The 144,179-nt window shown below is 40.8% G+C and overlaps 2 protein-coding genes across 2 annotated transcripts; one reads left to right on the forward strand and one right to left on the reverse strand.

Annotated features, from left to right (window-relative positions):
• Positions 1 to 15,271: 15,271 nt before the first annotated feature.
• Positions 15,272 to 108,250, reverse strand: ANKRD55 (ankyrin repeat domain 55). Its single transcript, XM_007195603.3, has 11 exons — positions 108,193 to 108,250; positions 78,210 to 78,332; positions 71,504 to 71,634; positions 67,628 to 67,737; positions 58,150 to 58,210; positions 47,658 to 47,786; positions 35,377 to 35,561; positions 29,541 to 29,708; positions 25,719 to 26,359; positions 17,773 to 17,865; positions 15,272 to 15,444 (listed from the first exon to the last, which is right to left on the reverse strand). The coding sequence occupies exons 1-11, from the start codon at positions 108,248 to 108,250 to the stop codon at positions 15,323 to 15,325; spliced, it is 1,821 nt and encodes a 606-aa protein (XP_007195665.2). The 3' UTR covers positions 15,272 to 15,322.
• On the forward strand, positions 96,808 to 97,219 carry FAM104B (family with sequence similarity 104 member B). The gene is given in 2 exon segments (XM_028162155.1): positions 96,808 to 96,944; positions 96,991 to 97,219. Coding segments are annotated over 2 exon segments (366 nt in total).
• Positions 108,251 to 144,179: the final 35,929 nt, after the last annotated feature.

A 144,179-nucleotide genomic window follows, 5' to 3' on the forward strand; every position in this document is an offset into this window, starting at 1 on the left:
AGCAGCCTCCTAACTAGTCTCGCTGACTCCATTTTTGCCCTCTTTCTTCCATTCTTCATATTGCAGCCAGAGCTCTTCCTACACATACATATCAGGGCACATGCAACCTCCTTTCCTTACTTTACACCACTTTGATGGTGCCTCATTATCCTTAGGACAGAGTCCAGATTTCTCCACATGACCTTCAAGGACCTTCATCTTGTGTTCTTTGTGCGCCTCTCTGGTCTCTTGCCTCTTTAATCCCTAATTAAAGCCTTTTCTGATTTTCAGGTGCTCCCAGAGCCAACAGAATACCTCCACCAAAAATCTTACCACACTCTATTGTCAGTGCCTGTCTCCTTACTTGTTTCGCTAATTGTTATATGCACCTTGAGGGCAGCACCATGTCTGGTTAAGTGTACCATGTCCAACACCTTGCACAATGCTGGCACAAATAGTTGCTGAATAAATGACTGCGATTCCAACCAATGCTTGTGGGCAAGAGTGTTTCAATGACATGGTCTGTCCTGAGAACACTAAGATGATTGTCCTCACGCTTCTTTCGTCAACAAGAATAACATTCGTTGAGCATTTACCGTGTGTCATGCAATTTTTCAGGGTTAGGGAAAGAAGCCAAACCACTTCCTTAATCTTCCACTGAAATGACATTTAAATAAGCTCACTTTCTTTTTTTCTTTTCTTTTATTCCATTGGTGATTAAAACTGAGATCATTCTTATAGGGACTGGTGTATAAAACCCCCAAGGACTAATCACTGACTTTAAGCAACAGTGACCTCAGGGTGATGGATTAGCCATGATATATTTTGACCATATGCATATAGCCATTCATTAGATGCCTGGGAATATTAATGCCAAATCATCACCGCTTAAAAATGTGCTTGTTTAGAGATTGTTTTTAAGCTTGTTGAGCTGGACCACATGTTTCCCATCTCTAATAATTAAATGAATAGTGAACTAATAAGCTATCTTTTGGTTTGCTTGTAGGAATGCAATTGTTAATACGTACTGGGAAAAAGGAGGTCATTGTGGGGCACAAAGAAGTCATTATTAATGAGTTAGTGGAATTTTTGTTGATGTCATGGAGCAAACAGATATTTACATGTCTGAGATTTTGAGCATATCTGGCAGGGGCTGAAAAATATAATGTATCTTACATATCAACTTGCAGTTGCCATCCCAGGAGTCTTTACTCACATTTGTCATAGAACAGTTTGCAAAGACCTAATAGGAGTAGCCAGGCATTCCTGGATTAAGTTATTCCATTTCATCTTCATGGAGAAGAAATTGCATTATTTAATGCTCCCTCAAGCCACCATTCACACTGGGGAGAAAAAGTGCTGTCTTAGTCCACTTGAGCTGCTATAAAAAGTACCATAGACTGGGTGGCTTATAACAGTAGAAATTTATTTCTCATGGGTATGAGGCTGGGAAGTTCAAGATCAAGGTGGCAACAGTTTTGGCGAGGGCCAGCTTCCTGGATCACAGACGGCTATCTTCTCCCTGTGTCCTCACATGGTGGATGGGGCAAGGGAGCTCTCTGGAGTCGCTTTTTTTTTTTTTTTAAATAAATTTATTTATTTATTTATTTTTGGCTGTCTTAGGTCTTCGTTTCTGCGCGAGGGCTTTCTCTAGTTGTGGCGAGCGGGGACCACTCTTCATCGCAGTGCACGGGCCTTTCACTGTCGTGGCCTCTCTTGTTGCGGAGCACAGGCTCCAGACGCGCAGGCTCAGTAGTTGTGGCTCACGGGCCTAGTTGCTCCGCGGCATGTGGGATCTTCCCAGACCGGGGCACGAACCCGTGTCCCCTGCATTGGCAGGCAGATTCTCAACCACTGCACCACCAGGGAAGCCCTGGAGTCGCTTTTATAAGGACACTGATCCCATTCATGAGGGCTCCACTCCCATGACCTAGTCAAGGGTGATGGTATTAGTAAGTGGGGCCTTTGGGAGGTGATTAGTAATTAGGTCAGGAGAGTGAAGCCTCATGCATGGGATTTGAGCTCTTGTAAAAGAAATCCCACAGAGCTCCCTGCCTCCTTCCATCATGTGAGGACACAGTCAGAGGTCAGTAGGCTGCAACTCAGAAGAGGGCCCTCACCCAACCACGCTGGCACCCTGATCTCAGATTTCCAGCCTCCTCCAAAACTGGGAGAAATACATTTTTGTGGTTTCTAAGCCACCTAGTCTGTGGCCTTTTGTTACAGCAGCCCACAAGGACCAAGACAAATGGATCTTGCCCAAGAGAACTTGCTAGCGTAGAGATAGGACCCCAATAGAAAGGCAGGCAGTCAGAATCTTGGGGCAGATGGGGAGACACAGCAAGGGAGACTGAGTGAGATAAACTTTAAGAAATCCCACTGGGGGAAGAGGCAGCTATTCCACAGCTAGCACCCAGAGGGCAGAGGCCAGAGCGCAACTCTATCAGCTTTGAAAGACTGCACCTTTGTTCCCTCATCCACTCTCTCTCCCTGGGTCTGACCCTGGGGGGTCTAAAACATTTGCTAGGGAGTTGGATAAAGGAGGAGAGAAGTAGTCAATGACAGCCAGTTCTCTGCTGTAGGCTTTCAAGCCTGAAGACAACTTGATCTAGAAATGTAGATTAAGAATTAGGTTGGAGTTTCAATATCAACTGTTCTGAACTTTTAAAATGACAGACTGTTCTTGGGCCTTGAACACCTATGGGACCTGCTTGAGATTTTATCTGGGGCCTGAAAAAATGGTCCATGTTTACTATGGAGTGGTGGACAAGATTAAAACTGCTTTCATGTTCACACTCTGTTGAAACTGATTTCTTCAAAAAATGGGTCACATATACATTTTGGAATGTTTGCTAAAAAAAAATTCAGCTTGATACTTTATGACCTCTTTTTATGTGTATATGTGTACATCCATACACACATATCACAGACACATAATCATAGACTTGTACAGTTGGAAGGATATTTAGAGATGTTCTAGTCCAAAACACTCAGTTCATAATGAGGAAAATTGTTTCATTAGGATCTCTTTCAGTTCCAAAGTTCTCTATGACTTTATGGTATTGACAGCCACTCATGGAAGATATTGCAATAAATAACACTTATCTCTTAGGGATATGCATTAGACTATTGTAAAGCAGAATGAAGTAACCTCTGGTGTTGGGGAGGAACTCAGGATACCAGTTGGCTCATTGCTTCTGAAGAGAACATAAGGCTGACCGCTTTTTTAAAAAAATTTGACTGGGGATCTGCCAGCTTAAATAACTGCAGTACCTGACCAAGAGCCAAGCCTGGGAGGCCAAAGACACAGAGTCCAAAGATTGCCCTTGTTTTAAACAAGATCATTCCAATTCACCTTCACAGAATGCTTGGTCCAGGGATTTAGGCTTGTAGGCTTCCAAGATGTCAGTCTTTCCATAGAGCCTTGGCTCTGCATCCCTGGGTTTTTCTCCCGACCCCAATGGCAGAGACAAATCCAGAGGGATCTTTCAAGGAGCTTTAGGCAGGAAAATAGAGGAGTAGGCAATGGCCACAGTCCATTAATCTCATTTTCTTCTGTGTTCTCCATTTAACATCACCAAATTGCCTCTCCCTTACCACTCAGGAACCACTTATCCTGTGTAGAATATGATTGGCAGGAGGTGGGCACTTCTACTGCAGCTTGGCAAGCATTCCATGGTTGATAGAGCCCTAAAGATGCTAATACCACTCCCCTTCTCTTCTTAGGCCCCCAGTTGTTTTGAAGTAGCAGCAGTGACTGAGTGGTTCAAGTCTCAGAGCAGAGAGGCCATTGCCTGGAGCTGTGTGTGTCTCAGGGCCTTGCATATTCAGACAGACCCTGAGAGCAGTGATAAGCGTATGGAACTTTCTTGGAGAAATCTCTTGGGCGACATGCACTGATAGAACCCAGGAGTTCAGCATCTCAATGGCCTGGGGATTGAAGGAGAAGCAGGCTTGAACACAAAGATCTCTGTTTCAGCTTCGGGGATCCCCCAGCACAGTTTCAGGTTGACTCTAGTAGGAGACTCAGCTTGTCCCAGCTCTGGGCTAATAAGCCTCCCTGGCCTGCAAGAGCACACAGGTTCCCACTGCTTAGGTTGCTCGTCACCAAGAATTCTGAAGAAGCTTTAGCTCTATAAGCAAAGCCTATACCCACTCTGTGGTTTTGCTGACGTTTTCCTTTATAGTTATAGAGGATGAGGAACTTCTCCAGAAAAAGGAGGAGATCTTAACAGCAAAAAGCTTCCTGCCCTTAGAACGTGATACAATAAAATGACTGAATTAATTGAATGACTGCCCATCAGTTTATTCTCATTGGTATTTTAATTATCTCCCATTTTTTTCTCTTATGACTACCTGTTTGCTTTAAAGGAAACTAATAAAATCACCTTTTAATAGAATCACTACTGACCTCGGCCATTGTATTGTATTAATCAGGGTAGGTAATAACTACTGTTAAAACAACTCCTAAATCGCAGTAACTTGAGACTAGAAAGGTTATTTCTTGAAAACATTAAAGTGCAATTGGGTCTTTGGCAGTTGGAGTCAGATCACTTCCAGCAAGTGGTTCCACCAGCTTCTGGGCCTCAGAGCTCTCCACTGGGTCTTCTGCATCTTTCTCCTGGCGAGGGAATAGAGCCAGCGTGAATGACCCTATGAGAGGTTTTAGGGAAGTCGGCACATCACAGCCACTCATGTTCAGGATCAGCCCCGGCCTCGCCCCACTGCACGGGGCTGGGAGAGGTCGTCCAGCACGTGCCCAGGAAGAAGAGGAGACTATGGTCCTGGTGAGCACGGCAGTCTCAGCAGCAGCCCACCGATCCTCCTGCGGGAAGCAGTGTGTGGGGGGGCTATGACCCCAGCTTCTAGAGTCCAGCCAGACTGTCTGCACCGGAATTCCGGCCCTGCCATTTGTAGCTGTGTGACCTTCTTTGTCAAATGGGCATAATAACTGTATTTACCTTTTAGGGCTGTTGTGAGGGTTAAACGAGATGACTCCTGTAAGTATGTACTGAACTTAGAACAGTGGCTGCACATGGTAAATGCCTGAGGGATATTCGATGTTTATCATGAATGGGAAGCACTTAGACCAGGTCTGATAAGAGGATGCAAGAGGACATCAGCTGTAATGTTTCTCCTTTCTCTTACTGTGACTTCAACTACAAATGTCATTTTCTAACACGTTCAAGGTCCTCTACTGACCTCCCTCTGCTTCTCCTTTTCTTTTTTGTTCTCTTCTTTGCTGCACGTTTGGGTGGCTATTTCTGTTCCTGATTTTTATTTCTTTCTCCTCCATCATGTACCCTCAAGCTGTAAAAGTCTTCTTTATTTATGCCCCACTCTGGCCTCCAGTCCCCTGCCTGCCATCAAACACCTCCTGAAAAGTTCCTCCTAATGAAACCTTGTCTTTATTGCCCATTTAAAGAATGGCTCTAAATTAAGTGGAGTGGTCCCCTCTGGTTTTCTATTTCCCCTGCTTTTATTGTATCAATTCTCATAGGAAATGAAACCCAGCAGAATCTGGGCTATTAGCAGCAGCAACGCCAGTAATTGGGAATCAGATTTTATGGAGTTTCTGGGATACTGATAGGACAAAGTCAGAAAATAGAAACTGAGATAATTAACAGATTTCGTAATTCCTTTACCTGTATAAAAGCAATCTGGAGAATTCTGGTTGTTATCCTCATAGACAATGAGCTTTATGAGAGTAGGCGTTTTGTTTTATTTGTAGCTGGAGCTCCCTCACCTGGAACAGTGCACATAATGGGTGTTCACAACTTTTTTGCTTAACTAAGTGTTAGCAGCAGAAGGGAATGGGTAAATGGTAAATGAGAACAAGGGAACATTTATTTATTAAAGACTATTTTCTACCACTACTTTTTATGGATTTTTAATTAAAAGAGTAAAGTCATTATTAATAAGTGTTTTTCTTTGCACCAAAAAGGACACTAGCAATGTTGGAAGGACTAGCATATTTTATAAAAGCATATGTCTTAGATCCAAATGGCCAGTCTTCTTCATCATATTATTCATTTTCTTTTAAAAATTGTCAAGAAGACACATTCTTCAGATTCAGTTTAATTTTAAAAAGGCAATTACTCATATGTGCACATTGGTGAAAAAGTTTTTTTCTTGTGGGGAAGATAAAATGATTCTTAAATTATTTAGGAGAAAAAAACTCATGAAATTTAGCACACAATAAAATAGAAAAATAATGACAGCTCATTTGCCCAACCTGTATTAAATACAATATAAAGCTTTACTAAGTGGAACCCAAGGCACTACAGCTGCAATAAGATAGTAGCAGCCAGCATTTATTAGTTGTTTTCTTTGTTCCATGCACTGTTAAGTGCTTTACATGCATTAACTAATTTTATCTCATACATAACAATGCCGTGAGGTAGCTACTATTTTTATCTCCACCCAAGAAGAAAGCAGAGCAGTGAGATCAAGTAACAACCATCCCCATTCACACAGCTGGTTAAGTGTGGGACTGTATTCAAATCTAGATTTCCCATCCTCAGAGCTTGTAAAAGATGTTTTAGAAGAACTTAACGTATGAAAAAGTTTTAATCATGTACATAACTTAAAATGTCATATAATACCTCAAAGCTTCAAATGAAGCCCAATGTCACACTCTTACACTCACACACTGAATTCTCACACCCCAAAGGCAGCCACTCTCAATTATTTTAGGTTTTGCTGTTACTGAAACAGGAGGGAAGGGGGCAGGGCACAACCTTTGAAAGAATGACATAGCCATAGGACATGACAAAAAACTGATTAGAACCAACTAGGTCCAAGATGGCGGAAGGTTCCACTTCCAGTGGACCACGAGCCTCGTTTTATGCTCATTGTAACACATTAGCATGCTAAATGACACACCCACCAGTGCCATGACAGTTCTGAGGCCAACCATAAAAGGTCAAAAAATGGGCAGTGGCCGAATTCCTGGAAATCCCCACCCCTTCCCCAAAATAGTTGGAATAATGCTCCCACTGGTTAGCCTATGAAATTACCCAGCTCATAAAAACTAACCACCCCATATTTCAGGGCCTCTTGCCTTCTGAGATGGCCCACATTGTGTCTGTGGAGTGTGTTTCTCTCTAAATAAATCCACTTCTTACCTATCACTTTGTCTCTCACTGAATTCTTTCTGTAACGAGACATTAAGAACCTGAGCTTCATTAAGTCCTGAGACCAGGTGTGTGATCTCAATGAAAAGACCGTGGGTTCAAGTCCCAACCTGAGTTGTACGGTTTCATTACTATTTAATGAATATTTAATGATATTTCTAAATGTAAACCTTACATTGCTATTTCTTGATATTTTCAATTTTAGACCTGATCCATTGACTTCCGAGTCTTAATGATGAGGATTTATCTCTTTTCTGCACAATAGTTTCCTATCCTCACCTTATGGTAATTAAACTATAGTTGGTTAAAACAATATTTGCTGTTACATTATAATAATATAAATATTATTCACAAAGTCAGGCGTAGACCATGATCACACTCTACTTCTTGTAACAACACCCCACCCCTTCTTGGAGTTAATTCTTGTCCCATTTTCTTAGTTGCTTTGTCTTCCATGTACCTATCACAGATTAAGTCCCCCAAATCTCCTCTACAATTATAAATGTCCTCTTGATATAAATCAAACACATCAATCCTATTAGTTTCATTTTGTTTTTCTTTGAAATATCTTGATGCTTGCCGTCTTCCTGCTTTTTTTTTAAATTAATTTTTATTGGAGTATAGTTGATTTACAATGTTGTGTTAGTTTCTGCTGTACAGCAAAGTGAATCAGTTATACATATGTCTACTCTTTTTTAGATTCTATTCCCATATAGGTCGTTACAGAGTATTGAGTAGAGTTCCCTGTGCTATACAGTAGGTTCTTATTAGTTATCTATTTTATATATAGTAGTGTGTATATGTCAGTCCCTATCTCCCCACATTGGTGAAATTTTAAAGCAACAACAACAACAAAACATCAGAGCAAAACATTACATTCTATTAAATTATTATGGTTTGTAAAGTTAACTTTCAAATGTTAAAGATAAAACACACCTGAGAAGCTTCTTTATGTTTTGTTTTAAGTTTCTTATAAGAACCAGCATTTCACTGAAAACATAGCAAGAGGTGGATTATTTTTACCTGATGCTCCATGTCTGTGTGTGCACATATTTGGGTCTGGGCTACACATAGCCAATTCTCTATCACTGGGAACTGCTTTGAAAGTTGATAGGTCCAGGCCTCTTTCCTTCCTTCTCCCCCTCCCAGAGTTCAAGAGCACAGACACAGGATGGGAAAATGGTTAAGAGGAATGAGAACACAGAAATCAGTTTGTTTTGCTTCTTGTGAGCAGTTGTGTTAAAAGGTTTGAGTGAGGAGAGAGAAAGTAATGGATAATCCATTAAAATACTGTGCCTTAGGAGTACCATCAACGTCTCACTTTCTGCTAGTGTCATTCCCATAAAGGAAAATTGCTGGATCATGTTCCTCCTGCCCCTCCACCCTGAGAAACTGTAATCTTCCCTCCTGACTGGCTGTGGGACTGGCTGGTGAATGGATCAGCTTCATCACGCCCCACCCCCATCCTCTTCTCCACTTCCTACAGAGTCTCAGAAGTTGGCTCTCCTTTCCTGAATAGGTCTACTGATGAAGAAATGAGGTCAAATTAGCATGAAGTATCATTTTGAGAAAGAAAAAGCGATGCTAACACTTTCGATACTGGGGCAGGTTTGTCAAATATGTTAAGATTTCCTTTTTGCCTAACCAGTAAGGTTACCACTTTATAAGAACCAGTCCAGATTTCCTCATACTCTGACCTGTACCACCTACAAAAAGACTCTGGTTTTGAGTGTCAGGATCTTGAAGAGGTACAACGTTGATACTCTGGATTATCATTTCAATTTTTTTTCCAATTTGTTCATGTCTAGAGTCTTTTTATTTATCTACTTTTAGGCTCTGAGAGAGTGACTCTGGGACTACAACTTAGAGTGGAGGAATAAAAGTAGAGAAATAATTTTGAGACGTAATATTTTGTTTTATTAAAAGATAATTTACTGGCTTTAAATCACAAAAAGATAAAGAGCCAAAACAGAGAGTATATAGCTTAAATAATGACTTTTTTTTCTCTAAGAAATATAGGAAAATCCTTATCACTTAACCTCATATAAACTTGTTATATCCTTTATATGTTCTTTTTTCCTGCAACATCTACCCCAGTGCAAGCATCAATGAATGTCTGTTGAAAGAATGAATGACTGCTGATCCACAACAAGCTAAGGCAAGGACGGAGAGAAGATGCCAGAAAAGGAGATAGTTTCCAGATCTCAACATTAGAACTGGATACTTAAGGGGCCTTCCTGCCTATCTGAGTGGTGTCTGAGTTCTTGGGTCATGTGGTTTAAAGCAACCTTTCTCCTCACCAATAGTGATTGGTTATGCAACTAGCCGAGTAATTCAAACCCATAACTATCCATTCCTGCACAAAAGATATATACTTTGCCTGGCTCATGAATAAATAAAAGCTTGTTTATCCCCTTGACTCTGGGAGAGTTGGTCTAAGGAATGGCACTGTCACATTCATTTTCTGCCTTTCATCCCTTACCATGGGTTCATGTTTATTTCTTAGCTAGGAGGGCAGTTAAGGAGGACACATGCATTTCCTGAGTGTTACAGGGTGTGGGGTGGTAACAAGATCAGACGTGAAGTCACAGAGAGTGCTGCCTACATTAAGACTGGGCCATCTGAACAGAAAAACTGACTGAATTGAGCTGTGAACTGTTAATTAGGCTCACAAGGCAACAGCGAGAAACAGCATTCATCCAAGAGTACACATTCGGGTGTGATTTGGCTCAAGGTGAACTCTGAGGGGAATCCCATTCTGATTGCAGTGTTGAGTCATGCATGCATATATGACCTGGTTTCAATAACCCTTGGATTAAATTATATCTCATGAAAGGTTACAATTTAGTATAGTAAAACCTAGGCAAGTCATGGTTACTCTTGAGACAGGCATGAGTCCTGTTCCTCAGAATCAGTGTTAGCAAAGGGGTATCTTTTAAAAATATTACTGCAGTGCACCGTGCAGTCCTGCAGCCTGTCTCTTGCTTCAGCAGTGTTTGGCATGTGCCTTGTTCCAGCCTCTGACCACCCTCCAACCTCTTTTCCAGTCACAACCTTCTGAACCATCTTCCCGGCCATCCTCTGCCTCCAAGGTCAACCAACGCTGTGTTTTGAGCTTAGTTTCCTATTGCATGTGAATCAACCATGAGTTCCCAGATGTGTGAGAATTATTCCACCGAGCTGGAGACTGCCGTCAATGGCCTGGTCAACCTGCGTCTGCAGGTCTCCTACACTTACGTCTCTCTGGGCATCTATTTTGACCGTAATTATGTGGCTCTGGAGACCACTTCTTCTGTGAGTTGGCTGAGGAAAAGCTGAGGCCTCCAAGTGTCTCCTGAGGATGCAAAACCAACACCACAGCCGCACCCTCTTCCAGGAGGTGCAGAAGCCATCCCAAGAGGAGTAAAGCCCTAGACGCCATGGAAGCTGCCATGGTCCTGGAGAAGAACATGAAGCAGGCCCTTTTGGATCCGCTCCCATCTCTCTGACTCCCTGAAGAGCCAATTCCTAGATGAGGAGGGGAAACTCATCAAGAAGATGGGCAACCACCTGACTAACCTCACAGGCTGGCCAGCCCCCAGGATGGGCTGGATGAGTGTGTCTTGGAAAGGCTCACCCTCAAATACAACTAGGAGTCTCTGGAGCCCCGTGGCCTTCTTCTGGAGGGGCCCCTTTGTCACTCCTCTGGTGTCAAAGCTTCTGCCTGAGCCTTTCCCTGCAGTCAGTAGGCAGCTTTTAAACCACCCTGAAGCTCTCTCCCAAGTCGTGAACCAAACAGAAACAAGAAAGCATTTTGCAGAAAAAAAATTTTTTTAAGTGCTCTTAATCCTGAAAGCTTTCTTCCCAAATGTTACATCTATTGGTGTGCTGGTAAACTAGATCTCAAATAAAAGAAAGCACTGATTTGTAGTGTTTGCCAATTTTCATGGTGTAAATGTTCCCACCATGGCCAGTGCCAAGCCACCAATGTTCACAAAACTCCTGAATATTAGATTCAATAATCAAATCTTGCAAGCAGGTAAGACCTAGCTCCAGCACATCCATGAAAGCAGAATCTTATTCACTTTATAAGCCTTTATTAGAATCATACAAAGGGCTTTATGGAAGCTTGCATCTTCATCCATAGGTGAAGACAGGATGTGGCAAAGGGAATACAGTGATTGCTAAACACCCTATGATAGAGATTTAATGGGCTAGCTCTCAGGGACTAGAGATTCAAGGGAGGGAAGAGACCCTAAATGTTTTCAATTCATTTTTTCTTTGTATTACATGCCCCTTGCCCTCCACTCCCCCCTTGCCCCAAGTCATTTGTTTGGAGAACACTGGGATAGGTATCTTAGAGTAAACTACTTAGACATGTGAGAACAGTGCCTTGGTTTTCAGCTTTTCTTGAATTCAAAGGCTTGCTTGGTTTCATCATATAGATCTGCAAAAACTCCTCTCATAGCTTCCTTCTAGCTGTAAACTATAATGTTGATTGGCTTCACCTTCCGTTTATTGTTCTTACATATTTTCAGAAACTGCTCTTGTCATCTAGCTCAGCAGCTTAAATAAGTTATACTTTCAAATACAGTTAGTGTTTGGTTCAGTACAATACAAATGGCAGAGCAGGGCTTAGCAATGAAGTCTCTCTAGTCCCATGGTCCACATACATAATTCCCCAACAACTGTATTCCTGTTCCAGAAATTTCATAGGTGTTGTATACCTTTGGAATAGCCTCCTTTCTGGATTTATTTATTCAGACTATCTGCCATCCAGGCGAAGTGGAGCTACAGTTAATATTTGTAGGAAGAGCCCACCAACCCAGTAATTTGTGCTAAACCAGAGTTTTTGAAAGGTACAGTTTTTTCCCCTCATTTTCCTTAGTTCCCTTCAGCAATTTCTTCCGGTAAACACTTAACTCCAAGGCTCTCATCTTGCTAGAATTAAGCCGATATAAATAGACTCTAGTGACTCCAGCTTATTATCCCTTCCAACTCTATTAGGTCACAGCTTGACACACAATATGATTTTAGAAACCCACGCCATGTGACTGATTAGAAATATAGTGCCTCCCAGAAAGACAAATATAACCATTGATTTTGATTTTGCCCCTACTTTTTGAGTGTACTGATGCATGTCTCTAAGCAAGTGTATCCCAGCATTTTAAAAGTGGTCTTTTGAAAATAACCCTTTGGAATCCACCATGGGCTTAAATGGGGTAATTAAGAAGGAACATATTTAACCTTAGCATGAAATACAACACTCAAGTCAAAAACTAAATTAAAGGAACATGATAGCAGCTCTCACATGCAGTAGCTAGACATTCTTATTGCTTTCAGGGGAAAATGATATTTTAAAATCGGGAAATTCTATCAGAACCACATATTTCCTAGACATTGAGATAGAAATATTAATACTGGTAGATGAAGACTGTCAACAAACTGTAGGTCGCTATCAAAACTACTGTTCTTCAAAGTGAATACCTTCCCATTCTGACCTCCGTTTTAGTCCAACCTTGGTCTTTCGGGCAGCTGAATGAGTTCCAGGACATCTCCAGAGGCCAGATCTGGGAAGTCAATGAATAAATTGTATCAAAAGATGAAGAGTTTCCAGTCAGCGTGTTCTTCTGGCATAGCTGTCACCAGAAGGACAAAGGTAGCTATCACATTAATATGTAAAAAACAGGAAATATCTTGTTAATAAATCCCTAGCATAAATTTTATTAACGGTGAATGGTAAATCACCTTGCAATTGCTAGTGGTCCATAGACTAGGAAAAATGAGAGCAATATCCACTTTATTGTGGTGGTCTAGAGCTGGATCTGCAATATCACCGAGGTATGCCTGTATTAGCCGTGTTGCATTGGGCAAATTACTTATCACTCTCTGCGTTGGTTCCTTGTCTGTACTTGGGGGATACAGGTTGATGTAAAGATCCAAATGAAATAATGTATGCAAAGTTATGATCCTTAGCAATGAAGGGAAATATAAGTGGTAAAAGAACAACAAAAAAAATCATTTTAGAAGAAAAAGTTGCTTGAAAATTTTTTAAAGTTGGGCACAACTTGGTGAATACCTCTGATTTGGTCAGTAAAATATTGGCCGAGGAAGACTCTACCCCAAACAAGCAACTTTACCTAGAGACAAAAGGATAGCTGCTCTATTTAAAGAGGTGGTAGTGGGTAGTACATTAAATTTTCGTAGCTAAGCAAAGATTGTTAAATCAACTTGGATGGAAAGGCCCAACATTAGAAGATTCTGTGTGCGTACATATAACTGCAAGTGTTGGGGGAATAGTGGGTTTTATACAGGGGTGTTTTGTTTTGTTTTGATTTATTGCTTTGACCTCTTAGCTATCCATTTGGTGATCTCTTAGGGCCTGAGCTTTTGTTAGTGTGGTAATCTTTTGAATAATTCATAAATATTCTAATTCTCCCCTTTCCTGACACAAACGGAAGGACTGCATTTCTCTATCCCCTTTGAAGTTAGGCATGTCCATATGACTTAATTTGGCAAATAAAATGTGAGAGGAAGTAATGAGACTCACCTCTGATTTTCTCTATTTTGGTGACCAAGGAAGTACAAGTTGAAATGGAATCTACATCAGCCAACTCTGCCAGTTGGAAATGGGACATGCATCGTGAATGAGAAAAGAAATTGTGTTAGCCAATGAGATTTTGGGGTTTGTTACTGAAGCAGATGCTAAGCTATCCCAGCTAGTCTAGGCAGTGTAGGGCCAGGTATCTACTTGTGGATGGACATGGATTCAGAAGTAGCTAGGTGACACAACTGAACAGCCTAACTGATACTTACAAAGAATGATTCTTCAAAGATAAAAATAGCCCACAAAAAAAAAAAAAAAGGAAGAAAGAAAGAAAGAAAAAAGAAATGAAACCCTTCAGAATCTATGTCCTGAGAGCTCTTCCATTTGCACCAGGATTTGCTCTGCCTCTAGCTACTGTCTAGCTTGGGAGGTTGATCCATAGGCTTTCCCTTTTATAATCCCCGATTCAGATAACTATCATTAGCAAAATGAGACTGTGGACTAGTAACTTCTTCCATTATCACTTCTTACATCTCTCTACCTTGCCAACTCCCTATCTCCCTACTTCCATCCCTTCCTTCTTTCCTAAAAAAAAAATTAGCTGAATGAGTGGCTAAGTATGTTCTAGGTATTGTACACATTTCTAGAAGTGCAAAGCCAAAAAACTGTGATTTGGCCTCAGAGGAGCTTCTATTTAGTTAATGGCACAGTCTGACCTCCCTAAATAAATAATACTAACATAAAATGGTAATGTTATACTTGAGATATTTGCTGAATAACATGCAGGCTTGGAAATAACATGGAGTGACTATGATCTTATATGGCTAAACCTTGAACTTTCAATCAATCCAAACAATACACAAACATCTTAGTAAGGAGATCTGCAGTTAGTAGTAGTCTTTCAAAGTTTGCTATGTCATAAGTATGGGAATGTCTTGAGTAGGCAGAGACCTTTATTTTGAAACAGAAAAAAGAATGATTAAATACGTAGAGTATTTGAGGAATGTATGAGGAATGTCTATTTCATTCTGTTAGGGCAGGATGTAGACCTTTCCAACTCACATGATCTTCTCAGTATCAGAGCAATCAATCATATCTGAAAGTGACAATAGGTGGAAATAATCAAATAACAAAGAAGATACATAAACACTGTTAAGTGATTTGGGCTCTAGCCAGGAGTTAACAATGTTAGAAAATACTTTGCAGATGATTGTACACTTAAAAGCCATAAACACTGACTGATTAAAGAAATTTACTATCTTAATTTTAATTAAGTTTTCTTAGTCCAAAGTAGAATTGCAATGAATGTAAAAAACATGTATGGAATGTGCTTTCTTTTTTATTCAGCAAAGCATACATTTTTTAAAAACATAAAATCATTCAAAAAGACCAGCAAACATGCCACAAAGCAAACCAAACACAGCTAAGTTTTCCTGATGATAACATGTTGTGACTTTTTATTTTGGCATGTAGAGGTCATGGAAACTCACAGACTTACAATATATGCACAAAGATTCTAAGTGCTTATTTGGAACAAAGAATTTTGAGTTGTAAAACCGTGAATGGCTTATAGAATGCAATTTACTAAATTAGTCTTTGTTCTTACAAAGTAATCTTATCCTTTGACAGTTGAAAATATATATAATCTATATTTTTACAATCAGTGACCCACAGTCACTGATTAATTTTCATCATTGGTGGAACTGGCAGAGTTTTCACTCTCTTCAGCTGGTGGGCTGTATCTCCGCTGGCTTGGGATAGCAGGAAGCACTCGGTTTGTCCGTAGAGGTTCTCCAGATAGAACTGGGAGGAAAGAATAGAATGAAAAACTTTCAAGGTTTGCATCTCTCAGAGTCTCACAAGGAATGATGGCAGGAGAACTGTGTTATTTCTGAAGGAATGGAGGCCCTTCTAAGAAGCTTTTCTTGGGGAGACCTAAACTGCAGGAGAAAGCCATGTATATCTATCTATCTATTCAGGCTTACCACGTGTAGTCAGGGATGCCAAATATGCACAAATACAAGGCGGGGCCAAGTGTGATCAAAACATGATCAGGCTATTGGTGCCTAGCAGAGCCTTCTTTTCCTTGGGTGGCGTAGCCCTTGATGGTCAGGTCAGCACAAGGCTCTAAATAAGCCCCAAGACGTTTGTACTGTGCTTTTATGCAAAAGTCAAAAGGTTCTCAGGTTTCTTTTAGGAAAAGCACTGTACCTTTCCACTTCTTTTTCATAGAGCTACAGTTGATCAAAGATCTTTATCTTCCCATCTCCTTAAATTTAATTGTGAAAAGCAAAGCCCCTGGGTTCTGCCAAAGAAAATCCGTTACTTTGGCTTCCCCAAGCCACACCAGGATTCAAGGCTGAGTGATTCTTCCCTTAATGAGATGTCTTTGTGACTACATTTCTGCTTAAAGACAAGGTCAGACTTGAATTTCATTCAATGATTGAATTCACACCATCCAAAACTCTCCCTTTAGACAAATTAGTAAGGGCAAAGGAGATAATCTGTCAAGGCAGAGATCTTAGTTTGTGCTACTAACTGTGTGTGACTTTGGACAAATCTCTCCCTCTCCCTTTCCTTATCTGAAAGAAAACAGAGTTGTACTAAGACTGCAGGGTTCTTTGTTTTTACCTAAAGGGTTCTAGAACTCTTGCTTCATCCCATTTGAACTGTAGCCTGGGGCAGAAAACATATATTGGATATTTACTCTGTGCAAACAGCTGCAAAGGGTTTTATGTACATTATCTCATTTAATCCTCTCAACAGTCTTATCAGGTTGCACTACTCTTATAAGCTAAGTGAAGAAACTGAAGTACAGAAAGGTTAAGGAACTTGTCTTAAATAGGGCAGCTTCTAAATCACCTAACCTCTGCAATTAAGAAGATGTGGAGAGAGAGAGAGTGTGTGTGTGTGTGTGTGGATATGTGTGTGTGTGTGTGTGTGTGTGTGTGTGGATGTGCACACAAGTGCTTGAGTACATGTTATAAAGGAGTGGGTTGGGATAGGAAGAACAGGAAGGAAGGAAATTAAAATCAATGAGTAGGGGCTTCCCGGGTGGTGCAGTGGTTGAGAGTCCGCCTGCCAATGCAGGGGACACAGGTTCAAGCCCTGGTCCGGGAGGATCCCACATGTCGTGGAGCAACTGGGCCCGTGCACCACAGATGCTGAGCCTGCATTCTGGAGCCCGTGAGCCACAACTACTGAGCTTGCGTGCCACAACTACTGAAGCCTGTGTGCCTGGAGCCTGTGTTCCGCAACAAGAGAAGCCACCGCAATGAGAAGCCTGTGCACCGCAATGAAGAGTAGCCCCTGCTTGTCGAAACTAGAGAAAGCCCACGCGCAGCAATGAAGACCCAACGCAGCCAAAAAAAAAAAAAAAAATCCAATAGGTATTACCTGTTTCATGTGACAGCTGACTCAGTATCCTGTAATTTTGCTTCTGGCTCTGCTACTTACTACCTAAATAATGGGCAAGTTATATGACCTCTCTGAACTCAAGTTTTCTCATCTCTACTGCCTCAGAGTACAGATATAAGGATTTACAAACTCAGAATTTCTAGGCGTGGGGCTCAGGAATCCCCTTTATAACAAGCACCCCAGATAATACTTAGGCACAGGCAAACTTGATCACTTGGTGAATAGAATGTATTAACAGTTTATACTGTCAGAAGTTTTGTATAAAATAACGCTAAAAGTAAAACTGATGAACAGCATCTACTTGATTATTCCTTTCTGCTTAGGAATGCATAGCCTGTGAGTGCAGAGGTAAGACACATTTCTATCTGTCCAACATAGTAAGGAAAACAATGTCAGGAAGCCAGTCTTAAGAGAAGAATTTTTAAAGCATTAAAGACATTAAATAGTACATAGCAAAATAAACTTCTGTTATTGTTTTTATAGTCCAAACACAAAAATTCCCCCAGGGAGGGAGTATTTTTTTAAACAAGCATTACCATGTTGGATGAAGCTTTAAAGACTGTCTCTATTTTATTTTCCTGTAATTTACAGGGTTTGGCCCTGATGTTCTCTTGAAAAAAATGAAAGTAAACCAAAATAACATTTAGCCCTGTCTAGACGTGTTAACAGTGTTAACCTTTGCAAAGGAAGCTGAGGAAGAGTCAAAATACTTACATTTTTGGTCTGGTAGGGGTGCCAGGTTGTTCCGGGTGAAAGGAAGATCCCAGATTTTAGGTCTGTTTGGGGAGAGATGCTGAAAATTTTGTCCTGGGGACAAACAGTTTGCATCAATCATATGAGACTCAACCAAGTGCAAATTATAAAATCCAATGGATAAAAGAATCATAAAAGTTGTTATAGATCATGAAATTTATGATGTTAACAACAATAACAAAAAAATACTAATAGCTATACCATATTCAGTTTCTATCACATGCCAGTCACCGTTTAAATGAAAGGAAAAGGTATCAGAAATCATTTCTTGAGTAAACTATTTAAATTTTATAAACAAGCACAGTTGGCCATGTACTCTACAAAACTTGAAAGTTTGAAAAACAACATAGGGTATTAGTGTATCACATACTGGTCAATCTGGGTTGAATGAGTGGGTGATGAGTAGGATATATTCTTCTAGAGCTGTGTTTCTTAGTCCTGGCTGCACAGAGAAATTATCTGAGGAGTTAAAAAAAGATGCTACTCTGGCTAAACACCACAGCAAATAAATGAGTATCTCTGGGGCTGGGATAGGATGCCAGATTTTTGTCAGCTCCCAGGTGATTCTGATGTGAATCCAGGATTGAGACTCACTGATCAAGAAGATGGGAGCTGAGTGAAAGCACGTGGGAGATCTGGATGATCTAATTTAGATGACCAGTAGAGTTATGCTGGAGCTATGCATAACGGCTCTTAAATTTTCAGGAATTTTGTGAGCTGGTTGACATCATACTCGGTGGCTTGACATCAGCCATGGTGGGAGTATTTACATCAGGGAAATCAGCAAGTACTGATTTTTCTCTGAAGAGCCACCTATTAAACATTTATTAGCACGTGACTGATTACAAGAGATGGATGTTCCAAATACCTGAAAATAGAAGGGACTACACAAAAGTTAAGTCCATTTAACAAGTTGACCAAATGGTATAATAAATAGGAGTTTGGGCTCTGGGGTCAGACAGGATTAGGCTTAATTCCCAACTTGGGCAAGTGATGTTCTGTCTTTAAATCTCAATTTCCTCATGTAAAATGCAGAAAATAATTTTATCTGTCTTTTTCAGTTGTCATAAAGATTAGGAGAACAAAGGTAAAGCATTTAGCTTATAGAGTAAACAATAAACATTAGCAATTATTACAGTGTTATTCTGTGGCATGTTTAACATGATCTCCTGGACAGTGGGGCATGTATTCATTTGATCTTTTGTTTAGTAGTCTAGTAGGAACCAGAATCACTACAGCAACACTCATAGGGTTTAAGTCTTCCGTTTGGGTAAAGCAGTCCTTAGAATAGGGGAAAAAAAGCATTAGCCATGATTCACCTCCCACCTGCTTCAATGAGTTCAGTGGTAGATTTGTAGGTGCAGTCATCTGAGCAGTGTCATTTGATGTCATTTGATGAATATTAAGCAAAATTTCTAGTCTCCTTGGTGGACATTTTGCCATTATATTTTTATTCCTTTGAACTTTGAAGGTTAAATAACCTCACAAGCCATTATTTAAAGAGAAGACATTCCTAAGTAGAATTACAATAAAACCCATATCAGCTCATACCTGATTATTCATGCATGAACACTTGAGCAGAAATTTGCAAAACCAAAAATGAGATAATGATAATTATGGATAATGCATATTGAGTACTTACTATTGTCAAGGACTGGACTAACTGCTGTAGGCATAATCTCATTTAATCCTAACAATCACCTTCCCTTGTGAGATAGGTACTATTATCATCCCCATTTTACAAATGAGGACACTGTGGCTTGGAGAAGTTCTAAATTGTCTGCAAGATCACATGATGGGAAGTGTCACCCAGGCTCTGGACCTAAAATCCACACTATCCTGTCTCCTTAGGGGCCAAAGCAATATTGATAGGATGAGAGAAGTGGCAGAGAAGGACTTCAGCAGTGATTTGGGAGGAGGTGGGAGGAGAGTTAAACTTTCTTCCACACTGGCATTTTGCTCATTTTTGAAGGACAAGGCAGAATGTGCATAGTCCAAAGTTCTCTTATCTGTGCTGTAGGCACCTTCAGGGAGTGTCCAGCCTGTGGGGACAGGGTTGAGGACCACTGTCTTAGAATAAAAAGGCAGGAAACGTTTTCATCGTTAAATGAGGAAACAGAAGTGAATGAAGATTAATAATAATTCAGCACTCATCTATTGCAAAATCACTGTATTCCAGAGCCTAGAGTACAAACAGAAGGCAAGGTGCTCAGGAGGGGCTGATGGGAAGAGAGACAGGTAAAGTTGTACTTTTGAAGGCCATGAGTAGTGCTGTGAGGGTATCAAACAAGAAAGAAGGGTCCAGAGAGGTCAATGTGTCTTGCATCCCATAGACCTCGCTTGAACATCTGCTCTGCTACTTCCTAGCTAGCTCTGTGACCTTAGGCCGGTGGGCTAACCACTCTACTCCTCAATTTCTTCATCTCTAAAATGGGGATAAAAATTCCTCTCCTGCAGTGCTGTTGAAGGGGAAGTATGTGGTTCACTGCCCCAGAGGAGGCTTAACAAGGCAGAGATATTCTTTTATGATGGATAGTAAAAATGGGTCACACCTCCTACAGCAGTCAGGGTAACTTCTACATAGGAGGCAAGTTTTGGGCTGGTTCTTAAAAGATTGTAGGAATCTGTCAAGCACACAGTGGATGGAAAGTAAAAATAACATGGGCAAAGACGTCATAGAGTAAAAAGGTATGTAGTTGTCTAGGAACTGAGAGTTATTCAAGGAACTGTTCAAGGGGATGGGGGGTGGGAGGAAAGGATTTGAGACGGGAGGTGCAGAAGTTGAGAATGGGAAGTGAGGCCAGGCCATGTTGGGAGGACTTTGTTTGCCAGCTAAAGAATCCGGCCTTCGTCCTGTTAAGATGCAAAGCTTCTGATGGGTTTAAACAGAGGTGATCACAGCATCAGACCTACCTACTATCAGACCTGAGGAGGAGAGTGCATTGTTGCTGGGATACTCTAGAAAATTCTGGAGAAGAAAGTTCTCTCTTGAGGGAGAAAGGAAGCAAACACTTTCTTAGCTTCCTTGTGATAGCCTGCAAATAACCAGGCTGGTAGCAAACACCACAGAGCTTTCTGTTCAATTTTCTCTGAAAGCTGCTCTCAATGAATTAAGCTGATGTGCTCCAAATTCCCTCATTAAGTTAAGTGCCTCATCCTGCATGTCTCTCCATCTAGCCCACTGACAGGTCTCAATAAATGTTAAGCAATAATCATTACAGCTAAATGTTCAGGGCTGCTGATGTAAGCACAGGACATTAGCTGCCAGGAATTCAAACGGTAGCAATCACTGCTAGCCTGTATTATTTCTACTAAACCCAGGGTGGGAAAAGAGAAAATCCAAAGTAAAGGGACCACCCAAGTGCAAGCCAGTGGTGCTGTGGTATGATTTATAGTATCCAATTGCTTTACTACTTTAGGTTTCAAATCAAGTATGGGAGCTCAATGTAGAAATCTACTGAGTTTCAACCTGCCTAGACTAACAACTTAAACCCCTTAAGTGAACCCTCCCAACTGTACTCTGGAAGCTTCAGTAGTTCTAAAAACAACACCTCAAATTGGGTTAAAAATATTCACAAAAATAAAATCTATAAGGCAGAGAGAAATCTTTTTATTTTGGGGAGTACAGTGTAATTTTTAAGAAAATCACGTTGTAGGTAATTTGGTAAGCATACTAACAAACTGGACTTTGAGACTTAAAGAGAGAAATACATACATTGCCATGGGATAACTTCCTATTTAGGAGGTCTGGGTTCAAGTTCTGAATATGTCCTTAGTGACATATTCAGAACAATTAGCTGTAAGACTGAGCAGATTCTAGGCCATGTAAATTATAACTGGCAAGGGCCTCATGAAACAAAATGATCCCAGACTCTGTATCCAGAGGGTAGGAAAACTTTAGCCGAGAGAGATGACATGTCTTGCCTTATCAATCAGGGCTCATTTAGGAAAATAGAGACTTCTTTAGGCCTTTGAAACAGAGGGAATTTCATACAGAAAGGTGGTTATACTGGTTGGTGGAAAAGGTGAGAAGCCAGAGGACAGGGTAGAAGGACAATCCAGAGATTAACCACAGCAGGAAGATGCAACCACTTCTAGGCTGGAGTGATAAGGGGAAGAGTTGGTATTACCAAGGCTCAGAAGCTAGTGGGAGCCAGAACCACAGAGTGAGGGGCTTTGTGGAGGAAGTGGGAGGAATTGGAACCCCTGTTGGAGAATCCATAGGAAGCAGAGGGACACTGTGTAGAACTACACTTGTTTTCCTCTTTCTCCTGCTCTTACTCTTTTGCCAGTGCCTCTTGGTATTTGGCCAAAAGTACCTGGAAGCAGCTGCAAGGGAGCCTGGGAAGTGTAGTTTCCTGAGATACAAAGTAGAGCTGGAGGGAAGAGACTAGATCTGAGAGCAAAAAGGCAGCTGACTAGCACATTTACTTAAATGTCATCGTCTTTTTTTTTTTTTTTTAAACTAATTAATTATTTATTTTTGGCTGTGTTGGGTCTTCGTTTCTGTGCAAGGGCTTTCTCTAGTTGCGGCAAGCGGGGTCCACTCTTCATCACGGTGTGCGGGCCTCTCACTGTCGCAGCCTCTCCCGTTGCGGAGCACAGGCTCCAGACGCGCAGGCTCAGTAGTTGTGGCTCACGGGCCCAGTTGCTCTGCGGCATGTGGGATCTTCCCAAATCAGGGCTCAAACCCGTGTCCCCTGCATTGGCAGGCAGATTCTCAACCACTGCGCCACCAGGGAAGCCCATGTCATCGTCTTTTAAACAAAGGTCATCTGTAGCTTGTCTCTAAGGCATAGTGCTTAGCATAGGGCCTGGCACATAGTTAAAAAAAAAAACCCACAAATGTGTATGTGTGTATAGTACTATGCGCAATCACTGTTCTAAGTATTTTATATGTATCAATTTGTTTAATCTTAACAGCAACTCACAGCCCTACATGTTAGGTATTTCCTCCCATTTTTGACATGAAGGAACAACGGCTCAGAGAGATTCAGTAACAGCAAGTAAATGAGAGAGTCAGAATTTGAACCCAGATAGAGTGACTTTAGAATCCCTCTCTTGGGGCAATTCCCTGGCAGTCCAGGGGTTAGGAGCTGGCTCTTTCACTGCCGTGGTCCCAGGTTTGATTCCTGGTCAGGGAACTAAATCACATAAGCCGTGTGGTGCAGCCAAAAAAAAAAAAAAAAAGAATCCCTTTCTTAACCACTGGATGTGCTGCCTCTTCATAAATCAGGATAATAGACATTATCCTTTAAAGACATTACCCATTAAAGAATGAGTGAAAGAACTAAGGTCCTTTCCGTTTAAAACTCTTATGATTTTGTATCTAAACATGAGAAGAAAATCAATTTAAAGTGAGTTGTATAATCAGTTTAGCAAATCCATGTACCTTAAAGTTCATTTATAGGCTGAAGATTCTTGGGAGTTTATCTTGTCATGACTCAGTTACCTAGAAAGGCTCCTAGTTATTATCAGCATTCAAAAACATTGGTTGAAAAAAATAAATGCTTTGGTACAGGCATGGCTAATTATTTGACATTCCCTTGGAGAATTCTGCTTCTCCTTTTCTGCTTTTCTGCCCCATAGGACTTTTCAAGTTACTTCATTGGAAAAGTGAAACAAATCCTCAAACCAATTTATTGAATTTCCTTTTATTTTAAATAATGTAAAAGGTTTTAGATGGCACATGTGACAGAATCTACTAGTTCTCTATCCAATATCTATTCTCTTTTTCCTCCTAGAAACAAAAATCCAATTTTGGAGGGACGGTCATGTACCCAGTTAAAAGGATCCAATTCCCAGTCTCCCGTGCAGATAGGCATGATCATGTGACTAAAGTTCTGGCCAACGAAATGGAAGCAGACTGTGGAATTTATGGGAGGTAACTTATTAATGGGAGCTAATTCAGCTGGCGGACATCCATTTCCACACCCCCCTTCCTTCCTCCTGCTCTGTCAGATATTATGAAATGTGAAATGATCCAAAGGATGGAAGGCATAGGTTAAGTTGTAGAGCATACAGATGGAAGGAGCCTGGGTCTCTGGTGATCATGGATTCACCAAGCACCTGGGAACCATCACCTTCGACTACTTTCATATGAGAGCAATAAACTATGCTGTTTAAGCCACTGTTACTTTGCATTTCTGTTACAGGCAGATGAATCCAATCCTAACTGATATAGAAAAGACAGCCCAAGGCTGTCCGGGGAACAGAACAAGAACAAGACTTTCACAAATTTCAAAAAATTTTCAAAAAAGAAGATATTAGTTAAGACAGGACTAACTCCAGAAAGCAGGCTGAGTCAAGGCCCTGTAGGCCACCAAAGTGTCAAAGACAGCAGATCAATATCTTTTCTTCCTCACCTTTCTGCAGAACACAAGGAAAAACCACCCACGCTTCAGTGCTTTGTGGAGGAAGTAAAATCTTGAGGGAAGTTTTTCTCAGGAAATAGCCTTCATGTGTTTATTCCTATCTATCCTGTGCTTAAAAACATAAATATGTATGAGGGAAGCCATACTCTATGTCACAGGTTTCAGACATCAGGCACATGAAGATGAGTGAGGAGAGCCAGACTCATGCTGCATATTAAATGGGAAGGAATATTCCTTATTTCCAAAGATATACTGTGCTCCTCTACTTCTTAAAATATACATAGCCATCTTGGGCTTTCATTTTTCTACTTCTGAAAGAAATATGGGCTCAAGCAATATATCATTTTTCCTCTTAACCCTACTATAAGAAAAACAACAACAGAAACTTGTTGGTAAGAACAACTGACACTCCACGGAGAGATACTGGAGAGTGGTGCAGACTGGGTTGAACTGGGGACAGTGATGTCCAAGTGATGTCTATGGGGATAGTGGTTACTCAGATCCAGGCAATTATTGCCAAGTGAAATTTGGGTTCAGTGTTGCCAGACTTTTCGATTTCTCAAGAGAAGCTAGAGTTTTAAATTTTTATGTAAAACTTCATGATTTTTAAATATTAGTAATTAATTCACTTGATTACTGAATTAGTAATGAACTGATTTTGGAAGCTGTTTTGCAGCCTCTGCTTTAGAACGATAGTTCTTAGTCTCTGGTATACATCAGAATCACCTGGGGGCCATTAAAAAAATAAATAAAAATTTTAGTGTGATACATTTGTTTAACACAAATGTTAAATGGGAAAATAGATACGTATATATTGCTTGCATGTGTATAAAAATATAGATTCTTTAGTGTGATACACTTATTTAAAATGTATATATACATATATATTTAAATATGTATAAAATATCTCTGGAAGGTAAACACAAAATTAATAACATAGCTTTGGATGAGGGGCACTCGGTAGCTGGGGCAAGAGGCAGGAGGGAGAATTGCCATGTAACCCTTTGGTGTGTATGGAGACCTGAGCCACACATGTGCAAATGTGTTCTCTTTCTACACGTATACATAGAGGGCATCGCCATTTTCCCTTTTGCCTCACCAAGATCTTGGTTCAGTAGTCCTGGAGTGGTCATTGAACACATGATTTAAAAACAAACAATCACACAAACAAATCAACCCCTCATAGGTGATATTGCCAAGTATCCCTGCTTAAGAATACTTGCTAGTGGAAATAGTAATATTCCTGCTCTAATCTGCCAGTCACCACACATACCTGCTGCGATGAGAGAAGATGAGAAGGCACATACTTTTACTTGATGATTGCTCTCAAGGTGGAAAAGCAGACTGTTTCCATAGCCTGGAAATCCTGAATCCAGTAGACTCAAGGGAAAAAGGTAGCCTAATCACTCATTTCCATTCTGACCCTGTCCTCTAGGCTACCTACTGTCACTCCAGTTCCTAACCCAGGACTGCATGACACATTTCTTGTATAGAATCTGTCAGAAATGAGAAAGAAGGAAGCAGGGACATTACCTGATGAAGGATTATGTAGATGAGGAAGATGTGGTGGCCATGACACCTCCTGGTGACTGGATCTGCTGGTAAGCAACCTGTCTAGCAGCTTATCAGAAGAAGACACAGTCCAAGCTTTATAGAACACCTGGTTATCGAGCAATACCTGGCAGCCAGTTCTGTTATTCAATAAATCCTGCTCACTTAGGCTTTTCTGAGATTGCTGGGCAGCATGATGAGTACCAGAGCTCAGGCCAGCATGGGAAGTGGCCCCCTGGGAGGCTGTCAGGAAGTTATGGCCTAGGGTGATGGGTGGGAGACTCTGCGTTCTGATTGGTGGAAGCCCTTTATGGGCCAGGGGCTTCTTTTCTGGCAAGTGGTATTTTGAATTCTCTGAGGTCCTCTTCTTAAATTCAACCATAGCCACCCGACCACCAGGCTGTTCTTGGCAGTTGGTATCCACGTTGCTGTCAAAGGTGGTGATGATGTCATCAACTTCCGAGGTGGGCTCTCCCCTGTGCCAGTCCCTGCTGTGATCTTTCTGATAGGCCCTCTGCTCTTCTTTTTTGTTCCTGCAGAAGATTTGATTGAGCATGCTGAATCGTCCCTCCTTCTTCTGGGGTCTACTCTTCTGGGAAGGAAGGGGTCGAGTAGGCTCTGTTCTATGGGAATATAAAATAACAAGGATGCTACGTGAGGGCAGGAAGTGGAGACACCAGCAGTAACCACACAATAGACCTCCCTCTATTCCATCCACCTGAGCAGGTTGTCGGAGATCATCCAAAGACACTCGAAGCCCTCTCAAGTCAAAGGTGACGTGCAAGAGCTACTCACAACCTCCTTGGCCAGCCCCTTCCTTGCCATGGTCAGTTCTCTGTCCAGTTAGAACATTTCTTAGTTAGATTTCACCTGCTCCCTCAGGAACTATCCTTTCAAATTTTGTTTTCTCCCAGGGATCAAGTAAGCTGAAAATATCTCAAAGTATTACTGTTCTCACTTCTTAAGGACAGTCGGTAGGAGTGCAAGCTTTAAGTCAAAGAGATGAAGGCCAAATGTGGAGTTCAGGCTTCAACTAGCAGCAGCAGGGTGGAGGTTGCAGATGTCGGGGGAGTGTGATTTTAGGCTTTCTCTGAAAGGGATCCCAGGAGATCTGGGCAGAGCTCTGATAGTATCCACCTTAGGAAGCCTGCCCATTTTACGCTGTTTGTGTGTTGTTTCTTGTTGAGCTTTTACTAAATTTCCTATTGAAAAAGTGTACTAAAGGAAGCCGAGGAGAGAAGCTTTTGTCTGGGCTTCAGCTGCAGAAGAGGAAGTGTGTATGCCAGAGGTTGGGCGTGGCAGCAGAAGAAAATGAGCAATGCCCAATGAGCAGGCAATTTCTAAAGGAAAAAACGGTCAGCAGCTGTCCGGCTGGCTCTTCTTGTGTGGAGAGTTTCCCTGAGGCACTATTCTGTTTTTGTTCCTTGGAAAATTCTGTGTTGTTCTCTTCTGAGGCCACAATTGATTTAATGCTTTCTGTGGTATGAGTTAATGATGAAACCTGACCGTGTTCATGCCCTAAAAGCCAGATTGCAACATTACTCTTTGGAGTGAGATATTGTAATATGTAATTTGAAAAAATCACCCCTCATTTTGACTGCATATAATGAATGGTTTTTGTTTTTGTTTTTTTCCTGCAGGTCACACAGTGTATAATTGAATCTTTATTCCTGTGATATATTTTTATCCTCCTTTCACCTTCCAATAGGCTTTTTGAAATATTAAACACAACTTCTGGACTCCTGATACTACCAGTGAGAACCCCAGGAGATCTCTAGCATTCTTTCAAGTTTCCCCGTACAGAATATGCCCCTGTGCTAACTGATGCTACTTCAGCATCTTCTACAAACAATCTCCTCCTCCTTTTAAGGTTCTGATTTTGGCCAGTGGGTCTCAAAGTATGGTCCACTGAACCTGGAGGTGAGGGCCCTGACAGTCTTCAGAAGTTTCATGAGGTTTAACCTATATTCATAATAATATCAAGATGTTGTTTTTTTCACTGGTCTGCTTTTTACACCAAGGGTGCAAGAGAGCAAGTGGGTGAAACTGTGGGCTCCTTGGCACAAATCAAGGTAGTAACAACAATAGACTTTCATTGAGAAAATTGCCATTAAACTTAATAATGTCCAGTAAATGTTATTAATTTTACTAAATATTGATCCTTGAGATACATTTTTTCGATAAAATAGGAAGTATTCATAAGCAATTCTACTATATACTGAAGTACAATGGTTGTTTTGAGGTAAAACATTTGTGCCGTTGTTTGAGTTGCTAGCTGAACTAGGCACTTTTTTCATGAAACATGATTTTTATGGCTTATAGACAAGCTGTGGTTATTTGGAGATGGGCATTTGATTTCTCAAAAATGAACAAAGTGAGCCTGTCATTTCAAGGTAAACAATTGACATTAATTGTTGCCAATGACAAAAATCTAGCTTTCAAGCAAAAATGAGAATCTTGGAAAATTTGTATGCACACTGTGAGCTTGACAGCTTCCTGATACATAGAGGCTTTTCTGATGAGATCAGTGGTGATATTAACAAATGTGATTTTTTTTCTGGTATTGTATAATGAAATGTACTATTTGGAAGATCTTCATAACTAAGTAAACCAATATTTTCCAAATGACCAATGCAAGATATTATAAAATCATGCATAGATGTAAGACACATTTAAAGTGCTAGAGAGATGACTGGATTTTAATGTAACAGAATTCAAAAACTTCACTGATATGGTGACAGAGTCCACATTGCCACTAAGCTTTAGGAAACTACTACTTGTCAAGTTTTGGTGTAGTATCAAAGGAAAAGTATCCACAGTTATCTGAAAAGGTTCCTGAAATACTCCTCCCTTTTTCACCTACATATCTATGTGAGGCCAGATTGTTTTCATACACTTCAGTCAAAACAACCATATTGCAATGGATTGAATTCAGAAGCAGATGTGGGAATGCAGCTGTATTCTATTAAGCTTCTATAAAGATATCAAAGAGACTCAAGAGCAAAGTAGAACAAAACTGCTCTTCTCATTACATTCTTTTGGTTTGTTTTGAAGACTGGGTTATTTTTTAACTAAAAATATGGTATTAATGTTAGCTTGTAAATGTAATGGGTTATTACTTTAAATTAATAACAAAATATTTTTTCAAAAGTTTCTCAGTTTTAATTTCTAATGCCATAAATATTGATAGGTGTAACTCACATAAACAAAAGCTCTTTAGGGTCCTCCATAATTTCTGAGAGTGTAAAAGGGTCCTGAGAACAAAAAGCTGGAGAAATGCTGATTTAGGCAAAAGAGCAATTAAGGGTATATGGCATACTCCAGGGCCTGCGTGCCGGAACTACTGAGCCCGCGTGCTGCAACTACTGAAGCCCACGTGCCTAGAACCCGTGCTCCGCAACAAGAGAAGCCACCGCAGTGAGAAGCCTGCGCACGGCAACGAAGAGTAGTCTCCACTCGCCGCAACTACAGAAAGCCTACGCGCAGCAACGAAGACTCAATGCAGCCAGAAATAAATAAATAAATAAATAAATAAATAAATAGTATATGGCATAAAGGGACGAGGAAAGGGAGAAAAAGGAAAGAAGAGATTAGAGTTCAGTGAATATTAGGCTGATGGGTTCAGGCTTACTGCTATCATTTTGCTCCACAGCGTCAAGGACATGTCATTACATGTTAGATAATGGCAAACATGATTATTAAGTTATTGCTGGTTTTCTGCTAGTTTTGGCAGTTTAAACAATTTCATCCAATTTTATAAATCTTTGAGAGGAAGAAAAAATGAGTGCCTCCTGGTGCGCTCACCTGCTCTCTTGGGAGAGGAGCTTGACACAGGCCGTGTGGCTGCAGTACAGGGCGTAGGCCAGGGGTGTGCTCTCACTGATGTCTCGCAGGTTGCTGTCTATGCCCAGCTCCAGCAGTGACTGCACACAGTCTGCCTTTCCTGCAGCTGCAGCCCAGTGCAGAGGTGTCCTGGGGGACCACAGGGGAACAACATAAGTGTCTGAGCACATGAATGGTACAGGTTACTTAGCTGGCAACAGCTCCTGCTTGAAGTTGGGTCGTGGCAGGAAAGACCTGTTGTTATTTACAGTGTGGAAATGGTATGCATTAAATGGGGCTTCAGGATGATGGTGTATGTGTGTAAGGGCCTCTCCTCTAATTCTGATATTCTGTGGCCTTCCACCTGCTTTAGTCTTTCTGAGAATTTCCTAGAAGAGGAAGTAGGGGGTCAAAGGGTATGAACAGTCATAAGGCTCTTTATACATAGTGCCAAACTGCCTTCCAAAAAAACTGGCTCAATCTCTCCTCCTACCAGCTGTGTCCCTACTCCTTCCCAATACTGTATTATCACCATCTTTAAAGATCTTTACCAACTCGGTAGGCAAAATGGTACTTCAGTGTTGTTTTCTTCTGCATTTCTTTAATTAATAGTGGGGAAGAACTTTTGAAATATATGTTTATTTGCCATTTGAGTTTCTTCATTGAAATGATTCTTAATGCCCTATGCCCATTTTTCTATTAGATTATTAGTTGTTCTTACTAATTTATATAGGCTTTTAAAATATTTAAGGTATCAATTTTTTTCTAGGTTATGTTTATGAAAACATTTCCTCTAATTTGTTACTTAGCTTTTAATTTTTTAGTGATTTTTTCCATAAAAAATTTTAAGGAATAATCACATTTATTTACCTGTTCATTTTTGGTTTGTTTCATGATTTTATGTTTTAGAAGGTCCTTCATCAGCCAGAGAAGGTAGATGAATATTCATCAGTATTTAAACCTTGTTAAATGGCAAAACTATTATTTTCTTAAGGAAGAAAAAAAAAAAAAGCCAGAGACTGGGAGAATATATTTGCAAACAGCACATTCAACAGAGAGTTTGTATTCAGAATATGTAAAGTATTCCAAAACTGAATAAAAAAATACGCAAGCCAATTAAAATAAATTAGCAAAAGATCTGAACACTTTATCAAAGAAGATGCATAAATGGTAAATAAGTACATGAAAAGGTGCTCAATAACATTTTTCATTAGAGAAATGCAAATTAAAACACAATGGGGGGCTTCCCTGGTGGTACAGTGGTTGGGAGTCTGCCTGCCAATGCAGGGGACGCGGGTTCGAGCCCTGGTCTGGGAGGATCCCACATGCCGCGGAGCGGCTGGGCCCGTGGGCCACAACTACTGAGCCTGCGCATCTGGAGCCTGTGCTCCAAGCAGGGGAGGCCACGATAGTGAGAGGCCCGCGCAACGCGATGAGGAGTGGCCCCCGCTCGCCACAACCAGAGAAAGCCCTCGCACAGAAACGAAGACCCAACATGGCCAAAAATAAATAAATAAATAAATAAATAAGTAAATTAAAACAAAAAAAAAACACACAATGGGATACAACTACATATTTATTCAAATGGCTAAAATTAAGAAAAAATAAAAAGAATGTATATATATGTGTGTGTGTGTGTGTGTGTGTGTGTGTGTATAACTGAGTCACTTTGCTGTACAGCGGAGATTGGTACAACATTGTAAATCAACTATACTTCAATTAAAAAAAAAAAATTGAAAAAAAAAACAAACCCCAAACCTGGCAATAGCAAAGGCTGATGAAGATTCAGGGCAACCTGAACTTTTATACATTTTTGGTGGGAATACAAAATGGAAACAGTCACACCAGAAAATAGTTTGTCAGTTCCTTCTAAAGTTAAACATACTTACCATAGGACCAAGCAATCTCATTTCTAGATATATAGCTAAAGAAATGAAAATTTATGTTCACACAAAAACTTATACACAAATATTTATAGCAGCGTTATTCATAATTGCCAAAAACTGTAAACAACCCAATGTCCTTCAATGGGTGAATGGACAAACAAACTATAGTTCATCCACAAAACTGAATCCTACTCAGCAATAAAAAGCACAGCCTACTGGTATATGGAACACAGATGAATCTCAAGTCATTCTACCAAGTGAAATAAATCAATCTCAAAAGATTACATACTGTATATTCCCATTTATATAACATTCTGGAAAAGGCAAAACCCAAGAGACAGAACTAATCAGTGGTTGCCAGAGCTTAGAGATAGGGGAGGCCTTGACTACAAAAGGACAACCTGAGTTGATGTTGGAGGTGACAGAATTGTCTTGAATCTTGCTTGTCGTGGTTACATGAATCTATGCATGTGTTAAAATTCATAGAACTATATGTCAAAAAAAAAGTAAATTTTACTGAATGTAAATAAAAAGGAAACCAATATTTTCTTCTAGATTTATTTGGATTAAAAAAAAAAACTGCACATGTGTCTGTATGTGTATTTTGATATATGTGGTGAGGTGTGGAGCCAATCTGACCATTTTTCCAGTTACATAGCCAACTTTTCTCAACACCATTTATTAGTGCAGTGGGATCATATTTTGAGATCCTGACCTATATACATACTTTTCTACCCTTCCTCTTTCCTCATTTAAGGATATGGTTGATTTTATGCTCAACCTCCAGGGAGGGATATAGCAGGGTGGATAGGAGAAATAGTGTCTTTCTGTTTCCAAAAGCCAAGCCCAGAACTGAGAGCAGATTTGGAGCAAATTAGTTCCCCAGCTGTAGAAAGAACTACCAAGGCAGATGGGATAAGAAGGTGATAAGAGCATATAGGACCACTGGACCCAAGAGCAAAGGGGACCCGAACCTTGCTTCCTTGGCAGAGATGCTGGGAAATGGGTGGTGGGGGATGTCTGTGTGGTGTGCCTGGGCAGTGGGACCCTGGGAGGCTAAGGAGGGGCACAGTGAAAGAGGACATGCCTGTGAATGGGGTTTCCCGTGAAGAGAGTGGCTACTCTTCCTGTCAGTCACTCTGGGAAAGGATCAGTCCTGAGGCAGGAAAGGAGGGCATGGAAGGCCTCTTCTTGGCTTTACTCTGGGGCTTGACCGCTGGCAGAAGGCCACCCCTGGGAGAGCCAAGAGGTCTCTCAGACATGGAGGCAGCCTGCGGGCCGGGCATCTGTGAAGGGGCTTGGGCCTTAGTATTCAGAGAGTAGCCATGTCAGCAGTGAGACCACAGTCCCCATGGTAAACCGTGTCCTCTGTCAATCAGGCATCCTTTTCCTCATGTTATGATATGGGCAGAAATTTGAGAACCCTTAATAGGACCGTATATTTTTTCAACATAGTCATCAATCCAACACTGCCTATTTGAACATGTAGCAGATATGATTCATTCCATTCTGTGTGAGTGAGGTCTCCAAACAATATTTATTATGAAACAAGATGAGGCACCAGCCATATTATGCCTTCCTGCTTAGCGAATATATTGCCCATAAATTCAGTAGATGGAGGGCTGGACATCAAGGTAGTCAGGTTTACCAACACGTGACAATTCTCTCTGGAGCACTGTGAAATACTCCTTCACAACAATTGCTAAGAGTGACTGTTTTAATCCTTCTGGCCATCAACATGGAAGAAGAGGTCCAGAAGGACACAGGGAAAAAAATTATTTTGCAGAGAAACAGGAGAAGCATAGATAACTTCTAACTAATACACATAGAGCCTTCATGGGCAATATGTAGCATCCAATTTCAAGTTATCTAAGCTGTACTTCCTTTCTTATCTCTAAGCTTCAGGATAGTCCTACAAACATAGCAGGCTGGACTCAGCTATCACAGTGAGGAGCTGGAGAATCAGGGCCCATGATTCAGAAGAAATTCATCACAGACAAGCAGTGGGCTGATGAGGTGGTCTCTGAATGGCAGGAGATGAGGGGCACAAGAATGCAGTGTTGGCTGAAGAGAAGTCAAGGAACGATTTATGGAACATGCAAACATTCTCTAGATAATTCCCAGATATGTGTAGGGAGGAGAGTTTGATAAAAGACTCTCCTTCCTGAAAATAAATGACTTGGGTACTAAAGGAAAGTATGACCTCATAGACTGATGAAATTTGGGACATTTAAGCTACATAAGCTATTTATGAGTTATGTGTTCTGTGCCATCAATCTTAGGCTAGTACCACTGTGTTTTAAATGTCATAGATTTATGATGTGTTTTAATATCTAGGAGGACTAGTTTCCCCATATTTTCCCTCATCCTAGGTTGTTTTTTTGTTTTTTTTTAAATCATTGCCTTATTTTTCTTCTCTTTCCTCAAAAACTTTCTCTCCACTGGGGAAAAAAAAAAAGAAGGAAAGCGAAGTCACAGTTGTTGCAAATGCATTAAGTACTTAAACCCATGAAAATTTTGAAAAATTCTATACTAATACAAGCTTACAGTTTCAATGTGAAGGCACAGCTACACAATGCAGGATGCAGAAACTGAAAGAAAATGAAGAGCAGGATTTGATTAGTCTATGCAACACATGAGCTGAACTTTGGAGCAGGAACTAGACCTTTCTTGAGATTTTACTTCACTTTGAACCCTTGTAGGACCCAATCTTTTGCATTTTCTTTCTGCCCTTGGTTTTTCTTTCTTCCCTGAGGCTGGGGGAACTAAATTTTCTCTGCTAAGCATGTGACAATGCAAAATGGGAAATACTCTATTCAGAGCTGGTTCTACAAGTATTTTGAAGTAGGCAAACTTTTTTCTAGCCTTCTTTTCCTAGATGTGTTCTTTTCTTCTCTTTTTGGATCATTCACCTTTCCTCCTCATGTAACTAAGTCCTATTAGTTTCTTACCTGCTCAAGTTCAACATCTGCTCTTAGGAAAAGGTCTAATTTCAATTATTTATACCTTAATTTTAATTAAAGTCATCATGTTAACCATCTCCAGCTTCTGAGACTTACATGGAACCCAAGATTTTTTCCCCCCTGTGTTATAAGGATTTCAGGTATCAGGAAGTAGGAAGTGCTTCTTGGGGCATCTAAAATCATGATAAGTAGGTGGCTAGATTTGCACTTCAATAGAAAAAGGTAAACAAAACTATACGTAGTGTACAAGCCTTATACTCGTTTTCAATAGTCTTATTTGTTGTTATATTATTCTTATATTTCCATTGAGTCTGTGCCTAACTGAAAGAAAGGTTAGATACACATTGTAATTGAAAAGTTCTAAGAGTTGATTATGGATGAAGGGCATGCAGGTGAAAAGCTCTGTTTAGAAGTCAAGGGTACAAGTTTTCACTTAGTTGCTAAATACCTCTGAGGCAAGTCTCTTTACCTTTCTGGACTCAGCTTCCTTTTCTATGCAAATACATCTTTAATGACTGAAGAAACCCAAAACAGAACCCTGATAAGGTCACATCTAGTTCTGAACACAAAGCCTCTATTATGCTCTTCTCTGGATAACAAGAGCTTGTTGACTTTATGACATAATCCAGGAACGAAGGAAAAGAATCAAGACTTACTGTTAAGAACAAAAAGTGCCTATAGCAGGAAGCTGATAATACAGAAGGCCTTCTGAGAACACTGAGAACGGTTAGCAAAAAGTGGAAAGTCTGACAATACTGTACAGTCATGGCGTTTCTCTTCATAACAATGATTTTTTCCTGCCCTGACTAAAATAGAGCAGCTTTTATTGTCACAAGCGTATGTATAAATATTACTGGCAGTAAGGATATAGTCATATAGGATAACTCCTTAAACATCTTCTTTATTTTGAGATTAAAATTTGGAAAAGATGACTGGTAGTTCCCCACATTTCCGAGTTGCCATGGATACCTGTCGTCCACATCCAGAGCCTGCAGGTTGCACTCAGGGAATCTTGCCAGCTCGTTGATGATGTCACTGAAACCTGCTGCTGCGGCGATGTGCACACACGTCTTCCCACTCTCATCGTCGTAGTTGATTATGGAAGGACCCTGGTGATGGCTCAGAATGATGGAACACAGAATTCTATTTCCACTCTGGAAAACAGAGTCAAAGAAAGCTCATTATGTACAATCCAGTGCTCTTCCCTGTCTATGCAAATTAAGATAAAAATTCAAAGCAAAAAAATTCAAAACAACAAAAAAAGAAAATTCATTTTATCAAACCCACAAACAAATTTCCACTTGTCTCAAGTCACTGCAGGGATTTTTGTCTCCTGTAAGAGTTAAATTGTCTTCCATAATCAGTGAACTAAGGACTTAAATACAGGTGTAATTGACTGACATTAGAGCTAGCACAATGGGTGGGCCACCTAGATGACTTCCTCATTAAATATATTCGTTTTGTTTCCCCCACTTGCTGTAGAGGTTAACCCCTGAGAAGCTGGCAGAGTTAATTTTAACATTAACAAAATGACTATGACGAGTACTGACTAGTGACGTAATGATGATCAGAATGATCTGGTAATGGTCAAATTGCTATAAATTGCATGTAACTTAATTGTCAAAAATCCTTTGTGAAAAGAAGTACGTCATAATTTAGTAGCTAATTGATAAAAAGAAATAAAAACAAATAAGTAAGAAAAGGAAAGAACTTCAGGCAACCGTCTAAACTGGGTCCCACTTTCTGTGTAGGTGTATAGTAAGTTTTTATCTTATCTTTTTTTTTTTTTTGGGTCTGTGGGTCTTCATTGCTGCACATGGGCTTTCTCTAGTTTCGGCGAGCGGGGGGCTACTCTTCATTGCAGTGCGCGGCTTCTCATTGCGGTGGCTTCTCTTGTTGCGGAGCACGGGCTCTAGGCACACAGGCTTCAGTAGTTGTGGAACATGGGGTCTAGAGCACAGGTTCAGTAGTTGTGGCACACGGGCTTAGTTGCTCTGTGGCATGTGGGACTGTCCAGGGCCAGGGATCGAACCCACGTCCCCTGCATTGGCAGGCGGATTCTCAACCACTGCACCACCAGGAAAGCCCTTATCTTATCTTTGAAGGGAGGCTATTCTACACTCTTTTTAGTAACCTGTCCCAGCCTTAAAAGTCACCAGCTCTTTCTTGAGAGCATCCTACATCTCTTCAGCTTGAACAAATGAGTAAGTAAATGCTGCGCATATTACCTTTCATTGGACTGAAAAATACAAAAAACACTGCATAAGCATTTGCAATTTTAGATGACAATAAATCCTCAATGGCCAATAAAATAAATTCTAGTTTTATCTCACACAGTGGAAAGTCTTATCTTTCAGATTTCTCCTGATATCTGTGTAAAGATTATAAAACAGTCCAAATAATTCGTCAGCATTTTAATGTTCTCCATGACTCCATATAGACCCTGCATCTCCACGCAGCGGGTCTTATGGGAAGAATGGAGGTCTCTAGGAGGCACGAGGAGCAGGTTAAAGAAACGGCAGAGACACGCACTAGTTCTGGGGGCCAGGAGCCAGGTCACGTGCGGGGCTTAGGGTCCTGGGCAGAAAGAGTGTTGAACTTTTTTTTTTTTTTTAACGTCTTTATTGGAGTATAATTGCTTTACAATGGTGTGTTAGTTTCTGCTGTATAACAAAGTGAATCAGCTGAGAGTGCTGAACTTTTTTAAAGCTACAATTCTAATACATTCCAAGTGCTATTCGACAGCCACCTCCTAATAAATTTTCCCATGTAAAGTTTCTTTTGGCATTCCTCCCACTTTATTATCCCAGTTTATTTGACCCCAGGGTTGTCTTTTAGAACCTCTGAGTCAGTTTGCACAATTCTGTGGAACAGCACCCTTTCATTTTTGCTTTTCCTTTTCCTTTCCCTCCCCTCTCCCTGTTTGCACTGAGGACTCTCCGGATATCTCGTTACTCAGCGTGGCTTCACAGGGAACCGTTACACAGTGAACCCTCGAGTGTGCTCCCACTGCATCAGGGGACTGCAGCTGATACAAGCTCTGCAACCTCTTGCAGGACCAAAGGCTCAGAGCACTCAAAGCTCTCAACTTTGAGCCCCAGAAAGAGTGCTGAGTGGGTTTTAAATGTTACAACCAGGGCCAGCTACATAATTTATGGGGCCCAGGGAAAATGTGGAGCCCCCTGTTCACATGGCAGAGGAATAATGTATTCCCTTCTTCCATGGTGTCTCTCTGGACCTGTCACTGCGATTTTTATTTGCTATTTAGTGTCACGCTCCCTTGGGCTGGGCATTCTCACGGTGAGTGCAAACCCTCACAGGTGCCTAGGGCCCCATCTTGCAACTCAGCGCATGCTCAATCCTGACCCTGCCTGAGTCTGTGCCCAGACCCCTGCCAGGGAACTGGGGAGCTGGGGCCTGAGCATCTGTCCCAGGGCGGCAGGGAGGTGGGACTGTGTGAGCTGAGTCTCCACTGTCCTATTAGACTTAACATACAAAACACAAATTCATCGATAGAATTACTGAGACTTTTCAGATGGCCACAGAGCATTATACCCCCAGCACAGAGCTCCCTTCTGAGTGTGGGGCACCTGTGGCTTTACTGGTCACACGCCCATAAAGTGGGCCCTGCCTGCAACCTTTTTCCTTCTTTCCTTCTCACCTTCTCCCTTACATCCTCTTTCTCCCTCCATTCTTCCTTTGTCTCACAATGACTTTTAAATAATTCGGATCAACGACTTTACCTCTATGGCATGCCTGTCATCAAAAGGTGGCTACAGTGAACACATCTAAGCTTCTGTGCCTGCTTTATCAGCTTTTCTAAGGTTCTTTCACCTGATGTTAGGTAAACATATTTTGAGGGGTCTGAAATATGGTATATTTAAAACAATCAAGAGACCCCTCTCCCCTTTTAAGAAGCACTAGCCATTGGAAAAGGAAAACAGAAGCAAAAAAGAGTGTCCGCTCAATGAATTGATTTCGTTTATGGTTTCCTGGAAGAGCAAAGGAATTCAGGTTGCCACAGTGATTCAAACAGCAAAACACTCTGTCACGCTTCTCCCTCTGTGTGGGATGGAGTGTCAGGCACAGATGGAAAAAACAAAACCCACTTCTTACACACTGCCTTCCTCTCTCCTTGCCTGACCCACAGAGGAGCCGTTCTGGAAGGAGCAGCCAGCTGAGATAGAGGCTGCGGCCCAGCACATCTCAGTGGGCCTCTTCTGAGTTCCTGACCACGGTCCCACTCAGCATTCCCCTTGCAAGCTGGAGTCTTACACGGCTTTTCTGGACAAGAGAAATTCCACCCCCTTACACTTTTCCTCCAAAATGCCTTTTGTCCTGAATCTTCCAGACAATTCCTTTGTCTCTAAACCTGGCCCTTACTTACAACATTATCATTGCCTTTTTTTTTTTTTTCCTTATAAGACTATCCTCCCAGGAGTAATGGTGATAGCAATGTTTACCGAGTGAACGTTCTGTGCCCAACACTGCATTTCCATGTTCTAACTCATTTAATCCTGACAACAACTTCATGAGGTAGGTACTCTTATCATCCCCATATTGTAGAGGAGAAATTGGGAGGCACAGAGGGATTAAGTTGCCCACTGTCACAGCCAAGAGGTGGCAAAGCCAGGACTGACTGTCTGCAGAGCCCTCGTACTTCACCACTACACCATTTTGTCTCCAGTTAAAAGTACGGTCTATTTATTTGATCCTGCATGTTCATATGGGAGGAATTTAAGCGAAAACTGCTCTTGGGATCAGCGACATCAGTAGCAATGAAGTGCGCCTTGCCAACTGAGACCTTCTTTCAACATTAGGTGCTTTAAAATCCTCTCCTAGGAGGGTTGCCATGGTGCACCCTCACAAGAATTTGAGAGAGCCCTGGAGAGTACTAGTTTGTGAGCTGAGGCCCTGGCTCAGTGGTCTCCTGGTAACAGCATTCCCTTCTTGGCAAAATGGGCTGAGTGTCAGTCAAAGGGAGTCTCCAGGTCTGGGAAGCCTTGGTCACAGACACCAGGAAGCACCAGGACAGAAGAAATGGGATGTTGGCCAGAAGGGCCCTTAGGAAGAATGGAGAGTGGGTTTCCGTTTGGTGGGAATATCATTCAATAAGGGAAGAATGGGGCTTCCCTGGTGGCGCAGTGGTTGAGAATCTGCCTGCTAATGCAGGGGACACGGGTTCGGGCCCTGGTCTGGGAAGATCCCACATGCCGCGGAGCAGCTGGGCCCGTGAGCCACAACTGCTGAGCCTGCGCGTCTGGAGCCTGTGCCCCGCGACGGGAGGGGCCGCGATAGAGAGAGGCCCGCGCACCGCGATGAAGAGCGGTCCCCGCACCGCGATGAAGAGTGGCCCCCGCTTGCCGCAACTGGAGAAAGCCCTCGCACGAACCGAAGACCCAACACAGCCAAAAATAAATAAATAAATAAATAAAATCAAGTAAAACTTTAAAAAAAAAAAAAAAAAGAGAATAATTTAAAAAAAAAAAAAATAAGGGAAGAATGTTGTATAGATCTTATTATGGAGCTCTAGAATTCTACATTGGGTGGCCAAATGAGACTGTGAATTTACTTATTTTTGCTGCATTTTTGTTCTTTTTGTCCATGGGTAATCCATAAAGTGCCTTCATGTACTCTGAAAACTGTTGGGAACTACTGAGTCCTAGTCATTTTTTCTTTATACCTCATGAGGGAGGGGAATTCACAAGAAGGCTTGCCAAGAAGAAAGTTGAATTAACGTACAGTAATTTTGCTACAGGAGACTGATAAAAAACAAGATTCCAGTACTTGATTGTAGACTCTTATTCATTCATTTATTTATTTTTGGCTGCGTTGGGTCTTCATTGCTGCGCACGGGCTTTCTCTAGTTGCGGAGAGCGGGGGCTACTCTTTGTTGCGGTGAGCGGGCTTCTCATTGCGGTGGAGCATGGGCTCTAGGCATGCGGGCTTCAGTACTTGTGGCACGCGGGCTCAGTAGTTGTGGCTCACAGGCTGTAGAGTGCAGGCTCAGTAGTTGTGGCGCACAGGCTTAGTTGCTCTGAGGCAGGTGGGATCTTCCCGGACCAGGGCTCGAACCTGTGTCCCCTGCATTGGCAGGCGGATTCTTAACCACTGCGCCACCAGGGAAGTCCCGATTGTAGACTCTTTTTATTCTAGGTAATCTCCCAAGGAGTCTTAACACAAGATTTAGGACTAGTTGTTTATTTGTTAACGTGTTGGCGGCATTAATTCTATGGTGGGTTCTTCAGGGAGGGAACTCCAATCTCCATCCTTCTCTTGGAGGTAGGGGTCTGTTTGTCACATGACAGTGACTGTACAAAGCGGACGTAAGGGTTTTAGGTCACATGGCCCTTTTAAAGGGCTCGGTGGTTTTGTGCTATGAGAACACTGGCCCGTAAGTTCAGCTGGAGCCAGATGTGTTAGACTGGAAAGGAGCTGGAGGGGAAGTTTTACTAGTTTGTATAGTGTGAACACCTGAGAGTTGAGGGTTTGGGGCTAACTAGAGGACAAAGGGGCCCAATATCCTGGCTTGGAGTCAGGACCATCTTCACGGTTAGCCCCTTTGGACCCAGGCTTTCTGCTTGGCCTGACTCCAGAGGCTGCTGTATCCCAAAGCCTGGGGCTGACTCTCCTGGAGAGCTAGTGGAAGATAGAAATGGGGGGTGGGGCAGTGAGGCATGGTGACCCTCAGCTGCTGAACTACTTCATTTCACAGGTGTTCTAATGATTAATATGGAAAAGCCCCCCATGAAACCTCCTTCCCTGCTGTGTTAGTGTGTAGACAGTGTCTAGCTTCTGCTTCTAGCTGTCTGGCAAGGTGACAGTCTCTAGGACATCTCTGCATTGCCCTTGCCACACCTATGACTGGGAATCTTTCTGTTGAAATGGAGTCTAGCAAAGAGTAACTCATAATAAATATTTGCTGAACAATGCATAAATAAATAAATTAATTAATAAATTAATAAAAAAAAAACAAGCCTGACCAACTCTGGGCAAAGCCAAACGAAATAGAATTTTACTCATCCTTTTCTTAGCTTCCCTCTCTTTTTCACACTATCTCCCGCCTTTCATTCTCTTTTCGCTTCTTTCCTCACTTGTGTTTACTCCTAGGTGAGTTCCTGTTTTTTCTCTGTCTACCTCATCCCCTTCTTCTCTGCAACCAAGCACTGGGGAGCTGACACATGCAGGCCACTTTAACTTAGGCTACCCTTCAAGACAGCTCAGTCTTTGCTCCCAGGGTAATGGGGTTGATTTCGTAAATTTGACTTTCTCTTTGTTTACTCTGGGCTTATGTGGCTTTGTAGTTTTCCTCTTATCAAGCACTGGGAGTCGTGTGGCCTGAGTCTCTGCAGGCGTGGGGTGTGTTTGGGTCATGATAACCTCCATGTGCACTAGTTTCACCACCTGTGAACTGAGGGGTTGGACTAAATGACTTGTGTGGTCCTTTCCAGTTCTAAGGCTCTTCCATCTATGACCCGGATCCACTGGTCTATGACATTTATAATTATCCTCTGACATTCTGAATATATTTAAAGTATACTTATAGGATTTTGATACAGTTCAAACAGTTGACCACAGATCTTGGCCACCACGGGAAGGAGGAGGATTCCATGCTGGACCAAATCAGTCTCAGGCACTGGGGTTGATGGTTATATTCAAGAGCTCCAAGGGTATGTGTATGTGTGTGTGTATAATTTCCTTAACCACATAACCACATACTGAATGAACAAACATGAAACAGTTTTATATTACTGCAGTTCTTTTCTTTCTAACCTCCCTTGAAAAATGCACTGAAAGAAGAGTACTGCTGAGGAAGATTCCAAATAAACACATTTTCTAGGATTAGGAGGAAGGAGCTAGAGGTGAGATTTGAGGGGCAGTAGATACTTGCCCTTCTCACTGACCTGCCATCATATCTATCCTAGAATTCCTATCATTAGAAAAAACTCCTTGATACTAAGCCACATGGACTAAGGCACATGGACTTCCCTGGTGGTGCACTGGTTAAGGAGGCTGCCAATGCAGGGGACATGGGTTTGATCCCTGGTCTGGGAAGATCCCACATGCGGCAGAACAACTAAGCCCGTGCGCCACAACTACTGAGCCTGTGCTCTAGAGCCCTCAAGCCACAACTACTGAGCCTGTGCACCACAACTACTGAAGCCCATGTGCCTAGATCCCATGCTCTGCAGCAAGAGAAGCCACTGCAACGAGAAGCCTGTGCACTGCAACGAAGAGTATCCCCCGCTCGCCACAACTAGAGAAAGCCCACACGCAGCCACAAAGACCCAGTGCAGCCAAAAAAAAAAAAAAGATACTAAGGTGTTGCATTCCTGCAAGTTTCAGTTAAGCTGAAAATGGTATCTCACAGAAAGAACCCAATAAGCCACTATTCCCACTGACTTGGGATGGATAAGCTTATTGAACTGAATTCAGTGAACACCTTTTTGGTGTTCACAAAGATTCACAAAGATCTGTTCTGGGTCTTGAGAGACATCTGGATGAGTAAGGCACATTGCCCTTAAGCACATAGTCTAGAAGAGGAGACACAGGCACCCCACTGATCATAACACCAGTAATAGAAGTAAGGAAGTGCTAGACGGAGGGAAAAATTCTGAAAGGGAGCTCAACAAAGAGGGTGAACTTAGTTGGGCCTTGAGAAATAAGGAAGAACAAGTATAAATTCTGCAGTTAGAAGGGATGATGCAGGGAGTGCAAGAAGAAAGAAGTATTTCACCAAAAGGGAAGAGCATGACCAAGGGGAAGACAGGATGAATCTTTACGATGTATTGAGGAGATTATTAATATTCTAGTATGATTGGAGTAAAGCCTATATGGCTTGAAGAGGAAAGGGCAGGGAGTGGGGTGGGTTGCAGAGAGGTTGTTCATGGCAGTAAGTGCAAGGCAAGGAGTTTGTTCTTTACTAGAAAATGGTGAAGTGAAGGTTTTTGAGCCAAGAACCAGCAGTGACCATAATTGTTTTGGTGTAGTAACAGTTATGTTAGTGCATTCCTTTGTGATTTGTAGAAAGAGCACTTGGTGCAATGTGAGAATAGACTGGAGAAGGAAAGGGCTGAAAGTAGGAATACAGATACTGAAACTGTTCAGGTGAGAGATAGGGGAAGCTTGATCTAAGGCACTGATGGTAGGTGTACTAAATTGTCTCCATTTGTTCTTCCCGGTTAACTCTCCATCTTTTTTCATCCTGCTCTCTACTCTTTAGCATGTATGAATTGCATCAAATGGACCCCTTTGCCCTTTGGCTTCTGGTTGGGATTGGCCAGTGAGTGGTACTGACAGGAGATGGATGTAGGAGGAAAGAGTGATTGGGGCATTTATCCTCCAGTTCCCTCCCTGCTAGGCCACAGTTTGACTATTCCATCAAAGGCTACAGTTTCCGTCCTAGGCCCTTTCCTACAGCTACAGCTTCTGCTGTGTCTTAGTAACCATTCCCTCCCATGCCCTCCCAGACGCCCTAATGGCAACCTGCTGTTGTGTGTAAATAGCCTCTTTATGAATCTATGCTCAAATAATCCCATCTGAGTGGGTTGTTTCCTGCTGGGGCCCTCATCTATACAGTGGGGACAGAAAGGAGGAGACAGAGATGTGAGACCTAAGGAGGTGGAATCGAGAGGTCTTGATAACCAATTACACATGAAGGATGATAAGGAAGCAGTGTCCATGGGCCACATGATGGCCTTTGGCTTGGGCTACTGAGTGGATGGGAATGTGACGGGAAGGAGAGATCATGGATCCAGTTTGAACATACTGAGTTTGACGTGTCCATGGGAAATTATGGGAAGATGCCTGGTAGAGTTGGAAATGTGAGTTTAACGTTCGAGAGAGAGGTCAGAGCTGGATTTTGATCTGAGGAAATTCTGAGTAGAATGATAGTCAAAGCCCTAGGAACCGATGGGCTTTCTGAGGAAAGGAGAATGACGAAAAGATTAATGACTAAATTTCTGCAGTGTTGAGGAGTGAGAGGAAGATGAGTCTGAGAGATACCTGTGTAGACTCCTGATAAGCTAGTGTCATCACAGATAGGCAAGAACATGCCCCGAAGGGACTGCGATTCCATCAAGGGAGACTGGATGCAGATAGGGACAGCGTTCTGCTCAGTGTTAGCCCAGAGAGAGCCACGCAATTGGCTCTCCTGGGCAGATGGGGGAGGCGAACGAGGGCAATGGGCCCACAGGAGGGCACCACCAGCTACCAAGGGACCCAAGAAATGGGGGCAGAAGTCAAACTTAGTTTACTTTTCGGGCCCAATGTTTCAAATCTTTACTGCTTTGGTTGCCTGGGTCAAATACAGAAGCTTTATTAGTTCAAAGTGCTATCGCTTTAAATATGGTCTCATATAGTCCAAGAGAAAAGCAGGAAGTTCAGTGAAAGGAATTAATGACAATGGGAAATAGACTCATTCATGTGGAAAAACTTTATGAGGAGCACAGTGCTGGCCCTGAGTTATAAATGAAGAAGAAGGCTAACGGAGGCAAGTATAATCCCGGTTGCAGCTGACATTCGGAATTACCCTCAGTCTTCTTTGCAGAGTAAAGGGCAGAACACACCACTTCTGAATTTTACTGCTAACCACAGGGAGGGAGAGGGTGTACAGTTCCTCCAGAGGGTGATTCTTAACCTTTTTTTGCAGGGGGGTGGGGGTAGTTACAGATCCTCATTGAAGAGTTGAAGAAACCGTAAACACCTTCCTCAGAAAATTGTATGCTAACATCCTCACACATAAGCACATGCAATACTACATACAATTGTAGGGGTCCTAGAAGGAACCTGTCTTCTTAATCTTTCCCCCCGCAATGCCAGATGCAGAATAGGTGCTCATGAAATTTGTTTTTTTTCTCATGAAACATTTATTAAGCTATTGAGTATACAAATGTGTGAGGCATTATGCTTATTATACAAAATCATGATCAAAATGTAAACATCTTAGGTAGGAGAAGCTAAGGTTTTAGAACCCATTAATACGAATTCATTTATCATAGTGGTTTTCAACCCCAGCTGGACATTACAATCTCCTGGAAGAAGGGAAAACTTTAAAAATTACTGACACCTAGGCTCCACCCGAGACAAACTGACTGAAAATCTAAGGGTGTGGGGCTTGGGTATCAGTATTGTCTAAAAGCTCTTCAGATGATTCTAATGTACAGACAGGACTGAAATCAATGTAGCAGGTTAAAAGCTATAACATTTAGTAGAGAGAAAGAATACAGTATGTAGATGTGGGTATGATAACTAAGCTTTCATGGAGGAAATTGGGAGCCATAATAAAAATGATAATCTCTTCCAATTACAAAGAATATTACATATCACTGTCACACGCACGGTCTCATTCGTGCCCCAAAGATACACCTATAGTTAAGCCAAGCAGGTTTAGGTGACTCTTCTCAGAACAAAGCCAGCTCTGTTCATGCAAACTCAGATCTTCTGAGTTGAGCACATTTTTCTTTGGATTTTGCCAAATTGCCTCTTGGAGGATCAAAACAAGGGTTCCCACCCATGAAGAGCCCAACTCAGAAGGTCTGGAGTGGGGTCTGGGAATCTGTTGTTTTACAAGCACTGCTGATGATTCGACTGCAAAGCCGTCTCCCAAGCAGCAGCTCTAAACTGGGCTGTGGTAGAGCAAGGTGGAGCAGAGGAGGCATATCAGTCAGAATTCCCCGGGGAGATTTTTCAAAATGTACCTGCATGAGCCCCATCCCAGATCTATGAAATCAGAAAACAGGGGCGATGGGAGTGAATATACAGAAAAGGCTTGATTCTGATACCACTCTCACCTCAGCTGAGAGCCAACACATGTGGGATACATCTTGGTTGCCCAGCCAGGCTGCCCTGGGGCCACTGCTCCAGTGGTGACCCCTGACCAGCCAGAGGACTGGGCTCTGGGCGGGCGGGGACCGGCATGAGAGGGACAGGGCAGCTGATCAGATACTGAAAGTATGGAGGAGGGTGCTCAGGGCAGGTGAGGATGACAAAAACATGCTTTGTTCACTTCACAGTTTTGCAGGGCTGGCCCTGCTACAGGGTAACTGAAGCCAAGTTTGTAGGAACAAAAACAGAGTAGTTTCCAAATCACTTCTGTTTTGCCCTTATCTCAGGCACACATGTCAACCCTGAAAGTGCCAGGTGCCCTCCTCTGCTGTTGTGTGGCATGTGAAAACACCTGAGTGAAACCACCATCAGGGCGTGCAGAATCACAGGGACCCTGGCAGCAGTTCAGCAAGGGTGCCCTTATTGGGCTGATAGAAAGAAACAGGGGGGATGTCTAGGTTAGGCATGAAAAGACAGAATGGGCTAGCAAGTTTGTTGAAAGGATGCATAGTATCGCTCTCCTTTCAAGGACAGAAGAGATAACTCTTAGTTAATCATTCCCTTTGAACGATTTCCTTAGAAAACACTTCAGTAAGTGTTAGCTATGGCCATTCTTTCACCTTAGTCTCAGTTTTCCCCACTTTGTGTTTTGTGTTTTTTTAAAATTTTTGGCTGCACTGCACCGCACAGCACGTGGAAACCCCGACCAGGGATCGAACCCGCACCCCCCGCATTGGAAGGTGGAGTCTTAACCACTGGACCACCGGGAAGTCCCAGTTTTCCCCCCCTTGGACTGTAGATTTCTGATTTCTCTGGTCATGTGTACTGATACAGATTCCCTTTTGGGGTAGTGAGGTAGGGTTATGAGTCACAATTTCCATTGTTCAGAGCACCATTGCTCAGGGTCACCTGGAATTACTCTGCTTCAGAGGATTTGGAAGGAAGAAGAGAGTCATGGTCCAAAGGCTTTGAAGGGACTTTCCTGATAATTCTTTGAAGGGTTATCCTGGTTCACTGTGAGCCAGCATCAATTATTGAGATGGAGAAAGAGAGAGTGAGAGAGGGGTGTGTATGTGTGTGGGTGTGTATGTGTGTGTGTGTGTGTGTGTGTGTGTGTGTGTCTGTAACAGCCGAGGTGGGTGATATTCTGTAACTCCTCCCCCTCTTTACCTTGGCAGGATTTCTTCTCAGCAACTGATGCACCCAAATCCTCCAAAGTGGCAGGTTTGCTGTTGCTGCTCTGGATATGAATGAAGGGAAGAGGGCAGCATGTATCTTACTTGCTCTGTTGTACATATAAAGGCCACATCAATGCTGGGACTGTACCTTTGAAAATTCCATCTTTCAGGTCTGACATGTTCAGAATTGTTAACATTGTTTTACACCATTTATACTTGAGACAAGCCCACTGGCTAACTTCTCACCTGCACAGCCCAGTGGAGAGCCGTTTTAAAGTCTTTATCCACAAGGGTGGGGTCTGCCCCCTTCTTCAGCAGCATTTGGGTGTGTTGAGGCCGGTTGTGGAAAGCTGCCCAGTGGAGTGGTGTCATTCCCTACAAAACCACAATCAGAGGGACAGAGATGAGCACAGGATATCAGGCAGGAAAACGGAGCACACTTTCTCCTCAGGCCTGAGGGCGCCACCAGATGTGCTGGTTGCCGCCTGTCAGTTCATTCGTTCCTTGGGCCATTCATTCAACAGATACTTATTGGGCTTCTACTTGGTGCCAGGCAAACAGGTGTTAAGGATACTACAGTGAATAAGATAAATAAGATCCTGTCCTCATGGGAATTACACTGTGGTAGAGGAAGATAGATAATAAACGCACGCAAACAAGCAAAAGCATTTTCCAGATTGTTGAATGCTATAAAGAATGTACTTGGGGTGCTGTGAGAGAGTAACCACCACGGGGGTAGGAACTGTTCTACATGGGCCTCTGTGAGCCGGGGTGAACTGTGGGAAGAGACCAGCGAGCAACAAGTCACTAAGGCCGGCACCCATGATCAGTCATGCTGGGATGCCATCTCCCGCCACCAGGGCAGGGGCACTGTCTATTTTACTACGGTATTCCCAGGGACTGAACCAAGGCTAAATAAATAGCTGTTGAATGAATGAATGAAAGAATGAATGAATAGGGAGAGGAGGAGAAAGATGTGAGATGAGGTTGGAGAGAGGCAGGGCTGATCCTGGGAGCGTGGGATGGGGAATACCCGGTATAAGGCATTTGGATTTTATTCTAAACTCAATAGAAAGACAGTGGGGGATTTTAAGCAGATGTTGACATGATCTGATTTACATTGTTTAGAAGAAATCACTCTGTGGCAGCTTGGAGAACAGATCTGGATGAGTCAATCTGCTGAATCCCACCTTCTTTCAGAGCTTAAGGTCACACACTCTAGGCATCATTTAATAATAAGATAAGCTTCTTCTGGGAAACATTTGCCAAAAAGAACCAGTATTATTTGGGAGTGTACTATGAAAAGACGGCCTCTTCTCCTTGACTATGGCTCTCAATAATATGAAATGTATCTAAAATGATTCTAGATTAAGATGCCTGGTAAAGGGAGCAAAGGACGTAGGTAGCTTTCTCTTTTTGGAGCTGTCTCTGCAGGTAACATAAAGATAATGTCACCGCCTTGGCCTTCTCTGCTCATCCAAGATGAGCTGAGTGGAGGAGATGGGCCTCAGCCTAGCTAGGAGTGCAGAACTAATATTATTCCAGAATTAATATGTATTGATCTAGAGATCTTTATGAGTTCTTATGTATATTATCTCACTTAATCCTCCAAACAGCTTTTTGGATTTAGCATTGTGGTGAAGTCCACTACGTGCTCACCAAACTCTACTTCCTCTCCCTCCAGGGCGCATAGTCAGTCTACACTCCCCAGCCTCCCAGCAGATACATGTAGCCACGAGACTGAGTCCTGACCATTGCAGTGTGGACAGAAAGGATGGAAGGATGGAAGCCCCGACCCCTCCAAGGTCTGTCTAGAAAACAAAACCTATGTCGTCTTTGACATATTTTCTTCTCCTCACCTGACAACTGAATGTAGAGGAGGACAAGGCTCAAGAATGTGCTGGAATCATGTGATTAATCAACCCAGGACCCTGACTGATGAGGTCGGACAGGGTCACCTCATCAACCAGCACTGGGCTATGAAGCAAGCAGGAATTAAGCTTTTATTATGTCAGGCCACTGAGATTTCGAATTGTTTGCTATAGCAGTTAGCCAACTCTGACAGGTGCCACTGTCCTTCCCATTTTGTGGAAGAGGAAGCTGAGCTCTAGGGAAGTTCACAAGTCTATGATCGAGCTGAAGCTAGGGTGTGATGTTTGTGGGGCCGTGAGATTAGAATGTTAAACCCCCTTGACCAGTTCCATATTCTAAATCATTACATTATGGTCTGCTTTCAAGTTTCAAGTGTCACATAACACTGAGCCTCCAGATACTCTTAAGGATATTTCAAGAAATTGGTTCCATATGGAAAAGAATGCTGGTCTAAAAACAGTGGAACGTCTTGTTCTTATTGCAACAGCTGAATATTACTTGGGATTCAGAATAGCTCACAGCATTTCAATGGGTCCTCTTCATTTTTTAATTTGGCCCACTGGAATTAGACATCTGGACTCCAGGGAATCAGATTCTTTTTACTGTGCAAGGATTATTCCCAGTGCTAAGTCCCATTTGCTTCAGAATCATTGGCTTCCTTATGAAGTGCCACCTGTATCCAGGGTTAAAGACATTGGAGACAATTTTGAAGTCACTGGGGTGTAAGCTTCAAGAAGGCAGGGCCCTTGTCTGCCTGTCTGAATCCCTGGAGCCTAGAACAGTGCCAGGCACATTGTGGATACTAAGTAAAGGCTTATTAAATGAGTGACTTCTTACTGTTCTTGATTGAATTTTTTGCTTTTGTAAAATTTGGCTTTGCTTTCTAAAATCATTCACACAAGAAAGACAGACAGAACATGACTTCTTTATAGAAAATGAACTTGTCTGATATGATCATTGTTACCAACTGTTCAATTGAAACCTGTTAGAATTCCTGATGAGCGCTCCAAATGAGGTAGATAGCAATCACTACATGCAGAGATACAGATTTAGCAATATGAGAATTCAGTGTGAAATTGTGAATTAAACTGTCATTATGCACTGTTAATCCTTGTCTCCTAAATATAGCTTCTAGGCTTTAAGAGTTATGCTCTTCAAACACCCTTCCCCAACCCCCTGCTGGAAAAAACAAAAGAAAAGAAAAGAAAACAAAACAAAACCCCCCACCTCCTGCATGCTTTGGTAAATGGTGGGGAGGAGCACTACCATTTTTCATATACCTACTTGGTGCCAAGAACTTTATTCACTTCACTGAATCTTTACAACAATCCTAAGAGATGGGTATTTTTAGACCCATTTTACAGGTGAGGAAACTGAAACACAGGTTAAATATTGGGTTGGCCAAAAAGTTTGTTCGGGTTATGGAAAAACCCGAACGAACTTTTTGGCCAATCCAATAATTTCCCTAAGGCCACTGACTGGTTACAAGGCAAAGGTGGGATTCAAATCCAGGTCTCTCCAACTCTGGAGGAAGATGCTTGTTCCACACATCAAGCTAGTAGACTTTCATTTTGGAAGTGAGCTCAGCTGCTGGACAATTTTTTTCTTTGTGATTTTAGCTAGATTCAGGGTCTTCTCACTTTCTAGAATGGTGATTCTCAGTAGCATAAGGGTTGCCACCCTTTATTATTATTTGTTTCATCTGGCATCACCTCTAGTTTTCTTCTAAAAGTGCAGCTGGCAGACATTTATTTTTGTAAGGTATTGAAATATACATATTCTCCCCCCACTCCTCCCCTACCCTGGAATTTGGGATCAGTGTTATAAATAACTGTTGATCCTCTGAGTGGCCCCAAATCAAGACTTGAAATACTCCATTACTTCTCTAAATAATAATATGTTATATAATATAAATTTGTGTATTTATATTATAGTATAAACAGGTTTCAAAATTCACTCAAGTCAAGGGAAACTTCCTGTTGCTGTTTTTTTCAATTGGGCTAATGAGAAATACAAATACATCCTCTTAGAGTTAGTAATATGAAAACCAAAACTGTTAGAATCAGCTCAAGTGCAGCCCTTTGTATTGCACAACACACTTTGTTTAGGAACTTTTTTCTACAACTGCCTCCTCCTTCTTTCAGCTTCTATTAACACAGCTAACACATCCTAGTTGTGTTATGTTAAGACTCTGGTGGCCATTTACGGGGCAGACTTCAGGCTTGGGCAATTGGCATTTGCACTGAGCTGTGATAGGGACTAAGATTAAGCTGTGATGCACTTAAAGGCAGAGGCTATGGCTCATTCACTGTGATATGCCCAAGCACACATTAGGTGTTCAAGAAGTGTTCATAGGAAGAATTAATTAGTGAATTGCAGGTTATCCAGGCTCCCCTGAATTCATGGGGAGTGTAAGGTACTAGAGTCTGTCGAATGCAAGCCAGCCACCTGTGTCCAAACTGTGAGGCTCCTCACTGAGTCCCTGAGGACTCAACTGGGCCTTCAAAGAATCTAAGGGCTGAAAATCTAGGAGCTACCTGAAGATATATTACAACAAACACCCAGATGACTCTTGTAACAGTAGAATTCCACTTTGTTGAAAAAGAAGGAGTATTGGCTCAAATAGTGAAGAGTAACTTACATTCATTTAAGAACATAGCTCTCTAGAATGTTTTGGAGGGAAATGTTAAGTTTTGGTTGACTTAGGATCCATTTCGAGATAGCTGATAGGACTGTGCGTGGTGACTATTGGGTGCATAGCGGGGCTGTTTTGGAACAGGTTCTTGTACAGATGAGTAATTCTGTGCCTTGAGCCTGTGCCACCAACATTTCAGTTAAGGGCTTTCAAATCCTATTAGCTTCTCAGACCTTTTTTCTTTTTTTCCAAAACCACTGTGACTTTTATGTTTTATGAAGCAGAAATCTGATGAAGTGCTTAGCAGTTTTCATGTTTCAGAATTGCACTTTTAGACCAGCTCTTGCAGACGCTGAAAGACACAGAGAGAGAAATGTGTGATGTGGCTGGGCGCTTGGTTCACCCCTCGCCTTGGTGCACTGGGGGTAGAATTTTAGCAGGTGTTTGAAAGATCAGCAAAACAATTCTAGATCATCTGAAGGATCTAGAATTTCACAGAAGTCCAGTTTGGCTCTGTTTGACATTTTAATATTCACACATTATTAATTTTGTGACTACCTCTCACAAAAGTTATAGAGGGTCTTCTGTATACAAAAGATTGGAATAAATGATGTACTTTAAAAGATTCTAAAAAACCCTAGATGGTTAGAAGTGCTGTAATGAAAGCCATTTTCTTCAAATTTATTTGGGAAAAACCTTACAATTATAGATCACAAAGATTAGTAGTGCGTTAGCAAAAAAAGCTTGCATATTAATATTGCAAATTTGTTCTTTAAAATAGTTTGATATCTGTTATTCAATATAATTTTTTTTAATTCTATATATTTTATTTTATGTAATTTGAAACATTTTTCTGAGAAGGGATCCATAGGCTTCCCCAACATACCAGATGTGTCCATGTCATGAAAATGGACAAGGACCCCTGCCCTAGAATCTACAGTACATTTTTTAAGATCTAGAATAATATAAAATCTTATTTTTTTGAGAGGAGATTTTGGAAATAACTAAAAGTCACCGGGAGTCAACTCTGGTAAATAAAATGGGTCATTGAGTTGGGTCAACAAAACAAAGAGAGAAAAGGCCAATAAAAGAAAATTATATGACTTTTTCTTGAATTTAATAATGTAATTCTCTATTTATCTAAACATGTATTTTTGGGGGGACTCTACTATGTGTAAGTTACTGAACTAGATTCTAGGGACACAAAGATAAAAAATACTGCCCCTAGAAACTTATGGGGAAAGGAGGGTCGGGGGAGAGAGGGAAGTGAGGGCTCCTAAGTAGTAGTGACTCTACTCCACTTGTTAAGGTGTTCATTTTTAGGATAAAAATTCTGGTGCATTAAAATTTTTTTGCTTTATTATTTTACCTTTTGCCAACTGTAAAATAAAAAGATTTCTAGGGTCAGGGACTATTTCTATTGATTTTGCCTTTATAGTGCACAATCTCTGCTTATGCTTGTATCCTAGGAATGTTGTAAGTGGACTTTAGTGCTAAGAATTATATCCAAAGATTCACATCTGTTTTTGCAACTTGGATTTATTTTCTGAGAGTGCTGTTGTAATGGAAGTTTGGATTGTTAGGCCACTCACAAAAATCTACTCATATCAGAATGTGCATTTAATATAGGATCAACAATCTATCCTAAATACCATGCATAACAGTGCTTTTCTGGATAAATGCATTCAAAGTTCTAACCCAGATGCCAACATTTCATAGCCACTCTTGATGGGGTGCTCTTCCTGTCAAAGCTAAAATGAAAGCAGGAGAGGTTAGGTTCCAGGAATTTAGCAACTTAACTCTCTGTAGCTGCAGTAGACAAGCCTCTCTCTTTGTCATTGATTCCCCTGAGGTCCAGAAGAACAAAGGCACAAAGGACAATCTGACCCATCTTGCTTTTCCCACAGTGTTAAACTTTACAGTGTGAATAGCTTCTAAATAAGTCACTTTATAACTAAGCAGTGTGGTTAATGAAACAGGAAAAACAAACAGATCATTGGAATGAGAACAAAGAGTTCAGAAATGGAACCATATATTTAAAAAAAATCTTGTAACAAACTAAAAGAAAATTTAGCATAGCGTAGTTATGTCCCTAGGGGTAGGGAAGGCCTTCTTTAAAAAGATACCAAAAGCAAAGCAACAATGGACAAGAATGATCATTTTGATTATATCATATTTTAAAATTTCTGTACAGGAAAAGACATCACAAGCAGTTCTAAAGTAAGGAACAGACTATGAAAAAATATTTGCAATCCAACAGCAGACAAAGGATTAATGTTCAGAGTATAAAATAAACTATGAATCTGTAAGAAAATTACAAGTAACACAACAGATGAACGGACAAAGGACCTAAACAGGCAAGTCACAGGAGATCTAAAAATGACCATTGCACCTATGAAATTATGCTCGATCTCATTGGCTATAAGGGAAATGCAAATTAAAACAATAACAAGGAAATCCAACAATAGGCAAACAGTGATAAACACCCTTTTACACTATGGGTGGAGCTATAAATTGATGCAGTCGTTTTGAAGAACAACCAGGCATGCATATTAAAAATAAAAATAGGGAACCCTCATGCAATGTTGGTGGGAATGTAAACTGGTGCAGCTACTGTGGAAAACAGTATAGAGGTTCCTTAAAAAACTAAAAATAGAACTATCATATGATCCAGCAGTTCCATTCCTGGGTATATATCCATAAAAAATGAAAACACTGATTTGAAATGACACATGCACCCCAATGTTCATAGCAGCATTATTTACAACAGCCAAGACATGGAAGCTACCCAAGTTCCCATCAATAGATGATTGGATTAAGATGATGTGTGTTTATATATACAATGGAATATTACTCAGCCATAAAAAGAATGAAATATTGCCATTTGCAGCAATGTGGATGAACCTACAGAATATTATACTTAGTGAAATAAGTCAGACAGAGAAAGACAAATACTATGCGATATCACTTATATGTGGAATCTAAAAAATAATAGAAAAGAATGTATACACAAAACAGAAACAGACTCACAGATATAGAAAACAAATTTGCGGTTACCAATGGCGGGGGAGAGGGACAAATCAGGGGTACAGGATTAACAGATACAAACTACTATATATATAATAGATATGAAACAAGGATATACTATATAGCGTAGGGGATTATACCCTTGTAGTAACCTATAATGGAATATAATCTGCAAAAGTACTGAATCACTATGCTATATACCCGAAACTAACACAATATGGTTAATCAACTATATTTCAATTAAAAAAAAGAATAGAACCCCTCCCACACACACAAATGTACACTCTCTACTGCCCAATAATTTTTCTTCTAGAGAAATGCTCATATAAAATACTCAAGGAAGCTTATACAAACACCCTTCAGAGTAGTGTTTGTGATAGTGAAAAACTGGAGACAACCTAAATATTCATTCATAGGAGAATAGAAAATATAAGGACGTATTTTCATAGTGTGAAACATTATGAAGCCATTAAAAGGAATGAGCCAGATTTATATGCATCAACATATCCAAGACACTCTAAGACATATTCTTGAGTGAAAATCAAAGTTGCAGAATAACATATAACATGAGATATCTTTCATGTTATACTCCATGGTGCCTATGTGTCTATATATATATATACACACATAGTGTAAATAGACAAAAGACTGGGAAAGAGACACATCAAATAGCAATTGGGGGCTAAGGTGGTGGGGTGGAAGTAATCATGGACTTCTAGTATTACTTGTAATATTTAAATTTTTAAAGAAGCAAATGTGTTCATGTATTACTTATACAAGTAAAAACTAACAACACAGAAAATGTTTTTAAGTCACTGAGTTCAGATCAGGACAGCCTCTAGAGTGATATTCATCTCTCTGATATAAAGTGGCACATATCATGGTTTTTTTATATAAGCAATTAGAGTATGGCTTCAGAAACAGATTTTTTTCCTTCCTCTCTCCCTCTCTCCATTGTTTAGTTTCAGTTAACAATCTAATATGTCTCTTAATGAAGTTAGATTTCTATTAATTGACCATTTAACCTTTAACCATTATTGTGATAAGCTTGGGAGTCCTTCAGTTATTGGAAAATAATTTTATTCACACTATGTAGGGGTTATGTCTTGCTCTTTCCTCTTGTCATTAGGAAACCATAATGTTCTGCCAGCAATAGCTTACCTTTTCCCTGATTTCTTTTGCCTTTGCTGTTTTTTGCTTCCTGTTATTTAGCAGATGTAGAGTGTGTGTGTGCTTTAACTGTTACCCCCTCATATATGATGGAGACTACATTCTGCTTGGAAGTCACTGGAAAAGTGATTGTGGGAGGGGCGGGGTTCGGTAAGCGACTGCTTATTCAGAACACCGAGAAGCCAAATGCAGGAACTCCTCCAAGGTAACAAATGACAAAGAAAGCCTGGGCCGTGTTCTTTCCATTTCAGAACTGTCCTTTGTCCAATGGCAAAGAGCAAATTAGCCCTTGCAAATTTATGTGGATTGGCTCACACTAGCAATATATATGTTAATGAAACACACAGGCAAGACTTAGTAGTTGGCTTCAGATGGATTTCAAACGTGCTGTGACATGGTGCCAAGAGGAAGCTGCGACACTGGGGGGAAGTGTCCTTTTTGAGGCTCCTGCTCAGAAATGCCAACAGGTCAGAATGCTGGTGTAAGAGCAGGAGGAATCTTCTCTGAGAGGTTGCTTTGCATGAGAAGGAACTAGAGATTTCTCCAATATTTACCACATATTATCTGAAAAGTGTTACAATTACCACCGTTAGAAAGATTTTTGTCTACATTCATTGTCTCCACCAGCCAGGGGCCTCCCAGGGTGGGAAAAAATAGGGAACTGTCACTTTGCTAGGGGATGTTCAGCTCCACGGAGGAGGGGACAGAGTTGGATGTCTATAAGAGGAATTTAGCTTTAGGGTGTGAATGACTGAATTTGTCCCCTTTCTAATAAGTCCCAGATAGTGGGGGGAGTGAAGGTAGGAGTTGGAGGTGGAAGAAGTGGTTGGCAAGTTGCCCAGAGTCTAGAAGTTCTTGATCAGCTGACATAACCTGCAAGCCCCCAAGCTCCCTGATTTCACACCATGGGCAGAGTGATCAGAGTGTACTTTCTCATCTCTGGTTCTCGTTTTTAAAGCAGAAGTTTAAAACAGTGCAATACTCTCTCATCTGAGGTTTTGCTTTAAACCAGTGAAGACATGGGGGGTGAAAGCAGCATGTGCCCACCGAGTCAGGGAGGTGTCCAACCTCAGACCCAGGCTGTGATGTAGGGGCTTTTTGGTGTGGTCATTACTGCCAAGCACGTTGGAAGGAGGCCTTTGCTCAGAAGGCTCAAGAAAGATGAGGAGCCCAGCCCAGGAGAAATATGGGGTAGGGGGCCCAGCCCATGTTAGGGGGCTTCCTCCCATCCTGTTGTCTATGGCCAGTTTGTCTTGAAAACAGTGTAATTTGGCATCTTGAGGCAGATGCACTTTCAATGCTATCAGACCTTCTTAAAGTTATCAGACATTCTTAGTGCAGTCAAGCCAAGGTTACTTTTAAAAAAAATTCCATTAAAAATCAGGTATTTAAATCAGTTTTAAGAAGCTATTACAGAAATCAGGCTGGCTAATAAAAATCAGACCTGGGTTTTAGAAGAGTTAAGTAGATAAAAGACCCTCAGCTGCTTTGGGGCGGCTCTCCCTGGTCTGATCCACCCTCCCTCAGGAACCGAGTTGGGAGTGCTGTGCTGTCTTGCTGGAAGCCTTGTACAGGATTGCCTTGCAACGTAAAGCAAACAGCAGTTGTGATCATTGGCATTAATAATGTGGCTTCTGGAGCAGGGAGCCTAGAATTATTATCTATCTGTCATCTTTCACTCAAAGAGAGAGCGTCGGCAGCCTTCGAAGTTTCTGGTACTCGAGGAGACAGGAAAGAGCAATATTTATTTCTCAATGTCCAAAGGGAAATTACAAAATTTCAGTGGTATGATAAATGCTTAAATACTTAATGCAATAAATCCTTCCCTATTAAAAGCTACCCACACCCACAGAGGGATACATTTCTGCCTGAGAATTCATAGTGGAGACACAGGCTTCCCTCTCAGGGTAGGAACACAAAACTGCTCTATCCCCTCCTTGCACCTTTAAGAGAGGAAGCACTGTGGTTCAGAAAAGCCCTTATTCCCACCCTAACATGCGCAATGCCAACTGTTCCTTGAGAGGGCAGGCTCACCTCGCTGTCCTGGTGATTAATCTCGTTGAGGTTTGACTGTTGTACCAGGACTGTTAGGAGCCTGTAAAGAAAAACAGGAGAAGTGGCTTAAAAGAACAGAATCTGAATGAGAACATGACATTAGAAATACAGTCTGTTGAAGGCCTCCAAATGACCATACGCCCTTTGCATTTACTAGGGGAAAGATCCACGGAAAAAAAGCCAGTGTGATAGGTAAGAAGGCACAAGAAGGCAGGTAGGAGGAAGACCTCTATCTCTTCTCCCACCTCCTCTCTATCTTAGTGCTTCTGGAGCGGCCAAAGAGAACGGAGAAAGCGAATCCTCACGCTTATCTTACTCACCAGAACTGTATCCCTTTGTGTTCACTCCAAGAAGCAAAGTCCTCCAGTGCTTATTTTTTATTCATTTTACATAAACTTATAGAGTGCTTTCAAATTGCTTCACCACTAGGTACGTGTGTCATGCCTTCTAAATGTACAGGTTATACCTGGAGGCAGTCAGCATTTACAACTTCGCTTATTCTTTCTAAAACGCACAAATACCTAAGCATGCAATGGCAGTTATCAGTGTGAAACAACTGCCAATGATTCTCAAGTTCAAGTTCTTATCCCACTTGGGCCCAATACTTGGTTGACTGAGGTCAGTATTCCATCTGTGGGAGAGAAGCAGTTGAGTATAGTGGTTAGGAGCCCAGACTCTGGAGCCAGACTACCTGGGTTCATATCCCAGTCCTGTCACTGACCAGCTCTGTGACCACAGGCAAGTAACTTCACTTCTCTGTGCCTATGCATCCTCATCTATAAAATGGGGGTAATAAAAAGTGCCTACCTTATAGATCAGCGTGAGGATTAAATGAGTTAATATGCATACCGCATTTAAAGCATGCCTAGAACACAGTGTTATTTCTAGAATACTTAACCCTAGAACTTTTAACCCTGGCTCCATCTCAGAATTCCCTGGGGAGATATATTTTTTTACCTGGGCTGTATATTCAAGGTTTCTGACGCAGGAGGTCTGGAGAGAAGCGTAGCTTCTACCGTTTAAATAAGCTGTTCAGAAAATTCTGGTAAACAATCAGATTTGGAAACGACTGAGAAAGGTGCTGAATGAATAAATCAATGGATACTCACTGTTATAGAAAGAATTGTGTCCCTCCCAAATGTATATGTTGAAGCTCTAACCCCCCAATGCCCTAGAATGTGCCTGTATTTGGAGATAGAGCCTTTAAAGAGGTAATTAAGTTAAAATGAAGGATTACAGCGGGCCTTAATCCCATTTGACTGGTGTTCTCATAAAAAGAGGAGATTAGGACACACAGAGTGACACCAGAGGCACACGCTTACAGTGGAAACACCATGTGAAGAGGCAGCAAGAGGATGGCAATCTGCAAGCCAAGGAGAGCGTCTCAGAGAAAACCAACCCTGCTGGCACCTTGATGTTGGCCTTCCAGCAGCAGCCTTCAGAACGGTGAAAAAATAAATTTCTGTTGTTTAAGTCACCCAGCCTGTGGGATTTTGTTACAGTCACCCCAGCAAACTAATATACTCACCAAGATGATAAAGGATTGTCTATGGGCAGACAATGAAAAAATTCGGCAATTATTTTGGAAGAATTATTTGAAAAATAAAATGGCTTAGCCTCCTCCTGAATCAGATTTTCATTGTCTCTCAGCTGAGATGACATCTAAAGTCCTAAGTATTAAATTGCTTAATATTAGTCAGAGGGATTGATCATACTGTGTTACAAAGAGAACTTAAATGGGGGTGGACTTCTTCAGTGGGGGTAATATAACCCGGAAGCCTAGGTTTTAAATCTAGTCTTATCACTGTTTTCTGGGGAGCCAGGATACTGCTGTGATTTAATTCTGGCCTCACCACTGCATGACCTCTCTGAGCTTCTGTATCCTCACTTCTCTAACAAGGATAATAACAGCGGTGGTGGTGGTGAGGGTTAAATAACATAACAGGTGTAAAACTCCTAGTATAAAGATTTTAAAGGAACAGTGGCTATGACTGTAAACAGCACATCTCTTTATCCTTTCTGAATTCTAGAATTTCTCCGTCAGGTGGGAAGATGCTACAAAAATAATTGTATTCTGGTTAATGCTATTTTTTATATTTTCCCTTATAGCTGCTTTATGGGGGGGAGGGTAAGGGGTGACTATCTTTCTTCTTTCTCTCTTTCCTTCCCTCTTTCTCTCTCTCTCCTCTTTCTCCTCTCCTCCCCTACCCTGCCCTCTCTTCTTTTCCCTTCCCTTTCCTTTCTCTCTCTTTCTCTCTCTCTCTTTCCCCCTCTCTCTCTCTATCATTAATGGCCATTGTCTAATCTCTAGGGCACATTGGGTCCGAAGTGCTGGGGGAGGGAGAGTGAGAGTGAGCAGGAGGTCAGTGGTGGTCCAATCTGGTTATCCTCGGCTAACCGTGAGCAGACTGAGATCATCTGTAGTCGGACAGGATCTTCTGGGGCTCCTCCAGAGCAGCGTGATCACACTGGGGGAAGTTGGCTCTAACCAGATGAGAATGGGGGTGGGAAGATCAAGACCTCTTCTCACATCCTAGGTGAGCCTCCAGGGGTCACAGGGGGAGCCCTGTGCTGGATAGTCCTCTGTTTGTCTCTCAGATCCAGTCTCTGCCCTGCAGTGTCCTACATTGAGGCTGACCTCCAATAACTTCATCATCCAGGTCCCTTGCCCTCTGACCTCCCACTGGGTTTGGTCAGTGGGAGAACCAGCAGGAGGAAGGAGAGAAGCCACTTCCCTTCCTGACAATGATTTCTTTCCTCTACTAAAGGCCTTGGCTCCTGCCAGGTGGCCCCTCTCCTACACTACAATTACAACTACCGCCCAGCTCTCAGCAGGTTCCAGTAACAGTTTCCTTCCTCACCTCTTGTGGCCTCGGGTGGAACATTTTCCTGCTTTTGGAGGGGGGTGGGGGTGGCAGATTGTCACCATCTCTTGCTGGTTAATTTCAAATAGCCTTTCATTAAACTTTCTTGGTCATCTCTTTTACTATTTCATGTCTTCCCTGTCACAACCCTGAGTGGTATATGCCAACCTATACTGTTTGCCTCCATTTGATTCCTAAGTCACTGAGACTCATCGATCTTTAAAGCTGGTACAAATTTACAGATGAGTATTCTCTCTCTCTCTCTTTCTCTCATTTTATGAGAGCAAATGACCCGATGCACTAAACGGCTTGCCAAGGCCATCACACGTTGCCTTGGTTGTCCAGCCTGGACGAGAAACCAGGTGTCTGCTTTCCAGCCTGGTGCTTCTATACTGTTCCGTGGTTCAGAGGTAATCTGCAAGATACTTGTCCCACATCTGTCTTAATTAACAGCGGAATTGCAGACCTCTTAGTTTTGTTTTCTCAGAGCTCCTGTTCTGTGCTAAGGTGACCCAGGAGTATTTCTCCCATAACCCCCCAGCCCAATTTCCTATTAGCACCAGCTAAAACTCTGCTCTCAGATCTCCAGGCCACAGCATAAGGCTCACCTCATCCCAGCTGCCAGGACAGCAGGCACAGGTCCCCAGCAGCAGCTTTCCCAGACAGGCAGAGTGGTGAGTGATAAGAGCACGGAGGCTGGAGCCAGACTGGAGCCTCTATTAGAAGCCCTGCTCCCTCACCAATCAGCCAGACCTTGGACAAGTTATAAAACTCTCAGTGCCTACATCTTCTTATCTGTAAAATAAACATAACAACAACCCTACTTCTTAAAGATTTGTTGTAACTTTAAATGGGTCAAAGCATATAGAGCACTTAACATGGACTTTACATACTATAATAAATTCTCTATAATGATTAATTTCTTAAAAGGCTCCTACCCTTTATATTCTGGGGTCCTGTGATTGCCATTAGGTGATTGGGAGGCCAGAGAGAGCTCAGCTAGATGTATCCCGGAAAGGGGGGAGGGTTGTCTCCTTGAGCTTCTCTGTTTTGCTGGCCTCTTGGGCTCACAGTCCTGGAGCTGGCTCAGCCCAGGGATGGCTGGGAAAAAGCGTCCCCAAGCCCGTCATCTGCTCTCCTGTCCCTGAAGCTGCCTGGAGGTGACAGTATGCTTCAGTGAAACATCCACTGCAGGTTGGAATGCATCACCTGGAAACTAGAGAACAGGACCCCAAAGAAATGATTTCCTTCCTCCCTCTGGCTGTAGTCAAGAGCAATGAAAAGAGGCAGAGCTGCTGGCACTCTGGAAGGAAAAAAAAAAAAAAAAAAAATCTGCTGGTAACCATGGAGACCATAAAAAAAGACTTTCAGAGAGCCCTGTGGCTGCTTTCAGAGGAAATCGCTGCTTGCCTTGCAACTCTAGCATGCGCAGTGTTGTACAAACACAACTGCGTGCTCTTTGGAGCTTTGTCTTAATGATCATGCCCCCTCTTTCACATGGACGCCCTCTGAATGTCCCAGCCAAGGAAGCAAGAAGAGCAATGGGGAGCTGAAAGGGAGAAAACTCGGACCTGCTGAGAAGCAGAGCATTCAAAGCAGGAAGGGGACTCGTGAGATGAAACCTGTGCTCCTTTGCTTTTGTACATCCAGCTTGCCTTCGTGTTCTTAATTATAGGTCCTTCATCCCGGCAGCAGCTTAGATTTCCCACAGAGCTGTAGCGTAGCTAACGCTGTATATTGCCACTGTTTGGTTTGCTAGTGAGTTGTTTCCATCAGAGAACCAAAATTTCTCTGGAGGCAAAGGGCTGATTGAAGTGTCCCCTTGGCTTGTTTATAAGCAGCTTCAGTTTGAGACTTCACTCTAAATAGTCTCTAGCAAGCACCGAGTGGAAGGAGTGTGCTGTTTGGAAATATAGGGGTTAGTGGATTTTAAAAGGAGTATGAATACCTGAGTACAAGGCCACAATGTGGCTGGTACATATGCTTATGATTAGAGGAAAAATATAGATGCATGTACACTGAATGGTTGAGTCTAATGTTCATTGGGTTCTGAAATCTTGCAATGCTCTACAACATCCCAAGGTTAATACAAATGGGAGCGCTGTTCATTCCCTGATGACCTTCGCAGTAAGTGTGTGCTCATGTCAGTGGGTGCAGGACTGTGTGGGCATGCACCTGTGTGTGCAGATATATTTTTGGGGACCTGTGTGTGCTACGGTGAAGAAGGCCAGGGTGAGAGCTGGTGGGTGGCCGTAGCAGGGTTTCATTCTTTAGTGCTGATCTACGGTACTTTATTTCTATCTTCCATCATCATCATCATCAATATCATCACCCTCATCATCACCACTAACACTTACTGAACATGGACAATTGACAGTGTTCAGTGCTTTCCACATATTTTCTCATTTACTTTTGCCTACTTACCTATGAGGTAAGTACTGTATTATTCCTACTTTCTAGAAAAGAAAGCTAGCTGAACCTTGACCTGTTAACCTGCCCAAGATAATATGGTCTGTAAGATATGGAGCCAGATTCATACTCAGTCAGTCTGACTCCTGAGCTGGCGCTCCTCCCCACCCTTTACCTCAATCCAAAAACAGGATTTTAGGTGGTTTTCAGATACATATGGTAAAACAAGATCACAAGCGAAAAAACTAGGCAAAGGGAAAATGAGGGCAGCATAAAGAACACATAATTATGGTCCTATGTGCATGCCAGAGGTGAGACACAAATTGGGCTTTGAGTTTTCTAAATATGCAAAGAGAGAAACATGATGATAAGTCACAGTGTCTACACAGTAAAAATAAAAAATAATTTATCAGGAGAAGCACAGGAATTCCTCCTTTAGTAGAAATTTTTCTTGTGGTTTTTCAGAAAAGATTTTTTTGGACACTGTAACAAAAAAAAAATTTCCTGACAATCAGACAATAAGGAGTTTTGTATGGCTGTTTCTTATAAGGCCTCTCAGTGTAGACTGAGGGCTTAATGATAAAATGTGGCCATTGAAATAAATTCAACAGGGTCCACAGCAGTGGACTCCAGGAGCACAGCAGACCCATTGGGCAGGTTACTTATCTTCACACATGCACTAGGCAATTAGTTTTCTTCTTGATGCCTTAGTTTTCTCATCTATAAAATGGGGATAGAAATATTACCTATCACATCACCTATGTGATACCTATCACACCATAGAGGTGTGGTAAAGATTAGATGAGATAGTACATGGAAAGCACTAAGAACTTTGCTCAGAACATGATAAATAATCCGTGCTGTTTGTCATCATCATCCTTTTTGTAACTACAGACCTACATGCTTTAATGGTCAGACAAGCTGGCCTAAAGTTGTATCCACTTAGGAAAATTAAATAGTCAAATAGGTATGCATGGCCTAATGGAAGGTCACTCCCTTCTGCATTATGATTTTAGGATTAGAAAGTGCCCATAAGATAGACCAAGATTTTTTTTTCTCAGAAAATGATTCTGAGTTCATGCAGACACACAAACAAATGGGCAACTGAAGCCCAACTTCTCTGGTGCGGTTAGTTTCGGCTTGAAGGATTTAATGCAGATGTTATCAAACTCTGCCATGGCCATAAAATTTCTCAATAAAACAATGATAAAATATCTAATTTTAAGCAATGTAATTCCATAAGGAATCCTTTCAATCAAGCTAGTTTTGAAATGTTCTCTAGGTGACAAAGCCAGTTGATTTGCTGTATGGGTTGTGTCAAACTAAAGGTTGGCACTTGCCATCTACCCCTACAAGGATTAAATCACAAGCTGCTGAGACTGCTGACCTTCAACACCCCCTGAAAGGAGTTCAGGGTGGAGATCAGGAATGAGGCACTCTGTGCTGTGGGAAAAACTGGCAGAACTGGCCTTCAGATAGTTAGATATTTTCAGGAGAAGATTTTATGAGCCCAATTCTTGCATCTCATATCTAGAAAAGCACTAAAATCTTTCATGGTGACATCTGCTCCTCGTGACTAGCAGCAACCTTCTGCAAAAATGTGTGCTTGATTGCACGTACTCCCCCTTCACTGAAATCACATATATACTGACCTTCCCCCCTACCCCTCTGCAGCAGTTTCTCAGAGCTATCTGAAATGCTCTCTCTTGGGCTATAAGTCCTCATTTTGCCCCAAATAAAACTTAACTCACAACTCTCACGTTGTGCTTTTTTTTTTTTTTTTTTCAGTCGAGAGTTGTTAAGGTTTACCCCGATTCATTTTTGGAGAACATTTAACAGGTATGATAATTTTAGTTTTGGAATATTTAATCTTAACCTTTGGGTTTTACTAGTTACAGCAGCTAGCATTACCATCACTAAAGCAGATTTTATCTTCCAGAATTAGCTAACTGTCCATTTAGGACAATAAAACTATATCATCAGCACACAGAGGATGTTTATTTTTCTGGCTTCAGCTCTTCCCAAGGTGGTGACTGGGTCATTTGGGACAATTTCACGAGAAGGGGAAGCCACAGCTCTGTGCTATCTCAGTTACAGTGATGTAATGTAAATCCTAGAGAGTCTAGGGGCACCGCTGGGCATAATAAGATATAGTCTAATAAGTCCACAAAAGAGGAAGTACACTTAGATTAGTTTTTAATATATTATTGTAGTGATTTCAGATGATGAGCCTAATCTATTGACCAAATTGATTTTGAGTGTGATTTTGACTGCCAAGGCTTAGTTCACCCCTCAGGTGCAATGGTTTAATGGCAGAGCCAGGTTTTCACCAAAATTCTTGCCCCCCTTTCTTGGATTGGAGTCATCGCCGGGAGGTGGATTCTTGGTCAGGGACTATGTTCCCCAGCGCTCTTTATGGCCAAATGACTCATCCTTATTAATGGAATGTGAGCAGAAGTGAATTGTGTCATTTACAGGCTGAGATTTGAAAGAAACAAGTGAGGCTTATCTAAGCTCCTCTTACCCTATCTGCAGGCTGAACAAAAAGGATTCTGTGATGCTAGGAGACGATGAAGCCACAAGCTTGCATCCCTGAATTACCTGTGGAGGGGAGGCCCCCTGCCCCCATCCAGGAAACCTACATTGGACTAAACTTTTATCATGTTAAAATGCTGAAGCTTTGGGTTTTACTTGTTACAACAGCTATGACTACCATAACTAAAGCAGGTGTTCATTTTCCAGGATCAGGTAGATTTTGAAATGACTACTCTGAGTGAGGCAGGTAAAAATCATCTAAGTGGAGTAAATTGGGGCAGAATAGTCTTAAAAGGTACGTTTAAAATGTATTTTCTAAAGATCACTCTTGGGAAGACAGTATGATTTTGTGACTAAATATTTTTGTGGGTTGTCTAGAAAAGTCACTCTTTTTTCATCAAAAGGTGGTCATCTTTTTATGATGTCTACTGATTGTTAGCTCTGGGCTTGCTGTTTCTTTTCTAAACTTCCTTGTTTTGTTGGGCTTTGAGTAAATCCTAGTTTTCTATTATTCCTGGATATGATCCAATGATAATAAGAGGCAAGGCTTGGTTGGGAATAGTCCTAGAATTTCCCAAGTCCTTTAACTTTAGTGTAAACACACTGAAATGAAGAAATCCTATTACCTCTCAACCTGGACGGGGCCTTGGTCTCCTCAACCCCCGCATGGCTTCAGTTTACTTCTGAACACAGGGTCTGAAGGAGGCAGCAGAATGCCCCCACCGTGCTGCTGGCCTGCAGCCTAGCTCTGGGGAGTGTGAAGTTCCTGTCAGAGGCCTGCTCTGTCAGCAGAGGTTCAGGAAGTGCCTGGAACGGAACCTTGCTGATTCCACAGTGGGAAGTGTGCTGTCATCAAGCTGCCAGAAGGGGCTTTCAAAAGACTGGGGACCCAGGCCACTTGGATACAGAGGCCTGGGGGAGCTACACTTGGTCTGGGCAAAGCTTTTTCCTTTGTTGCTCAATCGTCTTACAAAAAGGTGACCTCAATCATCCAACTATTTGAGGGCTTTCTGTGCATGGTCTCCAGCAGCACACACTCTGGTTTTCCTTCTCACCCACTGGTCCCCCTGTCTCAGTCTCCTTTGCTGGGTCTTTGCCTCCTTCCAGCCCATAAATGTTGGCATGACTCTGGGTTCATACATTAACCTTCTCTTACCCTATTTGGTTTCCATCACAGCACTCGTCACTATTTGAAATTATCCTATTTATTTGTTTACTAGTGTGCCACTTAACTCCTTCACTAGAAAGTAAGCTCTGTGAGGTCAGAGACACTGTCTTGCTCACTGGGGAACTCTAGGGCCTAGAGCGGTGGTTGGTCCATAACAAGCACTCAATAAATAGTTATTGAGTTAATAATTGACTGATTAATTGAATGAATGAATATATGAAATTCAGATGATGACAAACAGCATTTCTTCTTAAATCAGAGACTAGGAGAAAAGGGTTTTATCGAAGTAAAATTGGGATTGAGACTAGAGTTGAGATTGTTCCAGGATATTTTGATTCACTGAGATGGGGTCCTGTCTCCTGCAAATACCAAAAGAATGGATGGATTTTGTTTTTATTTGCCACATGGATTGGATTAGATGACCTTCTAATCCAAGTTGGGTGCCTCCCAACTTGAGCGTCGTGTGAACCTGGCTACGTACCTCACATCGGGCTCGGCGGTGGCAGCGTGCAGTGGCAGACGGCCATTTTTATCAGGGATATTGTGCTTGGCACCATTTCTTAGTAGACTCACACAGCCTTCCAGCCAACCCTGGAAGAGCAAGAGCATAGTTATGTAACACAATCTCGCATAACATAGTAACAGAGTCCAACAAACTTTCTCCAGTTTTCTTTCCCTTTCTTCTTTGGTTTGGCTAAAAACATGTTCTATTGGACCTGAAGTGGTTGGTTAAGGACCATAACTCCCATTTAGACAACAGAGGGCTGAAGGCCTTGAGGTGTGGATTCCTGAGTTTTCTGGGACCTTTACCCTGTAAGATGCAGACTGATTCCTAGACTCTTCTGCATCTGCCTCTGCATTTCTAGGGCCACTTGCTGGCACTCCACTTTTATACCCAGTTCCTAGAGCCAAATGTGGCATGTGATGGGGGTGATTAATCAGCTCTAGACCCTTATTCTATGGGCTTAGCTCCAAATCATGCTCGTCAATGGTCTGACCTGGATGTCAGTGTCCAATTCGAAAACTGGGCTCCTATGTCACTCTTGAGTCCCAGCCTCCACTCCATGCCTCAGTTCATCTATATCTGATAAATGGTCCTTCGTCCTCTTTTCCAAGTTCTTTTACTAGTAACCACAAAGATAATATCTTGCTTATTCTAGTCAGTCCCCTTCCTGATGCCTGGAATTCTAAACTAAGCCCTACTCCAATGGCTGGGACCCTGCCACCCTGTTGACTGATCTTTCTGCTGCTGAATATGGGGCTATCACCAGCACCCTCTAAGGGCTCCCCACTGTTGTGTTTTATCCCCCTATGAATTCCCCAAGAAACTTCCTGTGAACTCCCTGTTGTCTACTAATTCACCAGATTGAGACCTGATATTGCCACATCTGATGCTTGTCACTCCTTGGTTAGCACTTACAGCTGGGTCATTTCTCCACTGTCTCTCCTATTTCAAAGGGAAAATATAACCTCAGGCTAGTCCTCCCTTTCTGTTTGTTAATACTTTAAGTAACTGACCCAACCCTGCTGATAACTGAGTTTGGCTCACGTGCCAAGGAGAACACCTCCTACATTCATCCAGAATCATTTGGGTTACTCACCTAATTAAAAGTAAACTTATAAGTAAATGAAGTATATAAGTATACTTATAAGTGTATGAAGTATATGAGTATAATAATAACTTATGAGTAACTGAAGTTATTATTATGAAGAATAATAGAATAAAGCTCTATTTTTTCCTGCCTTCTTCCATTCCTGTATAGTTAAGCCTCAAGATTACCCAGTAACAAGAGAAAGGTTACTGAAGATTTTCCCATGCAGTACTGGAAGCAATAAAAATGTTACTAAATGCATGCAGGAGAAAAAAAGATAATCATAAGAAAAGAGCTTTTGGTTCTGAAAAGTCTGCAAAAAAAATCTTTCTACAAAAGCACATTAAAATTCATAGGTTCTAAAATTGAATATGGCTTTGTAGAACTGACCAGTAATATCTGTCTTAAGTAGAAGCAAATAATTTTCATAGTTTACTAATGTATTAAATCTGGTTTTAGTTCCTAATGCCCGTCATCAAGTTTTCTGATGAAAAGGGAAAAATATGGCCAGGAGACCCAAAAGAAAGGCATGCTGGACAAATTTCAGAGCTGCCAAATTTTTGAGTGGCCAAAGTTTTACAGTTTTTGAAAAACAAATCTTCTGATGGGGAAGGGTTTGAAACATTTTTATCATTTTGCAACATTTCCTGGAACTATGTGTGTATGTGGTTTTCTTTTTTTTCTTCAGAAAAGAAATCAGAAAACCATTGACTACATCTGAAACCCATGGTCACTATTCAGAACCAACAAATATGTTTTGGACCTACTATGTTCTGGGTGATTCTGCATGTGGTTCTCCTTCAACAGTGATAAACTTAGGGTATTATTTTTACTACATTTTACAAATGAGGAAAGAGGCATAAGGAGGTGAAGAAATTTGCCTAGGATCACACATCTATGGTAAGTTTATTTTTATGTTGAGCTTGAAGCTGTGACTGAGACAGTTTCTGAGTGCTCCCTTTGCCTAATTCCTCTTTAATACTTGAATTCAAACATTGCCAGAGGGAGTGGTGGGCCTCACTGTGTAATCACTAAGATACCACCTACTCTCACCTTCCCAGGGATCCTCAGGAGAGCCAGTGAGGGGCCCGGCCTTGGGCTGCCAGACAGAGGTGGGGTCAACAGTAAGAGGGTAATGCCCATGCTGTCATGCCGGCGTACTTCCCTATGCAGCTCCTTAGAATGCGTTCCTGGAAAGAGCTGTATGCAACGGTGGCACCTCGGTAGGTTCACTGTTCACTGTGATCTAGAGGAGAACTTCTTCCCAGTCCCTTAAGTGCTGTCTAGCCCAAGAAATTTGAAATTTTGAATTTTAGAATTTTGAAAGAAGTGTAGCTTGGTTTCACTCTCTTCTGTATGCTAGTGGCAGTTAGTTAAATTCAGAAACCATCTCTATTCCCTTCCTCCATCCCCTGATCCAAATTTTCTCTTTTCCTCATCTCGGACACCAAAAATCCCTAAAGCAAGAACAGTTATTAGGGCATGTGCCAGAAGGGAGGAGGACTCAGAGGGCCATCGTAAGTCTGTCTGAGACACTGGACTTCACCTAGTACTCACAGATCAGTGTGTTTCAAACTTGAATGGGCATAAAAGTTGTTGGGGAGATTTGTTTAACATGCAGGCACTTCTCTCTCCACCCATAACCCCTGTCCTGCTCCCAGAGTGTCTGACTCAGGAGGTCTAGGGTGTAATCCAGGAACCCACATTTGAAACAAGCACCCCAACACTTTGAAAAATTCTTCCCAGTTTCATGTGTGAGTCCTAGAGAAAGAGGGCATGCAAATAAGAAATGAAAGAGTAGTGTCTAAAGAAAATCTCTGTGAGGACTGGGCAATGCTTTATTGCAAGCAGGAAGGTGTGGAAGGTGTGGTGTTTGGGGAAGGGAAGTGTTCTACTTGTCCAGGGCAGCTTCAGGACACCGTGGGTGAATCCACCACTGTCAACGGGCGGCAACAGCAAATGCAAGAAGCTGCATCGGCAGCAACAGTGGTTATGATGAAGATTTCCAGCAGCCACGTTGGAGAGGAGGGAGAATGATGACCTTCGTGTGGCACCAAGCAGGACTTGTTTGACGTGGACTCAAGATAGCCCTGTAGTCTCCCGAAAGGATTACAGGGAAGATTTGAGAGGAGAGAGGTTTGAAGATTTTCAGTAAGGCTTCACCAAGCTTGTGCTAATGTTGGGAAATGGCAGACTGAAATCTCTTGTGTTGAGGACTGGCTCTATATAATTTTTAAGTTAGGCACTGATTGGGGGTTGAATCCTATGCTTGGTGTTGTCCCTTAAGAGACTGGTATTTCTCCCCTACTCCCTACCCACCACTCTTCCCAGTTCTCATTGTTCTCTACTTTGCTCATCCTTCAGCTTCCACTCAACTAATCCTGCCCCAAAAAGGTTAACTGCAGCTTCAAGTGTTACCACCCACTGAGGGTATTAACAGAGGGCATTCTTAGAAGGAGTACCAAGTGTGTTGAGAAATGCCCCAAGGGAAATTCCGATGCAATTAAGATGGAAAAGAATATTTCTCTCATGGCAATATCACCTCTAACTTAGAGGATTGTTAGGAAGATCCAAAATGACTTAAATCCATGAAACCAACTCTAAGTCGTTATATAAATGTTGGAGATGATTAAAGCAAAACTTTAAAGTTCTATTTCTGTTGGCCAGCTGCACAAATCCAAGAACACTCTTCTGCAAGTGGTGCCCCATAACAACACATTTAGTCCACCCCACTCTTTGACAGCCATCACAGACACAGTTGGTACCAGATAGGTTGCCAGGCATAGACTTGTGCGGCCATAAGCGTCCTGCATGTTAATATTGGCTCCCATCTTCAACAGCAGCTTCACTGTGTCCACTTGACGTCCAGAAACTGCATGCATTAAGGGTGTACATCCTAGAACGAGACATTTCAACAGTTTTTAAGAATGTTTGACTTGTGACTTCAGACTATACTACAAAGCTACAGTGATCAAGACAGCATGGTACTGGCACAAAAACAGAAATATAGATCAATGGAACAGGATAGAAAGCCCAGAGATAAACCCACGCACATATGGTCACCTTATCTTTGATAAAAGAGGCAAGAATATACAATGGAAAAAAGACAGCCTCTTCAATCAGCAGTGCTGGGAAAACTGGACAGCTACATGTAAAAGAATGAAATTAGAACACTCCCTAACACCATACACAAAAATAAACTCAAAATGGATTAAAGACCTAAATGCAAGGCCAGACATTATAAAACTCTTGGAGGAAAACATAGGAAGAACACTCTTTGACATAAATCACAGCAAGATCCTTTTTGACCCACCTCCTAGAGTAATGGAAATTAAAACAAAAATAAACAAATGGGACCTAATGAAACTTAAAAGCTTTTGCACAGCAAAGGAAACCATAAACAAAATGAAAAGACAACCCTCAGAATGGGAGAAAATATTTGCAAATGAAGCAACTGACAAAGGATTAATCTCCAAAATATACAAGCAGCTCATGCAGCTCAATATCAAAACAACAAACAACCCAATCAAAAATTGGGCAGAAGACCTAAATAGACATTTCTCCAAAGAAGATATACAGATGGCCAACAGACACGTGAAAGAATGCTCAACATCCTTAATCATTAGAGAAATGCAAATCAAAACTACAATGAGGTATCACCTCACACCAATCAGAATGGCTGTTATCAAAAAATCTACAAACAATAAATGCTGGAGAGGGTGTGGAGAAAAGGGAATCCTCTTGCACTGTTGGTGGGAATGTAAATTGATAGAACCACTATGGAGAACAGCATGGAGGTTCCCTAAAAACTAAAAATAGAACTACCATACGACCCAGCAATCCCACTACTGGGCATATACCCTGAGAAAACCATAATTCAAAAAGAGTCATGTACCACAAAGTTCATTGCAGCACTATATACAATAGCCAGGTCATGGAAGCAACCTAAGTGTCCATCAACAGATGAATGGATAAAGAAGATGTGGCACATATATACAATGGAATATTACTCAGCCATGAAAAGAAATGAAATTGAGTTATTTGTAGTGAGGTGGATGGACCTAGAGTCTGTCATACAGAGTGAAGTAAGTCAGAAAGAGAAAAACAAATACCATAAGCTAACACATATATATGGAAACTAAAAAAAAATGGTTCTGATGAACCTAGGGGCAGGACAGGAATAAAGACACAGACATAGAGAATGGACTTGAGGACACGGGGAGGGGGAAGGGTAAGCTGGGACGAAGTGAGACAGTGGCATTGTCATATATACACTACCAAATGTAAAATAGATAGCTAGTGGGAAGCAGCTACATAGCACAGGGAGATCAGCTCGGTGCTTTGTGTCCACCTAGAGGGGTGAGAAGGGGGGGTGGGAGGGAGACGCAAGAGGGAGAGGATAAGGGGATATATGTATACGTATAGCTGATTCACTTTGTTATACTGCAGAAACTAACACACCATTGTAAAGCAATTATACTCCAATAAAAATGTTAAAAAAATAAAATAAATATAACATGTTATGAAAAAAAAATGTTTGACTTGTGAAATTTATGAGTAGACTTTATTTGCCTGTTCATTTATTATGCTCTTTGCAGATGAACTACCCTCATCACAAACTCAGCTGTTGAGCTGAAGAGAGATGATGATTGTTGCTACATTTATATAAACTATGTATTTTCACACCTTATTAAATCTTTTGTAATTTTGCTGTAATTGGTTGATTAAAACATTTTGTGCAGATGATAAAATTTGCTTATTACTACCTTGGGAATCAGCATAATTTGGGACATAACAGGCAGGTTTATCCTGACTTGGTTTGAACAATGCAGAATCTGGAAGTATCTTTGGAAAGCAATGCCAGCCAGGCAGACAGGTGCAGCACACATTTATTGGAGGTGGTAAGTGATATAGGGCAGTGATGGTAGCCTAGCCTTGGGTTGTACAAATTCTTGCTAAAAGGGGCCACTTTCACTGAAATACTTTTCTGTTTTTGGAATCAATATAGGCCACATTTGGTTTTTCATGTGTTTTCTTCCTTAATAAAAACAGAGATGAAATTACACATTCTGATTAACTTCGCAGGGATGTTGGAACAAGCCATATTGGTGAGGCAGAATCCAGGTAGGTGCTTCACACTCCTTCAGGTGAAGAAACCAACATCAGACATATCCCTTTCCCAGCTGAGACTTGTTTAGATGTCTTTTGATTGGAGATTCATGTAGAGGTTATAATGCTTCTCCAGGTGAACTGCAAACTATGACCTCAGTGATCCCTGAGAATGGATAAATTCCAGGACTACTGTTCTTATTGAAAGGTTGCAGCCAGCAACCCAGTTTCTCTCCAAATTTCTCCCTTCTAATATTCTTCCAGGTGTCTGTACTGGGTAAAAGCAGCAATGAAGTGCTCTGTCTTAAATAGTGGCAAAATTTTTCTCTCTCTCCCCTCCTCTTTCTTCTCTTCTCTCTTTCCCTCTCCCTCTTTTCCCTTATTTCCCTCCCTCCCTCCCTCCCCCCTTCCTTCCTCCCTCCCTCTCTCCCTCCCTCCCTCCCTCGCTTCCTTCCTTCTTCCCGCCCTCCCTCCTTCCCTCCCTTCCTCTTTATTTTTATTTTTTTTGCTTATGGGTGTTGAATTGCTCCAGCACCATTTGTTGAAGAGGCTTTCTTCCACTAAATTACATTTGCACCTTTGTCAAATATCAGTTGAGCATATTTGTGTGAGTCTGAGTTCTCTGTTCTTTCCCATTGATCTATGTGTCTATCCGTCAGCCCATACTACATAGTCTTGATTTCTGTAGCTATATAGTAAGTCTTGAAATTGGGTAGACTGATTCTCTCCCACTTTATTCTTCTTTTTCAAAATTGTTTTAACTATCTTAGTTTCTTTGCTTTCTATATAAATTTTAGATAATCTTGTCTATATCCACAAAAAAAAATCATGCTGCAGTCTGATAGAAATTGCATTAAACCTGTATAAGAATTTGGGGAGCACTGCATGTTTACTATATTAAATCTTCTAATCCGTGAACATGGTATGTCTCTCCATTTATTTAGATCTTTGATTTCTTTCATCAGCATTTTGTAGTTTACAGTATACAAGTCTTGTGTGTATTTTGTTTTATTGACACCTAAATATTCTTTATTGAGTGATTTTACTTGGTATTGTGGTTTTAATTTTGGTGTCCATGTGTCCATTTCTAATATATAGAAATAAATTTGTTTTTGTGTATTGATCTTGTGTCCTGTGACCTTGCTCATCTAACTAGTTGCAGGAGTTTTTGGTAGGTTCCTTAGGATATTCTATGTAGACAATCAAGCTGTGCAAAAATGAAAAGTTTTTTTTTCTTTTTCAATATGTATGTTTTTTATTTTTTATTTCCTTTTCTTGCCTTTTTGCACTGGCTAAGTGCTATGCTGAATATGAGAGAGAGAGGGCATTTTTGCTTTGTTGCCCATCTTAGGGGCAAAGGATTCAGTCTTTCACCAGTAAGTAAAATGTTAGCTCTAGAGTTTTTTTGTAGATACGCTTTATCAAATTGAGGAAGTTCCCCTCTATTCCTATTTTCTGAGAGTTTTTAATCATGAATGTGTGCTAAGTTTTGTCAAATGCTTTTTCTGCATCCATTGATATGATCATGTGATTTTTCTTCTGTAGCTGGTTAATATGATGGATTACACAGATTGAGTTTCAAGTACTGAAATAGACTTACATTCCTAGAACAAACCACACTTGGTCATGGTGTATAATTCTTTTTATATATTACTGAATTCTATTTGCTGATATTTTGCTAAGGATGTCTGTCTGTATCCGTATTCATGTGGAGTATTGGTCTGTAGGTTTATTTTTTGTATCATCTTTGTCACATTTTGATATCAGAGTAATACTAGCTTCATAATCATAACCAGGAAAAGTTTCCTCCTCTTATCTTTTCTGGAAGAGATTATGCAGAGTTGATACAAATTTTATTTAAAAGTTTGTAGAAGTTTCCAGTGGAATCATCTAGGCCTGATGATGTCTTTTTCTGGGAATTTTAAAATTATGAATTTAAGTTCCTTAATAGTTATAGGACTATTCAAACACGTTTCCGATTGGATGAACTGTGGTAGTTTACCTTTTTTGAGGAATTGATCCATTTCATCTAAATACTCAAATTATGTGTACAGAGTTGCTTGTTGTATTTTCTTATTATCTGCAGGGTCATTCCTGACAGTGATAATTTGTGTCTTCTTCCATTTTCTTTTTGTCATTATTGCTAGAGGTTTGTCAATTTTATTGATCTTTTCAAAGAATTAATTTCTTGTTTCATTGATTTTCTCTATTTTCTGTTTTCAATTTCATTGATTTCTATTCTTCTCTTTATTACTTCTTTCCTTATGTTTGCTTTGGGTTTATTTTACTCTACTTTTTCTAGGTTCTTGAGGTGAGAACTTAGATTATTGACCAATACTTTTCCTCTTTTCTAATGAATGTATTTAGTGCCATAAATTTCCTTCTTAGCATTGCTTTACATATGTGCCACAAATTTTGATATGTTGTATCTTTGTTTCCATTCATAACCAGTTAGTACCAGCCAGGATTGAACGCAATCAGTCTGACCCTTGTATTTATCACACAAGTGGTGTTCAACCTTTGACTCTTCTTATTCCCAACTTCTAACCCCAAGGTAGATGTACAAGTAATTCTGCTTTAAAAAACGAATGAACAAAAAACTACCATGGATAAATTAGGGAGCACCCACACACTTTACAAAACATTTTATTGTCATGATAAGGTAATCCCAAGCTCCTCTTGGGACAGGTCAACTGGTTAAAAATCATTAATGACTTCCTAGAAATACTAGGATAGAGAAACCAATGCTAAATCCTTTGTTATAGTTCGATAGGTCCTTGAGGCTGCCACTTCTTCCTCTTCTTCCTCTTCTCCTCCTCCCCCTTTTTCTTCTCCTCCTTCTTCTTGTCTTCATCTTCATTTTTTAACCCTGTTTTCTTTCAGTTGTTCAGAATTGTTTCATTTCTATTTTCAAGTTCATTGATCCTTTCCTCTGCTTCTTCATTCTACTGCTGAGCTTAGCCATTGAGTTTTTAATTTTAATTATTGTATTTTTCAGTTTTAAAATTTTCCATTTGGTTCTTCTTTATATCTGTATTTCTTTGCTGAGCCTTTCTATTTTTTCATTTGTTTCGAGCATATTTGTAATTGTTTATTGAAGCATTTTTCTCATGGCTACTTGAAGACCTTTGCCAGATAATTCTAACATCTTTCATCTCAGTGTTGGCATCTATTGATTGTCTTTTCCCATTCAGTTTGAGGTCTTACTGATACTTGGTATGTCAAGTGATTTTCTACCGAAACTTGGACATTTGGGGTATTGCATTATGAGTTGCCTAAATATTACTTAAATCCTCTATTTTAGCTGGTTTTCTCTGATACTGCTCCAAAGGGTAAGTGAAGGGGGGTGGTGTCACTTCATTATTGCCAGGTGGGATTAGAAGTCTAAGTCCCCTACTTAGCCTTCATTGACATCTAAGGGAGAAGACTTTTCATTACTGCGTGGTGGTGAAAGTCCTAATTCTCAAGAAGGATTCCTCTGACACTGCCTCAGCAGTGGGGATATGGAGACTTCATTACCACGTGAAGGTGGAGGCCCAGGCTCCACGCTTGGTCTTTGCTGGAATGAATGGGGTTGGGGTCATAGTTTTTTGGTTTTTTTGGTGGTAGTGTTTGATGGAGTAGACTCATTATTGTCTAAAAGTTTTCTGTCTTGCTATGCAGTCCCTTTCTTTGTTCTTTGGCTAGAGAGCAGGCTTTTGTTGGGGGCTTTTTTGACCTCTGTCCACTGGCATTCCTGTGTTGTCAGCTTCTTCAGCTCCAAGTCTGGGAAGTATGAGGCAAAAAGGAAGCCCAGGAAACTCACCACTATGTCATTCCTTGGGTCCCATGGTCCTAGCTAGTCTGTCATTTTCTCTCCACCTTCCAGAGTGTTCTTATGTTTATGCTATATACAATGTTCAGGATTTTTAGTTGTACTTAGCAGAAGGAATAAAGAAAAAAGTACTACTTCTACTCCATCTTCCCAGAAGCAGAAGTCCTTGCTCTCTGGCTTTAATAGCCACACTTTCCCAACATCCACTGCTACCAAAAATAACCTCCTCTTTTCATATCCATTTTCTAACTTCAACTAATTGGCCTATCTACTTTAGTCATTCATACAAAGAAGTTGAAGACAAACTCAAACCAAACAACTTCATGAGAAGAGGTGATGTAAAAGAATTTGAAGATTTGTGTCCATGACTCTCATTAAATAAAATGCTGAGGAACCTGCACACGGCTACAGGTAGGATATTCCTTGACCCTTCAGTATCAAAGTAGCTTGTCAAATATAATTTTATTAACATTATTCACCTCTGGAGGCCATCTCTAAAAGGTTAGATCAGAACATTCTGCAGGATTCAAAATACATAAATAGCTCACCTTCACTGTCACAGCATTCTAGGATGGAAGGGTCTTCCCGAATCACGGCAGTCAAAGCATTGACATCTCCGTTAGATGCTGCCTGATAAACCATGGTCAGGTCAACTTCTTCAGATGAATCACCTTCATGAATCAAACAGAGACAAACTTACTGTGTGGAGAGAATTCACTGAAAGAATAACAACACCCAAAGCGTCACCCACACAAGTGATTCATGAAAAATCTCTCTGGTGAATCCAGGCAGAAGGCTGAGTCATCCTGATCACATGCACCTTACCACTTCTGAAGAAAGGTGGGCCACTGTGGGCTGTGTTGTAACATCACCATATATTGGGAAGGAGCCTGAGGGATTAGGTGTCCTCTGAGATTTAATGATTCTCTCCAAGTATTTGGACTAATTGAAATCAGTGAGACCAGATTGGGAAGTGGAGCCCTTATCTTGGTTCCGGGTTTCCTTTTTGATCTGAAATATGTTACTTTCCCTTTCAATGACTCAGTTTACCCACCTTTGAGGGAGATAGTGTGCTCCTTATTCTCTGTTCTCTAGTTGGACTCTCTACCCTTTTCCTCTTGCTCTGAACCCTGAAGGCTAACCTTGCTGACCACATCACCCAAGCCCCCTGGCCCTCAGTGTCCATGGGAGGCACTGGTAGGAGAGTGGTGAGGAGAAGAGAGATGGGGCATTTCCTCCTGCTTTCCCCTAGTTCAGGGTCTAGCAGTAGCTGCTTCTCACCCACCAGGAGGGTCCTCCTCCCCAGAGCCAGTCCTCACTGGGCTCCCTGTGGTAACAAACATTGTCCTTTCAACCCTGCCTCATCTCTGTATGTAGTCCTTTCACAGAAGCCCTTCATTTGAACCATCTGAGGTTTCATGACATGGTGTTCCCAGAAGAAGCAGCTGTATGCAAGTCCTTTGAATTTGGTAGCCACCTGTATCATACCTTTGTGCATGATTGAACCAACTAATAGTATTACCAAAGGTGACAAGAGAACTGTGGGTCAAGTGACCCCAGGGGAGCAATGGAAGGGCTGGGAGACAAGCTTTGTTTACAGGAACACCCCTTGTGAGGTGCTGGGCCGAGCCCCTCTACTTAATTTCTCCCACACATGGCCATGGTTCAGGGAAAATATATGTGTACAAGAAAAGTTTTTAAAACTGTGTTTTTCTACTCGTGTAGGCATTATGCTAGAGATACTTTACAGTTCTAATTGATCTTTAGTTGGCAGTGGTCCTAACCATTTGGTTGGGAAGGGTTGGGCTTTGTTTCTCAGTCCCAGTATTTCTGGGAAGTCACCAATGACTTTTTAACCAGTTGACCTGTCCCAGGAGAAGCTTGTCATTAAAAATGATTCACTTACAACAACAAACTCCGTTGTTGAGTAGTTGCTCGCTAATTTATCCATGATAGGTTTGTTACTGTAGGTGTTGCTTTTAAAGCCTTCTCACCTTTACATTTGTCTGAGGGCTGGAAGTGAGCAGTGAGGGATGTGAAAGGCAAATGCCACGTCTGTGTGAGTGTAAGGACCCTGGAGCCACACCACTGGGGTTCAATTCCTAGTTTGTACTAACTAGCTGTGTAAATTTGGGCCAGTTACCCTCTCTGGGCCTTAGTTTCCTTGTCTTTAAAATGCAGATGATGATGATGGCAACCATGCATCTCGTAAGGCTGCTGTGAGGAGTAAATGAGTTAATATTTAATCCTATGTGCTTTTAGGACAGGGCATAGTGTGTAGTAAATGCTGTATATACTTTGGTACTACTACTGTTACCATTTTTTTTTTTCTGATAGTGTGCAAATTTAGAGAGCATTTGAAATCTGGGGCATGTAGAGAAAAAGGTCTCTCTGATGATGGCTAGCTAAAAGATCCATAGATTGTACAGACCATTCACTCTCTATTAGAAATTCCCCCAGGAGTCTAGACATTTTGTGAATATTGCTCACAATATCTCTGGACACAAGAAATAGGGCCCAGACCCAAGCACAAAGATGGGCCTGGTATCTGGTTGTATGACCACATCCATAGATGCTGATGATGTCACATCAGAAGGAAGGTCCTGGTGGTGGGCTGAGGTACAAGGTATGCTGTGTTTATAGCCTGTTTATATCTTATACAACGTGTTTATATAACATATATAAACGTGTTTATAACCTGTTCATCACTGCGTGCAATAAAATCTGTAAGGCACATTCATCAGACTGTAGAGTACATATAGCTGAGAGAAACAAGGAATGCATTGCCTGATAGAATTAGAATTCCAAACAACTTGTCAGAAGGATTCTAATAACATTGTATTTAATAGGGATAAACATTTAGTCTGTGAAATATCCAGTTGAACTAAGTGAAGGGTGGTTGAACCTGTAGTTTTTGTTCCTCAATATCCCCTCACCCTGCTGGTGACCTTAACCTGATTATTCTCTAGGGACCACTTCCTCTCCACTTTCAGCACAGGGGGTTGACTACATTCCTGCTCAGGGACAGAACATGTGACCTAGAACTAGCCATTCAGCACCAGCATTATCCTGGCCACAGATATTGGTTCAGGGATGTGCCTCAATCAGAGCCCATAAAAGGCAATGATATTTTGGATATTTTGGGATTGCTGGGAACAAGTTTTGTTCTACCACCCATGAAACTGGGAGTTATGGGGGGTACATCTTATGGGTGGAGAGCTTATGAATGAAGACAACACAAGAAGAGCAGAGCTGGGCTAAGAGAAAGAAATAATTGAGACCTGATGACATCATTTGAATTCCTGAATCAAGCCATACCTTAAGCCAGCACCATTTCTGGAACGTTTACATGTCCCAATAAATTTCTTTTTTTGCTTAAGTCAGTTTGCATAGATTTTATGTGTTTGTTTTTCTTTTTAATCACTGCAAGAGTTCTAACTAACAGAAGATTTTAGTGGTGGCACATTAAAAAAGCATTTAGGGATTTAGCTGGGCAATTAACACTATAGGAATTAACAGTGTGACAGTAAACTAGTAGGATCTCTGGCTGCAGTAATAATAGTCTAGTAATGAGACTGAGGGAGATAATAGGCTTTTTCCATTCTTAACGGGTCAGTGTCATGTTGAGGTCTATGGCCCATGGATTAAATGGGCTATAGGTAGCTGGAGAACATTCCGAGGAGAGTGACCAGAGTATGACTGGACTTCATGTCACCTGATGAACAGTGAAAGGAAACAGATCTGTTTACTCTGAAGATTACTCTGTGTGGTCATCATGGTTGCCTTCAGATATTTGAAGAGGTTCTTTTTGTTTTTTTAATTAAAAAAACTGTGGTAAATATACATAACATATGCCATTTTAATCATTTTTAAGTGTAGAGTTCAGTGGCTTGATGTACATTCACATTGTTGTGCAACCATCACCACTATTCAGCTTCAGAACTCTTTTCAGCTTCCAAAACTCAAACTCTGTATCCATTAGACAAAAAACTCCCCATTCCTCCCTCCCCTCCATCTCCTGGAAACCACCATTCCATTTTCTGTCTCTATGAATTTGACCACTCTAGATATCTCATTTAAGTGGAATCAATAGTATTTGTCCTTTTGTTACTGGCTTATTTCACTTAGCATAATGTCCTCGAGATTCATCCACATTGTAGCATGTGTCAGAATTTCCTTCTTTTTAAAGGTTGAATGATAATCTGTTGTATGTATGTACCACATTTTGTTTATTCATTCATCTACTGGTGGACACTTGGGTTGTTTCCACCTTTTGGCTATTGTGAATAATGCTGCTGCAAACATCGGTATACAAATAACTCTTTCAGACTCTTTCGAGTATATACTTAGAAGTGAAATTGCTGGATCACATGATAATTCTATTTTTAATTTTTTAAGGAACCACTGTACTGTTTTCCAATGTGGCTGCAACATTTTATATTCTCACCAACAATGCACAAGGGTTCCAATTTCCCCACGTCCTTACCAACACTTGTTATTTCCTGTTTTTGCTTCTTGTGTTTGTTTGTTGTAATAATAGCTAGCTTAATGGGTGTGAAGTGATATCTTGTGGTTTTGATTTGCATTTCCCTATGATTAGTGATGCTGAGCATCTTTTCATGTGCTTTTTGGCCATTTGTATACCTTCTTTGGAGAAATGTCTAAGTCCTTTGCCCATTTTTAACTGGGGTTGTTTGTTCTTCTGTTAAGTTGTAGAAATTCTTTATATATTCTGGATATTAACTCTATATTAGATATATAATTTGTATACTTTTTCTCCCATTCTGTGGGTTGCCTTATCGCTCTGTTGATAGTATCGATGTATAAAAGCATTTAACTTTGAACTTAGTTCAATTTGTCTATCTTTTGTTGTCTGTGCTTTTGACATCACATCTAAGAAATTACAGTAAGCCCCCTACATATGAACAAGTTCTGTTCTGAGAGTGTGTTTGTAAGTCCAATTTGTTTTTAAGTCCAACAAAATTAGCCTAGGTATCCAACAAACACAATTGGCTATATGGTACTGTACTGTAATAGGTTTACAGTACTTTTCACACAAATAATACATAAAAAACAAACAAAAAATAATGAAAACATTTTTAATCTTATAGTACAGTACCTTGAAAAGTACAGTAGTACCAGCTACATCACCACTGCTTTTACGCTTGCTTCCAGACATCCTGGGCTTGCAGTAAGGATGCTGTACTACTAAACTTTATACAGTACTGTATGGTACACAAAAGCACAACCACTTGTAGAGGATGCACACACGTGACAATGTGAGCCAGACACATGAACTAACTTACGTGATTGGACATGCAAACTCACATTTGCATTTTTGAAAGTTTGCAACTTGAAGCTTCGTATGTAGGGGACTTACTCTATTGCCAAATTCAATGTCATGAAGCTTTCCCCCTATGTTTTCTTCTAAGAGTTTTATAGTTTTAGGTCTTATGATTAGATCGTTGATCCATTTTGAGTTATTTTTTGTAGATGGTGTTAAGGTAAGGGTCTGACTTCATCATTTTGCATGTGGCTGTCCAGTTGTTTCTGCACTATTGCTGAAAAGACAATTCTTCTCCCATTGAATGGTCTTGGCACCTTTGTTGACTCCTCAGTTGCCCCCTAAGTTGACCATAGATATATGAGATTATTTCTAGACTCCCAGTTCTATTCCATGGATCTATATGTTTGTCTTTATGCCAGTACTACACTGTTTTGATTGCTGTAGCTTTGTAGTATGGTTTGAAATCAGGAAGTGTGAGACCTCCAACTTTGTTCTTCTTTTGTAAGATTTTTTTTGGCTATCTGGGTCCCTTGAAATTCCATATGAATTTTAGGATGGGTTTTTATATTTCTGCAAAAACATCATTGGGATTTTGTTAGGGATTGTATCAAATCTGTAAATCTCTTTGGGTAGTATTGACGTCTTAACAATATTGTCTTTCAATCCATGAAACACAAGACATCTTTCCATTTATCGGTATCTTCTTTAATTTCTTTCAACAATGTTTTGTAGTTTTCAGTGTATAAGTCTTTTGCCTTCTTGGTTAATTTTATTCCTAAGTATTTTATTCTCTTTGATGCTACTGTAAACAGGATTATTTTTCAAAGAGCTTTTAGCCAAGTTTATGGTTAAACTTTTATGTGAAATTCCAGCAGTTAGAAATAGCAGTGGGTGAGAATGACAGAAGAGTATTTTAATGATCAGAGAACTGTAAAAATGTCCTAGGTCTCCTCAAGAGGTAGTGAACTTCCTGTAATTAAAGATGTCAATCTTGGGACTTCCCTGGTGGTCCAGTGGTTAAGACTTCGCCTTCTAATTCAGGGGTTGTGGGTTCGATCCCTGGTCAGGGAGCTAAGATCCCACATGCCTCGCGGCCAAAAAAACAAAACATAAAACAGAAGCACTAGTGTAACAAATTCAATAAAGACTTTAAAAATAGCCCACATCAAAAAAAAAAGAAAAATCTTAAAAAAAAAAAGATGCCAGTCTTGGCTAGGTGGTCACCAAGGGAGTGTGTTGCAGAAGGAATTCAGACACAGAGTGAAGCACAAGGTATGGGGAAGGGAAGATGTGTGAGGCAAAACAGAATGTATTTCAGGGTTTCTTCTAACCCTAAGATACCATACTAAACTACAGAGTGATTAGGAAATAGGAAATGAAGGCGCTTCCATAGAAGTTGTATAGAAACAGTCAATTTAAATTGTAATCAATGCAAATAATTAGGCCTAAACTTAAGATAGTGCAAAGAATTTCTGTAGAAATGATGAAGGGTGAAGAAGAAGTAACAAGAATGAGGAGAAGGATAATTGATGGTCCCGGTGGAATCTAAAAAATAGAGGCAAGAAAAATTTTTTTCTATCAAAGATCACAAAACCATTTAAGATATGCAGAAGATCTACATAAACAAACAATACATAAATTCTTCCTTCTCTCCTTCCTTCTTTCCTTATCCATCTCGCTATCTATTATCTATCTACTATTTTTGTCTATCTACCTATCTATCTATCTGGTATCATCTATCTATCTACCATCTATTTATCATCTATTTATCTTTCTTTCTATTCATCTTTAGAGGAGGAGCATGGTTTGAATGGCTTTTGCCTCTCTAACTGTGTGAAAGTTAAACAGATAGACTTATATATGGATGCATAAAGAAAAATTCTAAAATTCACCAAGGGAGAGAGACTGAAAGTAGAGAGAATGGAAAACAGACATAAAGGAAAAGGAAGAAAGAAGAATGTGAACAGATGCAGATTATATTTTATAAAAAGTTATCTATGTATATGTATACATGAAAAATATAAAAGACAAGAAGACGATGCATCAAACATCAATAGAGATAATTTTTTAGATATTATTCAGTACTTTCTATATTTTCCCAATTCTCTACAAAGAATTTATATACTTTTTATAATCACCAAAATAAATCAAGTTTTAAGTGGTGAGAGAGGAGGGTGCCTTACTAGCTTTACATTAATGTGTTACTACTAGAAGGGTAGACAGAGCCTAATGTGTGTCTGTAATAGAGAAAACAAGTCCTTGATACTTGACAAAGTGCTGAAAAAGGAAAAACATACATGTATTTAAAAAATTCTGACCTTTATAAATACCCTAGTAGATTTTTTTTTTAAAACAGGTACATGTTTTAAATTTTTATTAATTTTTACCTAAAAATTGGAAGGATAGACTTTTTGGAAATCATCTATTTCCCTCATTTTTCATGGTTAAAAACCTTGTAAACGGTTTTCTGGATGTGTCATAAATTATCAACTTAATTCCAAGGGCCCAACTTTTTAATAGTAGGATTGCAGAAATATGACAGGCTGCTAGAAATGTTTTAGATTAGAGGACCTTCTTCAAAGCTTCTCACATTTTACACAAATATGGGTTCCTTCATATAGTGGTTCTGTCTCTGGGTTATTGCAGAGTTCCTTGGGAAAGCCCTTGACTGCATCAATTACTGGGCCTACTTTGTTGAAATTACCCAGCGGTCAGCTTGGCATTTGTTCTGCTTAAGTTGAGACCGTGTTGTGGAACAGCCAGGTCAATGTAAGGATAGATTGGGTACTGCAGTTTCAAGAGTCCAGACCAGAGGGTCTTGGGAGAATTTCTTTGGTTCATTCTATTCTGAGAATCCTTGGGTGGCTGAATGCAGCCTAGAGTCACTAGTGAAGTCTGGATTCATTTGGGGCAACTACAGAAGATTCCACAGATATTTCTCACATTGTTTTTTGGAGTGGAATTGATTGCATCTGAAGAACTGAAATTTATTCATTTATCCATTTACTTAACAAACATCTACAATGGGCTAGTGAAACTGCAGGTACAAACGTTGTAGAGTCTCTCTGTTCCTAAGAAAAACATGCGTTAATGGGAAAAGAAGTATGTAATTTATGATTGAGATATACTAGGGATATTATGGCAGGACAAGAGGAAGAATGATTTAAACGAATAGGTTCCTGGGCATTCTCCTAATCCAGATCACTCTATCCTCCCTCAGGATTATCTTGGGTGCTTTGGGGACAGTAGAGAAATTGTGTTTTGGGAGCTGCCTGGAATGATCTATCCATAAGGTGGTGAGGTCTTTTCACTTTTAGGGAAGATGCCAGGCCTTCACTGCACCCTGATGGCTCCATGTAACAATATTGCCACCCACTGGTGATAAAGAGTCTCTCTGGGCCTTGACCTTGGCCCTGAGCCAGGATGGTGCCAGTTCTGCTGGACAGAATTAAAAGCCAGTTTGGAACACTCTGGTCATGTAGGAACAAGTTTAAGGTCATTGATACAGTTGGCTGGCATTGAAAGCAAATTAGTTTCATGTGACTCATCATATACATCATATGATACAAAGCATGCATACATGCAAGCAATATAGAAAAATAGTAAGAGCCCAGCCTCCAGAGTTTGAATCCTAGCACTGCCAATTTCCTGATAGCTGTGTGATCTTGGGCAAGTTACTTAACCTCTCTATTCTCATTCTTCTCTTGTCAAATGGGTAAGAAGAGTATTTAACTCACAGGGTTGTTCTGAGAGCTAAATGAGTTCATCCACATAAAGTGCAATGCCTGGCACAAAGTATTCAAAGTATGTCAACAATAATACATTATCACCATTACTACTTTGACATAGATAGGAACCTCTGTCTTCTTTCCCCTTAAAGAGACCCTTTGCCTTGCTCAGCAGGCTGTAGAGATTTTGTGAGCTGAAACATTTTGCTATTTCTCGCGTTTTCTCCTACAGTCCCTCAGGGTGTACTGGCTGAGGCTTTAAGAGTGTTTTATAAAGTGCCAGTCATATGGGAGGAGGAAAAAGAGTTTCTTTTTAACATTTTAAAGAGAAAAATAGCTCCAAGCTTTCTGCATGTGCCAGCTGAGAACAAATACTCAAAGCAACCTTCATGCCGTGGGAGTGGAAAAGAAGGGATTTCATTCTGTGGGGAGGAAGTCTTGCAACAGTATTATCTCAAGGGTAAGTATCTGGCCACAATCAGACCTTTCTTCATAACCAAACTTGTGATGCAACATAAACACATGCTGTATTTCTTTGAATCTCAGCATCACTGTGTTCCTCGGGGTGACTCTTCTGACCTGTGAATGACATTCCATGGCTCGCATCTCTACTGGACACAGGGTAGGGGATAGTGCTGGGAAATGGAATCTGCTGTTCTAAGAAACATGTCTGTGTTAAACTTCAGTGACGATGCCTCCCTAGAGTGCATTTTCATAAAATGAACTTTCATTTTAATAACACTAATTCTTAAAAAGAACTCAATCTTCAATGCATAGGACCTTTAGTATGTGTGCAATAAATGGACTGACTGACTGATGTAGTATTCATGTTCAATAGCTTTCTCACCCATTGGAGTCTTGTGGAAATCTCCTTGATGTTAAAAATATTGTGTCAAGAAGTTCTTTGGTAAGTAGGCAAGTATAAATCTTAAATGATTTTATGAAGGACTATGCTAGCCTAGCCAGTCTTTGGAAATTAAAAAGTAAGCCAAGCGTTATTTTGAACACTGTTCCTTTGATCTTCCTTACTTTCTTCTTGATCAAATGTATGACACCACCCACCTCTTTCACTTTTAAGAAATGGGAAGTGTTCATGTCAGGAATTTGCCATTTTAACTGGGGACTCTGGAAGGAGAGGAATAGGTGAAGAAGCGGGGTTTGTTTAGTTTGCAGAAGAGTAGACTTAGTTGGACATGACTGCTGTTGGAAAAGATGGAAGAGAGTTTAGGATTGTTTTCTGTAGATCCAGAGGGAAGAACTAGTATTGGTGGATAGAAATTGGAATAATTAAGATTTTTAATAACTAGAGCTGTTCAGAACTAGAAGGGATTATATTGTGAGCTGTGTGCTCCTCATCACTACCCATGTCTAAGCAGGTTCTGATCAAGCATATCTCGGGATGCTCTCGAGGAGATGTCTGTATTGAGTAGAAGGTTGACCTCTAAGGTTCCTTCTGTGATTAATATTCTATGTGTCTTTCTCCTATCTGTGTAGAACCAAATAATGAATCACCTATTGTTGATGAACAATGACTGTTGTGCTGAAAAGGATTTGGAGAAGTGGGTTTTCCTCGAGTCCTTTAAAAGGTATCCTTCCTAGTGGCCCTCCACTGTGGCCACTTGTAAAACTGCCCCAAGTGCCTTGATCACCTGAAAATAGTTTAAGAAAACAAATGCAATTTGGGTGGCTTGTCCAAGTGTCAGAGATTGAACCAATCTATCTCTCTGTAGTCCTTTAGATTTGCATCTCTCCTTTTGTAGTCATCCTGTCAGCTGGGCTTCCATGGCTGTCTTCATTGTCTTGACTCTGTTTTCTCCCTCTTCATGACTGTCTCATGGGTTCCTCAAGGTAATTGAAATGGAATCCCTTCTTACTATACTGGAGTTGTTGCTTTATAAAAGGTACAGAATAAAACCCAACCTGGTGAATAATCACCCTTCACATGACCCCACTAGAATTCTGGCAGTATGGCTTTGCTTTCTTTGCAGAAAAAAAAATCTCGAACATTAGATAGTAGAAGTTAGAGTAGTGTTGGATACATTGTAGATACTTGATAAATATGTTTATTGATTTAATTAGCATATTCTTTTCCAACTGGCAAATTGAAGAATACATATACGAAATGAAGTCTCATTCTTTTCAATCCTTGGGAATAGAATTAGGAAAAGTGATAGAAGAAAGAGTCTTCTGTTCCTTTAAATAATTTCATAAGGCATATCACTAGCATTTCAAGTAGAGTTGAAGTAAATGAATAGCTTCCCTCAACTCTCATAGATTATGGATATATGGTTAAGTAAGGCTGATTTAAACTGTATCATCAGAGCTGTGAGTATGTAATATTGTGAGGTCTAAAACAGTGACAACACAGCAAAGGAAACCATAAACAAAATGAGAAGACAACCTATGGAATAGGAGAACATATTTGCGAACAGTGCAACCAACAAGGGCTTAATTTCCAAAATATACAAACAGCTCATACAACTCAACAACAAAAAACCAAACAACCCAACCAAAAAATGGGTTGAAGACTTAAATAGACATTTCTCTGAAGAAGACATACAGATGGCCAATAGGCACATGAAAAGATGCTCAACATCGCTAATTATTAGAGAAATGCAAATCAAAACTATGAGGTATCACCTCACACTGATCAGAATGGCCATCACTAAAAAGTCTACAAATAACAATTGCTGGAGAGGGTGTGGAGAAAAGGAAAACCTCCTACCCTGTTGGTGGGAATGTAAATTGGTGGAGCCACTATGGAAAACAGTATGGAGGTTCCTCAGAAAACTAAACATAGAATTACCATAGGATACAACAATCCCACTCCTGAGCATATATCTGGACAAAACTATAATTCAAAAAAGATATATTCACCACTATGTTCAAAGCAGCACTTTTCACAATAGCCAAGACATGGAAACAACCTAAATGTCCATGGACAGATGAATGGATAAAGATGCCATTTGTAGCAACACAGATGCAACTAGAGATTATCATACTAAGTAAGTCAGAAAGAGAAAGACAAATACCATATGATATTACTTACATGTGGAATCTAAAATATGACACAAATGAACTTACCTACAAAACAGAAACGGACTCACAGACATAGAGAACACACTTGTGGTTGCCAAGGGGGGTGGGGGAGAGGGGCAGGGATGGACTGGGAGTTTGGGGTTAGTGGATGCAACCTATTACATATAGAATGGATAACAACAAGGTCCTACTGTATAGCACAGGGAACTATATTCAATATCCTGAGATAAACCATAATGGAAAAGGATATAAAAAGAATGTATATGTACATATAACTGAGTCTCTGCTGTACAGCAGAAATGAACACAACATTGTAAATCAACTATACTTCAATTTAAAAAATGCAAAAAAAAAAGGTGACAACAGAAATGACTTCTCAATTAAATCTGAATCTCATAAAGAACTTTCTTTTTGAACAACAGAAATATTAGCCAAGTGTATTACTATGAACCACTCTGGGTTCAGTTCTCTATTTTGTAAAATAAGGTTGACTACATCCCTGGGTCTCAACACTGGCTAAACATTAGAACCATCTCGGGAGATAAAAACCAAAAACCAAAAAAAAAAAAAAACCCCTGATACCTAAGTGCTAACCCCAGATATTTTGATTTAATTGATCCGTCATTTCATGTTATTTCATTTTGGATTACAAAAATTATGAAGATACAGATAAGAAGAAAATATATACTCAAAGATAATCACTATTAAGATGTTGGTATGTTGTATATACTTGATTTATAGGCTTGCTTCCCACCCATCCTGGAGCCCTCATTCCTCCACCTGCCTGTGTAATGTAAATATGGGAGTGGGGAGAAGTGCTAGCAGGAGGGGAAGCTTGGAAACCTGAAAGATCTAGTTGCTTCAGAATGTGCAGTTGTGAGCCTCTGCCCTTTCCATCTTCCCCCTATAAAATCTAAACTGTCTCCTGCCCCCTATCCTGCACTCAAAATGGACATGGCTGAAAATAAGTGGTAACCCAACCCAAAGGCTGTATAAAAGAGAAGGCAAGTTCCTAAGGAGCAAGCATAATGGTTAAAAGGTGCAAAAAGCTGTGAGGTCAGGAGGCATAGAACAGGAGGGAGGGAGTTCTGGAAGGTGCTGTAGCTTGGGGTGGGTAGCGCCCTAGGACAGTAGACTCCTGCCTGTGGCTGAAGCTTGGGGCCAGTGGCTGCTGGTGGGGTAGGATTCACTGACCAAGGTAGCAATGCAAATCTCAAATCTCCCACACTGTGATCTTCTATGGATGAGAATACAGTCATAGAACTTGAAGAAAATGACTGAAATTTTCTGAGATCCAATGTGAGTTTGGCTAACACTAAGGCCATTTTGCTACTCATTTATTAAGTGAATCTCTGTTTCTCCTCCCACTCCAAATTCCCCTCCCACAATAAGGGACCAGATGAAGGGTAATATTAAAAGGATCTAATGACTGGCTTGTCAGGTCCCCCATCAGACTGGAGGCAGGCCTAACAGCTGGAGCAGGGTTGATAACTTTTTAGCTGCTGGACTGGGGGCTGTGTGTGTTCCTGGGGAGTGGTTGGAATAATCTCTATTGATCTGAGGATATAGAGGTATTTTAATATTGTAACAACCAGTGACTAATAGTTCTTAGCATGGTGCTGGAGTTACATTTTACAAAAAAAAGATCATGCTGTACATATAATTTTGATTGTTGCTCTTTTTCAAACATTTAATATTGGATCACAAATATTTTCCTATGCCATAAGGTAAGATTTGAAAATGTTATTTATAAAATGTGGCATAAAATCCCATTGACTGGAATTAGCACAACTGATTTAATCATTCTCTTACTATTGAACATTTAAATTGTTTCTCTTTTGGGGGGAATTATTAATCCTGTAGCTATTCCAAATAATGCTATAACATTCTTGCATATATGTGTTTCTGTGCATCTTTATTTCCTTTGGACACATTCCTAGAAATGAACTTGGGAATCAATAGACTTGACTCTTTGTCAAATTGCCCTCCAGAAAGGTTGACCCAACACACCCTCTCCAAGCAGGGCTTGAGAGCATACATTTCACCTCATTCTTTTTTTTTTTTTTTTTTAAATAGGAAGTTTTTTTTAAAATTAATTAATTAATTTATTTATTTATTTTTGGCGGTTTTGGGTCTTCCTTTCTGTGCGAGGGCTTTCTCCAGTTGTGGCAAGTGGGGGCCACTCTTCATCGCCATGCGCGGGTCTCTCACTGTCGCGGCCTCTCCCGTTGCGGAGCACAGGCTCCAGATGCGCAGGCTCAGTACTTGTGGCTCACAGGCTTAGTTGCTCCGTGGCATGTGGGATCTTCCCAGACCACGGCTCGAACCCGTGTCCCCTGCATTGGCAGGCAGATTCTTAACCACTGTGCCACCAGGGAAGCCCTCACCTCATTCTTAATGACACTGTGATTTATTGTTTTTTAAAAAATAATGCTGATGTGAAAGAAGGAAAAGAGTATATCATTTCTAATGGTCACTTCTTTTATTATTCCTAAGAGAGAAGTTTTTTCACATGTTTATGGCCATTTCATGAATTACTTGTTGGTATCCTTTACATATTATTTCAAGGCATTTGTCGTTATCTAATTGATTTGAAAGAGCTCTATATACATTAAGGACACTAACTCTTCATCTGCTATCTATGCTGCAGTTATTTTTCCCTGTTTGCCACTTAAGTTCTCAGTTTGTTTTGTTGGTTTTTGAAAAATAAACCAACAAAATCTGTGGATATTGCACTTATGATTCATTGCCCGTGGAACCTTATACTTATGTGTTAACATTTAGCTGTAATTAATATGGAAATTTTAAACTTTATATTTGCGTGCCACAATTACTTTCTTTCCCCAAATATTGTATAATTCTCCTTTTCTTCACTAATTTGTAAGGGCAACCTTATCATATAGTACCAACTCAATAACACCTTGGAGGAGGCTCCTCCTACAGCCCATTCACTGCAACTGTGGCTTGGAAAGCATGGATGCCAGAACTAACTTCTCTGCAGCGGTATACGCATGAATGTGGGAGTGTGGCCAAAGTGCACCTCAACCACATTCCGTAGAGTCTTGTGGTCTGTCTCTAGTCAAGGTTCTCAGCTTTTTTGTGTTTCCTGCACAGTTTTGAATTCTAGAATTTTTGGTAGCATATTTGAAGGAATTAAACTCAGAACAATCCTAAAGTTAGCAAAAAGTTCGATACAACCATTTTGACGGCACAACAATGTCTCCCAGTAGCTATGAAAGCATCCACTGTTCTGGGGGGTCTCTGTCACTGTCTGAATAACAACCATAATTATGGTCAACAATTATGCCACGCTTCTTATGCACCAGGTACTGTGCTAAACCTTTCTAGAAATCAACTCATTTAATTCTCACCTTACGAGAATTATTCCCACTTTATGGCTGGGGAAACTGAGGCACAGGGCAGGAAAGTGACTTACTCAAAGTCACACAGTTAGTAAGTGGTGAAACTCAGATAAGGCTGCAGGCTGTCAGGCCTCAGATTCAACCCTCTGACCAATGTGCACTACTGTCTATCGCTGCCCATTCACTCAGGTGGCGAAGCCCTCATATATTCCAGTGAAGCTGTGACCTTTCTTGGTGCTGGACAATATTCCACATTCCATTCTCTCTTACTCACAGCAGCCTATATCCTACTCTCCACAAGCTGTGCAGCTCAGCATTCTGCTGGAGAGACATCACTGTGCTAGAGTTTATACTCATTTGTAGCAAAAATAAAATCTACACATTAATTGAAAATTGGGAATGCATCTATGAGGAGCTGCTTGTACACCAAGGAGCGAATTAAAGTTAGTGGTAACAGCATAAAGATTCTAATATGAGGTTGAGCGAATTCTTTTAAAATATTAAGATAAATGTCAAATAACCAAGGAACAAATAGCTCTCATACTGAAGCACAGAAAGAGAATGAAATTTTTCTAATTTATTTTCTAAGGCTAGCATAAACTGCTAAAGACATGTGCCTACAGGCACCTATAGATGGACCCAATTTGTAAACTCAGAGTTCTAAGTTTTAAATTAAATTCTGTGAGATCAGATTAAGTTGGATATTGAAAGAATAATACACCATGACTGAACAGAGTTTATTCTAGAATATAGATGTTTTGATTTTCCAGTGTCTATTAAAAAAATATATCACATCAGTAGAACAAAGGGGAAATATATGATTATATGAATAAAGAATAGAAAGGCATTTAATAAAATTTGGTATCTGTTCCTTAAAAAAAACCACACCTAATAGTGAAAAAATAGGGAAAGAAAGAAGACAAATTTTATCTAATGCAGTAATATATGAAGCAAAAAGAAATGAGATAATAATCATAAAGGAAGAGCAAAATTATCAAAGTTTAATCAAAGCTAACTTTTACTTGTGTTCTTTGCACTGTCCTAACAGTTTCTTTTGAATTAAGCTATTTATTTATTTCAACAATTTTATGAGTAGGTAGTATCTTTACCCTATTTACAGATGAGGGAATTGAAGCACAGAGATGTTTAATAATTTCCCCTAAGTTGTACAGCTATTAAATGGCAGAGCAGGATTTGAAACCAGTCCATCTGGTTTCATCCTGTGCACCAGGATGGCACAAGAGAATTAACCACAGAACCATTAGAATTAATAAGCTAGCCAGACTTAAAATTAAGTATGAAACTAAATAGTTCTTCTATATTAAATAATATGAAGAAACTAACTCCTCCTTACATTGAAAATAACTCACTAAAATGAAAATATAAAATACCCAGTAATAAATATTCAGAATCTAAATAAGGAACTAAGAAAAGAGTTGGATTCATGAAGATACATGCCGTGTTTCCAGACAGGAGAACTAAATAGTATAACTAATTTTAATTATTATACAGATTCATTTTTAAGTTTAATGTCATTTCAGTGAAAGTTCCAACAGTTTTTTGGGGCTGTGGGCTCAGAAAAATGATATTGACTTTCATTTGTAAAAACAAATGGATAAATTTATGCTTTAAAGAAGAAAAAAAAGAATATACTTAAGTATTTGCTTATCTATACCTAGAATCTCTTTGTAAGGATATATAAGAAACTGCTTACATTGTTTTGCTTCCAGGAGGGGATTTGGATGGCTGGAGGGGTTGGTGTGAAGGGAGATTTTTTCACTGTACATTGTTTTATACCTTGAAATTGTGTGAATGTATTACTACACCAAAAGCAAAAACAAACAAAAAGAGGAAAAAAAAATTGAAAAAGAAACCCCCCAAAAATTGAAAAAAGTATTGAAGGAGGATTTCTCTATCAAATCGTAAAACATTATGAAACTATAATAATTTAAAAAGTAAGATTGTGCTTCAAGACTAGATCGATTCCTAGAACAGCACAGAAAGTCTAGAAACCTGCCTGGCACTAGCATGGAAAGTGGAAGCTAAAGGTAGCCTGGCTTTTAAGCAATGGGATGAGTTATATCTACAAGGCAAGTCTCAGACTGAGAGGACAGAACTCCAGAAAAAGAGGAAAGGGAAAGTAGAAGTTCTCCAAGACCTGTGAGCTTTTCTGGGAATTATTTTATTTCTGATGTGGTTTTCTTGCTAGGCAAATTCTGCCCCTTCCAATTTCCAAACAAAAAGCAGTGCTATCAAAAACAGACACCCAGATCAATGGAACAGAATATAGAGCCCAGGTGGGACTTCCCTGGTGGTGCAGTGGTTAAGAATCCACCTGCCAATGCAGGGGACACGGGTTTGAGCCCTGGTCCAGGAAGATCCCACATGCCGCGGAGCAACTAAGCCTATGCACCACAACTACTGAGCCTGTGTTCTAGAGCCCGTGAGCCACAACTACTGAGCCTGCGTGCCACAACTACTGAAGCCCGCACGCCTAGAGCCCGTGCTCCGCAACAAGAGAAGCCACTGCAATAAGAAGCCTGTGCACTGCAACCAAGAGTAGCCCCCGGTCACTGCAACTAGAGAAAGCCCGCGCAGCAACAAAGACCCAACGCAGCCAAAAAAAAAAAAAAAAGAATATAGAGCTCAGAAATAAACCCATACACTTATGGTCAATTAATCTATGACAAAGGAGGCAAGAATATACAATGGAGAAAAAAGACAGTCTCTTCAATAAGTGGTGCTGGGAAAACTGGACAGCTACATGTAAAAGAATGAAATCAGAACATTCTCTAACACCGTATACAAAAGTAAACTCAAAATGGATTAAAGACCTAAATGTGAGACCAGATACTATAAAACTCCTAAAGGAAAACATCGGCAGAACACCCTTTGACATAAATCACAGCAATATTTTTTTGGATCGGTCTCCTAAAGTAAAGGAAATAAAAGCAAAAATAAACAAATGGGACCTAATTAAACTTCAAAGCTTTGCACAGCAAAGGAAACCATCAACAAAATGAAGACAACCTACTGAATGGGAGAAAATATTTGCAAATGATATGACTGATAAGGGATTAATATCCAACATATATAAATAGTTCATATAACTCAACAACAACAAAAAAAATCTGATTAAAAAATGGGCAGAGGGACTTCCCTGATGGCGCAGTGGTTAAGAATCCGCCTGCCAATGCAGGGGACATGGGTTCAAGCCCTGGTCCAGGAAGATCCTGCATGCTGCGGAGCAACTAAGCCCATGCGCCACAACTACTGAGCCTGCGTGCCACAACTACTGAAGCCCAAGTGCCTAGAGCCTGTGCTCTGCAACGAGAGAAGCCACTGCAATGAGAAGCACGTGCACCGCAATGAAGAGTAGCCCCCACTCACTGCAACTAGAGAAAGGCCGCACACAGCAACGAAGACCCAATGCAGCCAAAATAATAAAAAAAAAAGAGCAGAAGAACTGAATAGACATTTTTCCAAAAAGGAAATGCAGATGGCCAACAGGTACATGAAAAGATACTCAAGGTTTCTAGAGTTTTGGGGCCAGGACTAGGGAGGTATGCCATGCCAGAATGTTTTTACAGGGCAACTTTGGCCTGTACTGGTCCATCTCTGGTCCTCACCGTCATCCTGCTTTGCTTCTTCAGCCAATATTGCCAGGGCCACTTCGGCCAGTACTAGTGTATTCTCTGTCCTAAATATGAATGTAGACCCAATTACCGACATGCTATTGGAATTAGAAACACAGTCACTGAACAATAAGCAGAAAAGAAGAAGGAATGATAATAAAGAGGACAATCACCATTCTCCCCAGTCCAAAAGGAGTAAGAGAAACCCTGTTTTTCAGGAGTCTCAGGATGCAATGAAAAACAATAAGGAAGGAACCACTAAGAGGAACCAAAGTGTGTGCATGTTCAAGCAATGATAATGACAGGAGCAGCAGTGTTAATTCCCCAGAGAGAGTAATTGGATCAGAAAGCAGCTTAAACCAGATCATTGCTGAACTCAACAAGAGTACCCTTCAGTCCTTATATGAGGGGTATGTGCTATGCCAAGGTCCTTATTCCCACATCAACCAGATCATAAGGGAGGCACACTTCAACAGCCTATAGCAGCAAGGACAATCTCCAACATGATGAACCAGGAGCTCCTTGTTCCAGCCTAAAATTTGTTTATAAAAGCGATTGCACACACACACACACACACACACACACACACACACACAAAAGAAAAGATGCTCAACATCGCTAATCATCAGGGAATGCAAATCAAAACCACAATGAGACATCACCTCACACCTGCCAGAATGGCCATCGTCAAAAAGAACACAAATAACAAATGTTGTCAAGGATGTAGAGAAAAGGAAACCCACCTGCACTGTTGGTGGGAATGTAAATTGGTGCAGCCACTGTGAAAAACTGTATGGAGGTTTCTCAAAAAACTAAAAACAGGGTTACCATATGACCAAGCAATTCCACTCCTGGGTTTATATCCGAATATAACAAAAACACTAATTCAAAAAGCTACATGTACCCCAATGTTCATAGCAGCATTATTTACAATTGCCAAGATATAGAAGCAACCTAAGTGTCTGTCAACAGATGAATGGATAAAGAGGATGTGGTGTATATATACAATGGAATACTACTCAGCCATAAAAAGGAATGAAATGTTGACATTTGCAGCAACATGGATGGAGTTGGAAGGCATTATGCTAAGTGAAATAAGTCAGACAGAGAAAGACAGTATGATATCACTTATATGTGGAATCTAAAAAATACAACAAACTAGTGAATACAACAAAAAAGAAGCAGACTCATAGGTATAGAGAACAAACTAGTGATTAACAGTGGGGTGGTGGTGGGGAGGAGCGGGGCAGTAGGAGGTACAAACTATTGGATATAAGATAGGCTCAAGGATATACTGCACACATGGGGAATATAGACAATATTTTGTAATAACTGTAAATGGAAATTAACCTTTAAAAATTGTACAAAAAATTAAAAAATAAAATTTTAAAAAGGAGTGCTGTGCTATGAATTCATTACAGGGGGGGAGGTAACTTGAGGGATGGATGTTCTCTTGACCAGGGAAGACCGGTTGTCCACAGGACCTTAGGTAAGTCATCTATAAGAATCACTAGCACTTGCTAAGTGGTTACTCTGGGCCAGGCATGGTTCCAAGCGCTTTGTATGTATTATGTCATTGAATCTTTCTAACCATCCTCTGAAGAGTGTTATAACCATCTTTATAACAAACCTATAACGCCCTCTAGCAGTTACCGAGTGATTACTATGGGCCAGCAGTGGTTGCAGGTACTTTGCATGTATTCCTTAATTCAATCTTTATAAACAATCCTTTGTAATAGCACCATCTTAATTTACAAGGTAGGAAAGTGAGGTATAGAGATGTTAAACAGCTGGGTCACACAGGAAGCGTCACCAGCATAGCCCACTAACAATTCATGGAAAAATAGAATCTGGGTAATAAAATACAGTCGAACCTTTTTTCTTTTTCCTTTGTGATTAGTCTGGTTTCACTTGCTCACCGGGAGCCGCGTGCAGAGGCCTCGGACTGGTACTTGGCACTTCAGACCAGAGCTCCTCCTCGTGTGAAGAGCCCGTGCCAGACACCTCAGCTCTGGGCGCGGGCAGAAGCGCCGCTGCACACACCGCCTCAATTCAAGATGGCCGCGGGCCGTGGGCAGAGACGCTGCTCCGGGGCTGCGCTCTGGAGCCTGAGCGGTACGGCTGCGCCTGCCCTGGGAGAGCTCCGCCCCCCCGCCTCCTCCCCCCGCCCCCTCCCCCCGCCCCCCAGGAGATCCTATAAAGCAGCCCCGCCCACAGCCTGTGAGGACAGCGTGTCCTCTAGAGAATGAGCTCGCGTCTCTCCATTCTTTGAGCAAAGAAGAAAACTCCCCTTTACTTGTGAACCAAACTCAGGCTCATTCTGTTGGTTCCAATGACACCGGCAGAAGGACCGATGCTGGGGCCTGACTGGAAAGGGTCGGTAAAAAGAGTGGCAGCATTGGGACTTGAATTGACTCCAGTGGCCATTACAGTCCAGTACACTGTACCACCGCTAACCCCTCTGTTTCAGTGTTCACATGTAAAAAGTGAGGGAGCTGGATTACACGTTCACTGAGTTCCTTTCAATTCTACAAGTTACTACTATTCTAAGACAAAACACTTCCAGGATCTGGACTGGTTTCTGCAGTGACCACCTGAAAGCAGACAGCTGTGAGCCCATCCCGAGACCTCTCCGTGGTGGTCGTGCTGAGTCAGCTGACTTGAATAGCACTAAGTAAGAAGGATAAAAATGTCATTTCAGATGAATTTCAGGTGTTCCTCTCATGATTCTTAAAAGTAAGGTGTTTTTGTTTTTGTTGTTGTTGTTTCTGGTTTTTTTTGAACACCAAACTGTGTTCTGATTTACTGTTGTGAGTTAGAGAACAGAGGAATGATCTTGGGGTCACCCAGGATCAAAGCTTAGGATGTCAAGGTTAAAATAATTCTCTTTCCTCTTTATCAATTGCTATTTATTTGTGACCTTGATTACAGGGTTGCGGCCCTCTGAAATGTCTCTTGGAGAAATGTTAACCTGTTGCTGCACAGAACAAATAGGTTGAGTAGGAAAATGATAAAGAACCTGGCTTCAGAAGCTTCTGTGGTGGAAGCCAAGCCCTGACCTTACAAGTTCCCAATTCCCATCACATCAGTTCCACAGGTCGAATTCCAGTGTGATCCTACCCTTTTAGCTTCCTCCTCCTCCTCCTAGGAGTCTGGTGTCTTTCTTTGCTCTAAAGGCAGGTTGCCATGGAGACTGGATCTACTACCATGGAAGAGGTCAGCCTGTCACTAAGCTGAGCCTACTGGGCAGAACTCATTGCAAATGGAAGCTCAGCCCTGGGGAGACTTGAGCAAACCTAGCTGCCGTCACCTGTATTTTCCTTTGTGCTAGGAGTCATGAAGGGGTTGATGAGGTGGGTTATAAGAATCCAGAAAGTATAACTTCATGGTGAACAGGAGTGTGAGGAGGGCTTGGGGGTTAGAAACCAGAGTTAAAAATGGGAGCTTTGCCTTTGTCCTGTGTGGCCTTGGATAAGTCATGTAACCTCAGATGGACTAGAAATGGAATCTATCTGACAGGCTGTGTTGAGGATCCAGTGAGATGATAGGAGTGAACGTTTTGCACAGTGTCTGGCTTAATAAATGGGAGCTGCTTAATAAACCAGAGTTATCGCTCTTCTTCTGATTATTACTACCGGTTACAATTCTTGGCCTGATCTCCTCTGTTTCCATTTGGAAGCTACTCCCCATCCCCGCATGGAGGTTGAGTTGCTAGGGTCTATCTTGGCAGCCGAGAAGCTGGGAACAGGCTGGGGCTAAGAGACTCTGAAGAACAGAGCCCTTTGCTAGTTAAGAGAATACAACACTTTCTATACTGAATTCTTTTTTGTATTGCTTGAATATTTTGAAGAAGGTGATGCTAATTTTACATTTAGAAAGAAACCCCAGTACTTAAAAAACTCTGTAAGAACCAGTTGATATCTAATAGTGCAACACCTGTAACATCAAATTACCATCTAAAAGAATTTAAACCGTATTGTGATAACCTGAGATGGATACATCGCCCATGTGGTGTTCTGGCTGGGAATGCATAATCTAAATCTAGTTGTGAGGGAGCGTCAGACAAACCCATAAGGAGGAACTTGGTATTAAAAAAAGAGAGAGACTGTAAGTTCAAAACTGTCAATGTCATAAAAGACAAAGAAAGTCTAAAGAAATGTTCCAGGTTAAAGGAGACTAAAGAGGCCTGATAACTAAATGTAGTACCTAATCCTAGACTGGATCCTGTACTGGGGGTAAAGTGCTATAAAAGACATTATTGGATCAATAGACAAAATTGGAATGCAGGCAGATGAGATAAAAGTACATACACATGTATACACACACACACACAAACACAAATAAGCATATACATACATACATATAGAGAAAGAGGCAGAGAGAGAGATAGAGAAACAGAGAGATACAAAGACAGAGATGTAGAGATGGACACAGAGAAAGCTAACAATAAAGCAAATGGGGTAAAATGTTAACAGGTGAATCTGGGTAAAAGACAGTGTTCTTTATACTGATCTTACAATGTTTCTTTAAGTTTGAAATTATTTTCAAACAAAAAGTTAAAAAAGCATTAGAATGCTATTAAATGTTATATGTGTATATATTTAAATTCTGAGGATACTTTTAGAAATGGAAATAGTTCCCATGTAGACTGGAACATTGTCCCTTCACTTCTTCCCCCAATGGACCCAATAAAACAAGAGTGGCCTCATCAATCAGCAACTGACATTTTAAAACTTTACATAGAGGAAACAAATTTAGGGCCCTTATTAAGCACACAGACCTATTTATTAGGCTTACAATCTTTTACACTTAGGCTTACCCATCTTTTACACCAACCTTGGGCCTCAGTGCATCTAGACCGTCACCTCCTCACCTTGTCCTGTATTTGTGGATGGGTGAGAGGTTTGTTTTTCTACGTGTTTGGGAATAAAAATAGCTACAAGTTTAGTGGTTCTTCCTTTAGGCTCCATTAAAATATCCTTGCATCCAAATGGTTGCCTCAAAGGGAAAATCTATGGATATCAGTTAATCAACACAGTTGTTTAATAATTACTGAAGAAATATGGAGTTAATGAATAGAGATGGTAGGAAAAGCTCAGGGTGGCGACCCAGCTGACTTCCAGACAAGGGGCTAAGTTGAGGATTTGCCTTCTGAAGTTGATCTAGCCGAGTTGTGGGACATAACATCAGGGTTGATTCAGGAGATCTGGTTCACCAGGTGGGCCTTCATTCCCTCTGCGTACCACTCCCAGATTCTCCTTCTTGCGATGCATAGTCAGGCAAGAGGCCCCATTCCCGAGGACACTATGGCTGTCCTATGGTGAAGAATGCTGACAACGACACCACTCCCCTCAACCCCAATCCACTGAATCACTTTCGGTTTCACGGTTCTCTAAGGCAGTGAATGGTAATTGTTTGGATAAGATCGGTCAGGGGCTTCCCTCTAGCTAGGTCCAGAAGAGGGGCCGGGAGTGGATTGGTGTGTCACAACCTTTCCCAGGAGTTGGCTGATGGAAGGGAAGTTCCTGTGTGCCGGAAAGAGGACAAAGAACACAAAGAAGGAGGCAGAGGAGGGGGAGGGGCAGGCTTCCAGTCAACGTGTTTGCCTGGGTTAGGTCTTGAGTGGGCAAGAAAATTGGAAAAAGGATTCTTCTCCTGTTACTTCTTCCCTCTGTTCCTCTTTCTCGACCAAGAGAGGGAGAAGGCTGAGCATTTTCCCACAGGCAACAGATAATCTGCTTCTGAACCTCTGGAATGGTCACCTGCCAGCTAATCTTCCTGTATCTGGACCATCAATCTGAAAATCAAGCACAGAATTCTCCTCAGTGTTCCTGGGTTTCATCCCATTCAAGGTCTGTGCCTAAAATCAGCTGAGCCCAAATCATCCCCTCCCTTTCCTGTCTCCTTTGCCTGCCTTTTCTCTACTCTCTTCCCAAACCCCTTTGAAAATTTGCTTATTCTTCCTTTGGAGGCATTCTTCCTTTGTCACATCAGAATTTTAACTTTTGTTTTTTCAGCAAAGTGCATATCTGTGCACTCTAAATTCTTTTTGTTTGGCGTTCCCATTTTGGATGAAAAGTTGGAAATTAAAACCAGCACATCTGCACGTGGGAGCTTTAAAAATCCACAATACAAGGGATAACAGCTTGATTGTAAAAATATATGCTTCATTAATTTAAATTTTTGTTAATGTCTTATTTCTTCATTAAAATGTATGGTTGATCAAGGAAGAGTGTTGCAGTAGAAAAAAGATGGGTTTGGAAGTCAGGCAGGTTTAGGCTTGAACCTCAGTTTTGCCATTTTATCTTATGGCCTTTCCATCCCACCTCCCAAATGCCAACCTTTCTTCCGACTTAAATGAGAATGGATTTTACCAAAAACCCAGCGATGAGGCTGTATACCTCTGAGAAGGAACTTGAGATCTGACCTTTTTTCATGCCAAGTAGCAGGCTGAATGGTGGCCTTGAAGGTATATCCATGCCCTAGTCCCTGGGACCTGTGACTATGACCTCATATGGCAAAAGAGTGCATAGCACCTCACATGTTGAAAGACTGAGTTAAGGATTTTGAGAGTAGAAGCGTATCCTGGCGTATCTGGGTGGGCCCTAAATGCAAGCACATGTATTGTTATAAGAGAGTCAGAGGGCGTTCTCAGACACACATGCAGAGGAAAAGGCCATGTGAAGATGGAGGCGGATTGGGGTGATGAAGCCACAGCAGTTAGAAGCTGGAGGAGACGAGGAAGGACTCTTCCCTAGGGCCTTCGGAAGGAGCACACCCCCTGCTGACATCTTGATTCCATACTTCTGGCTTCCAGAGCTGTGAGAGATTGCATTTCTCTTGTCTGAAGCCACTCAGTTTATGGTAATTTGTTACAGCAGCCCTAGGACACGATGCTCTGTATAAATCTGGGCTGGAGGGCCGAGCCCCTCCTGGCATTCTCTCAACAGCTCTACCAGAGAAAAACCTGTGAGGGTGGGTCACACCCCCCAGAGGTGCCTGCAGACACACTGCTCTGCCTCCTCATACCCTTCTTACAGAGCTGGGGCAGGGCTGGGCTGGGTGAGGCCCTTGGGACCTCCCTTGTCGTTTCTATTTTCTCTCTGAGGCCTGGGTTCCTCCTCATGCAGGGATCTTTGGTTACATAACTGAACTCTCAACTTCAGTAGGGACCTCTGTGTTCTGTAGTAAATGATTTTACTACAGGTCCTTTCCTGTGTGTGGGCTTTGAGAGGGAAGACAGCCAGGCAGAACACGTGGGACCAGAGAGATGTTGCCGTGGTGAAAGCAAGAAGCACAAAGCCGGAGTGGAGGGCTCTGCAGACCCAGGCTTCCTCCCTCACAGCCTCACAGGGCAAGCCAGAGACACGGGCCGAATCCCCTTGGCCAGGAAGATAACACAATCTTTAAGCCTCCTAGCAATGCTGTGAATGTATAATATTACCCACATTTCACAGACGAGAAGATCAACCAGTTTGTCCAAGTCCATGCAACTGGGATGAGGACTGAGACTGGACTAGAGCAAATGTCCATCTGTCCCCAAGCCCCTTGCATGGGGTTGTCTTATTACTTCTGCTAAAGAGAAAAATAGAAAAATGCAATTGGAGGGACTCAGACTTACCAAATCCACCTGGTTCTGGTTTGAGCCAAACTGAAGGTCATTATTCATCATAGTTTCCAAGTGCACATTGCTGACCATTCTCTGGGCAACCATAAGCCAGAGCTGCCTGAGCCCTACCTCCACCTCAAAGTAGCTGTTAAGACCACAGATTGCCCTCAGAAAGAAACTTCTTAGTCTGCTGTCTGGATAGCGAACACCTGGGTCTCAGTCCCCTCTGTTACTAATTAGCTGTGTGTTCTGATCATAAATTGGCCCCCATTTTAACCTCTCAGTGCTTCACTTTTCCCATCTGAGATCTTAGGGGGATGGATGGAATGAGCAGTTCTCAATCTTTGTTGTGCATTAGAACTTCCTGGGGAGCTTTGTCTGGCCATGCCCCTCACCAAATAAACTGGAATATCTAGTGGTGGAATCCAGGTATCAGGATTTTCAAAAACTGTCTAGATGATTCTTATATATGGCCAAGTTTTTCTTTTCTTTTCAGTGTTACATTTCATTCAGGTAGATCTGTAATCTCACAGCGATGAGAGGAGAAAGCCAAGTCTTTAACAATTATAATAAAAAAATAATAAAAAAGCTTACGAACAGCAATGCAACATTTCCTTCCCCCCCACCCCCATGATGAATTAACAGCTGTAGAGGATGCAATGACTCAGAATCAAAAATAAAAACAAACCCAAAAATCAAGCCAAGGGGCTTCCCTGGTGGCGCAGTGGTTGAGAATCTGCCTGCCAATGCAGGGGACATGGGTTCGAGCCCTGGTCTGGGAAGATCCCACATGCCGCGGAGCAACTGGGCCCGTGAGCCACAACTACTGAGCCTGCGCATCTGGAGCTTGTGCTCCGCAACAAGAGAGGCCGCGACAGTGAGAGGCCCGCGCACCGCGATGAAGAGTGGCCCCCACTCGCCGTGACTAGAGAAAGCCCTCGCACAGAAACGGAGACCCAACACAGCCAAAAGTAAATAAATAAATTAATTAATTAAAAAAAAATCAAGCCAACCTCGGGAACAATCCACACTGTCAATGACTTTCCATACTTAATTCAAACCAGTAGTCAAATGCCAACCAGTTGTGGAGAACACCATGGACTTCCTTGGTTTTTGATAGTGTTTTTCTTTTGAAGGTAAAATAAAATAGGACACAAAGTTGTACCTAAATGGCGATATCTACATTCCATAAAGGCGATGCCGTTGCAGCAGTCTTACAAGACTTCTAAGATCTTTCCAGATGTAATGTCTTTTGTCAACATCTGCATGTAAAGCTAGTGGACACTAGAGTTTTGATTCCCCAGATATTAGGAATTCAAGGAAAATCCTCTACTAAATCCCTACCCATACTCAACTTTTCAAGAGAAAGTCACTTCACCATGGTTTTGCCCAACAATATGGTATTTAGAATCTATGCAATGGTCTAAACCTATTATGGCCTTTCATGCTTTTAAGAAGGTGGAAGGGTTAATGTGATAATAGAACTATTCAGGTATCATTTAGTTAACTGTTATTCTAGGGGTTGCTCTAAATGGTACCCTGGAGTTCTAAAGAAAATAATTAATGTAGTATAGTCAACTGGCCTTAACTAAACTCTCATTTGTATTGCTGAGTCCTCATTGCTGAGGACTGCTAAATTCAAGCTAGAGATAGAGAGGTGAATAATCTTTCACATTTGAGTAACTCACAGTTGAGGGTGGTAATAATTATAACAGCAACGATAATAACAAAAGCAGCCACAGTTTGAAAGTACTTAATGCATATCAGGCAATGTGACAGGTGCTTTTTTTACATTATTTTAGATTCTCACAACAACCTTGCTAGGTGAGCATCTTTTCCTTTATTTTACTGCTGAGGCAATTAAGGCCCAGAGAGGTCAGGTAACTTGCTAAGGTCACACAGCTAAGAAGTAGTTATTCTATGTGACAGGGTGAGAGAGTGTCATGGACATATATACACTACCAAAGGTAAAATAGATAGCTAGTGGGAAGCAACCGCATAGCACAGGGAGATCAGCTCGGTGCTGTGTGACCACCTAGAGGGGTGGGATGAGGAGGGTGGGAGGGAGGGAGATATGCAAGAGGGAAGAGATATGGGAACATATTGTATATGTATAACTGATTCACTTTGTTATAAAGCAGAAGCTAACACACCATTGTAAGGCAATTATACTTCAATAAAGATGTTTAAAAAAAAAAAAGTTACCATGGAGAAACATTAAAAAAAAAAAAAAAAAGAGCTATTCTGCCATTCTAACCTACGTCGCCCATGCTATTTCCACCAAACCACAGCACCTCTAGAGAGAAATGATTGAGAAATAGAGATGGAGGTGTCAGGGAGAGGGTTAACTTACAAGGGGAAGAATCAGGTCTAGGGTGGAGAAATAGCTGTGAATTGCTCACATGAAAGGTGCTATAAGAAAATAAATATTATAAATGAATATTTTAACTATGTTTTGGGCTCAGTCCTGTTAGGAGCCACAACACTGGAACAGATGGATTCATTATGAGGGGCTAGTGCTCTGCAGTCAGTTCAGCTCCCTCAAATTAGTCTTAAAAAATAAACCCATTGTGTTTCTCTTTGAATTGCATAGGTCAATAATGTCATTTTTTAGCCAGTATGAGGTCTTTGGATCTAAGCACATTTTCACTTTTGCTGATTGCCGTCAGTGATACAAACTGTACAAAGGATGTGGTGGGCACAACTGTAACAATCACTTTCTCTATGGTGCTCCTAGCCCAATGCTGTGTAAACCGGCACATCCTGAAGATGCACACACACACACACACACACACACACACACACACACACACAGTAGTTACTCAGAAATCTAAATGTAAGTCTGTAACTTGACAAAGCACTGAACTGAAATAATTCACGCATGAAACCAGATGTAGCTTGAAGGGTAGGTAGTAAACACACTATGGCCTAGAGCAGGAAAAGGGAAAAGGAAAGAAGCAATGTTATTTTCTTAATGAGGCTTTCACAGACCACCATTTTCACGCTGTAGCCAAAACAGGTAAATGACCAAAGGATCTTAGGATTCTGAGGAATACTCAGAGGGTATTGAAAGTGGTTTAGCTATCAGATATTTTTTTAAAAAATCTTCTAAAATATTACTTATATTGAAAGAATGGAAATTTTCTGTACTTACAGAGAAAAGATGCATAATTACACATAGGTGTATATATATACATATCTATACATACACGCACACACTTCATATGCAAAATGTACATGCACAGACTGCATGGCTGAATACATGTTTTTTGTAAGGATGGATCAATTTTACAGCAATCGTTTTGTGTGGAAAATTACTTCCACACTGGGAATTATGAGTAAGAAGGATATATCCTTTCATTGCAAATAATAACATAGTGATAAGTCATTACACAACCTCGGATGAGATAATATATCAACTATAGCATAAATCTGGGCAACATCTATTCCTGAAGGGAATCAAGAGATATTTATGAAACTATAGCAATGAGATATTGGGTTTATGTTACTTATTATAATATATATATTTTAAAGATTTGAACAAAAAGCTAATGAGAATAAAGATGATACTATCTGAAATAGCTGGTGTGCTTGAAACCCAATTTTTAAAATTTGTAGGTAGGAGCACTTTAGCAAGACTAATAGACCATAAGCTTATTTTTCCCTTCTAAATGCTTATAAAATGAGAAGTGAACATTTAGAACAGGTTTGTTTCCTATGTGAAATCCTCTTCCCACATCACACCCACACACCCACACCCACACACCCACACACACACACATATTACTCTCTCTCCCCGTACAACTGCAAATCCCTACCGTTGGACGAAAGATGCAAAGAACCAAAGGGTGAGTTAAAGCAGCATTTTTACCTTTTTGCTGATCAAACACAGATGGAGTGCTGAAATCCATGGTTGTCTGTCTCATCATTTACCATCAGGATGGCAAAAAGCATCCAGGTCTCTAGAGAGGAGAAAACACCATCTTACACGTTACAGTCAACACAACAGTCAGATACAGCATCCCTTGCCAAGACCTCTGTTTGAGAATTAAATGTGCATTAGAGCTGCCGGTCTTTGTCAAGGCAAATGATGGAAATAGGTAAATGTTATTCCTGTAATACCTGACAGGAAAAAGAGTTACTTCTTATGGTCTCACTCATCAGCTATACCCACGTGTAAATATTATACACCCTCTATCCCCCAACAAATACAGACAAAAAAAGCTCAAACCTTGAAAAACGGTTTTCATAGAGGGCCACCTGCCTTGGATCTGGGCCAGGAAAATACTGGAGGTAACAGGAGCCTCAGCAGCTGGTGTGTTGTTTTAAACCAAAAGAAATCTCAATGGGTGAGTGAGGATTCACAGGGCCAGACGGAGCATGTGCAAAGCTGCCAATGCAGTTTGGATTCAGCTGTGTTCTTGGTGGAGTGAGAACTGCATTTGGGTCATGTGAGCTGAGTGCCATCTCAATGGAACAGCACGTAAATATTGTAGCAGGAGGCTGCTGGCCATGTGCTGTATGGAGTAATTACCGGCTTTCATAGCTCATCTTTAGTCTTCCTTCAGCTCTGTTCTCCGAATGACAGGGAGGATGGGGGGAAGGAAGTAGCGTTTGAAAGGTTGGATTTCAGGGCTCAGATATCCATGGCGATAAAATTAAAACAGTGTGCAATCACAAGGGTGTTTAGTGCAGTATTATACGTGGTGGAAAAACCTCAAATCACCCAAATGTATATCATTTGAGGAGCAGTTGAATAAATGGTAGTAAATTCATACTCTAGATTTAAAACTCTGAAGTAAATCTCTATGAATTTATCTGGTAGGATGACTCTATTATTAAATGAAAAAAGTTATATATTTCATTTGTTCACATCTTTATAAAACCAGCAACCACCGACTGTATATATAAATATGTTCATGTATGTTCATAGGAACAGAGGAAGATGTATGAAGATATACTGTTAATATTGGCTACCTCAGGGGATTGCAATTAAAGTAGGAGATTTCTATCTTGTTCTTTATCTACCTCTGTATTTTTAGGCTTATTATAACAAGCCTGTTGTTTTATATTTGTTATTAAAAATCTGATATAATAAATTCAAAACAAAGCTCTACAATCAAGACAATCAGGTTTTTGGATAAGTCAAATAGTCATATAGAAGATGATCTTGTAAATGCTGTTGATAATGATGATAAATTTTTTTAACTTAATTAGTGTGTGACTATGGAAATAAAAGCAGAAACCATTTTTCTTCGTATATGGCCACATTTGTTTTGATCTACTGATATGGACTGTGTTTTTCAATAGACAGGCTTCTTTCTTATCTCTTGCCTCTCATATTTTCCCCATCAGCAGACTGTCTGGCCTCAGTTCCCTGTGACAATACTAGGACCCACTTACCTTCCTCACATCAGCCCTTCCCCCACAAACACTCTGTGTTCATTTTATTTAAAACATGGGCAGAACCTACTTCTTATAAATCATTACGCAAAATGTGCTCCATAGATACATTTCTTAAATTTCCCAGTGCTGTTTTGTTTTTTTTGTTTTTTTGGTTTTTTTTGCATTAACCATGAAAGCCAGACTTTGGAGGCCGAGAGTGAATTGGTGAAGACACTTTGGCTTACGCTAGCAGATATTCAGTTAAGGAGAGATGGCTTAAGCTCACCCAACTGACTGAGGTAAAAGGAGTTGTGGTCACTTGGTCCCAAACACGAGAAAAATCAAGGATTTATTGGGTTGGCCAAAAGGTTCGTTCGTTTTTTTCCATAAGATGGCTCTAGCAGCACTTAGTTGTCTTTAATGTCATTTGAAACAATTTTGTTAGATTGTATTGTGACAGCTTTCATATCAGTGTGCATTTAAAAAAGACTTATCAAAGTTGGTGAATTTTTTTTTTAACATCTTTATTGGAGTATAACTGCTTTACAATGGTGTGTTAGTTTCTGCTGTATAACAAAGTGAATCAGCTATACGTATACATATATCCCCGTATCTCCTCCCTCTGCATCTCCCTCCCACCCTCCCTATCCCACCCCTCTAGGTGGTCAAAAAGCACCGAGCTGATCTCCCTGTGCTATGTGGCTGCTTCCCACTAGCTATCTATTTTACATTTGGTAGTGTATATATGTCCATGCCACACTCTCAAAGTTGGTGAATTTTTGTGTAGCCATTTTAATATTGAAGATGGAAGAAAAAAAGCAACATTTTTGGCATATTATGCTTTATTATTTCAAGAAAGGTAAAAAGGCAAAAAAAAAAAAAGCAAAAAAAAGATTTGTGCAGTATATGGAGAAGGTGCTGTGTCTGATCAAACATGTCAAAAGTGGTTTGCGAAGTTTCGTGCTGGAGATTTCTCGCTGGACGATGCTCCAGGGTTGGGTAGACCAATTGAAGTTTATAGCGATCAAGTTGAGACATTAATTGAGAACAATCAACGTTATACCACACGGGAAATAGCCTACATCCTCAAAATACCCAAATCAAGCGTTGAAAATCATTTGCCCCAGCTTGGTTATGTAAGTCGCTTTGATGTTTGGGTTCCACCTAAGTCAAGCGAAAAAAACCTTCTTGACCGTATTTCCGCATGCAATTCTCTACTGAAACGTAACAAAAACGTTCTGTTTTTGAAACAAATTGTCACGGGTGATGAGAAGTGGATACTGTACAATAATGTGGAGCAGAAGAGATCATGGGGCAAGCGAAAAGAGCCACCACCAACCACACCAAAGGCCGGTCTTCATCCAAAGGTGATGTTGTGTATATGGTGGGGTTGGAAGGGATTCCTCTATTATGAACTCCTTCTGGGAACCCAAATGATTAATTCCAACAAGTGCTGCTCCCAATTAGACCAACTGAAAGCAGCACTCGAAGAAAAGCATCCAGAATTAGTCAACAGAAAATGCATAATCTTCCATCAGGATAACGCAAGACTGAATGTTTCTTTGATGACCAGGCAAAAACTGTTACAGGATGGGAAGTTCTGATTCATCCGCCGTATTCACCAAACATTGCACCTTTGGATTTCCATTTATTTCGCTCTTTACAAAATTCTCTTAATGGAAAAATTTTCAATTCCCTGGAAGACTGTAAAAGGCACCTGGAACAGTTCTTTGCTCAAAAAAGCTAAAACGTTTTGGGAAGATGGAATTATGAAGTTGCCTGAAAAATGGCAGAAGGTAGTGGAACAAAAGGGTGAATACGTTGTTCAATGAAGTTCTTGGTGAAAATGAAAAATGTGTCTTTTATTTTTACTTAAAAACCAAAGGCACTTTTCCGCCAGCCCAATAGATTAACCTCCTTTTAATTCATTTGTTCATTAATTCATCAGTTGCTATGGAAAGATTACTATGCTCCAATCATTTTGATAGGCACTGATGATGCAGCCGTCAGTAAGATAGGAAAGGTCTCTATGCTCAATGAACTTCACTTTGGTGCAGCTTCTGCTTCTGGCTATGCTGGAGTAATAGGGACTGGATTTACCCTCCTGCTTAAACAGCTAGAAAACTAAGCAAAACATTTGAAATGATATTTTTCAGACAGCAGGCAGTGCAGGCCAGAGATCCCTGGCAGAAGAGAATCAAGAAAGCTGAGCCTGATAAGTCCCCAACTGACTGCTTGGGGAGAGCTTCCAGGCTGAAGCGCAGGGAGGGTGTGGTGGGTTCAGTGGTGCCCTTCCACCCCAAAGATGCATCCACATCTTAATTTTCAGAACCTGTGAATGTGACCTTATTTGGAAAAGAGGTCTTTGCCTATGTAATCAAATTAAGGATCTCAAGTTGAACTCATCCTAGATTATCCGAGTGGGCCCTAAATTCAATGACAAGTGTCCTTATTAAGAGATACACATAGTGAAGTGGAGTTCATGTGACCGGAGATTGGAATGATGCAGCCACAAGCCAAGGTACACTTGGAGCCACTAGAAGCTGGAAGAGGCAAGGAACAGATTGCCCCTTGAGCCTTCAGAGATAGTACGGTGCTGTTGACACCTTGATTTTGAATTTCTGGTTTCCAGAATTGTGAGAAAATAAATTTCTCTGTTCTCAGCCACCAAGTTTGTGCTTATTTGTTACAGAAGCTTCAAGAAACTAACACAGAGGAGGACTTCTCAAAGTAGATGCAGTCTCTATAACTGTTATATTTCTGTGCCCATTTATATCATTACCAAAACCAAATTAAAATATAGACAATTTCACATTTGTAAAAGGGCTGTTTTGGACTCATTTTGAAAACAAATAGAGTGGAAAGGACATGAGTTTGAGTCTATTTCTTGTTAACTGTGTGATTTGGGCAAATTATATAACTTTTTGAGCCTCAGTGTCTTAATCTGTGGTATGGGGACCCCACCCCCTAAAATCTTGTGAGAGTTATTATTGTTCAGTCCACTTCCCGGGCTGCAAACATAGAGATAATTCTTTCTAGACAGCCAAAGCCAAGTGTAAGATAACATTTGGTTGGGTTTTTTCAAGTGCGTTTTGAATAAGGCCCTTATTCAGACATATTCACACACTTTTCACACATACCAGGTGCCTGTGGTTCATTAATTATTATCTACAACGTAGGAGGGGAAGAGAGGACAAGGTCTGTGTGACTGCAAAATCTGGCTCTGTGCTGCCTCTCCAGCTCATCTCTCACCACCCTCCCTCCGTTCTCACATCCGGCCACACTGGTCTCCTTTCTGTTCCTTGAACATGCCATGCCCTTTCCCAAACTCCCAAAACTTTGCTATTCTATCCCACCACTTGGAATGCTCTTTCCCCAGTTCAAACGTCACCATTTCACAGAGGCTTTCTCTGACCACATTTTCTAAAATAGTCTTTCATTCCTTTACCCCATCTGTCACTTCCTTCTCTAGAATGCCACTTTGTGGGTTAACAATGAGGAATATCCCTGTCAGGGAGACAGGCCTTTGCCCATGTACAACATCTGTCTAGTTCAGGGCTTCTCAGACTACCTGTGGTGAAGGACCAGGTTTTTAAATTTCCAAAGCATCATGGAACTGATACATTAATAAAATATAATGAAAATTAAAAATTGAAAAAGAAAAAATAAGATTTACAGAATGCAACCCCCAATCTTTATTATTAGATTCAAACAAGCATAAAATTACATCAAAAAATGTAATCAAAACATAGAATAATCAAAGATTTTTTTTTTTTTTTTAGTAGAGGGAAGGATTATTTATTTATTTATTTATTTATTTATTTTTGGCTGTGTTGGGTCTTCGTTTCGTGCGAGGGCTTTCTCTAGTTGCAGCAAGCAGGGGCCACTCTTCATTGCGGTGTGCGGGCCTTTCACTATTGCAGCCTTTCTTGTTGCGGGGCACAGGCTCCAGACGCACAGGCTCAGTAGTTGTGGCTCATGGGCCTAGTTGCTCCGCGGCATGTGGGATCTTCCCAGACCAGGGCTCGAACCCGTGTCCCCTACATTGGCAGGCAGACTCCCAACCACTGCGCCACCAGGGAAGCTCAAAGAATTTTTAAAATGTACACATTGTTCATTGAAAGTACATTTAGGCATTAATATGCTGTGCTGTCCAATATGGTAATCACTAGCTACATATTGCTATTTAAGTTAAATTAAAATTTCATAAAATAAAAAATTTATTTCCTCAATCACAGCAGCCACTGTGATTGTATTTTGTCATAATTAAAAACTTCTTTTTCTTTAAGAGATGCTGGTGAGAAAACAAAAAGACAAACCACAGACAGGAAGAAAATATTTGTAAAACATATCTGATAAAGGATTGGTATCCAGAATACACAAAGAATTATCAAAACCTAGTAATAAAAAAACCCTAATTTTAAAAAGGACAAAGATTTGAACAGACATGTCACCAAAGAAAATATATAGATGGCAAATAAGTCTATGAAAAGATGCTCAGCATTATTACTCATTGGAAAGTATAAATTAAAATCACAATGAAATACCACTATGCACCTATTGGAATGGCTTTAAAAAAGCTAAAAACACACTGTGTGCTGGTGATGATGATAGAACTCTGACACATTGCTGATGGGAATGCAAAATAACCCAGTTATTTTGGAAAACAGTTTGGCTGTTTCTTATAAAGTTAAACATAAACATGGCCCAGCAATCCAACTCCCTGGCATTTACTTAAGAGAAATGAAAACATATGTTTTCACAAATACCTATATGTGAATGTTTATAGCAACTTTATTATCACCCAAAACTGGAAACAACCCAAATGTTCATCAACCAGTAAATGAATGAACAAACTGTGGTACATCTATATGATGGAATACTACTCAGCAATGAAAAGGAGTGAAGCACTGATACATGCAAGAAATGAGTGGATCTTAAATGCACTTGACTGAGTGAAAGAAGCCAGACACAAAAGACTACATACCGCATGATTCCCTTTATAAGGCATCCTGGCAAAAGATACAGAGATAGAAACCAGAGGAGTGCTTTCCAGCAGGGAGGGAATAAACTACAAAGAGGCCAGAGAGAACTTTTGGAGTGATAGAAATACTCTCTATATTGATTGTGGTGATGGTTATACACTCTCTATTCACTTGACAAACTCAGAGAACTAAACCCCTCCAAAAGGAGAAGATTACTAAATCATACCTCAATAAACCTGAAAGAACAAACAATATAAATTTTACTTCTATAATTTAACTAATAATATTATCCTAAAATATGTTTTAAAACACACTTGTTAAAAATTAAAATGATTGAAAATAGCAAGTTTTAAAAATAAATAAGTGTGAAGAAAACATAGGTAGTACTCTCTTTGACAAAGGTTGTAGTAATGTTTTTTTGGCTATCTCTCCTCAGGCAAGGGAAACCAAAGCAAAAATAAACAAATGTGACTATATCAAACTAAAAAATTTTTTGCACAGTGAAGGAAACTATCTACAAAAGGAAAAGGTCACCTACTGTATGGGAGAAGATACTTGCAAATGATATATCTGATAAGTGGCTAATATCCAAAATATACAAAGAACTCATACAACTCAATTAACATCAAAAAAAAATATATCACACAACCTATTTAAAAAATGGCAGAGGAGCTGAATTGGCATTTTCCCAAAGAAGATATACAGATAGTCAACAGCCACATGAAAAGATGCACAACATAACTAATCATCAGGGAAATGCAAATCAAAACCACAATGAGATATTACCTCACACCTGTCAGAGTGGCTATTATCCAAAAGACATCAGATAACAAGTGTTGGGAAGGATGTGGAGAAAAGGAAACCCTTGTACACTATTGGTGGGAATGTTAATTGGTACAGCTACTGGTACAGCTACTGTGGAAAACAGTATGGAGATTCCTCAAAAAATTAAAAATAGAGCTACCATATGATCCAGCAATTCCACTCCTGGGTATTTATCTGAAGGAAAAAAACCCCACTAATTCGAAAGGATACATGTATCCCTATGTTCATTGCTGCATTATTTACAATAGCCAAGATATGGAAACTACCTAAGTGTCCATCAATAGATGAATGGATAAAGAAGATGTGGTATATATAGAATGAAATATTACCCAGCCATAAAAATGAACTCTTGTCATTTGAGGACTTCCCTGGTGGTGCACTGGTTAAGAATCCTCCTGCCAATGCAGGGGACACAGGTTCGAGCCCTGGTCCAGGAAGATCCCACATGCCGCGGAGCAACTAACCCCGTGTGCCACAACTACTGAGCCTGCGCTCTAGAGCCCACGAGCCACAACTACTGAGCCCACGCACCTAGAGCCTGTGCACCGCAACAAAGAGTAGCCCCCGTTCGCTGCAACTAGAGAAAGCCTAAGTGCAGCAACGAAGACCCAACGCAGTCAAAAATAAATTAAAAAAAAAAAAAAAGAACTCTTGTCATTTGAGACAACATGATGGACCTGGAGGGTATTATGTTAAGTGAAATAAGTCATACAGAGAAAGACAAATATTGTATTGATTTCACTTATATGTGGAATCTAAAAAACAAATGAACAAACATAACAAAATAGAAACAGACTCACAGATACAGAGAACAAACAGGTGGTTGCCAGAGGGAAGGGGGTTGGGGGAGGAAAGAAGAAAGAGAAATAAATAAGTGCTTATTTTTCTGAGATCTGTATACACATTTAGATTATAGTGCATGAACTAACCTTAAAATATCATGTATTTAACACTATCCTACTGTGCGTGCCTTTCCACACCAGTTTGACAGCACCCAAAGTGGTCTACACCACGTTCACAGAGACAAGTCCATTACCACAGGCTTGGAGGTGTGGCAATGTCTAATTGCTGTAACAATTTCTAAATGGTTACGTTTAGAAGTGCTCTCAGTTTTTGAACATACCTTGTCTCGAACTGGTGACAAGCAGTTCCTGGGCTGGCACCAACTGTGGCCCACACCTGGCACAGGGCTGGTTTAAATCCCTCTTCCTTTGACTCTTCCCATGGCGGGCTTCTCCCTACCGTCCAGGTGTCGGCTCAGAGAGGCCTTACCCAACCTCCATATTCCATGTAAAGCAGCAGTTGCCTCCCTGCCCAACCCTAATTACAGTTAATAAAATGTCCTCATTTTTCCCTTCTTGTAATTGTCACTATCTGTAATTAACTTGTACTTCATTATATCTTCATTATCTGTCTCCCTGTAGTCTATGCTGTTGTTCCCCAGACTTTTCAATGTGCTTCAGCTGACTTTCAAATATCTGTGTCTGGGTCTTGGTCTGAGGGCATTTTTCCAGAATACAGAAGGTCACTTTGCCAGCTCTGGGGGCTAGGCCAGAAGTGCCAGGGAGCTAATCACCCCCTTCCCCGACCCACAGCAACCCTCAACCAGTGACTTTTGGGAGCTGGCCTATAGACACCAGCTGCCTTGCCTTTAGATGTAATGATTCTGAGGTGTGCTGTTTTACACCATTTCCCAATGTTACCCTTTAAGAAATAAGCGCCACTGCCACCTGTGATAACTGGTTTAATAACACACTTTTTATGGGCTGCCATTCCCTACCTGTATGACATCTCCCCACCCACCTTTCCTACCCCATGGTATTTCCTGCACTTCTCAATAAGCTACTTGCATTGGAATCATTGTCCCAGGATCTTCTTCTGGGAAAACTCAAATTAAGACACTTCTCCAGTAGAGGGTAAACTTCCTAAGGACAGGGCCCTTGTCTGCTTTGCCCACTCTGTAACCCCAGTCCAGTTCAGAATGAAGCACAGAGGAAGTGCCAATAAATATTTAGTGAATGAAGGACTTCACTGAAGGACTTTCCTTGCCAAAGTTGATGACTTGGTCACTGACAATGTTGCCTTAGGACCCAATTAACCATCACTGATTGGGGTAATTCCTTATTAAGAACTTTCTGGTGAGGACTTCTGATGACCTTGACATTTTCCCATGTAAACAAGAAACCATATATTTGAGAATTTCAGATGTGCTGCTATGTTTTAATGATATTCTGATAGTGTTGTAAACCTAGTGTACACTTACAGAGAGGTTTTAGGTAGTCCTACATTTTATTCGGGTGAAACCAGAGGCTTCTCCACAACGTGCTCAAGTTACGGAAGTGGGAACTATAATGGCGGCTATGAAGGCAGTGATGGGGGCTTGGACATGACACAGCCCTGAGTTTAAGTTCCAGCTCAGCACATTTCTAGCTTTGAGATACTGAGCAAATTACTTAACCACAGTTACAAACGAGGATTAAAAAATACTAATCTCGCAGGGTTGTTTTAAAAGTTAAAACCCAGTAATATATGTAAAGTGCTATTGTGAAAAACTGAGATTATGCATTGGTTTTAAAGCAATCTGTTGAAGTCACTTAACTATTTTACTGAAAAATGCCTTTAGGTTTGTTTCTGATTTTAGAAGGATATGCATAGTCTTTCTTCCTGGTTAATTAAAAGTAGACCAAAGAAATCGGTTAGTAGGTTAATTATTCATACGACTCAGGAGAAAAACCAATCTCTTAAAACAAACATGGTTACAACTTTAAGTGAACAAATATAGTTCTCTACCACAAATTTTCTAAAATCTGTAAATTCTTATAACAAATAAAAGGTTGTAAAGTCAGAAGTTCTTGGATCTATCAAAATAAAACTTTCAATATTCTATCGCTTTTCCCATTATCAAGCAGACTCTATAATGCTAAGGTGACAGGTAAGTGTAGATTAAATTTAAATTTGATGGTAACTGGCACATAATTTTTTTGAACCTTCTTATTTTAAAATTGACGTAAAGGCCAATAACTAAACAGTACTTTGCATTCTCAAAGTAGTTTGGTCAATATCTTCTTTATTTAAAACTTTTCATTAAGATTCATGATACATTAATTTCAATTATCATTTTAATCAATACCAACTTTAAATAATTCAGGTTTTTTCATGTTTCCACAGTGCTTGCTATAGACTGAATGTTTGTGTTCCCCCAAAATTCATATGTTGAAACCTAGTCCCCTGTATAATGGTATTTGGAGGTGTGGCCTTTGGGAGGTAATTAGGTCATGAGGGTGGAGCCCTCATAAATAGGATTAGTGCTCTTACAAAGACTTTTTTTTTGAGATTTTAATTGGATCCTTTTAAGTGGTCATTTCCGAGCTTCTAGAGCTGTACTGTTCAATAAGGTAGCTATCAGCTAATATATGTGGCTATTGAGCATTTAAAATGTGGCTAGTCCAAATTGAGATGTGCTTTAAGTGTAAAATACATACTGGATTTTGAAGACTTAGTATGAAAAAAATAATACAAAATGTTCCCTTAATAAATTTTATGTTAATTATATATTATGATGATAATATTTTAGACATATTGTGTTAAATACAGTATATCACTAAAGTTAATTTTACCTGTTTCTTTCTACTTATTTTTGAATATGATTACTAGAAAAATTAATACTACACACATGGCCTGCATTTTATTTCTATTGTACCGTGCTATTTTATAGGATCTTGGAGTGATCTTTAGGAAAGGCTGTTTAGCTGACTGGCTGAGCCTTATTCCTTACTTTCAGCAGGATTGATGGGGCACAGTTTGAAAGAGGGTAGAGGAGGAGGAAAGGAAGCATGGCCACACTGAAGAGCATGGAATACTGAAGCACCCAGAGAAGCCATTATCATTATTTTCATTGTTACCATCATTGTTATATAACCCAGGAGTCCATCACCAAGTTTTAGGTTCCCAGAAGGTATGATCTGAAAGATGGGTCTTCTGTCTCTCACAGTGCCAAAACAGTGCTACTCATATAGTCAGTAGCCAGTAACAGATACTGGTTTGTTAAACACTAAATGTCAAGTGCCCAAATGGACAAATCCAACTTTTGGCAAGATGGTGAAGTAGGTGATGGAAGCCTTCTGGCTCCACAGTGAGTATTCCTTTCCTCCTCCCCTTCCCAGTCTGCACAATCCCATTCCTGGTTAGTGCAGACACCCCCATTTCTGACTTTGCCCTATGTTTTCCTTTTATTTTTAGTTTTCAGGCTACTATAAACTTTTATTTTCATGCATATCATGATGGGAATTTGGTAAGTATCAGGCATTTCTACCATGCTCAGGTTAATCTGTAGCAATGACTTTATTTATTCATCAGTCATATGATAAATATTTAATGAGGGCTGAATGTGTATCAGGCAATGGTCGTGGTGCTGGGGATATGATGGTAACCGAAATAGAGATGTGATCCCCATTCATGAGAAGCTTTCAGTTTAGGGAGATTTAGGAGGCCTTCTTCTGTGGTCTTCTGGCATCTCAGAGTCCTTGGATGCTATTCTTGGTCACCAGAAGCCTGAGGAAATATCTCTGAATGACCAACATCTGTTAAGACCCTCCCCATAACTGGGCAGAGAGAATGCTCTTCCTTTTATCCCTCTTCCCTGCCTCTCTAAGAGGCAGGTTTTCTAGCCTACCTTGCCCAGATGAAAAATGTAAAGGGGTTCCTCACCCTGTTATTCCAGCTGAATGTATTTAAGCTAGTATTAGCTGGTAGACATTGCTCTTACCATAGGTGTCCACACATTAGAATAATTTTGGTCTTTACTTTTGAAATCTAGAGTTGATATTTTTGAAATTTTTTCGTTCTCTGAATTGCATTTGTTTGGTTTTTAGATTTCCACCTCAACTGGAAAGAGTGAGGATTTATATTCAGTTGCATCTGGATTGTGGCCACTCCTTCAGTAATGCAATGGATTTAGGAAAATACAGAAAAGAAAATCTGATACAAGCCCAACCCACAGTGCTTTTAAATATCTGTGGATGGTGAATTTGCTGAACATCTCAAAAGTACTTTTAAAAAGTTCTAACTTTGGCCACATAACCTTTCCTTCTATTTTCAACTCATGAATTATTGGCCAAGTTCAAATGAAGCCCTGTGGTTTGAATTAAATTGGCACATGTCATAGAGGCCTGGCTCCAGCAATCTCACTGCTCCCCTCCTCCCCTTCCTGGCAGACACTGGAGGGTTTAGAAGATAATTTTCATTGCATTAATTTTTCTGAGAGGAAATCCTTGTGAGAAATCTAGTTGAACTTGGCTCTCCAAAGTTTCTTGTACAGTTAGAAAAACAAAATTTGAGGTTACTAAGCAGGTTAATGGAAGAGAAACATCTAGCTGTTTGCTTAGAAATGTTGCTAAGGAGGCCGAAGTCTCACTCGATAGAGTCACTCTGTTTTATGACCATAGACTGTACCCTTAACAGCCACAAAAGGGACAGGACAAGATCGAGTGTACTGTTGTATCAGTGCCCGTCCCTGCCAACTGCAAGAAGAACAGCATACAATGTGAGACACTCTTGGTACATGAAAGCCCCAGTATGATCCTGTAGGCTAAAGTTTCTTAAATTTTAACAGGCACACATATCACCTGGGGATTGTCTTAAGATGCAGGTTCTGATTTAGTAGATATGGGTAGGAACCAGAGATTCTGGATTTCTAGCAAGTACCCAGATGATGCTGGTAGTTGGTTCATCCTTTGTGTAGCAAGGGGCTAGAATATTTTTCAAATATTAAGTAAAATATACACTTATGGGCTTTTACCCAGAGACTCTCTACTGAACAGTAAAAACCTAGAAATATAAACTCAGTCCCCAAGGGGTCTCAGAAAATCTACCTGTAACAGACATGAGCCAGAGGTGGAGATTGCTTAATGACTGGTGGCCATTACCACCTTGAATCTCCATGGCTATTTGTAGGGTAAAGAAGGGGTAGGCCTATGGCTAGATGTTATTAGAGTCACACAGTCTGAGCTTCCCTCAGAGCTCTGCTTCGTTGTAGCTCTGCGCACCTGTGCAAATTATGAAACCTCTGAATATTTTTCCTAATGTGTACACTGGAGATAATAATGGTACCCACCTTAACAGGTTGTTGTGAGGATGAAATGGGATAACAAAATGATGGTGTGCTGGAGTCAGCTCCTACCGGCTCCTACCGGCTGACTGAAAGACAGTCAGGAATTCTATGGCTTGAAATTGGCTGTGGTAGGAGTATTTACACCATGGGAACTGGCAAATGCTACAAGTCGGGGCCTCTTTTTTTTTTTTTGAGCACTGATTTACCAGCATATCGCTCTGTGTAAAGTACCTAAAAGAGCTCAATAAATGTAAGTTACTACTATCTTAGCTACCTTTTCTGAATTCCTCCAGCACTTGTCATTTGAAACACATCATTTAGCACTGGATATTCCATGCCAGCCTTCTTCTTTAAAAAATTCTGTAATTGAGTTCTTCTCAAGAGTTAGAGTCTCTCAAAGGTGTGACCATATTCTGCCACATCCCATGATTGATCAACGCCTTGCTCTTTCACCTCTCCAAGGAAAACACTGAGCATACTTTCAGAATTTTTGGAATACATAGCTCTAACAGCTTTGATCCTCTCCACAGGAAACATCAGAGAACAAACTGAACACTCTCACGGTAGATCCCAGGATATTAATGTCTTCCCCAAATATGTCCAATGGTAAGTATGCCTGAATCAGAACAGGTAGGAACAGAATATATATGAGTTCTATAGACTAGATTTGTGGCCCAGTCACAAGTTTTCACACATTTGTCTAAATAATTGTAGCTGGTAGATTAATTGGAAAATGAACCCTGTCATAGTAGGTAAGGAGGTGATTTCCTTCTGTGTGTTTGTGCTGACAGCCCGATTTTGAACATAAGGGACCTTAAGAATCAGCATAGCCATCTAATGTGAATGCCCTCAACTTTTCTCTCCTATGCTTCTAAATTTCTCTGTCCCTTCCCCTAGCTCTCCTTATTTCCTTCTGCTAGGCTACCATTAGTTCACCTCAACCTACATAAAAACTTTCCCTAGAGAAGCAGATTTGCACAACCATTAACAGTATGGACTCTGGGGCTTCCCTGGTGGCGCAGTGGTTGAGAATCTGCCTGCCAATGCAGGGGACACGGGTTCGAGCCCTGGTCTGGGAGGATCCCACATGCCGCGGAGCAACTAGGCCCGTGAGCCACAATTACTGAGCCTGCGCGTCTGGAGCCTGTGCTCCGCAGCAAGAGAGGCCGTGATAGTGAAGAGGCCCGTGCACCGCGATGAAGAGTGGCCCCCACTTGCCGCAAATAGAGAAAGCCCTCGCACAGAAACGAAGACCCAACACAGCCATAAATAAATAAATAAACAAACAAACAAACAAACAAACAAACCCAAAGTTTAAAAAAAAAACAACGAGTATGGACTCTGGAGCCTGAATGCTGGGTTTAAACCCCAGTCTTGTAACTTGACACTGTTTAAGCTATGCCTTATTTTCCTCATCTGTAAAATCAGAATACTACTAGCAAGTTTCTCATAAAATTTTGGAGTGAATTAAATTGATTTAAATATGTCAAGCTCTGAGAGCAATGCTTTACCCATAGTAATTCCCTTGTATATTTACTATTATTATTTCCATCAATTATTCCACCTCTTTTGCAACTTCATCCTTTTCTCTCAAGATTCTTTTTTCCTAGCCTATATGTATGCTCACATCTTTCAATTCTTAAAAACAAACACAATATAAAACAAAACTGTGATGTTTCTTCAAACAGGTCTATTCTTCCTTTCCTGATGTACTTCTGGGAAAAAAAAAAAAAAAAGCCTACGTTTGCTTTTTCCTTCCTGACTACCCTATCTCTCCTTGGTCCAATTTCAGCTCTATAGCTGCTGAGCGCAGGCACTGCTGTGCAGATAAGCACTGATAAGCACTTGTTCTGACGGACCTGTTAGGATCTACTGCACCAGTGACCACACTTAGGTTTCCAATGGCTGGGGTAGTTGATTGAGAACATCTGCTATGAAAAACATATAGGCTCAAATAATATTTTCCTCAAATCTCAGGGCTTTTACCACTTAAGCATCAGCATTATTTTAGGGGTGGAGGTGGGACCTTGGCAGTTTAGCCGTGGCAATGTTGTATGCTGGAAATAATGGTGAATTTTGCTGTCACAAGACCTGGGCTCAAGTTCTCCTTCTTCTGTACACATGGCAGATACTCTGTCAGTACTTAACTGAAATGAATTATTTGCTCAGCAAATCACTCAGGACTCTTGCCTTCTTATTTTTATGCTAATACACCAGCTGTCCAGGTTGGGTCTGACTCTTGACAGAGCTTGAACAGAGGTTGGATGTCTGGACCTGTAACTCAGGACTCTACGTGCTGGAATGAATAAACCCAGGGACTTTAAAAGGATTTTCTCTCTGAAGGAGATTAAGGCAGGGAGATGAAGGGCTGATGAAGTTGGCCACAGGACCCAGGTTCCACCCTTAAATAGAGAAATGGGGTTCAGATGGAATCCTCTCCTGCTTGAAGCCAGTCTGGCATTTCTCAGGTATCATTTATTATCTCTTCTCTCTCTAGCTCTGCCTCTAATCTCCTTTTCCTCTCGGGAGAAATTTAACTCTTGAATTCTTCCTGTCATATGTCTTGAAAAAAAGAAATCTCACTGTCCAGAGAAGCATAAACCAGATTAGAACAAAAAGCTATCTTAACCATCCTTCTTTTACAAACAGAACCAGAGAGTTGATAACTAAACCAGTAATCATCAGAGAAAACATTTTTCTTTTATATGTAGGAAGAAAAATAAGGAAGTTTGGATTATTGCCTGGCTGGTTGAGGCGACACTGTGGTGCATGAATACAGCATCAACAATTTAATGACATCAAGGGTTTGGCGGTTTCCTTTATATCCTGTCCAAAAGGATGTTTTCACATGAGGTTTTGCCAGATAAGTTTTGAAATGCTGTGTGTTAACAGCAATCCCTTTTTTGATTTCACAGTCTTTTTGTCAGACACAACTTTTAAAAAATCTATTTTCTTCCCCCTGAAAATACTGCTGGGGTGAACAGATTTATATTCAGCCTACAGAGCAGAAAATTAAAATTTTAGTCAGCTGTTGTGTATTTTATTTGATCTACATTATGTTAAACAGCTTGTTTGATGACAGGCTTTGGGTCCCTAACATGACCATCTTTTTGGTATCATGCAGACCCAATGCATATGTTTCTGGGTGAAACAATGCCTGAATCCTTCCTTGGCCTAATTTGTCCTATTTGTCTGTGAGAAATTTGCTGAAGGAGTTATACATGCAGCAATAGATCAGCCTTTAGGCAAGTTTAGCTTGATGGAATATTTCACCTATCAGCAGGATTTAAGCTTCCAGAGCTTATATTCTGACATTTCTCTCTCTTTCCCTCAGGGAAAGAAACTGTACTGAAACCAAAACTGAGATATGAGGAGGAAAGGAGAACTCAATATGCAGCATGAAGTTTTTGGCATGGCTAGGTTTAGGGAGACAAAACAATTGTTTTCAAGGGCTACATCTGAATTCATCTCTGACTCTCCAGGTAACAGGCTAAAGCTTTCCTTCACCCAGTTAAATAAACAAACTGAAATTCTACGGGCATAGGCGTATCATTGTCATTTTATTGTCATATTCTCTCTGTTATCATTCAAGATACAAAAAACACACTGGGAAAGCCTTTAGCTATCTGCTTGATAGGCTGAGATATGAGAGAAGTGATTTTCATTATTAGCCTACTAATAATATTTGATGGGAACAAGAGGTGGCTTTGGTGATTTCTGAATCCCCTTCTGGCAATGATAGAAGATTTCCACAAGACGAAATCAGCCTCTTTAAGTGCTGTTTACATAATTCTGTTTGCATGAGACAGACTCATGTGTATTAAATTCTATGCTTGCCATGTGCAAATAGAGATCCAAATCAGAATTCTTAAGTTCTTCTCTTAGTGAAAAACCAAATAGCTGACTTGGAGAAGATCATTCATTGACTACTGATCAATAAGTGGGTATCGGGCACTCGTTGAGTGCTTGGCCTGATTCACTATCCCAACGTGCTTTGTAAATGAGCTGCTATTCTATGACCTACTACACCCCTAACCCCCCCAATAATCAGAAATGAGAAATATTTTTTCTTTTTAAAAATCCAATTTTGTATGCATGGATAGGTATAAATTAAGTATACATTCTGTCTCTGGTCACCCCCTGTCCATCTTTCATCTTCTGATGTCCTATTTTCAATTTTATTCACCTCTTCTGCTGGCTCATGAGTCTCACATTCTGACCTCCCTGGACCACTTTCCAGAACAAGTCCTGTGTGCTCAGAAGCCTTCCTGCCCCTTGGACAGGTATATTTACCCTTCAAGGCCAGCACCTGTGAGTCAGATGGCAGTGGTTAGGTATTCTAAGACCCAGCTCTGTGGATACAATCATCCTCTCAAATAAGCACAGATTCCTTCAGAGAATTATAGAGGTTTAGAGTAGAAAGAACTTTAAGGGCAAACAGTCCCACATTCTGAAAAGGGAGAAAACCAAGACCACAGAGGTGTGTTGACCCAGGGCAGTGCTTTCTCCACTGCTCCCTATGGCCTCTTGCTCTGTGAGTGGAAATCAACATTAGTTTATTATCACAGGTGACTTCTGGGGATGATACCTTAGCCAAGGACCTGTGACTTTAAGAGCTGGGCAATATGAGGGGACACAAATCACTTATTACACTTTTGAACACACAGATCTGTTTACCACCAGGTGCGAGTCAGCCCTATAAGCCTTGATTGTTCTGCTTGGCCCCCTAAGTCTGAATAATCTCTGAAGGAGCCAACCCAAATCTTTGCCTCTCCCCTACCTTTCACCTCCCTTTAATGTCCATGATCCCCCCTTGCTATCTTGCTTTCATGATTTCACTCACAACTCCCATGGATAATAATATGTTTATAAAGAACAGATAATTTGTATTAAGAGTCTATGATGGGACAGAGGCTATGCTAGGCTTTTTATGAGTATTGTTTCATTTAATTCTCACAAGAACCCAAAGAGATAGGTAGCATTAATAGCTCCATTTTCAGATGGGGATATTAAGGCTTGGAGGGGTTAAGTCACTTGCCCAAGGTTCAGGAGTCAGAGTTTGAACAGAGGTAGCCTAACTCCAGGCCAAAGCTCTGAATCGTACTATTAATAAATCAACAAAAACACTTTGAGCATTGACTACATGCAAGACATTCAGCCAGGCTCTGTGAAGGATGGGGCTTCCAGTCTAGATGAGGTGTCTGGACATTTACATAACACATGTCAGCGACACACTGTATGATGAGCATGACAAAACAATAAGTCAATAACAGGCTATGGTGAGAGTCTTAATCTTTTCTTTCTTTTTTTTTTTTTGGTGCCAGGGACCTCTGTGGCAATCTAGTAAAACCTATAGACTCCTTAGTAGGATAAATGCATAAAATAACAAGCGTACAATTGCAAAGAAAACCAATTATATAGCAATATAGTAAAAAAAACAGTTTTAAAATGTTGTAATATGGTAGTATATAAGCGTCTGTATTAACACATTACATAGCATGATTTAGTGGTAGCTTTGATAACTACAGTAATTTTGAAGTAGGGCTGAGCATGAACAGTATTATGAGATATCTATAAGAAACATATGATATGAAAATACTTGTGATTTCTATTGGTGACAGTCACATTACATCTACTGCCACTGTGATTTGTGACTGAAGTAAATGCTACATTCAGTTAGAGGTTAGTGAAAATAGTTTTCCATTCAAGTTTCAAGCATCTCCTCAAAACACCTCAGGGGATCCTGAGCCCCAAGTTAAGAACTCAAGTGGTTTAAAGGAAGGAACAATCACTTGTGGTCTGGAGATCCCGGGGAGCAGATATTATATTTTTTATCACATTTTTCTTTTATTTTTAATTGCAGTAAAAACATATAAAGTTTACTATCTTAATCATTTTTAAGTGTAAAATTCAGTAGTGTTAAGCATACTCACACTGCTGTGTAACAAATCTCCAGGACTTTTTCATCTTGCAAAACTTAAACTCTATATCCATTAAACATTAACTCCCATTTCCCCTTCCTCTCAGTCCTTGGCAACCACCATTCTGCTTTTTTTTGCTATAAATTTAACCACTTTAAGTATGTTGTAAAAGTGGAATAATGCAATATTTGTCTTATTTCGCTTAGCATAAGTTCCTCACAGTTTACCACGTTGTAGCACGTGACAGGATGGAGTAGATATTGTTAAGCCATTTTACAGTTAGGCAGAGAGTAATGGCTTGCTAAATGATGCACAATGAATTAACCCATGCTTCTGCTGGCTCTTCAGTTTCTCAGTCCCATGCATGTCCCCTTATACAGTACTAATGAACTTGGCAAGTAGTCTCCAGCTATATGGTAATGGAAAAAGTCTCTTTTTGAAGTTATCAGGTCATAAGACATCATAGAGATCGCCACTTTGAGAACCAGTGACAATGGAGGAGAAGTGCAGTGGGCACAGAGGGGCCAGAGTTGTAGGAAACCAAGTGGATGTAAGTGCAAACTGCTTCTCATTTCCAGAGCTCTCCAAACCCAATGTCTCAGTCCCAGAGAGTGTAAATGTTACATATTTTCTTTTTAATTGGAGTGTAATTGCTTTACAATGTTGTGTTAGTTTCTGCTGTATAATGAAGTGAATCAGCTATATGTATACATATCACCCCTCCCTCTTGGACATCCCTCCCAACACCCTCCGCCATACCACCCATCTAGGTCACCACAGAGCACCAAGCTGAGCTCCCTGTGCTATTCAGCAGGTTCCCACTAGCTATCTATTTTACACATGGTAGTATATATGTCAATCCTAATCTCCCAATTCATCCCACCCTCCCCTTCCCCCCCATGTCCACATGTCCATTCTCTATGTCTGCGTCTCTATTCCTGCCCTGCAAATAGGTTCATCTGTACCATTTTTCTAGATTCCACAAATATGCATTAATATACAATATTTGTTTTTCTGTTTCTGACTTACTTCACTTTGTATGACAGACTCGAGGTCCATCCACATCTCTACAAATGACCTAATTTCGTTCCTTTTTATGGCTGAGTAATATTCCATTGTATATATGTACCACATCTTCTTTATCCATTCCTCTGTTGATGGACATTTAGGTTGCTTCTATGTCCTGGCTATTGTAAATAGAGCTGCAATGAACACTGAGGTGCATGTGTCTTTTTGAATTATGGTTTTCTCAGGGTATATGCCCAGTAGTGGGATTGCTGGGTCATATGGTAGTTCTATTTTTAGTTTTTTAAGGAACCTCCATATGTATTTTCATTGTGCTATGTATTTCCACGTACTAGTTCTTCTTTTTGCTCTGTAATAAATAGACTTTCTCATTGCTCAATAAATAGACACATTCTTGCAATGTTATCACATCTAAGGGGACTAAATTCCTGCATCTTGGAGAGGTTATTTTGCAAGATTGTGTGGCCTTGTCTCTCTAATGTTCCTTCATGAAAAAGCAATGGTAAAACCACAACTTTGAATATCAAAAAGTGAATTTGGACATATTTCAATAATTGTGAACAGTAATGTTTAATCCCAAGAGTGAGGTTTCTGTTATAGCTTTTCACATTTTGTACTAGGCTGGCAAGTGTAACTGACATAACGACAATGGGGAATTAAAATTCATTACACTGCATGAGGAAAATCTTTAACAGAAACCTCACTCTTCAAATTAAACTAGGCTGTTTATAATTATTGACACCTACTCTAACTCACTTTCTGGTATTCAGAGCTGTGGTTTTGCAATTGCTTTCTCTAGGAGAAACACTGATGTTTCTGGACTACCAGCAACATATGGTATCAAGATGTGGTTTACTTTGCATTTCCCTCGTGAGTAATGTTGCCAAGAATCTTTTCAGTTGTAGGCTGACCATTTTGGTATCCTCTTTTGTGAAGTACCTGCTCAGGATTCTTGCCCAATTTAAAAAATTGTGTAGAATTTTTGAAGATGAGTATTTTCTAGATATAAATGCTTTGCCAGGTGTGTGTATGTATATGTGTGTGTGTGTGTGTGTGTGTGTGCACACGCACGCGCCAGTCTCAAGTTTTCTTTTTCTTTTCTCTTAATAGTGTCGCTCATTGAATGGAATTTCTTAATTTATCAATTAAATCCAACTTATCATTATTTCGTTGTGTTCTAAGAAACTGTGGCCTGCCCCAAAGTCCTGAAAATATTTCCTGTGTTTTCTTCTAGAATCTTTATTGTTTTACTTTATACTTTTAAGTATATGATCCATCTTGAGTTAATTTTTGTGTATGGTGTGAAAAAGGGTCAAGTTTCCTTTTTTTTCCGTATGGATATCCATTTGAGCCAGCACAATTTATTGAAAAGACCATCCTTCTTCCGCTGAATTTCTGTAATGTCTTCATCGTAAATCAAGTGATTGATCATATACGTATGGATCTGTTTCTAAACTCTATTCTATTCCATGGTCTATTGTCTATTCTTGTACCAAGACCACACTTTAAAATTAGTCTAGCTTTGATATTTGGTTTGTTTTTCCTCTTCAAGATTGCCTTAGTTATAATAGGTCCTTTGTATTTCCATATAAATTTTACAAATAGCTTGTCAATTTCCACCAATTAAAAAAAACTGCTGATCGGTGCTTTGTGACCACCTAGAGGGGTGGGATAGGGAGGGTGGGAGGGAGGGAGATGCAAGAGGGAAGAGATATGGGAACATATGTATATGTATAACTGATTCACTTTGTTATAAAGCAGAAACTAACATACCATTGTAAAGCAATTATACTTCAATAAAGATGTTTAAAAAAAAACTGCTGAGATCTTTATAGGGATTGCTTTGAATTTATAGATGAATTGGAGAGAACTGATATCTTAAAAGTCTTACATCTTTGAATTCCATGTTCATGGTATATTCCTTCATTTATTTAGGTTCTCTTTTACTTTCCTCAGCAATTTTCTGTATATTTCAGTGTAGAATTTCTGGTCATCTTTCATTTGATTTATTCGACATAATTGATGCTTTTGGTGCTTTCAAAATTTTACTATCTAGTTGCTTGCTTCATTTTTTAAAAAAATTTTTTATTGGAGTATAGTTGACTTACAATGTTGTGTTAGGTCTGCTTTTTTAAAAATAGAGTTATTTCTCTGTTGAAATTCTTCAACTTTTCTTCTATTTTGACTAACATTTCCTACATTTTCTTGAACATATACATCATGGTTATTTAAAACTCCCTGTCAGTTCATGTCAATATCTAACTTGCCTATAAATCTTTCTCCATTAAATATATTTTTCATTTGGATTTCAGTAATTCAGTTTTTTAATTTTTTATTATATTTTTGCATGCATTGAAATTTTTGGTTAACTGCCAGATGTCATAAATGAAAAATTATAGAGACTTGAGATGATGTTTTCTTCCAAGGTTGTTTTCTTCTTGTAGGCAAATAGACAAGTCTTGTGAAAACTTGGTTTTATGCTTTTTTGGGCTAATCGATTTCAATTTTCCCTTATTTTTATATATTGGTTTTTATTCCTAAGGAATGGCTCTTACTCTTAGGGCATGACCCTTCTGAGGTTTCAGTTCAAAGCCTGGGATATTTACCAAAATACTTCCCCGTTAGCAAGGCTTTAATTATGACTTCTGCTTCCCTGGTACTACTGAAATCTTGGATCAGCTCTTTAGCTATCCAGGTGCTTTCTCCTCCTCCCCCCTCGCCCCCCCCCCCAGCCTTTTAGTTTCACCCTGTGCAAGCTCAGCTTAGGAATCCATCACTTTAGGGAAATGTGTATGCAGAATTTTAGGTTCCTTCTCTGATGTTCTCATTTTTCCAGGACTTTGCTCTCTAGTAGCAAACTCTAAACTACTCCAAACTCTGACTTCTGCCTCTTCAGCCCAGTAAGACTGTTGTTTTCTATACCCCCATTTTTCAATTTATAAATGTCTTCAGGGAAATATCTCAGATAAATGTGGTCTTTCCTTCAAGTCTTGTCTGTGTTTGTTGTCTCCAATGACTTCAGACAATTGTTTTATGTATTTTGTCTGACACTAAGTTGTTTTTGAAGTCAGGGTTAGTATGATGCCAGCTCTTCCACCATGGCTGTGTATTGCAGGACTATTTTTGTGGAAAAATATAATAAAAATTGCCCTAAACCCCTTGTTCAAATACATTAACTCATCTAAGATCTGAGGTTAGGGTGGGTTGTAAGGGGAAAGAAGAAAAGATAAATTATTATTCATTCAGGATGAAGCTTAGGCAGTACATAAATGACTTTCTAACCTTTGAAAACATTATGAAAATTAAATTTAAAGGATTAACCCTGATAACAATGAATCAAACGCATGCTTCTTCATACTCATTTTCAAAGGGAAAAACATGAAACCACATGAGGCTCCAGCACTTTCTGCTGAAAATTATTTTAAAAAATAACTTGTCATGACTTTAGTTGGGCAAATTCACAGGGCTCAATGGGGGTTAAAAGGAAAAGCACATATAACCATAACTGACCTAAAACTTTGAGATAAAAGTTACTTAAAACAATTAACTCTTAAGAACTCAGAAGTATGGCAAGAAAGTTTGTACAGCAACGTAGGGAGGGTGAAGTGGAAAGGAAAAGAGTAGATAAGAAATTCTTAAGGTGGTGGGCTTCTCAGATCTGGAAGAACATTGATATAGGGAACAGGAGTGGCTATAAGAGTCATCCCAAGGATGATCCAATCCAGTTTTCTGTGTCTCCTCTCCTTCTACTCAGTGACTCTCCCAAGGCACCTAGGGTCCGGATGCTACTCAGGGTTCCCAGTCCTGTGATCCCAGGCCTGTTGTTAGCAAGGGGACTTGGACTGAGGGTGTGGAATTTAAGAGCTAGATTTGCCATTTGCTGGATTGTGACCTTCACCAAGTTACTTAATGAATCTGTTAAGAAGCTTTTGATTGCAAATGGAAACCAAGTCTCAAAGGCTTAAACAAGAAGAGTAACTTATTATCTTAAATAATAAGAAGTCCAAGTTACAACATCTTTAGAGTGGGTTAATTGTCTCAGTAATATCATGAAGATGTTACCTTCTTTCCATCTTTCTACTCTGTCATCTTTATGTATCAGTATCATCTTTAGCTACTTTTCTTGGTTCCCTGAGTCACATCCAGACACAACATCTGATGGAAGAAAAAGAAAATTTTCTTCCTGCTTATCTCTTTTTATTAGCTAGTAATCCTTCCCCAGAAGGCCCCCAGGAGACCTCATCTCATGAATTATTGAACATAACTAGGTCACTTGTTCCCACCTAAGCCAAGTCCCAGCAAGGAAAATGGGGTTCCTCTCGAATCTGTGTACAAGCCAGAGCCACCTGGGGAAGGATGGACATTTGAATTAAATTTAAACTCTGCCAACAAGGAAGGAGGTTACTGGGTAAACAACCACTGGTGTCCACTACACTTAAATTTGCTGAACCTCATTTTCTTTATCCACAACATGGGAATAATAGCATCTGGTTTATAGGGTTGTTATAAGGATTAAATACAATAATCCATAGATTATTTCTCCAAAAATTCCCCCAAGACTTGTTTTTAAAGTCTCTGAGTATCTCATAGACACACACTAATGGATGGCAAGTCCTATCAAAGTGTATACAGTCAAGTGGGTAGAACAGTCTCTCTCCCTTGGTGTAAGGTCTACAGTATTGATAATATCTCAGGTGCTATATTATACAATAGGTGCTTTACATATATTTTTTCTAATCCTGCCAACAAAAATGTAGTCACGCATGCTCTTCATTCATTCTCTCAGTCAACATATATTTGATTGCCAGTAATCTCATTTTACAGACAATGAAAATGAGGTTTAGAGAGGTTGAATAACATTCAAAGTGACACAACTAGTAAGTGGAGAAATTAGATTTGTGCTTAGGTCTGTCTGACTCCACTCTTTGCAACTCTCTTATGACTTCCTTTCCTGAAAGCTTCCTGGTGTTCTCTTTCACCAAGCTTAGTCTATTGAAAAAAGGAGTGGCTGGGAGCCATTGCACGGTGTCAATGCACACTCTAAGATTTGCAGGAAAGAGCTGTCTGTTGTTTGCTGGCCCACACCTGTCACCAAGCTGCCCTGGAACGTTGGGTTAGTTCTGCTCTGCTCCAGCAGGTGGCAGGTTGGTATCATTCAGTGGTTGCCTTCTTTACTTGTGGGGAAGTGACTAAAGGGGTGAGAATGATTTTCCTGGAAAACTGTAGAAATCGGACTCATCACTTTTTGGTCCCACTCTGTCGGAAGAGCAGCTGACCCTTTTCAGCTGCTCTCATGTATGAAGTGAGGGATGAAATAAACTGCATTTGAATTAACCTTTTTACTTTTGAAAGGTGCTCTCATATATTTTATACACATTCATCCCAGTTACAAATGTTAAGATGCTTAGGACAGATATTGTCAGCTATTGTTCTCAATTCTATTGTTTTATTCACTTAATCGCCATGAGCTTCCTAAAGCAGAGGGTATGAGTTACTTACCTTTGGGCACCCAACAGCAGGCACCGTGCTGGGTATTTGTAGAGTACATTTGTGAATTACTTGAAGTAAGATGATCTGGGTTTGAGCTTTGACTTGGTCATTTCCTATTTGAGAGGCTCTTAGTAAGTCATTTGCTTTCTGAGTCTCAGTTTCCTCATTGGCAGCACACTGATGATAATGATGATGGTAATGATGGTGATGATAATTCTTAAGCTCACTTGTTGTGAGAATGAAAGGCATATGAAAAGGACTTGTAAAGCACCTGTTAGAGATAGTTATTATTTTTAGGTGACCGGGCAAAGCTGTAAAATATATTAGTGGTTGATACTTTCTCATAGGGATTAGAATATAAAGTGCCTGGAACCAGAATTTAGGCAGACCCCACTGGGGACATTTCACCTCTGGTTGTCCTTTCCTGCCCACAGCTCAAGTACTTATCTTCATCACTGAACATGGAGAATCACTGAAGTGATCTATTGATACTTATTGTCTGTCCTGGCTCCAATTCTACCTTCCTCAATCCAAGTTTCTAAAGGTATTATTCCAGGAGGTCCTCCCATAACCTAGCCTCAGTCTGCTTTCCCCTCTGACCACCATTTCCCACCCACTCATGTCCATGCACAGAGCATCTGCAGCAGGTTGACTCTGGGAACCCCAGCTTGTCTTGTGCATGTTCACATCTCTGCCTGTGTGTGCTCTCACTCCCTCTCCTTCTTCCCTTTCCCCCCAAACCACACTCATTCTTCACGATCTCTCTTCCAAGAAGGCTTCCTCTAGCCCACATTGATCTCCCCGCTTAGAACTCCCGCTGCCCTTATGAGGCAGTATAGGTCACTGAATATTTAAAGACATGGTCTTTGGTGTCAAACATCCTGGAATCAAATCCTCCCAGTTATTTAAACTTTGTGTGCCTCAGTTTCCTTACCCTTAAAATAAGAAGAATAATAGTCCTACTTCATAAAGCTGTTTTGAGGACTTAACGAGATAATGTATATAAAGCGTTCGGCACAATACCTGGAACAGAGTAAGGACTCAATACACAGTAGCTATTATGATTACCATTATTATCATTAAATACATTACTTGATATTTCTTTACTGCTTTTTTGGATTATGCCTCCTCCTCCTAGGAAGACAGTCAGCTTCTTGTATTCAGGGACCATATTTTATGTTTCTCTGTGGCCCTGGCATTGCCTTGTGCATTCCCTAAACAAGAGAGGTGTACCACAACTTGTTATTGCTCAGTCAGTCTTACCTCATAGTAAGAAGTAAAACTGATCCTCAAGTTAACTTTTAGCAAAGCCACGTAGATACTGGTTGAAGATGCCATTGCCACATGCCAAGAATCTCTACAGAGTTTTCTGATCATGAGACACTGGCCATTCAAAATCCATACAGCAGTCTGTATAACTGTACTATACATTTTATTAAAGCAAAGATTATTTTCTACACAATTTGGCATTATCTGTAGGATAGGAAAGAAATGAAAAAGGAGAAAAATGTGACAAGTGACCAAATGATATTGATGAAGAATAGGATATTTGTACAGTTTACCAAGAGAGTATAATGAGATTGAGTCAAATATCTTCTTTTCCCACACCCCAGCTCTGGGGTTTTATGATGTCAGTGATGAATAATGGCCCAGGTCCAGGATTCTGCTGCTTTTCTCCTTTAGTTTCCAGGATTCTCAAAAGAAGCACTAAACTGCTTTCTCCTTCCCTGCCAGGGGTAGATATGGTTGCAAAGCTCTTCTCAGCCCCAAATAAAGGTGATTGTACCTGTGGTCTCAGGAGATTCAGCTCTATTTCTCAAGCCTTTTGTATGTGTGCTGGGAAACCCTAGGGTGAAATGTCACTTCTTTAGAGAGTTAGGGGATCTTTCACCACAACAAAGTAGCTTGATCTCACACTGGGTCTGAGCCTTACCCTGGGGTCCCTCTGCTGGCTGTGGGAAACAAGAGCAGAAAACAGTTCTTTGGGATAAGAAACCCTGAATTTTGTCTTTGAAGGTAATACATAGAGAGACAAGAATGTTCCTGTTCGGTTGGGGCAGTCGTACTTGGGTTATGGTATAAAATGAGGAGAGAAGACCGAACTAGCAATAGCAACACAAGTTTCCCTCCACAAAACGGATTAACAATTGGATTCAGGTCTCAATCCAAAAATAAAAATTAATTTAATACAGAGTACTGAAAAAAAAATTCTCCTTTGAGGAATACCTGTAATGTACAGCTGTAGTTCGTTTTCAGTGCAAGATCAGAAATCAGCAGAGGTTGCTCAATCTGTTCGGGTAAACCCACTGGAAGGCGTGCTCCTCACCTACAAGCACTCTGCCTTTCCCCGAGCTTGCTTCAGTCTAGTCTAATTCGTGAGTCAGATTACCAAGGTACCATGGTGAGAGGTACCATAGAAATACCAAAGTGAATGGATGGAATTGGACACTCAAGCGTGTTCAATAGATGCAACATCCTAATTACGGACTGGGCTTTGTGGTCCGCTGGCCCAGGGTTTTGTTAACTGCCCTGGCTTCCTACAGAGACTTAGGGCTTGGCCTCTGCCTACTTTGTTGCTGTGGCTGGTGCTTTTGCTCTGTCAGAGAGACAACGAGAAAACATGGGCTCAGGTGGCAACCCAGGATAGGTAGCTGAAGGACTTCTTATAAACAAAGGAGGAAGGCCTAGTGTTTGTCACCCAAAGGACCAGAACAAGAGAAATCAAAACCAACCACACAGGTAACAACCTCAAACCTTCTCTTGGTTCATTTTCTGATCAAACAAAATGAAATCCATACACAATATAATGACAGTAGAAATATCTACCACTCCAGAGGAGAAATAGATGAAGAGTTTTAAAAATGTAAGGAACATCAATGAGAAATAGCAAATACATACAATACAATAGCAATACAGCAAAAATGGAATTAGGCAACCCCTGAGGAGGACTCCTGTGCAGTCAGGGAACGGACAGTGCTCTGAAGGGGCCTTGGCCATCTCTGAGATGCAACACATCCTAGCAGCCAGTGGGGGTCAGAGGTGTTCTATGTTTTAGAGAGAGTTCAGGCTGCGTCTACTGTTCCGCACCTTTAACCTCAAGACCTACAAATCCTGCTAATGGGAACCCAGCTGGAGCTCCCTTGGAGTTCGAACTTCTCTCCAGGAAGAGAAGCACCATGAAAACAGGAGGCGGCTGATCTCAGATGCTTTACCATAAAGGTTGGTTTTGACTTCGAAACAATTTGCTTGTTTTATATCTTCTTGCACTTGCTCTCTTCCCATTCCACTTGCTTCCAACAAGAACCTGTTGGTCATGGATAAAGGGCAGTTACGTCTCTTAAAGTCAAGCCTATGGATACTCTGAAGCACGGACTCTAATCGAGTTCCCCAACCCGTATCTCTTTTAAGTCAGTGGCAGTCTGAAGACAATGCTTAAGTGGTTGGGTGGGTCTAACTAGTTTATGGGTGTATGTAGGCATCCAGGCTCAAAGTGCTCACACATACTCATGAGAGCTAATTGTGTACATTTCTTCCTACCACCAAGTTAAGTGATATCATGGTGGTAGCTTGACATTGGCCATGGTGGGAGTACTTACACCACAGAGAGAAGCAAATGCTGCAAATCAGGGCTCTTTCCACCCCCCCTTGGTGTGATCCTCTTCACTTATTATTTTTTTTGAATTACTATTTTTTAAATTGAAGTATAGTTGATTTACTATATTGTGTTAGTTTCAGGTGTACAGCATAGTGATTCAGTTTTTTCTGATTATATTCTATTACAGGTTATCAAAAGATATTGAATATAATTTCCTATACTATACAGTAAATCCTTGTTGCTTATCTATTTTATGTATAGTAGTTTGTATCTGTTAATCCCCTACTCCTAATTTGTCCCTCTTGCCCCTTCCTCTCCCCTTTGGTAACCATAAATTTGTTTCTATGTCTGTGAGTCTGTTTCTGTTTTGTATATAGATTCATTTGTATTATTTTTTAGATTCCACATATGTATTTTTAGATATCATATAGTATTTGTATATATATACATATATATGTTTGTGTATATATATATATATCTGAATCAATTTGCTGTACACCAGAAACTAACACAACATTGTAAATCAACTATACGTCAATAAAGAAAGAAAAAGCAGGGAACAAGGAGGATTGAGGAAACAAGTCAATATAATGGGGTAATGAGAGCCAGATTTCTCACTAAGAGAAGGGAGTATGAATATAGAAAGAGAGAAAGCTGGAATGAGCCATGTGGTATAGGATTAGAACCAGAAGTTTTGGTTTAAACTTAGAGTTCTTAATATGGAGAGTTAGATGCAGAAATAAATACTGATGTACAGTTCTGTGTATGTATGCACGTGTATATCTTCATATGTATGCACATGCATACACATGTGCACACATACATAAATACATATATTTCCTAGCTCTGTCCCTGACTGAGCTTGGGAATAGTGAAACCCCAATAACGATGAGCCTGCCTAGAGCCCAGATCGTGGTTTCTAGACACCATTCTCCAATAAAAGGAAACAGGGTTCTTTGGAGAAATGGTTGACTCCAGGGCTGAAGTAGGAAAAATATAAGGCAAGTTTAGAACATCTCATTATTCTAGGAGATAAGCAAGTAATCAAAAAGCGATGGAGGGACTTCCCTGGTGGTGGTTAAGAATCCGCCTGCCAATGCAGGGGACACGGGTTCGAGCCCTGGTCCAGGAAGATCCCACATGCCGCAGAGCAACTAAGCCTGTGTACCACAACTACTGAGCCTGCACTCTAGAGCCTGCAAGCCACAACTACTGAGCCTACATGCCACAACTACTGGAGTCCACGCACTCTAGAGCCCACGTGCCGCAACCACTGAGCCCGTGTGCTGCAACTACTGAAGCCTGTGTGACTAGAGCCCATGCTCCGCAACAAGAGAAGCCACCACAATGAGAAACCACAATGAAGAGTAGCCCCCACTCGCCACAACTTTCTAAAGAAAGCCCGCTTGCAACAACAAAGACCCAACACAGCCAAAAAAAAAAAAAAAAAGCATTGGAGACATGTCCAAAGGACACAAAAGATAGCTCAAAGAGGTGCAACTGGTCCAGTCTGGGATGATTTGAGTGTCAAAGAAATCATAATATCAGATTATATCCCATTCACTAAAATAGGCATCCATTAATTTATCCTCATGTAAATAAAGTATCACCTCACACCGGTCAGAATGGCCGTCATCAAAAAACCTATAAACAATAAATGCTGGAGAGGGTGTGGAGAAAAGAGAAGCCTCCTACACTGTTGGTGGGAATGTAAATTGGTACAACCACTATGGAGAACAGTATGGAGGTTCCTCAAAAAACTAAATATAGAAATACCATATGACCCAGCAATCCCACTCCTGGGCATATACCCAAAGAAAACCACAATTCAAAAAGATACATGCACCCCAATGTTTATTGCAGCACTACTTACAATAGCCAGGACATGGAAGCAACCTAAATGTCCATCAATAAAGGAATGGATAAAGAAAATGTGGTACATATATACAATGGAATGTTACTCAGCCAAAAAAAGGAACGAAATAGTGCCATTTGCAGAGATGTGGATAGAACTAGAGACTGTCATACAGAGCGAAGTAAGTCAGAAAGAGAAAAACAAATGTCATGTGATATCACTTGTATATGCAATCTAGAAAAATGGTACAGATGACCTTATTTGCAAAGCAGAAACAGAGACACAGATGTAAAGAACAAACTTATGGATACCAAGGGGGGAGCAGGGGTGGGATGATTGGGAAATTGGGATTGACATATATATACTACTATATTATAAAATAGAAAACTAATGAGAACCTACTGTATAGCACAGGGAACTCTGCTCAATGCTCTGTGGTGACCTAAATGGGAAGGAAATCTAAAAAAGAGGGGATATGTGTGTAACTGATTCACTTTGCTGTACAGTAGAAACTAACACAACATTGTAAAGCAACTATACTCCAATAAAAATTTTAAAAAAATAAGTAAATGAACACATAATGGGAAAAGAATATTCCTCCCTATAGTATAATTCCAGCTAATAAATGTTGAAGGAATTATGGAATTAGAAAAGCATAATTTGAGACTGATAGTGAAATTATTTTAGGCAAAAAGTATCAATAGATACTAAAAGTAGTGGGTGAAAGTCAGATGAAGAATGGCATATTTACATGGTCTCAGAATATCTTTCCACAAAACATTAATTAACTGCAGGGGAAAAAAAGAATAACTCTATAGCAGAGAACACTGGTATATACCATACTACTCAAGAGATCAAAGTTGACATCACTAGTGATAGGATAAACCAAGACCATGTGTCATATTATGGGATGCAGTGAAAAGATCCAGCATCACATCTGTGATCATCCTGCCCAAAGTGCATAAACACACCTGAATCAATCATGAGGAGGCAGAAAACAAATCCAAAGTGAGCCATGTCCTTGAAACAAATCTCTTAGTGTGTGTGTGTGTGTATACACATATATACATACACACATTTGTGTATGTGTATGAATACACACACACATATTCTATCGGTTCTGTTGCTCTGGAGAACCTTGACTGATACAGCAGCAATTTCGGATTCAGAAGCTTTTGATCACTTAGCTTGCTAATTTTAAGTCTTTCTTCAAAGGTCACATTCTCAGAGAGGCTATTCTGATTACTCTATCAAAAATGAAAATTAATTATCTCTCCATTCCATATCCCTGGTCCTCTGACCCTATTCCACCTTTTCCCCATAGCAATGTCACTTTTCACATGTGTGTTACTGTTTATTGTGTTTATTTTCTGTCTCTCTCCTCCATTAGATAGACTTCATAATGGCAGGTGTTGTAGGACAAGTTCCCTGAGAAAAAAACTCTTGAGATGAGATCTGTGTGCGGGGGATGTTGCCCTCGGGGACAGCAGCCACAGGGGACTGAGGCAGCAGGACCGGGCAGAGAGCGGACTTGGGGCCGCAACAGAGGTCTCAGCTAATCCTGAGGGGAGCCGTGAAGCTGGGGCAGTGCTTCCGCGACGTCCTGAATGGAGACAAAGGGGGCTGCGCCTTTGTAGCCACACAGCAACCAGTCATGGGATGCGGGCTGCACCAGGGAAGGGGCATTACGTTGGGTGACACAGCTGCCTTAGGCCAAGGGCAGTTCCTAGGAGGCCTCAGCTGTGGGTCGTCTTGCTGCAGCACGGTCCTGCACGGTGGATCTGGGCAGTGCATCCCAGCAGCGGCCGCTGTAGCGGGATCTTTGTCTATTGCTGTGTCCCCAGCTCTCAGAACAGGGTCAGAATTATTGACTGGATGGGTAGATGAATGAATAAATGAGTGTATGAATGAATGAATGAGTTCCTTTCCAAAAAGGTCAGCATGCACAGACAGGAGGTAGCCGCCGTTCTCAGTTGGCAAGTAGAATGACTAGAGTGTAAAAATAGAAAACAGGCCAACGGAATCACAGAAACCTTTAAGACGGTTCAGAATTGTAAAAAAACAAAAAGTAGCAAATGGGAGAAGAGAGACATAGGGCTGTTGGAAGGAGTGGCAAGGTTGGAGAGACAGGTAATAAATTTATACTGCAGGGAGTTTCCATATTTACATGCAGATCCTGAGCAGTTCATTGTAGGACCAGGGTGTGCTGTTACAGGCCTCAGGGGCCGGGGTTAAAGAAAGCATCCTGCTAACACAAGGAACAACTGGCTTCTGGGACAGAACTTGTAACAAGCCTTTTCTCATATCTGTTGACTTAACGCAGGCCAGGGAATTCTTTGAAAGGCAACAAGGCTATAAATCAGCAAGTCCTGTAACATGCATTCCAGGGTCTTGGAGGAAAAGGCAGCACACAAAGGCACCGAGTCTGTCTTTAAGAATGCCATGGTGAGTGGCCCTGGTGGTCTTGGGGTTAGACTCTGGGGCTGGGAATAGAAAACATCCAGAAGAGGGGAGCAGGCAAGAGCCAGCGAGAGCAGCATGGTATGTTTCTAATGAAACACCCAGCATCCGGGCCTGGAATGGTACCTAGTGGATAATCAGCACTCGGGGAATATCTGTTGAATGACTGACTAAATAACGGCCCTGGTTCTGTCACTCACCAGCTGTGTGAGCTTGAGGCAGTCCTTTTACTTCTCTGAAACTTGGCCGCCCCGTGTGTAAAATGTTGGGTTCAAACACAAATGGAATCTTTGGGAGTGAATGACCCATGAGAGTTTCTGAGTCTCAAAAAGCATTCAAAGAAGTTCCTGAAGCTCTGAAAAGAAGAGAAATAAAAAAAGCCTGCACGGCGGAAAGGATACTGCAGCTTCCTGAGCTAACACAGGCACCCAGGATGGCCAGAACCTGTCATGGCTGCCCTCCCTCCCCAACCTCCACCCCAGTGGGATCTGCAGGCGTAGCAGGTGGCTTTTGCGTCCACCACTCCAGGGGAAATGCTTCTTCCATTGCTACCTAAAACGCAACAGACCCCCCCTCTGGGACAGCTTGACGCTGTCCAGGCCGAGAGGGAAGAGGCCAATGCTGTCTGATGCCCATTGCAACTCCCATTATATCTGGGGCAGATCTCCCAGAGGCCCTGAGGCAGGCAGAAACAGGGCCCACTGCCTGCTCACCTCTGTCAGTGGCCCGATGCAGTACAAAGGACAACAGGCTCCCACCAAGAAAACGAGAGTTCAAATTCTAGCTTTTCTGCTGCTTGCAAACTTAGCAAGTGACTTGATTTCTCTGGATCTGTAAAATGGGAATGATCATCCAACAGCACAGGTATGATCAAGGGGTAGAAGATTCATGAAACCAGCACGTTCATTTCCCCCCCTTTCCTCTCCCTCTTCCTGCCTCCTTCATTTTCTCCTTCCCTTTTATGCAAGCAGCCCAGCTAGGTGGGGCAGAGTCTAAGCAAGGCCAAGGACATGAGTTCGATGCCCACATAGGACCAGAGTCCTGCTCCTTGTCCTGGCCATGTCAGCCCTAAACAGTCAACTTTTGTGCTCACACCTTCTTATCACAGAGCAAAGGCAGTTTGCCATTGGCCAGTATCACTGTGGACAAATACTATTTACTCAGCAAGGATGCCAAGCATTTTTAATCCCTGACTCATCAGGAGGAGGAATTTGGCACAGAGGGGGATGGGGGTGGGGAATGAAAGAGATGAAGCCAAGTGAGGCAAGAATGTAATCATGAGGGTCAGATTCTGCCATTCTGGGACACAGAGGAAGAGGGAGGAGACGGTTTTTCCCTTAGAAGAGCTGGCATGATGACCCCAATTCTCCCTTTTGTAAAACTGAGGAAGAGGGGTCTATAATGGATGTGTGGGATTTTCCTTCTCTGTCTTGGAGTTGCACCTTATGCTGAGCCAGCGTTTCTAAATCCATGGGCTGGGATCCCTGCAGAGTGCTGACCTCGTGTAAGGAGCCCTCACAATTACTACATCTGCACTAAGCAGTATTCGTGTGCCCTGTAACAGTAAGTGCAAGTGCTCTCATGGAGAAGGCATGTCATTCTCACTTATATCTGGGTCCTTATATTCAAATCAGTTGGAACTTAGACCTGCATTACAGCCAGGCTCGATAGGTGGAGTCTCCACGTCTTCAGATGCTCTTTTGTCGCATCTCCACCCTCGGGGTCCAATAGCCCAGCTATGGGAATAAACCTCAGAGCAGCTCTTTCCTCTCTACCTGGGGCTCGAGGACCCATGAGTGCCTGGGCCTTCTTCTGTAGTATTAACCTTCTTGCGAGCTGAGTCTGGGGGCAGGGGCTGGGGAGAGAGACACTTTGCTCTTCCTGGGCGCAGAGGGACGGTGACGCAGGTGGTGACAGTCCGTTTGCCTTCTCCATTTTGGTTGATGGCCTCACTAGGCCTACTCCTTTTTTTTCCTCCCAGCCCCCTTTTCTCCCTCATTGCCTTAACATCACCTCCTCTTCCCCTTTCTAAGATGCTGAAGATGGTCTTGTCGCACCTCTCCACATCTCTTGCTTTCCTAAGATCCTGCCTGCTCTTCTAAGTCTTTCACTCCGTATTTGAGCCATGAAGATTCCTTCTCTGCAGTGCTGTAAGATGCTCTGATCACCAGATCGTATTCTAGTGGGCCCAGAAAATCACCGCAGGT

Source organism: Balaenoptera acutorostrata, chromosome 2 (genome assembly GCF_949987535.1).
Source record: "Balaenoptera acutorostrata chromosome 2, mBalAcu1.1, whole genome shotgun sequence".
Classification (NCBI taxonomy): domain Eukaryota; kingdom Metazoa; phylum Chordata; class Mammalia; order Artiodactyla; family Balaenopteridae; genus Balaenoptera; species Balaenoptera acutorostrata.

Bases quoted from the DNA above. Each gene is read 5' to 3' on its own strand.
- ANKRD55 (XM_007195603.3), bottom strand. From the start codon at position 108,250: ATGATGAGACAGACAACCATGGATTTCAGCACTCCATCTGTGTTTGAT. The intron at 58,211-67,627 runs GTACGTAGCCAG...TTTTCTTTACAG, and splicing joins ACCGCCGAGCCCGATGTGAG to GCTCCTAACAGTCCTGGTAC. The intron at 26,360-29,540 runs GTGAGCGCACCA...ATATTCCCATAG, and splicing joins CTCCTCTCCCAAGAGAGCAG to AACAGAGCCTACTCGACCCC.